Raw genomic sequence first — 144179 nt, 5'->3', positions numbered from 1 at the left:
GTCTTATAGTTTTCCAAGTCCAGGTCTTTTATCTCCTTACATAAGTTTATCCCTAGGTATTTTATTCTTTTTGATGCAATGGTAAATGGTATTGTTTCCTTCATTTCTCTTTCAGGTAGTTCATTGTAAGTGTATAGAAATGCAACAGACTTTCTGTATTATTTTATATTTTCTGTATTAATATTTTGTATCCTACAACTTTACCAAATTCACTGATGAGCTCTAGTAGTTTTCTGGTGATGTCTTTCGGAGTTTCTATGTATTGCATCATGTCATCTGCAAACAGTGACAGTTTTGTTTCTTCCTTTCCAATTTGTCTTTCTTCCTTCCTTCCTTCCTTTCTTTCTTCCTTCCTTCCTTCCTTCCTTCCTTCCTTTCTTCCTTCCTTCCTTCCTTCCTTCCTTTCTTTCTTTCTTCCTTCCTTTCTTCCTTCCTTCCTTCCTTCCTTCCTTCCTTCCTTTCTTTCTTTCTTTCTTTCTTTCTTTCTTTCTTTCTTTCTTTCTTTCTTTCTTTCTTTCTTTCTTTCTTTCTTTCTTTCTTTCTTTCTTTCTTTCTTTCCTTTCCTTTCCTTTCCTTTCTTCCTTTCTTCCTTTCTTTCTTTTTTGTCTTATTGCCAAGGCTAGGACTTCCAATATTATGTTGAATAGCACTGGTGAGAGTGGCAATCCTTGTCTTGTTCCTGATCTTAGAGGAAATGCTTCAGATTTTCATCACTGAGTATGATGTTAGCTGTGGGTTTGTCATATATGGCCTTTATTATGTGGTGGTATGTTCCCTCTTTGCCCACTTTGTGAAGAGTTTTTATCATAAATCGATGTTGAATCTTGTCATAAGCTTTTTCTGCATCTATTGAGATGATCATATGGTTTTTATTCTTCAATTTGCCAATGTGGTGTATCATATTGATTGATTGGTGGATATTGAAAAAAGCTTGCATCCCTGGGATAAATCCCACTTGATCATAGTGTATGATCCTTTTAATGTTTTGTTGGATTCAACCTGCTAACATTCTGTTGAGGATATTTCATCTATGTTCATCAATGATATTGGCCTATAATTTTCTTTTTTTTGATATCTTTGTCTGGGTTTGTAATCAGGGTGATGCTGGCATCATAGAATGAGTTCAGAACTGTTCTTTTCTCTGAAATTCTTTGGAAGCTTTAGAAGGATAGGTGTTCAACTCTTCTCTAAATATTTGGTAGAATTCACCATTGAAGCCACCTGGTCCTGGACTTTTGTTTGTTAGGAGTTTTAAAATTACTCATTCAATTTTATTACTAGTAATTGGTCTGTTCATATTTTCTATTTCTTCCTGGTTCAGTCAGATTGTACCTTTCCTGAACCTGTGTGACTGTTTCCTTTCCCGGGTTAGGGAAATTTTCAGCTATTGTGCCATCAAATATTTTCTCAGCCCATTTCTCTCTCTCTCCTCCTTCTGTGACCCCCTATAATGTGAATATTAATGTGCTGGCATTTGTCCCAGAGGTCTAATAAACTGTCCTCATTTCTTTTCATCCTTTTTTTCTGTTTAGAGTCAGTGATTTACACTACTTTGTCTTCCAGCTCACTGATCTGTTCCTCCATATCATCTAGTCTATTGTTGGTTCCTTGTAGTATATTTTTCATTTCATTTATTGTATTCTTCATCTCTGTTCGGTTGTTCTTTATATCTTCTAGCTCTTTGTTAAAAACTTCTAACCCTTAACTTCTCCCTCTTCATGCATTCTTCTCCTGAGTTCTTTGATCATCTTTGCAATCATTATTACTCTGAACTCTTTCTTGGAGAGATTGCATATCTCTACTTCACTCAGTTCTTCCAGGATTTTATCTTGTTTCTTCATCTGGAACATGTTCTTCTGCTGCCTCATTTTGTCTAAGTTGTTATTTGTATTTTTATGTGTCTGGTAGCTTAGTTATCTTTCCCAACCTTGGAGAAGTGGTCTTCTGTAGGGGGTGTCCTATGCGTCCCAGCAGCACACTACCCTATTGTCACCCAATCTAATGCTCTAGAGATTCCCCCTAAGAGGGCTATGTGGGTCCTTCTGTTGTGATGGACTATATGGGTGTTCTGATAGGTTTGGTTAACCCCCAATCAGGTTGGTTGCCAGGCCTTGCCTTGTACAGAGGCTGTTGGCTGCTGGTTTTGTGGGGTTTGTTCACAAGGGGCTGACTACAGTACCCTGTGGGAGGGGCTCGGAGGCTAGTGCTTGCTCACTGGTGGGTGGTGTCAGTGTCCAGAAGACTCTGGAGCTGTTGCCTACCCACTGGTAGATGAACCAGGTCCTGGAATTATTACCAGTCTAGTGGTAGACCAAGCTGTGTCCTGAAGTCTGGCTGCAGTGCCCAGGGATCCCAGAGCTGGTGTCAGATCACACTGGTGTGTGGGGCCAGTTCCTGACACAATTGTGTATGGTGTACAGGGTGTCTCAAAACTTGTGTTGGTCTGCTAGTGGGCAGGGATGGGGCCCAGCTGGTCCCAGGGCATGGTCTGGCCTGCTGTGGGAATGCTGGGTCTGCAGGCTATGGGATTATGGTTTTCTTGCATCTGATGTCAGTCTCCTTGTGGGTGAGGCTGGTCTAGAGACTAGTGCAGACTTGCTGGAGGGCAGAGCTAATGTTTGCCCTATGGTGGGTAGAGTTGGATCTTGGCCCTCTGGTGGGCAGGGCTGTGTCCAGAGACATGTTTAGAGGAGGCTGTGGGCTCAGGAAGTCTATAGGCAGCCTGTCTGCTGATGGGTGGGTCTGTGTCCCTGCCCAGTTAGTTGTTTGCCCTGAGGCATCCCAGCACTGGTGCCTGTAGACTCCAGCATGGAGCCAGGCTCTCAAGTATCACTGCCACCAGTGTCTATGGCCCCAGGTGAGCCACAGCCACTCCCCACTGCCTCTCTTGAGATTCTCTATGATCAGCAGGTAGGTCTGGCCCATTCTTCTATCAAATTACTGCTTTTGCCCAGGGTCCCAGTGCATGTGAGATTTGTGTGTGCCTTTTAAAAGTGAAGTCATTATTTCCCCCAGTCCTTTGGGACTCCTAAAATTAAGCCCCATGGGCCTTCAAAGCCAAATGCTCTGGGGGCTTGTCTTCCCAGTGCAGGACGCCCAGGCTCATAACTGACACTCCTGTGGGGGAACCTCTGCAGTATAATTCTCCCGTTTGTGGGTCACCCACCTGGAGGTATGGTTCTTGATTATATTGTGAGTCTGCCCCTCTTACCCATCTCGTTGTGGTTTCTTCTTTTTGTCTTTAGTTGTAGAAGATCTTTTCTGGTAGGTTCTGGTCTTTTTCACTGATGGTTGTTCTGCAGATGTGATGTTGGTGTGCTAGTGAGAGGAGGTGAGCTCAGGGTCTTTCTAATCAACCATCTTTGCTGATCTTCTTTGAGTTTCTTTAAGACAGTTGTTTAAAGTTGTTGTCTATTAAGTCCATCCCCTGATGTTTCTTAGGGATAGTTTTGTTGATATTTTTTCTCATTTGAATGGATCATACTTTCCTATTTCTTTGCATATCTTGTGTTTTTTGTTTTGGGTATTTGAACCTTTTAATGTGGTAACTCTGGGGATCTGATTCTTTCCCTTCCCTAGAGTTTGCTGTTTTATTTCATTTTGTTTGATTGCTGTAGGGTGTTTCTGTGTCGGGGATCAGACTGAAATGTTCACTTAAGATCTTTTTAGGTATTTTCTGTGTCCATTCCTTTTTCTGAGCTGAACAGTGACTTTATAAATTTCTCTGTATGTCTGGTTGCTTTTGCATGCCCTAGCCATTAAATGTTTCACTCCCAAAAGGGGAAAAAGAAAAATGAAGAAAGAAAAATAAAGTACAATCCCTAAGTCCTCTGGAAGTCACTTCAGCCACAGTGGGAAGGCCTTGTAAAAGTGGCTGCTCCCTCTGTTCCTGCACTTCTGAGATTAGAAGCAGTAACCAGTGATCAGAGCACTGATCATTGATTTTGGAAGTCCTTGCTCATTCTGGCTCCTACACTCTCCTTGCAAACCATTCCAGAAACAATGGCTGCCATAGCTGCTCCTGCACTAAGAGATGAAACTGACCCAAATTAACCACAATTACCATCCAATTCTTCTCCAAAGTTCCAAAATAGTTACATCAGATTCTGCCAGTGCATCTGCTACGTAGGGAGATGGATTCTTCATGTTTCCCACATTGCCATCTTCCCTCTAGCTCCACTTCTGATCTCCTATGCACACATTTTTCAACCAAATTCACCACTGAGAGGAGTCACTTCTCTTATAATTAATAAAAGCAATGAAAAATACAAGAAATATTCCTCCTAAACTGTTCTCTCCAGATTATATACCCACACACAATTGAAAAGATGTCCAAAATGTAGTTTTGAATTAGAAAAGTTAATTGCAGAGAAATGTGTATAGCATGATTTTACTTATTTTTACTTTAAAACTGAAGCAATATTTGTATATAAAATCTTTTGAATGAGCATTCAGAAAATATATGAAAAGATATACACTGAGCTCTAAACAATAGTTCTTTGCTTAGAGTAAGGAAGTTGTAGTACAATGACGGAGATAAATTTTTTTTACTTCAGCTTACATATTGTTTCATTACTGACTGTGAAAAAGTGTTATATTTGTAATTTTGGTTGCTGTAATATATTTACATACAGGAAATAGGAACAATTAATCATTGTTAATAATAGTAAATTTTAAGAGTAGAGGTAGAGTCAACACTGTAATTAGTTACTTTTTCCTGTTTATTCTTTTATTTGCTAACATTTTTCACATTAAGAAAAGCACCTCTGATTTTCTCAAATTGGTTTACAACAGACGTGCCATTCTCACTTTTTCTTATTAAGATATACTATAATAATGGTAAAACTTATTTTAAAAAATCATGGGACTTCTAATAAAGGAATTGAAAGAAAAAAATGACCTTTGTGAACATTGTCTATATGCATTTTCTTTCTACAGAAAAGGATTAGCTCACATAAGGTCAGGTAGGTTGCTGTTTACAATACAATAGTCACAGGAAACCCCTTAGTGCCCAAATAATTAGGTCACCATTAAAAATGTTTTCAAAAATTTTACCTTCCAGCCATACTTTTTAGTTAAGCAAACTATACCCAAATCCCAAAGATGATAATACATATTAGAGTCAAAAGGGGTTTTAAATCATTTTGAGTCATGCTGGGTTAAAAATATAAATTGTGCTTTTAAAATCTATTTTACACTTAAATTGCAAGACTTCTGAGGCTTTTGATATGCTTACTTGTACATGGTGTCTCCCAAAGGGAAATTTGTTATGGTGTTTCTTAGGCCGGCCTGATGACAGAATCCTTTTTATAAGTAGCACTTTGAGGGAATAGTGTTCCTCATGACACACTAAGCAAAATGAATTATAAGCCAGTGAACATGGTATTTGAAATGGGTACTCAGTGATCTATGAGTACCCTCAAGTCACTCAATATTATATTCACAGCAATTCATTTTATAATGGCATCTAATATGTTCTGCTTTGTATTCATTGTATTAAAAACTATTTGCTATAGTGCATGGCAGTGGTAGAAACTGTTGGACTGTGACAGATTAATCAGTGATGTCAGGGCTACTCAACAGAAGAAAAAAAGACAGGGTGCTATAGGTTATAATGGATGCCCATATGATATCATAGACTGATTGCTCACTGTTGAAGGTTTTGGTCACTTTTATTTTTTTGTTTGGTTAACAATTAATGATTAAAAATTAGAATACTAGTTGTATATGTCTGTATTTAAATATTTAAAGGGATATATGTGTATAAATTTTATTTATATATAGAATACCTTTCTTTTCAATCCTAACAAATCAAGAGAACACATATAGAAGTTCTTAGGACTGGATCACAACTTTTTTCTATCTTTTTCTTTAAAACCTTACTTATTATTATAATTGTAAATATCATTATTCTGAAATCACATTCTTTAGGCTTATATTGATTTATTCTTTGGCTAGGTAACTAAATTTATATTGTTTAAATATTTCAGATGCCTGAATATACTTTCATAAACAAAACAGTTCAGGATTCCTTTTTGTTCTTTTTAAAAAAAAATCTAGGTAAGTTGTAACATCACAGCTAGATTTATCATGGGAGATGGTGATCTTTTTACATATTTATATGTTCTGAAATAGTTCATGGAATATTGTATATTTTTAATTTCTCATCCCCACATGTTTGGGCTAGTGACTTCTTTGGGGGTAAGTATTTAACTCTAATTTACATTTTTATTCTGGAATTATTGGTCTAATAAGATTTTCTACCTTTTCTTGAATCAATACTAGTGATTTACAGTTTCTAAAAAGTTATAATTTTGTCTAGTAGTAATCATATTAATTTTTTCTTATTTTTGGCTGCACTGGGTCTTTTTTGCTGCATGCAGGCTTTCTCTAGTTGTGGTGAGTGGGGGCTACTCTTTGTTGCAGTGCACGGGCTTCTCATTGTGGTGGCTTCTCTTGTTATGGAGCATGGGCTCTAGGTGCACAGGATTCAGTAGTTGCAGCATGCGGGCTCAGTAGTTGCAGTTCACAGGCTCTAGGGCATGCGGGCTTCAGTAGTTGTGTCACGCAGGCTCAGTAGTTGTGGCACATGGGCTTAGTTTCTCCACGGCAGGTGGGATCTTCCTGGACCAGGGATCAAACCCGTGTCCCCTGCATTGGCAGGTGGATTCTTAACCACTGCATCACCAGGGAAGTCCAGTAATCATACTAATTTTAAAACTATTACATTTATATGCATTTTTCATATCTATCCATTACTCATTCATTATATTGTTGATTTACATCTTCTAGAGATTATCAGTTTATAAAAAACCAACAATTTATATTTTTGCTTGTTTAAAAAATATTTTTGTACTATTGATTCAGGTTACTTTTCATGGTCTTATGTCAGTTATTTTTGTCTCTATGTCTTAATACTTTCCCTCTATTACCTTTAGGCTTATTTCACTGACATTAAAAAAAAAACTACTTGTGTTTTATGTTTGATTAATTAGTTAATTAGTAATTGATTTTTAATTAATCTTGCAGATATTCTAACATGTCATGCACTTAGCCTTATGTATTTTACTGGATATAGCATTTACTGTCACCTTCAGGTTTTTCTATACAGAGCTCTTTGCCATTCATTTTCTGCCAGAGATTTTGTAATTTCAGTATTGATTTCCACTTTAAGTTAATGGTCTCTTAGATGGATATTAAATGGATATTCAGATATTTTGGGCTCTACTATTGTTTTCAAGTATTTTGTTATTACTATGATCTTGATCCAAAAGCATGTCCTCTATATTGATCCTCATTTTCTGGAACTGATTATAGAGACATATATCTATATATTTTCTCTCCTCTTTTGATAGATGTGCTCATATACACAACATATGGCTTCAGACTGGCATGATATTTTTATTCAGCATAAAGGATGAGGTCTGAATGAAGTGTTTAGCACACCTTAGGTTCAGTTTCTGCTTTTACTTCTTCAGAATAAATTATCTTATATTCAATAATGAAAATTGCTGATAAAAGTCTTCTTAATATTTATTTTATTGATAACACAGTAATAGCTATCATAAGAAATATATAAGATTGAATGTTGTACACAATATATTTAAGTTCCTTTACACAAATAATAATTATGATGGCTAACATTTACTGAATATTTATTATGCAACAGGTACTGTTGCAAATTGTTCTAATCAATTTAGGTTTATTATCTCATTTGATCCTCACAACCATGAGGTAGAATCTCTATCCCTGTTTCATAATGCACACACATAATATCACAAAACATAATATATTTCTACAAACGGAGATAAAAGATTTGGAATGATAAAGATTAAACTAGTAATAGTGCTTACCTTTGAAGAGTGTACAGGGATTCAGGCAGGTATGAAACATAAATTTAGCAATCTGTCATGTTTAAATCTTTTTCACCGTAGAATGTACTTATGCAGTATTTTCAGCATACAAATATATGTATAGAAAAATGTTGATCTAGGACATTGTTCATGAGCTCCTCAAATTGAAGGCAAATTATTAAATGTATTTGGTAAATACAGTTCTATAGGGAACCTTATGAGACTATTTAAAAACAATGAAAGATTTCTAACTACTGACAGAAAAATTTCTTTGGCATGGGAATAGCAAGTGAAAATGTAGTTATAGCATGTTAATATTTCATGAGGACAAAATCTGGAAGGATTTGATCCAATTATTTGACAGTGGTTTGTTCTGGTTGATAGGATTGCAAGTTTTTAAAATTTGTTGCTCTATATTTTTAAAATTTTGTGGTTTAATTTTATAAAAGGGAAAAATAAAGAAAGTTATCTTTTAAAACAGAGTTGTAAATCAATTATTTTAAAATATTAAATTTAGATAATTAAATAGTGAGAGCAAGCACAGTTATTCAGGATCAAAGTAATAGAAAAGAGGATTCTAAAACATGTGTCTTATATAAATAAGAGTATATATATCAACAGGAGGCAATACAAATATGTGAGATAAATGAATTAATACTTACATGGTGCTGAGATAAGAATTTGAGGGAAAATGATCAATTTAGGCACTTTCATATTTTGGAGTAAATTTTAAAATGGTTTCAATAGTTGAGTATGGAACAAAATTATAGATATTAAAGATATAAATTCCCATGGTTACTCTCAAATATGAACTCTAATATTTACAATAAGATTTTAGGGTTAAAAATGTGGGTTTCTGGATGCCAATTAAGTTGGAACTATTGATGTTTTCCAACATTCATTTTGTTCACAATGTGTTTCCACTGTTTGAATTCTCCTCAGTTTTGTAGACTATGAACCAAGAAAAAGTCTTCTACATAGTCCTTTTACTCATTGGGTTAATCAGCATTATGAATTCTCTGATGTTGAATAAAGCTTGAGCTCCTAGTGGAGGCCTTGCCACAGTTCTTGCATTCATAGAGTTTCTCACCTGTATGCATTTTCTTATGTACAGTGAAATTTGAGCAATAACTAAAGGCCTTTTCACATTCTTTGCATTCCTAGGGCTTCTTACCTGTGTGGAATCCCTGATGTTGGGAAACGTATGAGCTACAACTAAAGGTCTTTCCACAATCTTTACATGCATAGGGTTTCTCACCAGTATGAATTCACTCATGTTGAATAAGACTTGAGCTCCCAGTAGAGGCCTTTCCACATTCTTTACATCAGGGGTCCCTAGCCCCTGGGCCACAGACCAGTACCAGTCCGTGACCTGTTAGCAACCGGGCTGCACACCAGGAGGTGAGTGGCAGGCAAGCGAGAAAAGCTTCATCTGCTGCTCCCCATTGCTCCCTATAGTTCACATTACCACCTGAACCATTGCTTGCATTACCACCTGAATCATACCCCCACCCCTGTCCATGGAAAAATTGTCTTCCACAAAACCAGTCTCTGTTGCCAAAAAGGTTGGGGACCGCTGCTTTACATTCATAGTGTTTCTAACCAGTATGAATTCTCTGATGCTGAACAAGTTTTGAGTTCCTATTAAAGGCCTTCCTACATTCCTTACATTCATAGGGTTTCTCACCAGTATGAATTCTCTGATGTTTGGTAAGATAAGAGCTCCAAAAAAATGTCTTTCTATATTCCTTACATTCATTCAGTTTCTTACCAGTGTGAATTTTCTGATGTTGGGAAAGGTATGAGCTAATTCTAGAAGCTTTCCCACATTCCTTACACTCATAGATTTTTCACCAGAATGAATTCTTTGATGTTGAGAAAAGTATGAGATCCAACTAAAAGCCTTCCCACGTTGTCTACATTCATAGGGTTTCTCACCAGTATGAATTCTCTGATGTCACAAAAGTTCTGTGCCACAACTAAAAGATTTCTCACATTCCTCACATTCATGGAATTTCTCACCACTGTGAATTTTCTGATGTTTAGTAAGTGCTGAACCACAACTAAAGGCCTTTCCACAATCCCTACATTCATAGAGTTTCTCACCAGTAGGAGTTCTCTGGTGTTGAGTAGGTTGTGAGATACAATTAAAAGCCTTTCCACATTCCTTACATTCATATGGCTTCTCTTCATTTTCAATTGTGTGTGTGTGTGTGTGTGTGTGTGCATGTAGAGTAAAAAGATACATGCTGATTGAAAGCAGGTACATCTTCATGGGCAATTATTACTTGGCTGAAATATGCCTCCTGATGTAACTCATGTCTCTCAAACTGATCTTTAACATTCCCAAACATTTCTGCCACTTGAGATTGGCCTTCTAATTCTTTGCATTATCTCCAATTGGAATGTTTTTGCATTACTAATTTTTTCCCTTAAAGATGGTTTCTTGGTTGAAGACTTTGATGCTTGATCTGAAATGAAATGAATATTAAACTTTTGCCTTTTTTTTTCTATTCTAGGAGAAATAAAACTTACATAGTAGAAAAGGTAGAAGTAAACTCAAAATGTTTCAAATAAAGTTCTAATAGTAAATGGCGAAGACACTACTAAAATATAGCTATGAATTTCAGAAAATGAGAAATTAAAGCAAAGAGTGAAGAAATTCTATTAGGGAAAATCAGGAAAATGATTAAGTAAAGAGATTAAGTTAATGGTTCTCAAAAATTTGTATGACTCAATAATTTGGGAAGATTGGTAAATATACATTACCCTGGGTGATTATCCAAACCAAAGGAAGGATTGGTTAATTATACATATTTCTATACATATAATAACATCCTGTATAATACAAAATGAGAGGAATAGAATAACTATCTCATAAGATAATGTGAGAATTAAATAAGTATAACCAGTGGATGTTTCTGAGATGAAAGAAGGACAGAGAGCTTGCTAACCAGTAATATATTGGAAATGATCTGAAGGTAGGTTAATGGAAGGTAGAATTCCAGACTGGTTATAACCTAAGGAAACAGGTCAAATGAGTCAGGCATGAATTGAGTTAGGGCAGACTTGTATGGTTGGACTTCAATTTGTTGTGAAAATTTCAATGAAAATACTATTTGGGAATTCCATGAAACATACCGTAGTGGAGGTGGACATTGCTCAGCAAACACTACAATGGGGACAGACTGAGGGGGAAGTCAGCTGTAAGTTCATAAAATAGGAAAAAAATGAGTAACTATGCAGTCTTGTGGTAAAAATTAGAAGAATTGTGTACTTTTGTACCCCCACACTGAAATACTAGCTTAAAATTGGGGGACAAATCACTAAATCACTCTGCCTCTGTGCAGTAAAAGATTAACCTTTTCCAAAGAAAGGTTTGGTGCTTGACCAGCTCCTGGTAGGTAACTTCTAAGGCCTTGGTATACTCTCTAATAAGATTATCTTTGTTTACCTAGAGGCCTTGCTTTGGCCATACAAGATAACATATGCTAAAAATGTGATTTATGAAAGGGGCCTTGGGCCATACAGTACCAGCTTGACCCCTGAAGGGGCTGGAGACTGAGGTCAGCCACATGGGAGTGATGTCTACATGACCAACACCAATAAAAACCCTGGACACAAAAACTTGGGTGAGCCTCTTTGGCTGGCAATACTCCTTGTGTGTTGCCAAACATTGTTGAGAAAATTAAGTGCTGTCCACATGACTCCATTGGAAGAGGAGAACTGAAGCTCATGATTAGTGTCTCTTGGATTTTCCTCTATGTGTCTCTTCCCTGATTTTAACTGGTACTATTCCATTGTAATAAACTGTGAAATAAACTCAGTATAACAGCTTTTCTTAAAATTTGAATTATTTTAGTGAACCTAAAGGTGGGCTTGGGGACCTCCTAACTGCATTTTGTGTCAGAAGTGGGGTCTGCTAGAATGACCCTGGTTCACTGAAACATGGCAAAAGCACTGGGATAAGAAAGCATGAGAGTGTGGGGGCTGATACTCTTAGACTCCAGGGTGGCCACCTAGTTAACATGGTATGAAACTGCAGTTATGTTACAATCAGTTACTGAAGTTAAAGTTACCAATGGAATTCAGAAATGATAGCTCCAACTCCCGAGGTGTTGGCTCTCTACATACATAAGAAAAAGCAAAGCAAAAAGAAACAAACTAAATACACAATCCATTGGTTTTCGTTCTCTGTAATCTGGGCCAAGATTGTATTTCATCCATTCCGTGCTATCCAAGAGGCGAAAATATGCTGAGTAAATAGCTAAAACAATTAGAGTGATTTGTAGGAGAATGGAAAAAGATAAAGGTAAAATTCCAGGGAATCATCACAGCAGGATGGAAAATTTTAAATGTTTTTTTAAAAAGGAGAATAAAGCAGAAAATTATGGAAGCAAAACAAATGTCTAAACGCAGCAGTGTCCGAGGTGGGGTAGATCAATAGAAGCCTGTGCCAGTCCATCAGCATTGAAGGGTACTAAACAAATCTGCTATATTTACTCTGGTTTGAAAGAAACTATTGCAAAGAGAACAATAGGAAATCTGACTTTGAATTGCATGTGGAGATCAAACTAATCAATAAAAAGATTGACAAAAGCACCAAGGTCCCTTCGCTCGACCTCTGGCTGAAGACCCAAGGCCATATGCAAATATTGGTGTTAAATGGCCGAGAGGTGGGGGAGAAACTTTTCTGGGACTCCTTGACATGGGAACCCAAGTTACTGTGATTCAAAAATACATTTGTGAAGACCTACAGGGCTACATTCAGGTTGGGAGGATTACGAGGATGTGCCAGTTGATGAGATTAAGTTGAAAGCTTGGATAAAAATTGAATGAACATAATTTATGTGAACTGGTTGCATCTCTTCTACTTGAATGTATGACAAGAATGGATATTATGTTTGTCTAGTAATACTTCCCTTACCTAGTATTATAAAAAGAAGGCGTGTAAATTCACTGTTTAGCCAATATTGAGTAGAAGTGCTAGATGGAAACCAACAGAATGCTGAAGCTCAAACTGGTTGTTAATTTGAAACAGAATCAAATACCTGGTGAATAGAATACTTACAAAAAAGAGATTACCACTTTGATGTCCTGTTAGTAGCTGGAGTGATGGTACCAATAAATTCTTTCCAATGTTCTGTGTGGACTGCATCCTGGGCCTTATTTTGAAAGCCAGTGAGTGCCACCCAGCAGAAACTAGTCAGATATTGGGTGAGAAAATGTCCAGATACTGTGATAGAACACACACCATTTGAGAGTCTCTCACTAGCTTGCTTAACTGAAACTTCTGCTATGACTAAAGAACACAAAAATCATGAAACCTAGCATACTCATAATGTCCTTGAGCAATTGGATTATGACGCATCGTGCTTTAAAAAAAAATGTTTCTTTTGCTATGGGCTCCTTAAACTTGTTCGATTTGTTTTGTCAAGTTTCAGCCATTATTTCTTTAAAAGAAATTTTTTTTGCTGCCACTCCTCTTTTTTGGGGGTGACTCCAAATACTCATATATTAGGCTGCTTGAAGTTATCCCACAGCTCACTAATACTCTTTTCCTTTATAAAAATTTTCTCTAAGTTTCTCTTGCTTTGCTATCAAGTTCACTAATCTTTTCTTCTGCAATGTGTAATCTGTTAACTCCATCCAGTGTACTTTTCAACTCAGACATTGTATTTTTTAACTCTAGAAACTGAATTTCAGTGTTTAAAAATATATTTTCTCCAGGGAGATCAGCTCGGTGTTTTGTGATGACCTAGAGGGGTGGGATAGGGAGAATGGGAGGGAGGCTCAAGAGGAAGGGGATATGGGAATATATGTATACATATAGCTGATTCACCTTGTACAGCAGAAACTAACACAACACTGTAAAGGAATAATACTCCAATGAAGATGAAAAAATATATATTGTCTCTGCTTAATTTTTGAACATTTAGAATATAGTTATCATTGCCAGTGTTTTCTGTTAATCCTAATATTTGTCAGTTCTGGTTAATTTTTATTAATTGAAAAATTCTCATCATTAGGGATCTTTTATTCCTGCCTCATTTCATGCATAATAATCTTTGATTGAATGCTACACACTGTGAATTTTACCTTACATGCTGGATTTTGTTTTCCTCTAAATCTTTTGCTTTGTTCTGGGATCCAGTTAAATTACTTGAAAATACTTTGATGGTTTCAGATCCTCCCTTTATAATTTGTTAGGAGAATTCAGAGCATCACACATTTTGCTGACTAGTCCCCTGTCCCCACGACTAAGGCAAGACATTGCTGAGTAGTCTAACCAATACACCATGAATTATGAGTTTTTCCAATCTGGCTGGTGGGAGCAGGTATTGTTCCTGGCCCTGTGTGAGTGCTGGGCACAGGTCCCTCCAATCCTTTGAATTTTTTTCCCCCAGCTTCAGGTAGTTTCTCATATGCTGATCAGTACTCTGGTTAACACTCAAAGGTGACATTCTGCAGATCTTTAGGATTCCCTCACTCTGCAGCTCTCTCTTCTTTAGTACTCCTCTGAACACTTGTTGCCTTGATCACATCTGACTCCCAGTTCCATCTCTTCAACTCAGGAAGTCTGCTTAGTTCTCACTTCTTTTCTGTGCTTCATACTAGAATCTCACTTAAGGCAGAAAAATGCAATCACAGGGTTTTGTTTGCTTCCTTTCCCTCAAGAATCACTGTTATTCATTGCCTAATATACAGATGTTCATGAAAAATCCTTTTTTTTTTTTTTTTGATTGTTGTTTTAGGCAGGATAGTAAAAGAAGTTCCTGTTACTCCATCTTGACTGGAGGCATAATCTCTCAGAGTATTGGCACATTTATTTTTAAGGCTATTTTTTCCTGGATATAAAATTCTAGTTTGACAGTTTCTTTCAGTACGTTAAAGATGTCTTCCAGTTATCTTACTGCTTTCATAATTTCTGATGAAAAGTCTGGGAATTCTTTGTTCCTGTTTTTAATGAGTCTTCCTTCTCTGACCACTTTATAAATCTGTCTCTTATCATTTCTTTTCAAAAATTGATTTGATGAACATAGCTAGACTTTCCTTGTTTTTACTCTGAGTTCTCTGAAGTAGCTGGGTCTGTGGATTTTTAGTTTCCTTCTAATTTGCAAAATAATCAGCCATCCTTCTTTCAAATATCTGATGCCTCCTTCTTTTCTGGAATTCCAATTCATCTTAGACCACTTGATATTGTCTCCCAGGTTATTGTTGTTTTCTTGATCTCTGTGCTTCATTTCGGATAATTTCAATTTCTTACTTTCTGAACTGTGTAATCTGTTAAAATCATTCACTATTTTTATGCTCCCCAAATTTCATTTGATTATTTTACTATGTCTTCAATTTATCTCTCCATTATATTCACATATTCCTCTAACTTTATAAGCTTATTAAACATAGTTATAGTAGTTGTTTTAACATTCTTTTCTGCTAATTTCATTATCTCTTCTTCTATTAACTGTTCATTTCACCTGATTGTAATCATGCTTCTTTCATGTCTAGTAGTGTTTTTTTTTAAACATCTTTATTGAAGTATAATTGCTTTACAATGGTGTGTTAGCTTCTGCTTTATAACAAAGTGAATCAGTTATACATATACATATGTTCCCATATCTCTTCCCTCTTGCATCTCCCTCCCTCCCACCCTCCCTATCCCACCCCTCTAGGTGGTCACAAAGCACCGAGCTGATCTCCCTGTGCTATGCGGCTGCTTCTCACTAGCTATCTATTTTACATTTGGTAGTGTATATATGTCCATGACACTCTCTCACCCTGTCACATCTCACCCCTCCCCCTCCCCATATCCTCAAGTCCATTCTCTAGTAGGTCTGTGTCTTTATTCCCATCTTGCCACTAGGTTCTTCATGACCTTTTTATATTTCCCCTTAGATTCCATCTATATGTGTTAGCATACTGTATTTCTTTTTCTCTTTCTGACTTACTTCACTCTGTATGACAGACTCTAACTCCATCCACCTCATTACAAATACCTCCATTTCATTTCTTTTTATGGCTGAGTAATATTCCATTGTATATATGTGCCACATCTTCTTTATCCATTCATCCGATGATGGACACTTACGTTGTTTCCATGTCCTGGCTATTGTAAACAGAGCTGCAATGAATATTTTGGTACATGACTCTTTCTGAATTATGGTTTTCTCAGGGTATATGCCCAGTAGTGGGATTGCTGGGTCGTATGGTAGTTCTATTTTTAGTTTTTTAAGGAACCTCCATACTGTTCTCCATAGTGGCTGTATCAATTTACATTCCCACCAACAGTGCAAGAGTGTTCCCTTTTCTCCACACCCTCTCCAGCATTTATTGTTTCTAGATTTTTTGATGATGGCCATTCTGACCAGTGTGAGATGATACCTCATTGTAGTTTTGATTTGCATTTCTCTAATGATTAATGATGTTGAGCATTCTTTCATGTGTCTGTTGGCAATCTGTATATCTTCTTTGGAGAAATGTCTATTTAGGTCTTCTGCCCATTTTTGGATTGGGTTGTTCGTTTTTTTGTTATTGAGCTGCATGAACTGCTTGTAAATCTTGGAGATTAATCCTTTGTCAGTTGCTTCATTTGCAAATATTTTCTCCCATTCTGAGGGTTGTCTTTTGGTCTTGTTTATGGTTTCCTTTGCTGTGCAAAGCTTTTAAGTTTCATTAGGTCCCATTTGTTTATTTGTGTTTTTATTTCCATTTCTCTAGGACCTGGGTCAAAAAGGATCTTGCTGTGATTTATGTCATAGAGCGTTCTGCCTATGTTTTCCTCTAAGAGTTTGATAGTGTCTGGCCTTACACTTAGGTCTTTAATCCATTTTGAGTTTATTTTTGTGTATGGTGTCAGGGAGTGTTCTAATTTCATACTTTTACATGTACCTGTCCAATTTTCCCAGCACCACTTATTGAAGAGGCTGTCTTTTCTCCACTGTATATGCTTGCCTCCTTTATCAAAGATAAGGTGACCACATGTGCGTGGGTTTATCTCTGGGCTTTCTATCCTGTTCCATTGATCTATATTTCTGTTTTTGTGCCAGTACCAAACTGTCTTGATTACTGTAGCTTTGTAATATAGTCTGAAGTCAGGGAGCCTGATTCCTCCAGCTCCATTTTTCGTTCTCAAGATTGCTTTGGCTATTCGGGGTCTTTTGTGTTTCCATACAAATTGTGAAATATTTTGTTCTAGTTCTGTGAAAAATGCCAGTGGGAGTTTGATAGGGATTGCATTGAATCTGTAGATTGCTTTGGGTAGTAGAGTCATTTTCACAATGTTGATTCTTCCAATCCAAGAACATGGTATATCTCTCCATCTATTTGTATCATCTTTAATTTATTTCATCAGTGTCCTATAATTTACTGCATACAGGTCTTTTGTCTCCTTAGGTAGGTTTATTCCTAGATATTTTATTCTTTTTGTTGCAATGGTAAACGGAAGTGTTTTCTTAATTTCACTTTCAGATTTTTCATCATTAGTATACAGGAATGCAAGAGATTTCTGTGCATTAATTTTGTATCCTGCTACTTTACCAAATTCATTGATTAGCTCTAGTAGTTTTCTGGTAGCATCTTTTGGATTCTCTATGTGTAGTATCATGTCATCTGCAAACAGTGACAGCTTTACTTCTTCTTTTCCGATTTGGATTCCTTTTATTTCTTTTTCTTCTCTGATTGCTGTGGCTAACACTTCCAAAACTATGTTGAATAATAGTGGTGAGAGTGGGCACCCTTGTCTTGTTCCTGATTTTAGTGGAAATGGTTTCAGTTTTTCACCATTGAGGACAATGTTGGCTGTGGGTTTGTCATATATGGCCTTTATTATGTTGAGGAAAGTTCCCTCTATGCCTACTTTCTGCAGGGCTTTTATCATAAATGGGTGTTGAATTTTGTCGAAAGATTTCTCTGCATCTATTGAGATGATCATATGGTTTTTCTCCTTCAATTTGTTAATATGATGTATCACATTGATTGATTTGCGTATATTGAAGAATCCTTGCATTACTGGAATAAACCCCACTTGATCATGGTGTATAATCCTTTTAATGTGCTGTTGGATTCTGTTTGCTAGTATTTTTTGAGGATTTTTGCATCTATGTTCATCAGTGATATTGGCCTGTAGTTTTCTTTCTTTGTGACATCTTTGTCTGGTTTTGGTATCAGGGTGATGGTGGCCTCGTAGAATGAGCTGGGGAGTGTTCCTCCCTCTGCAATATTTTGGAAGAGTTTGAGAAGGATAGGTGTTAGCTCTTCTCTAAATGTTTGATAGAATTCGCCTGTGAAGCCATCTGGTCCTGGGCTTTTGTGTGTTGGAAGATTTTTAATCACAGTTTCAATTTCAGTGCTTGTGATTGGTCTGTTCATATTTTCTATTTCTTCCTCGTTCAGTCTCGGCAGGTTGTGCATTTCTAAGAATCTGTTCATTTCTTCCAGGTTGTCCATTTTATTGGCATAGAGTTGCTTGTAGTAATCTCTCATGATCGTTTGTATTTCTGCAGTGTCAGTGGTTACTTCTCCTTTTTCATTTCTAATTCTAGTAATTTGAGTCTTCTCCCTTTTTCTCTTGATGAGTCTGGCTAATGGTTTATCAATTTTGTTTATCTTCTCAAAGAACCAGCTTTTAGTTTCATTGATTTTTGCTATTGTTTCCTTCATTTCTTTTTCATTTATTTCTGATCTGATCTTTATGATTTCTTTCCTTCTTCTAGCTTTGGGGTTTTTTTGTTCTTCTTTCTCTAATTGCTTTAGGTGCAAGGTTAGGTTGTTTATTCGAGATGTTTCCTGTTTCTTGATGTAGGCTTGTATTGCTATAAACTTCCCTCTTAGAACTGCTTTTGCTGCATCCCATAGGTTTTGGATTGTCGTGTCTCCATTGTCATTTGTTTCTAGGTATTTTTTGATTTCCCCTTTGATTTCTTCAGTGATCACTTCGTTATTAAGTAGTGTATTGTGTAACCTCCATGTGTTTGTATTTTTTACAGATCTTTTCCTGTAATTGATATCTAGTCTCATAGCGTGGTCGGAAAAGATACTTGATACGATTTCAATTTTTTTAAATTTACCAAGGCTTGATTTGTGACCCAAGATATGATCTATCCTGGAGAATGTTCCATGAGCACTTGAGAAAAATGTGTATTCTGTTGTTTTTGGGTGGAATGTCCTATAAATATCAATTAAGTCCATCTTGTTTAATGTATCATTTAAAGCTTGTGTTTCCTTATTTATTTTCATTTTGGATGATCTGTCCATTGGTGAAAGTGGGGTGTTAAAGTCCCCTACTATGATTGTGTTACTGTCGATTTCCCCTTTTATGGCCGTTAGTATTTGCCTTATGTATTGAGGTGCTCCTATGTTGGGTGCATAAATATTTACAATTGTTATACCTTCCCCTTGGATCGATCCCTTGATCATTATATAGTGTCCTTCTTTGTCTCTTGTAATAGTCTTTATTTTAAAGTCTATTTTGTCTGATATGAGAATTGCTACTCCAGCTTTCTTTTGATTTCCATTTGCATGGAATATCTTTTTCCATCCCCTCACTTTCAGTCTGTATGTGTCTCTAGGTCTGAAGTGGGTCTCTTGTAGACAGCATATATATGGGTCTTGTTTTTGTATCCATTCAGCCAGTCTGTGTCTTTTGGTGGGAGCATTTAATCCATTTACATTTAAGGTAATTATTGCTATGTATGTTCCTATTCCCATTTTCTTAAATGTTTTGGGTTTGTTATTGTAGGTGTTTTCCTTCTCTTGTGTTTCTTGCCTAGAGAAGTTCCTTTAGCATTTGTTGTAAAGCTGGTTTGGTGGTGCTGAACTCTCTCAGCTTTTGCTTGTCTGTAAAGGTTTTAATTTCTCCATCAAATCTGAATGAGATCCTTGCTGGGTAGAGTAATCTGGGTTGTAGGTTTTTCTCCTTCATCACTTTAAGTATATCCTGCCACTCCCTTCTGGCTTGCAGAGTTTCTGCTGAAAGATCAGCTGTTAACCTTATGGGGATGCCCTTGTGTGTTATTTGTTGTTTTTCCCTTGCTGCTTTTAATATGTTTTCTTTACATTTAATTTTTGACAGTTTGATTAATATGTGTCTTGGCGTGTTTCTCCTTGGATTTATCCTGTATGGGACTCTCTGTGCTTCCAGGACTTGATTAACTATTTCCTTTCCCATATTAGGGAAGTTTTCAACTATAATCTCTTCAAATATTTTCTCAGTCCCTTTCTTTTTCTCTTCTTCTTCTGGGACCCCTATAATTCGAATGTTGGTGCGTTTAATGTTGTCCCAGAGGTCTCTGAGACTGTCCTCAGTTCTTTTCATTCTTTTTTCTTTATTCTGCTCTGCAGTAGTTATTTCCACCATTCTATCTTCCAGGTCACTTATCCGTTTTTCTGCCTCAGTTATTCTGCTATTGATCCCATCTAGAGTATTTTTAATTTCATTTATTGTGCTTTTCATCATTGCTTGGTTCCTCTTTAGTTCTTCTACGTCCTTGTTAAATGTTTCTTGCATTTTGTCTATTCTATTTCCAAGAATTTGGATCATCCTTACTATCATTATTCTGAATTCTTTTTCAGGTAGACTACCTATTTCCTCTTCATTTGTTAAGTCTGGTGTGTTTTGACCCTGCTCCTTCATCTGCTGTGTGTTTTTCTGTCTTCTCATTTTGCTTACCTTACTGTGTTTGGGGTCTCCTTTTCACAGGCTGCAGGTTCATAGTTCCCGTTGTTTTTGGTATCTGTCCCCAGTGGCTAAGGTTGGCTCAGTGGGTTGTGTAGGTTTCCTGGTGGAGGGAACTAGTGCCTGTGTTCTGGTGGATGAGGCTGGATGTTGTCTTTCTGGTGGGCACGTCCACGTCTGGTGGTGTGTTTTGGGGTGTCTGTGGCCTTATTATGATTTTAGGCAGCCTCTCTGTTAATGGATGGGGCTGTGTTCCTGTCTTGCTAGTTGTTTAGCATAGGGTGTCCAGCACTGTAGCTTGCTGGTCCTTGAGTGAAGCTGGGTCTTGGTGTTGAGATGGAGATCTGTGAGAGATTTTCGCCGTTTGGTATTACGTGGAGCTGGGAGGTCTCTTGTGGACCAGTGTCCTGAAGTTGGCTATCCCACCTCAGAGGCACAGCCCTGATGCCTGGCTGGAGCACCAAGAGCCTTTCATCCACACGGCTCAGAATAAAAGGGAGAAAAAAATGGAAAGAAAGAAAGAAAGAGGATAAAATAAAATAAAATAAAGCAATTATAATAAAAAATAAGAAAAAAAATTATTAAGAATAAATTTATTAAGAAAAAAATTTTTTTTAATTTTTAAAAATAGATTTATTATTTTTTTATAATAAAAAATAAGAAAAAATTATTAAGAAAAAATTTAAGAAAAAAATTTAATTTTTTAAAATAAAAAATATGAAAAAACTTATTAAAAATTTTTTTTAATTTTTTAAAATAGAAAATAAGGAAAAAATTATTAAGAAAGCATTTATTAGGGAAAAAAAATTTTTTTAAGTTAAAAAAAAAAAAAAAAACGGACGGACCTAACCCTAGGACTAACGGTGAGAGCAAAGCTATACAGACAAAATCTCACCCAGAAGCATACATATATACACTCACAAAAAAAGGAAAAGGGGAAAAGTTAATATATCCTGCTCCCAAAGTCCACCTCCTAAATTTGGGATGATTCGTTGTCTATTCAGGTATTCAACAGATGCAGGCACATCAAGTTGTTTGTGGAGCTTTAATCCGCTGCTTCTGAGGCTGCTGGGAGAGATTTCCCTTTCTCTTCTTTGTTCGGACAGCTCCCGGGGTTCAGCTTTGGATTTGGACCCGCCTCTGCATGTAGGTCGCCTGAGGGCGTCTGTTCCCCGCCCAGACAGAACGGGGTTAAAGGAGCAGCTGATTCGGGGGCTCTGGCTCAGTCAGGCTGGGGGGAGGGAGCGGTACAGAGGAGGCGGGGCGAGCCTGCGGCGGCAGAAGCCGGCGTGACGTTGCAGCAGCCTGAGGCACGCCGTGCGCTCTCCCGGGGAAGTTGTCCCCGGATTACGGGAGCCTGGCCGTGGCGGGCTGCACAGACTCCTGGGATGGGCGGTGTGGAGTGTGACCTGTGCTCACCCACAGGCTTTTTGGTGGTGGCAGCAGCAGCCTTAGCGTCTCATGCCCGTCTCTGTGGTCCGCGCTGATAGCCGCGGCTCGCGCCCGTCTCTGGAGCTCGTTTAGGCGGCGCTCTGAATCCCCTCTCCTTGCGCGCCGCGAAACAAAGAGGCAAGAAAAAGTCTCTTGCCTCTTCGGCAGCTGCAGTCTTTTTCCCGGTCTCCCTCCTGGCTAGCACCGAAGCCCGAGCCTCAGCTCCCAGCCCCCGCCCGCCCCGGCGGCTGAGCAGACAAGCCTCTCGGGCTGGTGAGTGCTGGTCGGCACCGCTCCTCTGTGCGGGAATCTCTCCGGTTTGCCCTCCGCACCGCTGTGGCTGCGCTATCCTCTGTGGCTCTGAAGCTTCCCCCCTCTGCTACCCACAGTCTCTGCCCACGAAGGGGCTTCCTAGTGTGTGGAAACCTTTCCTTCTTCACAGCTCCCTTCCAGAGGTGCAGGTCCTGTCCCTATTCTTTTGTCTCTGTTGTTCCTTTTTTCTTTTGCCCTACCCAAGTACGTGGGGATTTTCTTGCCTTTTGGGAGGTCTGACGTCTTCTGCCAGCGTTCAGTGGGTGTTCTGTAGGAGCAGTTCCACGTGTAGATGTATTTCTCATGTATCTGTGGGAAGGAAGGTGATCTCCGCGTCTTACTCCTCCGCCATCTTGCCCCTCCCCTGTCTAGTAGTTTTTGACTGGATCGTGGAAATCATGATGTTATGTTGTTGAATGCTGAATTTGTTAGTTTCCTTCAAAGAATTTTGGATTTTGTTCTGGTATACAGTCAAGTTATTTGAGGATAAGTTTGATCCTTTCAAGCTTATTATTAAGCATTGTTAGGACAGGTTTAGAACAGTATTTCTTGTGAGCTAGTTTAATTCTATTATGGAGTGACAATTCTGAGGTCTTTATTGAGCTGCATGTATTCAGCGAACTCTCCACACTAGCTGGTCAGAATGCAAACATCTTTTATTTCTGTGTGAGCTCTGAGAACTGTTCAGATTACAACTTTGCTGTCATTCTTTGCCTACTCTTAATGTAGCTTCATCATATGCATGCATGGTTTAGTACTCAGCAACAGCCTCTTGGGAATCACTATGTAGATTTCTGGAGCTCTTTCTCAAGATAGCTTTTCTCTGGTTCTCTTGGAGTCCATCTTCAACGTCCTTAACCCATGTCTTTTGCTCATTATACCTACTTGAAGTATGAAATTCTCCCATAATAATAGCAACCATAGAATGAACCTTTACTTATATGCCAAATACTCTGCATGTTATTTCTTAGCCACACGATCACTGAATGGGGAGGATTTAACTCAATCTCCAAGACATTCAATCATCAATATGAGTATTATCACATAACATATGGCAGTTGAATCTTACCAACAATGCCAGTGTTACTATATTGCAGTATAGTTATGGTACAATTCAGTTACAGGACAAATCAGTAAGAATTTCAGTTGTATTTGCTATACCTCCCTAAGAGAATTGGTCCATGCCCATATACCAGATATTATGGACAGGTATCATTACAATTGGCCATGACTCAGTTATTTCTGGGTTCCAAGTCAATTGGGGATGAAGCCTGTTGCCCTACTTCAATTTATAGGCATGTAGTGGTTTCTATTGTGTGTTGTTACATAGCAGGGCTCACTGCCCTCTTACAGGGACACAAGTGGTATCCAGAATAGTTCCTTTCCCTGCTAACTGTACTACAGGATATCTTATTCTGATCTATCCTCAGGGCAAGAGCCGTCAGTGTATCAATGTAAATTACAAATATCCCGAAGAATTTCCATACTTGGAGGTCCATAACATTTCCATAGTTATGCCCCTTGAGTCTTAGTAGCTAGGATGGAGGGCCATTGCCCTGTGGCTATTTAAGCCTTCATCTGTATTAAAATAGTCAAAAAGCCCTGTTGGACCAGGGTATGAACACTTTCCCAACACTGGGTCCTAGTATTATCCAGAATTACTTGTTGAGTTTTCCTGACTCTGTTTCCTAGGGCTTCCATAACAACCTGCCACAAACTGGGTAGCTTAAAAACAACAGAAATTTATTTTCTTATCATCTGGAGGCTAGAAATCTGAAAGCAAGGTATCAGCAGGATAATTCTCTCTCTGTAGGCTCTGGGGAGGATCCATCCTTGAGTGTGGTTAGGATATATGTTTTGTACCAAAACATGTTAGATCTTCCATACTAGGGTTACAAAAGTGGTGGTTATACCTAAATGTAATTTAGTTTGGGTATGCCATAAAGCCTCCCATAGCCTTCCTTGTCTTAGGGTGGGGCTTTCTTCAGGGAACTTCAGACCCATCGTGTAATGGCTATGGTTTTAATTTAAGCAGAAACACATTGTAATTTTCTATTCTATTTAATCATTTCCCTGCCCAAACTCAAGGGTGATATGCATTTGTGCACAGTAAACTGTGGCATGTCAGGTATGCCACTGATATGCTTTGTCCACAATAACCAGGAAATTTTCTAAACATTTGATCGGTAAGATTTATAGTTACACAATGATCAGTCTACCAGGATCTGTACACCCCATGGTAAGCCCCAATTTTGCCAGATAGAGTGAAGGCACAATCCACTCAATCAGGCCCTTAGGAATACTGAAATAAAAGTATAAAGGTATAGTTATATTCTTGCTTAGGAATCATCCCTGCTTCCAGCACCCACAGTAGCAGCCCTGGTCCCAGAGTCACTGTATCAGATAGGAACAAGAAAAGTTGAGGTGATGTAAGGAAGAGTTGTATAGTCATAGACACCCAGGGCTGCTGGCATCAGTCCAATGTAGTATGCTTTCCTGCTATGTGTGGGGCCTTCTTCCAGGGAATCTGCTCCTTAGCCATCTCTGCACTGTTGCTGTTCCCCCATGTCCATTTATTTCATGCATTCAGGTGGGCCACCTCAGGTGAGCTCACCAGGATATCTATTTGAGATTTCCAATCACTTTCTGATCCTGTAAAGTTTCTTCTGATGGGTTTTGACAGGTCATTTTAATGCACCTCTTAAATCCTCCTAAGTAATTTCCATAAGGCCATGACCCATGCAGGCATCCCTTTAATAGCCCAATTTTCTATTGCACATCTGTCTTAACTATACAGTCATACCATTAGTCACCACCCATGAGTTGGTAAAAACCCAAACTAAGGGAGACTAGCACACAATTCAGCCCACTGAGCTGATTTGTTTTTACCTTCTTCAACCAGAGTTTTTCCATCAGTCAGTCCTACTGTCATAGCTTTCCAAACAGGGTGCCATCCATTAACTTTGGAACTCACATTCATAAACCAAGCAGTTGTTAGTCTATAGAGAACTGTTTATAGGGTACTGTCCAGTTGACATAAGGATCTGGAAGCTCCTCTGGTGATTCCAAGTTTGGTCCTAGGGAAAAGAGGCTATCTTCTTGTAAACATAAGGAATACCTCTTTGCATTCCCTTAATAGCATGTTCTTGTACAACCCATTTCCATTTTAGTACAGAACTCTTTGCGGGCACTGCCATCCATCACCCAAGATAATAAGAATATTTCAGGTTTCACAATTATTTTATGTCTGTCAGTAATAGGGTCAGTTTCAATTAATGTCCAAGAGCAAGCTAGTAATTGTCTCACAAAAGGAAAAAACGAACTTTTTGGCCACCCTAAATATTTCAAGCATCTTCCTTGACCACAATGGCATGAAACTAGAAATCAACCACAGGAAAAGAAATGAGAAAAAAAAAAAAACAATTATATGGAGACTAAATAACATGCTACTAAAAAATCAATGGGTCAATGAGGAAATCAAAACGGAAATTAAAAAAACCTTGAGACAAACAACAATAAAAACACAACCATACCAAATCTATGGGATGCAGCAAAAGCAGTTCTTAGAGGGAAGTTCATAACGATACAGGTCTTCATCAAAAAACAAGAAAAATCTCAAGTAAACAACCTAATATACCACCTAAAAGTATTAGAAAAAGAAGAACAAACAAAACCTAAAGTCAGTAGAGGGAAGGAAATAATTAAGATCAGGGAGGAAATAAATAAAATAGAGATTAAATAAAACAATAGAAAAAAAAATTTAAAAACCCAAGAACTGAAAGGGTAAACAAAATTGACAAACTTCTGGCCAGGCTCACCAAGAAGAAAAAGAGAGAACCCAAATAAACAAAATAAGACATGAAAAAGGAGAAATATCAACTGATACTGCATAAATACAAAAAACCATAAGACAATAATATGAACAATTATATGCCAACAAATTTGACAACCTAGAAGAAATGGACAACTTTCTAGAAACATACAGCCCTCCAAAATTGAATCAAAATTGCCATAATTTGAAAAGACATATGCACTATAGTGTTCATTGCAGCACTATTTACAATAACCAGGTCATGGAAGCAACCAAAATGTCCATGGACAGACAAATGGATAAAGAAGATGTGGTACATATATACAATGGAGTATTACTCAGCCATAAAAAGGAATGAAATTTGGTCATTTTTAGAGATGTGGATGGACCTAGAGACTGTCATACAGAATGAAGTATTTCAGAAAGAGAAAAACAAACATTGTATATTAATGCATGTATGTGGAATCTAGAAAAATGGTACAGATGAATCAGTTTACAAGGCAGAAATAGAGACACAGATGTAGAGAACAAATGTATGGACACAAAGGGGGGAAAGTGGGGGGATGGTGGTGGTGGTGGGATGAATTGGGAGATTGGGGTTGGCATATATACACTAATATGTATAAGGTAGATAACTAATAAGAACTTGCTGTATAAAAAATAAATTAATTAAATTTAAAAAAAGAAGAAATAGATAATTTGAACAGATCGATCACTAGAAGTGAAATAGAATCTGTAATAAAAAAAAACTTCCTACAAACAAAAGTCCAGGACCAGATGGCTTCACAGGCAAACTCTACCAAACATACAAAGAAGAATATATACCGATTCTTCTCAAACTCTTCCAAAAGACTGAAGAGGGAGAAACACTCCCAAAGACATTCTATGAAGCCACCATCACCCTGATACCAAAACCAAACAAAGACACCACCAAAAAAAGAAAATTGTAGGCCAATATCTTTGATGAATATAGATGCAAAAATTCTCAACAAAATATTAGCAAACTGACTCCAACAACACATAAAAAGATTATTCACCATGACCAAGTGGGATTCATCCCAGGATGGTTCAACATAAGCAAATCAATCAATGTAAAATCATTTGACCAAATTCAACATCCATTCATGATATAAACTCTTACCAAAGTGGGAATAGAGGGAACATATCTCAACATAATAAAAGCCATTTATAACAAACCCACAGCCAATATAATACTCAATGGTGAAAAGCTGAAAGCCATCCAAATAAAATCTGGAACAAGACAAGGATATCCACTCTCACCACTTCTCTTCAACATAGTATTGGAAGTCCTAGACACAGCAATCAGACAAGAAAAAGAAATAAAACGTATCCAAATTGAAAGGAAAGAGGTAAAATTGTCACTATATGCAGATGACATGATACTATATGTAGAAAACCCTAAGCACTCTACACAAAAAACTACTAGATCTCATTAATGAATTCAACAAAGTAGCAGGAAACAAGATTAACATTTAGAAACAGGTTGCATTCCTTTACACTAACAATGAAATACCAGAAAGGGAATGTAAAAAAACAATACCTTTTAAAATTGCACCAAAGAAAAAAGAAAAAAAGAAAAGAAACCTAGGAATAAACCTGACCAAGAAGGTGAAAGACTTATATGCTGAGAACTATAAAACATTAATAAAGGAAATAAAAGAGGATTCAAAGAAATGGAAAGATATCCTATGCTCTTGGATTGGAAGAATTAATATCATTAAAATGGCAATACTACCCAAAGGAATTTACAGATTTAAAGTGATCCCTATCAAATTACCCATGACATTTTCCCACAGAACTAGAACAAATAATCCAAAAATTTATGTGGAAACATGAAAGACCCAGAATTGCTAGAGCAATCCTGAGGGAAAAAAATAAAGCAGGAGGCATAACTCTCCCAGACTTCAGACAATACTACAAAGCTACAGTAATCAAAACAGTGTGGTATTGGTACAAAAACAGGCATATGGATTGATGGAACAGAATAGAGAGCCCAGAAATAAACCCACACACCTATGGTCAATTAATTTTCCACAAAGGAGGCAAGGATATAAAATGGGAAAAAGACAGTCTCTTCAGCAAATGGTGCTGGGAAAGTGGACAGCTGCATATAAATCAATGAAGTTAGAACACACCCTCACACCATGCACAAAAATTAACTCAAAATGGCTTAAAGACGTAAACATAAGACATGACACCATAAAACTCCTAGAAGAGAGCATAGGCCCAACATTCTCTGACTTAAATCGTACCAATGTTTTCTTAAGTCAGTCTCCCAAGGCAATAGAAATAAAAAACCAAACAAACAAACAACTGGGACGTAATCAAACTTACAAGCTTTTGCACAGCAAAGGAAACCATAAGCAAAATAAAACAAAACAAAAAAAATGAAAAGACAACATATGGAATGGGAGAAAATATTTGTCAGTTATGCGACAGATAAGGGCTTAATCTCCAAAATATACAAACAGCTCATACAACTCAGCAACAAAAACAAACAACCCAATCAAAAAATGGGTAGAAGACCTTAATAGACATTTCTCCAAAGACGACATACAGATGGCCAGTAGGCACATGAAAAGATGCTCAACATCACTAGTTATTAGAGAAATGCAAATCAAAACTACAATGAGGTACCACCTCATACCAGTCAGAATGACCATCATTTTAAAAGTCTACAAATAACAAATGCTGGAGAGAGTGTGAAGAAAAGGGAACACTCCTAAACTGTTGGTGGGAATGCAAGGTTGTACAGCCACTATGGAAAACAGTATGGATGTTCCTTAGAAAACTAAAAATAGAATTACCATATAAGCCAGCAATCCCACTCCTGGGAATACACCCGGACAAAACTATAATTCAAAAAGATACACGCACCCCTGTGTTCATAGCAGCACTGTTCACAATAGCCAAAACATGGAAACAACCTAAATGTCCACTGACAGATGAATGGATAAAGAAGATGTAGTAAATATGTACATATATACAACGGAATACTACTCAGCCATAAAAAAGAATGAAATAATGCCATTTGCAGCAACATGGATGCAACTAGAGATTATCATACTAAGTGAAGTAAGTCAGAAAGAGAAAGATAAATACCATATGATATCACTTATATGTGGAATCTAAAATATGGCACAAATGAACCTATCTACAAAACAGAAACAGACACACAGACATAGAGAACAGACTTATGGTTGCCAATGGGGAGGATGGGAGGGAGAGGGATGGGCTGGGAATTTGGGGTTGGTAGATGCAAACTATTATATTTAGAATGCATAAACAACAAGGTCCTAATGTATAGCACAGGGAACTATATTCAATATCCTGTGATAAAGTATAATGGAAAAGAATATAAAAAAAGAATGTCTGTATGTGTATAATTGAGTCACTTTGCTGTACAGCAGAGATTGGCACAACATTGTAAATCAGCTATACTTCAACAAAAAAAAATTTTTTTAATAATACATACAAAAGGAAATGAGAAAGAAATTTAAATACTTCACTACAAAATATAGACTAGGGAACTATACTCAGTATTTTGAACTAAATTATAAGGGAAAAGAATATTACTGATTCACTTTGCTGTATACCTGAAACAAACACAACATTGTAAATCAATCAATTAAAAATTAAAAAAATAAATAAAATTTAAAAATAGACTAAACACAAAGGAAAATAGTAATGCAGGAAATGAGATACGAAGGTTATAAGGCATATAGAAAACAAGGGGCAAAATGACAGAAATAAGCTCCTCTTTAACAGTAATTAATTTAAATGTGAATTATTTAAACTTTCCAATCAAAAGCCAGAGATTGGCCGAATTGATAAAAACACCTGATCCAGGTATATGCTATCTACAAGAGACTCACTTGAGACACAAAGACACAGAGTACTTGAATCAATCACTCCTAAGATGGTTGCCAAATGGTGATCTTCTAGTAACATCATTTCTTCTATCTTTATTGGTTATCATTCTACTATAACAATGAAATTTCCCTTTCTGCCTATTTATCTATCCATCTATTTTTATCAGTATAGACTCATGGATTCCTATTATATTTAATGTCTGTAATCTATTACTATCATTTATTTATTTTTACAATAATTTTTTCCTATATTTTGGCCAGTTAGCCCCATATTGAGCTGGCTTCTGCATTCTTTCTAGTTGTCTTCATCATTATTTGAGCATTTATTTACTTTTTGTCACACATGAAATATCCAGATTCATTTTGTACTTTCCCTGCCACAGCCCTGGAAATAGTTCCCTCAACACCCAGCCCTACCACTACCCTGCTTTCTCAGCTTGGGGACCTGTGGAGTCTCTGGATCCAACATGTCCTCCTCAGACCTGGTTGATCCTCAACCCCTGACACCTCAGCCTCATTGACTCCTGGTTCCACCATTGTCTCTTTTGTCCCAATGTCTCCTGGTTTGGGGGACTATATTAGTTTTCTATTGCCACTATAACAAATTACCACAAACTTTGTGGTTTAAAACAACAGAAATTTATTCTCTTACACTTTGAGAGGTCTAAAATCAAGGTGTTGAAGACTTCAAGGAAGAATCCATTTTCTTGCCTTTTCCAGCTTTTAGAGGTCACCTATCTTTCTTAGCTAGTGGTCCTTTCCTTGTATCACTCCAGCGTCCTGCTTCACTCCAACTTCTTGCTTCGGTCATCACATCATTGTGTAACCAAATATCATTCTGTCTCCCTCTTATAATGATGCTTGTGATTACATTTATGGTCCACCTGGAAGTTCAAGGATACTCTCCCTCAAGTTCCTTAATACAATCACATCTGCAAAATCCCTTTTGTCATATAACATTCACTACTTCTAGAGATTAGGACATGGAGGTCTTTGGAGGCCATTATTTAGGCTACCAAAGAACTTAAGGAAAATATAGAAAAGAATAGGAAGGGAACTAAAAGAAAGTAATGAGACAAAGAATGAATTTTTGTAAACATTTATTTGTAGAGGTTTCAAAAACATGGCAAAATATTCCTAAGTACTCTCCATCTAAATCAATGGTTCTCAACCAGGGCAATTTTGCCTTCAGGGAACGTTTGGTGATCTGGAAACACTTTTTATTGTCACAACTGTGTTGGGTGCTCCTGGCATCTAGTGGGTAGAGCTCAGAGAGGCTGCTAAATATTGTGCAGTGCACAGGGCAGCCCCCTAGGCAAAGAATTATCCTGCCCAAAATGTCAGTAATGCTGAGGTTAAGAAACACTGACCTAGATAAGCTGTTGTCAAAAATTTGCTGTTTATTTATTACCCTCCCATTTCTTTCTATATATAGCTTTGTGTGTGTTTTGGGCTGGAGGGGTTAATATCATGCCTCATCCCTAAACAGGAATAGGTAAATTTTCCTATAAACCACCATACCAGTAATTCACCCAAGAAAATTAATAATAATTCCCCAGTGTCATATAATATCTGGTCTACAATGCCCCATGAATGTCCCAAGAATGTTATTGACAGTTATTTGTTGTTCAAACAAGAATCTAATCTAGGTATATAAAATAGATTCCATTTATTTGGTACACCTCTTCAGTCTCATTTAATCTAAAACAGTGCCCTGCCCTCAATGATGCCTAAAGTTAAACATTAAAATAAAATGCTCTAGAGGGATTCTGTGAACTTTATATTGCATCACAAAATGCAAATGCTGATTATGTTACCAATATTGATGTTAAGATTATTGGACACAGGTGGAGTTACTACCTGATTTCTTCATTGTAAAAGTGCATTTCCCCATTTTTGACCAGCAAATCAAATATCCAGGTCCCCAACATACTTTCTTGTAATGATATTGCTTGAATTAGTTATTCCATTAGTTATAAAGCAGTGAATTTATAATTCAATCATTGTTTCTAGTTTTAGATTTTATCTATAAGGAAGAGCTATTATTCACCAATTTGATCTCTGTAGTTACTCTCTAATACAGTTATTAATTAATAGGTATAAAAGCTTAATAATTCCCTTAACATTTCTTGGGAATAATTTTAGATTCATAGAAAAGTTGCACAGATAGTACAGAGTATTCCCTTTACCCAGTTACCCCTAATGTTAACATCTTTCATAACTATGGTACATTTATCAAAACTATGAAATTAACATTGGTGCAATATTGTTAAGTAAAGTATAGATTTTATTCAGATTTCACACTTTTCTCACTAATGTCCTTTTTCTGTTCCAGGATCCTATCCAGACACCACGTTATATTTAATCATTATATTTCTTTAATCTCCTCTGATCTGTAACAGTTTTCCAGTCTTTCCTTTTTTTCTCATGATCTTTAGACTCCACTTTGAAGAGTACTAATGAAGTATTTTGTAGAATGTCCCTAAATTTGGGTTTGTATGGTACTTTATTATAATTATACTTGAGTTTGGGGCTTTGGGGAAGAATTCCACAGAACTATAGCCCCCTTTTAATCACATATGAGGAATACATGATAACAACATGACGTTGCTGGTGATGTTAACCTTGATCATTTTGTTAAGCTTTCTCCAACCAAGTTTCTCCACTGTAAAGTTGCTATTTTCTTCTTTCCATACTCTCTGGAAGTGAGTCACTAAGTCTAGCCTACACATAAGGGGAAGGGAATTAAATTCCGTCTCCTAGAGGAAGGAATATCCACCCATTATTTGGAATTCTTTTTTAAGGAAAATTTGTCCCTTCTCACACGTTGAGTTCTAACCATCTTATTGTGACACATTTACAATTAGGCTTAGGGCTAGACTTAGGCTTAGAGTTAGGTTTGTGGTTGAAGTTAAAGCTATGATTATGGTTAAGATTAGATCTGAGGCTAAAGCTAGGGCTAGGGTTAATGCTAATGTTAGAGTTAAGGTTAATATTAGGGTTATTGCTAGGGCTAGGACTAGGGATAAAGCTAGGGTTAGTTGAACCTCAAGTTTTGAGGTTCAAGATCTGGATCTAAGAGTAGGTCCCTTTTCAAATTCTAGTTCCAATGTCCAGGTCAGGTCTAAATCCATATCCAAGATCCTGAGTCCAAAGAAAAGTTCTAAGTTAAGTTTAGAATCCTGGCGTGGGTCCTAAATGATATGATCATAGAATTTTTCTTCTATAGCCAGCTGACGTGACGGTTTCATGAATTTATTTTTGCATGTTGAAACAACCTTACATGTATGGGATAAATACCATTTGGTCACGTGTATATTTTTAAAAATACATTGTTGTATTTGATATGCTATTATTTTGTAGAGAAATATTGCATCTATGTTCATGAAAGATATTAGTGTTTAGTTTTCCTTTCTTGTAATGTCTTAGTCTGGTTTTGGTATTGGGGTAATGCTGGCCTCATAGAATGAGTTAGGAAGTATTCCCTTTGCTTCTATCTTCTGAAAAGGATTGTAGAGAATTGGTACAATTTCTTCCTTAAATGTTTGTTAGAATACACCTGTTAAGTCTGGTGGTTTTTTTGGAATGTTATTATTTTTTCAATTTCTTTAATAGATACAGGCCTAATCAGATTGTTTATTTCTTCTTGTGTGAGTTTTGGAAGACTGTGTCTTTCAATGAATTGGTACATAGCTGTTCATAATGTTCTTTTAATGTCCTTGGGATCTGTAGTAATGTCCCCTTTTTCATTCCTGATATTAGTAATTCGTATCTTCTCTCTCTCTCTCTTTTTTTTCCCTTAGCCTGGCTAGAGTTTTATTGATTTTATTGATCTTTCCAAAGAACCAGCTTTTGGTTTCATAGATTTTCTCTACTGGGACTTGTTTTTTTTATTTCATTGATTTCTGTTCTGTTCATTATTTCTTTTCTTCTCTTTACTTTAGATTTCATTTGCTCTTCTTTTTCTATTTCCTAAACTGATAAGTTATTGATTTTAGAGCTTTCTTTTTTCTTTCTTTTTTTCTAGTTCTTTAATTTTGTGCTTATATGATAGACGTTCACTAAACTTGGAATAATCACTTCATGATGTATGCAAATCAAATCATTATGCTGTATACCTTAAATTTATGCATTGCTGTATGTCAATATATCTCAATAAAAGAAGAAAAAATGAATAAAATAAAAATTGCTTTCTAGATCTTTTTTCTTTTCTGCCCTATGCATTCAATGCTATAAATTTCCCTTTAAGCACTACTTTCACTGCATTCCACACATTTTGATGAGTTCTGTTTTCATTTTTATTTAGTTCCAAATATTTAAAAATTTTTTCTTTAGATTTCTTCCTTGACTCATGTGTATTTAGAACTGTGTTGTTTAATCTCCATGTATTTGGTGATTTTCCAGTTATATTTCTGTTATTGACTTCTAGTTTAATCCATTGTGTTCTGAGAGCAGACACTGTATGATTTCTATTCTTTTAAATTTTTTAAGGTGTACTTTATGGCCCAGAATGTGGTTATATTGGTGAATGTTCCACATGAATTTGAGAAGAATGTGAATTCTGCTGTTGTTGAAGTAGTTTACAAGTGTCAACTAGTTGATTCATGGTACTGTTGAGTTCAGCAATGTCCTTACTGATTTTCTCCCTGCTGGATCAGTCCATTTCTGTAAGAGGAATGTTGAAGTCTCCAACTATGATAGTAGATTCATCTATTTCTCCTTGCTCTGTTGTTAGGTACATACACATTAAAAGTTGCATGTCTTCTTGGAGAATGGATCCCTTTATCATTATGAAATGATTTTTTAAAATTCCTGTTAACTTTCCTTGCTCTGAGATTCATATAGCTATTTCTGCTTTCTTTTGATTACTCTTTCTTTTGTTATCATTTTCTCCATCTATTTACTTTTAATCTACATGTGTCTTTACATTTAAAATAGGTTTCTTTAAATAGACACCATATAGTTAGGTCTTATTTTTTGATCCACTCTGACAATCTCTGTGTTTTAATTGGTGCATTTAGACCATTGACATTTAAAGTGATTATTGATATAGTCAGATTAATATCTACCATATTTGTTACTGTTTTTTGTCACCCTCATTCTTTGTATTTTTGTCTTACACTATTCTTCTTCCATTCACAGTTTATTTCATATGATTCTATTTTCTCTCTTTAGTACGTGAGTTACACTTTTTAAAGAATTACTTTTTTGTTTGTTTTTTTACTGGTTGCCCTGGAACTTGCAGTATACATTTACAATTAATCCAGGTCCACTTTCAAATAACACTACACCACTTCACGTGTACCTTGTAATAAAAACAATAATCCTAATTCTTCCCTCATGTCCCTTGTATCATTGCTGCCATTCATTTCATTTATATATAAGCATATATACATGAGCATTATGTATGTTTATACATTACATAAGATATATAATCATACATAATCAAATACATTGTGTTGGTATTATTATTTTGAACAAACTTTTATCTATCAGATCAATTAAGAATAAGAAAAATGAAAATTTTAATTTTACCTTCACATTTCTTCTTCAACACTTTCTTTCTTTGTGTAGATCTGAGCTTCTGCCTTAATTTTGTTCTCTCTAGAGAACTTCTTTTAATATTTCTTGCAAGGTAGGTCTACTGGCAACAAATTTTCTCAATTTTTGTTTGTCTGAGAAAGTCTTTATTTCTCCTTCACTTTTGAAGGATAACTTCAGAGTACAGAATTCTGGGTTGGTTCAACACTGTAAATATTTCACTCCACTCCTTTCTTTCATGATATGTAATTCTTATCTTTGCTCTTCTATAGAGGTGTGTTTTATTTCCTCTGGCTTCTTCAGGATTTTTTCTTTATCTTTGATTTTCTAGTTTGAAGATATGTCTGGGTGTAATGTTTTAGAATTTATCCTGGTGTTCTCTGAACTTCCTGGATCTGTAGTTTTGTGCCTGAAATTAATTTGGGGAAGTACTTAGTCATTATTTTTTCAAATATTTCTTCTCCTTCCTTCCTTCCTCCCTCCCTCCCTCCTTTCTTTTCTTCCTTCCTTCCTTCCTTCCTTCCTTCCTTCCTTCCTTCCTTCCTTCCTTCCTTCCTTCCTTCCTTCCTTCCTTCCTTCCTTTCTTTCTTCCTTTCTTTCTTCCTTTCTTTCTTTCTTTCTTTCTTTCTTTCTTTCTTTCTTTCTTTCTTTCTTTCTTTCTTTCTTTCTTTCTTTCTTTCTTTCTTTCTTTCTTTCTTTCTTTCTTTCTTCTTTCTTTCTTTCTTTCTTTCTTTCTTTCTTCTCCTTCTAGTATTTCCACCACATGTATGTTGCAACTTCTTTTGTTGTCCCATTGTCCTTGGATATTTTGTTCTCCCCCCACCAGTCTTTATTCTCTTTGATCTTTGTTTTGTATGTTTCTGATTGAGATATTCTCAAGCTCAGAGATTCTTTTCCAGCCGTGTCCAGTCTACTAATAAGCCTATCAAAGGCATTCTTTGTTGCTGTTACAGTGTTTTTGGTCTTTTATCATTTCTTTCTAGTTCTTCCATCTCTTTGCTTACATTGCCCATCTGTTCTTGCATGCTGTCTACTTTGTGCACTACAGTCCTTGCCATATTAATCATAGTGATTTTAAATTCTTGGTTTGATAATTCCAACATCTTGCCATGTCTGGTTTAATGCTTGCTCTTTCTTTTCAAATTTTAATTTTTGCCTTTTAATACACCCTTTAATATTTTTTCTTGATAGCTGGATGTGAAATAGTGGGTAAAAAGAACTGTTGTAAATAGGCCTTTAGTAATGTGGTGGTAAGGTGTAGGGGGGAGTTCTATAGTCCTATGATGAGGTCTCAGTCTTTTCTGAGCCTATGCTTCTGCTGTGAAGTTCACAAGTGTTTCTCAAGTCTTTTTCTCCTCCTTAGCTAGGACAGGATAAATAGAGTGAGTTGGAATATGGTTATTTCCTTTCCCCCTGGATCAGGCAGGCTGTTAATACCCCAGAAGGTTAGGCTATGGTTAACTAGTTTCTGCTAAGGGCAGGTCTTGTTAAGAACAGAATGTTCTGGTGTATTTTGAAATGGTTTCTCCTCCACCCCTCCCCCCACTCTCTGGGCCAGAAACACAAGATTTCCCCCCAGTATTTGCCATGAGAACCTAGTCAAGCTCCTGGTAGTAAATCTCATGAAATTGTGGGGACCCTCCTAAGACTGGGTCTTCCTGCAGCTTTTAACTCTCAAAGTTGTTCACACTGAGCCTCCAGCAATTCATCAATTATGATTCAGTGCTTCCTACCCCAGCACTGGTTCCTAAGGTAGTTCCTGCTCATGAGTCTCTGCTCCCATAAGCTGTGACTTCATATATTCATCTGTCTGTGTCTCCAATCTTGAGGGCAGCAATTTGTTCTCCCATCTCTTATGGACCCAAGAATAGCTTTTGAGTTTTCAGTCTCCAGCTTTTTACTTGTTATTAGGATGGAGATCCTTATATGCAGAACTAGAAACTGGAATTTTTGTTTGTTCCCTTTACTTATGACTAGTGCTTCTGGTATAGAGTTTAACAATTCACTTACTGAAGAACATTTAGATTGATTCCAGTTTTGGCTCTTACAAATAAAACTGCTATGAACATTCATGTACAGGGGTTTGTGTGAACATAAGTTCTCATTTCTCTGGGATAAATGTCCAAGAGTGCAATTGCTGCATCATATGGTAATTGCATGTTCAGTTTTATAAGAAAGTGCCAAACTGTTTTCCAGAGTGACTGTAATCTTTAATATGTGTGTGTGTGTGTTTGTTGTGAAATGATCAGCTACTTAACATCCATCACCACACAGTAATTTTTTTCTTGTGATGAGAACTTTTAAGATTTACTCTCAGCAACTTTTGAATAGACAACAAAGTGTTATTAACAATAGTCACCATGCTGTACATTACATCCCCATGACTTATTTATTTTATGACTGGTGTTTGTACCTTTGACCACCGTCACCCATTTTTGCCACCCCCACTTCTGAAAACCACCAATCTTTCTCTCTGTTCTCTTATTTATGAGTTTGATTTTTCTTTTTTAGCTTTTTAGATTCCACATATAAGTGAGATCATACAGTATTTGTTTTTCTGTCTGATTTATTCACTTAGCATAAATGTGCCTCAGTCATGTTGTTACAAATGGCAAGATTACCTTTTTTAATGGCTGAATAACATTCTATTGTGTGTGTGTGTGCGTGTGTGTGTATACACACACATATATCTGGCTGTTCAGTTTTCCCACTTATTGAAGAACGGTCCATTTCCAATTGTATATTCTTGGCTCCTTTGCTGTAAATTAATTGTGTGAGCTTATTTCTGGGCTCTTTATTCTGTTCTATTGGTCTGTGTGTCTGTTTTAATGCCAATATCATACTATTTTGATTATAATATCTTTGTATATAGTTTGAAATCAGGGAATGTGATGCCCTAGCTTTGTCCTTTCTCAAGATTGCTTTGGCTGCTCAGGGTCTTCTGTGGTTCCATACAAATTTTAGGATTGTTCTATTATTGTGGAAAATGCCATTGGAATATTGATCAGGATTGCATTGAATCTATAGGTTGCTTTGTGTAATATGGACATTTTGGCAATATTAATTCTTCCAATCCATGAGCATGGAATATCTTTCCATATATTTGTGTCTTTTTCAATTTCTTTCATCAGTGGCTTATAGTTTTCAGTGTACAGGTCTTTCACCACTTTGGTTAAATTTATTCCTAGGTATTTTATTCTTTTTGATGCAGTTGTAAATGGGATTGTTTCTTTAATTTCTCTTTCCGATAGTTTGTTATTGGTGTATAGATATGCAACTGATTTTTGTACAATTGTCCCTTGGTATCCTCAGGCATCCGGTTCCAGGACCCCTGCGGATACCAAAATCCACGGATGCTGAAGTCCCTTATATAAAATGGCACAATATTTGCATATAACCTACACACTTTCTCCTGTATACTTTAAATAATTTCTAGATTACTTATAATACTTAATACAATGTAAATGTTATGTAAATAGTTGCTGGCATGGAGCAAATTTGCATTTTGCTTTTTGAAAATTTCTGGAATTTTTTTCTGAACGTTTTCAGTCTGCAGTTTGTTGAATCCATAGATGCAGAACCCAAGGATATGGACAGAGGGTCAACTGTTTAATGATTCTGTGTTCTGGAACTTTATTGAATTTGTTTATTAGTTCTAACAGTTTTTTGTGGAATCTTTAGGGTTTTCTATATGTAATATCATGTCATCTGCAAATAGTGACAGTTTTACTTCTTTCTTTCTGATTATGATGCCTTTTTTCCCCCCCTAATTGCTCTGGCTAGGACTTTCAATGTTATTTTGAATAAAACTGGTGAGAGTGGGCATCCTTGTCTTAGTCCTGATCTTAGAGAAAAAGCTCTAGGCTTTTCACCACTGAGTATGATGTAAGCTGTAGGCTTGTTATATATGGCCTTTATCATGTTGAGGTACATTCCCTCTATACCAGGTTTGTTGAGAGATTTTATCATAAATGGATGTTGAAAAATTTCAAATGCTTTTTCTGCATCTATTGAGATGATCATATCATTTTTTATTCTTCATTTTGTTAATGTGATGAATCACGCTGATTGACTGGCAGATGTTGAACCATGCTGCATCCTTGGAATAAATCCCACTTGATGATGGTATATGATCCTTTTAATGTATTGCTAAATTCAGTTTGCTAATACTTTGTTGAGGATTTTTGCATCTATGTTCATCAACAGGGTTATTGGCTTGTAATTTTTTTTTCTTATGGCATTCTTTTCTGGTTTTGGTAACAGGGTAATGTTGGTCTTGTAAAATGTGTTTGGAAATGTTCCCTCCTCTTCTATTTTTTTGGAAGAGTTTGAGAAGGATTGGTATTCTTTAAATGTTTTGTAGGATTCACCAGTGAAGTCATCTTGTCCTGGATTTTTGTTTGTTGTGTAATCTCTATATTTGGAGTGTTTAATCCATTCACACTTCATGTAACTGATATGGTGGAAGTTATGTTTTCCACTTTGCTATTTATTTTCTATATGCCTCATGTCTCTTTTGTTCTTCTTTCTTTACTATTTTTTAAAATATAATTCTATAGTGTACCATTTTAATCCAAGTGTTGATTTTTAAACAATTTTTATTTTCTTAGTGGCTGGTTGCTCTGTGGATTACAATATGCATCTTAATTTATACCACAATCCACTTCATGTTAATTATAACTTAATTTCAATAAAATGTAGAAACTTTATTCCATCCTAACTTCATTTCTGTCCTCCTCCTTTGTGCTATTGTCAGTATATTACATTCATATATGTTATAAGCCAAATGATAGTGTTACAGTTATTGCTTTATATCCCATAGATTTTAGCTTTTAAATATCTCCTGAATCCATTCACACCTCTGTATCCATTCACATCTCCACTACTACCATTTCTTTCTCTCAACTGGTCTCGCCACATCCATTCTCATTCCAGCCAGGTGGATCTAATTAAAATGCAAATCTGGTTAAAGTGTTCCCATCTTAAAACCTTCTCATTACCACCCATGGTGGTTTTCAAACCCAGTTGCAAATTTTTTGATACATCTCTCATGACCCCTCCCTTGAATCTAGGTGGGCTTGTAACTACTTCAAACAACATATATGGCAGAAGTAATGCGTTGTGTTTTAAAGGCTAGGTCTTAAAAGGCCATTGGCCTTTTTCCTGGGAACACTCTTTCTTAAGTCTTGAGCAGCCATATAAGCTGACTATGCTGGAGAGGACATTGGTAGTCACCCTGGTTGACAGTCTCATATGACATTATTAGTTTCAAATATCTGAAGCAGAATACATTAAAGTATACTGAAGATAGAGTTATAAAATACTTTAAAAATTCTATTCCAATGGATGAGCAAAATTAAGACCTTAGGTCAGAAAGATCAATCAAAACATAAAAATAGTCCTTTCTATAAGAGAAAAACACTTCTTAGAGAAGATCAAGTGTCTTTGCCTGAGGCCTCTGGAAAAATCTATTAAGGAGCAAGTGGGTTTCACTCTATTCAGCCTTGTTCTACTGAACAAATATCTTTTTTTTTGACATTTATTTTTCCCAGCTTTATTGACATATAATTGACATATAACATTGTATAAGTTTAAGGTGTATAGCATGATGACTTGATATACATAAATATTGTGGTATTATTACCATGCTAAAGTCAGTTAACACATCCATCACCTCACATAGTTAATTTACGTGTGTGGTGAGAACTTTTAAGATCTACTCTCTTAGCAACTTTCAATCACACAATAAAGTATTGTCAAGTATAATCACCATGCTATACATTAGATACCCAGAATTTATTCATCTTATAATGGAAAGTTTGCACCCTCTTACTATCTTCACATATTCCATACCCCTTCCCCAAACCCCTCCACTCCTGGTAACCACAAATCTGTTTTTTTGTTTTTTGGGGTTTTTTTAGATTTTTTTTTTTTAATTTTAGATTCCACATATAAATGCTGTCATACAGTATTTGTCTTTCTGTATGACTTACTTCACTAAGCATAATGCCCTCAAGGTCCATCCATATTGTCTTTTTAAAAAAATTAATTAATTTTTGGCTGCGTTAGGTCTTTGTTGCTGCATGTGGGCTTTCTCTAGTTGTGGCTAGCAGGGGCTACTCTTTGTTGTGGTGCACAGGTTTTTCATTGCAGTGGCTTCTCTTGTTGTGGAGCATGGGCTCTAGGTGTGGGGCTTCAGTAGTTGTTGCTTACTGGTTCTAGAGCACAGGCTCAGTAGTTGTAGTGCAAGGGCTTAGTTGCTCCGTGGCATGTGGTATCTTCCTGGCCCAGGGCTTGAACCCATGTCCCCTGTATTGGGAGGTGGATTCTTAACCACTGTGCCACCAGGGAAGCCCCATGTTGTCTTAAATGGTAGAATTTCCTTCTTTTTTATGGCTGAATTGTACAATTCTATTGTACATATATACCACAACTTCTCTATCCATTCATCTGTTGACAGACACTTAGGTTAATGCTGCAATGAACATGAGGATGCAGCTATCTCTTCAAGATAGTGATCTCATTTCCTTCAGATATATACCTCGAAGGGGGATTGCTGGATCATATGGTAACTCTATTTTTAATTTTTAAAGGAAGCTTCATGTGGTTTTCCATAGTGGCTGTACCAATTTACATTCCCACCAACAGTGTACAAGAGTTCTCTTTTCTCCACATCCTTGTCAACATTTGTAACCTCTTGTCTTTTTGATTATAGACATTCTAACAGGTGTGGGGTGATATCTCATGGTTTTTTTGTTTTGTTTTGTTTTTACCTTGAAGGTTAAGTTTCAGATTAATTTAAAGAAATAGTGGCAGAACCATGATTTCAGTGAAAATCAACACAATTTATACCTTAAAAAACAGTTCAGAAATACCAAGTCAGGCAAGCATGTAAAATTCAGAGTATTAAAAAATGCAAGTGTGGTTGCCCAAACAGATATATCCCTCAGAAGAAGGTGGATTTGAAGATGCTGAACAGAACCAAAGGAATTAGAAGCTGAAAGGGAGGAGGGAGGCTTCTCTGAATGAGCAGACCAATTCTCTCATTTTATAAATGAGGCAAGTGGGCAGACATTAACTGCTGAAGCTCATTCAGCTAGATTAGGGATGCATGTAGATCTAATTTCCAGTGCTATTTGCAACTACATATATCTAAATGAGTTAGATAGTTATTAAGGAGATAACTATCCAGAACACATTAAGCCCACTGAGTTAAACAAAACATGTCAAGATTAATACACATAGTGGAGGCTGAAATTGTTACTACAGTACAGCAGCACATCTCACATATATAAAAGATTAAATGGAAAGAATCAAAGATTTTAATGCTCACCTTTGATAAACACAATCAAGTTTCCATCCAGTTTTCTGATGTATAGCAAAATGTACTTGCTTTAAAAAAATGTGCATTCTTCAGCTTTCTTCTATAATTTTTGGGCCATCTTTCAAAACTGAGCACTGAGTATTTGTAATGTAAACAATGTGATACATACATTTTAATTGCATGTTTTAGGAATAAACAAAATCTAAATTTCAGTAACTCACAGTGTATTTATAAAATGAAAATCTCTCTCTCAAAATATGCTTTTTACTGGGAAAAATAAATAAAACAGACAAATGGCTCTACACAAAGTAAAAATTAACTTTGGTAGATTTCAGTGTAGGACAGTCCAAAACAAGCATATTTGCCCTTACGTCCCCCCCCCCCACCCCCAGAGCTGCTCATCTTCTGAGTTAAGATTTTTAAAATATTTTAAATTGAGATAATTATGTTGACATTTTTTCTCATTCCACATCACCTTCAGTCAAGCTCTGAGCATTTATAATTAATTCTCTAATTGTTGGAATCTTAGTCAAAAGCATCTGGAACACTGGTGGTTGAATTGTTAGCCCTAACACTTGCAATAACTGCTGTGACTGTCCACACACAGCAACTGCATTTGTCAGATGGTCTATACCCTTCTCATATTCACCTTGGGCTAGTAACTCTTCACCAAGCCATAGTTATTGGAAGAAGAAATTCTGAATAGCTTCAGCATCTTTAAGGTCAGGACACTTGGAAAGCCTAGCTCTCTCCTTGGCAAGCTTTTGTTTCTTTCTTCATTCTCACAACCTGTTCTTGAATTTGGGGTCACTCTGTCTCGAGGTCAAAGTAAATGTAGTACCCGATGAAAAGGGTTCCACCCAAGATGGTGCTGTTCTGGTCCACCATCTTCTCTCCATGGAGGAGTTGGGTGGGCGGCAGTGGGGTCCCAAAAAAGCAATTGGCCCAGAACCTTCAGCAGATAGATAGCTCCTCTCAGATCTGCTGCCCACTGTGAGGGACATGGAGAAAAGCCTCATCGTGGTTTTGATTTGCATTTCCCTGATGATTAGTGCTGTCAACCACATTTTCATGTACTTTCTGGCCAAGACATCTGTGTGTCTTCTTTGGAAAAAATGTCTATTCAGATCCTCTGCCCATTTTTAAATCAGATTTAGGTATTTTTAGTTTGATGTAGACCCACTTGTTGATTTTTGCTTTTGTTGTCATACCCAAAAAATTCATTTCCAAGACTAATAACAAGGAGCTTTCCCATTTCCTTCTAGGGGTTTTATGGTTTCATGTTTTATATTTAAATCTTTAATGTAATTTTTATGAGTGGTGTAAGGGAGGGGTCTGGTTTCATTCTTTTGCATGTGAATATCCAATTTTCCCAACACCATTTATTGAAGAGACTATCATTTCCCCATTGTATAGTCTTGGCTCCTTTATTTCTGGGCTCTTGAATCTGTTCCATTGGTCTATGTGTCAGCTTTTATGCTAATATCATACTGCTTTTTAAAAATTACTATAGCTTTGTAGTATAGTTTGAAATCAGTAATTATAGTGCCTCCAGCTTTGTTCTTTCTCAAGATTACTTTGGCTATTTGGGGTCTTTGGTAGTTTCATACAAATTTTAGGATTGTTTGTCCTATCATTGTGAAAAATGGCTTAGAATTTTTTAAATTAATTAATTAATTAATTAATTTATGGCTGTGTTGGGTCTTTTTGTTTCTGTGTGAGGGCTTTCTCTAGTTGCGGCAAGAGGGGGCCACTCTTCATCGTGGTGTGCAGGCCTCTCACTATCGCGGCCTCTCTTGTTGCGGAGCACAGGCTCCAGATGCACAGGCTCAGTAGTTGTGGCTCACGGGCCCAGTTGTTCCACAGCATGTGGGATCCTCCCAGACCAGGGCTCGAACCCGTGTCCCCTGTATTGGCAGGCAGATTCTCAACCACTGCGCCACCAGGGAAGCCCCATTGGTAGAGTTTTGATTTCAGATTCAATATCCTTCTAGTAATTGGCCTATTCAGACTTTCTATTTCTTTCTGATTCAGTCTTAGTAAGTTGTATGTTTCTAAGAATATTTCCATTTTTTTCTAGGCTGTCTGGTTTGTTGACAAATAGTTTTTCAGAGTAGCCTCTTATGATTTTTTGTATTTCTGTGGTATCAGTTGTAATGTCTCCTTTTTCATTTATATCTGATTTGGGTCTTCTCTCTTTTTTCCTTGGTTAGTCTAGCTAGGCGTTTGTCAGTTTTGTTTTTCTTTTCAAAGAAAAAAACTATGGTTAATATTTTCTATTGTTTTTCTGTTCTCTCATTTACTTCTACTCTAATCTTTATTATTTCCTCTCTTCTGCTAACCTTGAGCTTAATTTCTTATTTTTTTCTAGTTCTTTGAGATGTTTGGTTGTTTTCTTGAGATTTTTTTCTCCCCTCGATGTGTTTATAGCTATAAACTTTCCTCCAGAAGTGCTTTTGCTGTATCCCATAAGTTTTGGTATTGTGTTTCCATTTCATTTATCTCAAGATGTTTTTTGGATTTTTCTTTTGATTTCTTCTTTAATCCACTGGCTGTTCAGGAGTGTGTTGGAACAAATATATTTCAGCTTTGTTTGCTCCAATATTTTCACAGAACTTCTGTGAAGATTAAGTGAAATAATGACTAAATGTACAAAATGCCAAATGGGAACTTTTGTAATCATCATCATCACTCACTATACCCACCAAAATTAAACTAAGCTTGGGTCAGTTCAATGACAGGTATTTCGGAAGATGTTGGAGCAGTCAGGAGTGATGCACAGAGACAGAGCATCAGGAGGTTTTGTTGTTGTTGTTGTTTCCTATTAGGGTCCCTGTCCTAGTCATCCTGTGTCCCTATTCCTTAGAGCAATGCCTAATACATACTGAACCCTCAATAACAGTGTCAAATGAGTAAACGACTGAATGAGTTCCCTGGGAAGGATTGAATCACTCTAGCATTCTGGGTAGTTTCTTGGGAGCCCACTTACTTTGATAAGAGTTAAGGAGTCTGGTGGAGATTTATGTTTGCAGGGCTATTCAGTTGGTTTTGCAACCTGTTGGACTCCGTGGAATGATTATGAAAGTGTTTGTCTTTCTGGGATTGGGGAATTGACTTTTTTCTCCTCCAAAGATATATATATATATATATATATATATATATATATATATATATATTTTTTTTTTTTTTTTTGTATGTGAAAATTATCAGAGACAGCTCCATCTTTTGCCCAGCCTGTGCTCTGCATCTTTAGGTAAACTGGTAGGATGTTCAAAGATTACTTTTTTCTGGGGTCCCCATACTTCCTAGGCAATGCAATGGGTTGAAGTCAGTTTCTCCCTAGTCCCCTTCTTCAGTATGGGAATAATCTAATTTTTCCTTGAATAGCTGTTGTTGTTCACTTTCCCCCACAAAATTATGAGAGCTTCTCAGTGCTACACCAAGAATAAGGGTCATAACACTCATTGAGAATACTGGACCCACATCCAACTGAAAGATGAAGTATATTCATTCATTCAGTATTCAAGGAAATGGCATCTGAGAACCTAATTGAAACTAATTTTTTAAAAAATTATAATAAATTAGCTGAATTTTGGTCACTTGAAAACTCTGAGGGAAAGAATATTTCTTTTCTTAACTGCAGGAAAGTAGATTCTAAATCTATTTAGACAAAAGGTTTTTTTATTCTTATATAATTACAAAGCAATAGGCATACAACAGAAAATCCACAAGAAATTTTGGTATGTAATTATCTTTGCTGATATCCTAAACTCACAATTTTGAAACCAGCAATTGGCCAGACTTAGAACTCCCCTAAGTGGACTTTTGGCAGCTTGCCACACTGATAGAAAAGCCAGATGAGAAAATGGAAGATTCAAGTACTCTTACATGACAGAAGAGGACAATGCTTTCTCCTAGAATCCCTATGGTCAGAAAAGAAAATAGATGAGCATACTTTTTATGTTATTACCACTCTTCCCTTTTACTACTCTTTTTATGTACTATATACATTTAATATGAAATCATGACTGATGCCAAACACAGGTAAGAACAATGAAAATTTAGAAGTACAACTTTGTAGTGTCTTGATATTACTGCTCAAGAATTTTGGTATGCAGATATTTTAAAATGTCCATTTTCACAAAATTCCTTTTATTTATTTATTTTAGTAAAGGTTCTAACAGAACCTAGCAATGCTCTGCATTGGGCTTAACCTTGAAAATCACTGTCTAACTTCTGTCATCTAGTGGTCAGTGTACTTTAGAACACAATGACTCTAATGATCATTACGCTCTTTCCGAGACAAGTAATAGCTTCAAAAAAAAAAAAAAGGTCATGACTGTTAAAGCAACTTTAAATGTATAACCCATAAACAAAACCAAAATAGCTAATATACCAAAGTACTTTAATACATCTAATGCATGTTAATATTTTGTAATACGTTTATCTTTACACATTCACATTCTTGAGCATTCTAAATGACTCAACTTAATGAAGTTAATCTCAGGCAGAGTTGAAAAGAAACAATTCATACTTAAGTATGAAGGGACTAATACCCTCCACATCACTCACCCCCGTCCCCCAAATCTCATGGAGTTTTTCATAAGATTTTTTTCAAATTATGTTCCTTTTTAAAATTTTAGAAAATGTAAGCCTTTTTTATTCTTCTTACCCCAAATGACCAAAATATAAAATCAAGTTATTGGAACTAAAATGGTAACAATCAGTATTAGATATCCATGTATTTTAGTATTCCAAAGACCTACATGTGCAATGATTCCCAGCTGGCACATGAGGCCATGTGAGAGTCACTGCAGAGAAGGTCATAGCTCAGGCCACCCCAGTGGAGCTGCACTGGTAATAGGAGGAATGGTGAGATAGATTTCTGGGCCCAACGTCAAGGAAGATCAGGCAAACACATAAAAATTAAAAATAAGAAGAAAGGAGGAAAAAGAAGCTTTCAAACACAAGCAAGCTAGAAAGAGACAGGGAGACCTAGTCAAGAGGCTCATTCCCTCTGCCTTAAAGAACTGAGAAAGAAAAAAAGCATAAAAAGAATAAAATCCAACCTCCATAGTTTTGTATGAGAAACAATATAGGGTATTGTCTCTCAGAGCCAGAATACAAGGATTTAGGACTCAAGGGAGGAAGTGGAGTGGCTCCTCTTACTATCACACCTACCAACATTAACCCATCTTTGCAACTCTGAGAGCTACCAGTGGGAGATAAGTGAATAATGCTGCCACAAGGTGACACAACTATGATTCCATTGCACTGGAAGGTGAGACTGCCACTTGGCTTCCTCATATCACTGAGGCAGGAGACAAATGGGTTGTACTGCCAATGGGGGAAAGGAGAGCTATGTCTGGAACCCAAGGGATTCTCTGAGGTGTCTCATAGTACTCCATGCCGAGTAGAAAGGTTAGTAGAAAATTACAGCTACCAAGAAAAATGGCACGACTGCTGGGAGTGCAGATCCTTCCGTGATGAAGATCTTGGTCACCTGTCAGGTAGAAAACCCCAACGAGCTGAAGTTCTAGTGAAGGCCAAGGAAATATGGAATGGGTAGAAGCAGAAGTTATAAATACTAGCTAAGGCCATGTGACCAGTCACAGAAAAGAGGACAGAGCAGCTAAATATATCATCTCCTTCCTTTTGCTGGTATGTGTTTATATATAGAGAGTAAGCATTTTCTTTTCTTTCCTCCTTCTTATTTTATACAAGTTTTATTGGAGGTTAATTATACCTTTTTGTAAGAGAATTTTCAAATGGTACTATGATTGATTTGGGAGGAGTAATCTACATAGTCCAGTGACAGATAACTGACTGCTAAGACTTCGTGTCTCCTAATTTTGTGGAGAGGGTGGGTGCATCAATTGCAAATAAGATAGTTACATGTCATTAAATAGAAAAATGGAGTTGGTTGGTGGCCACATAGGAGCTTACACAGGTGTAGCAGGTATGTTGATGGTGCCAGTGGTTCAATTATTGTCTCTCAGTTCCAACTTGTCCTTTAACTGGCATACCCATTCTCCTTTTGCCAGCTGGCTGTTAGCTCTGCCAATAAAGGATGCTAGAAGGAAACTGCAAACTGAAGAGGAAGAGTGACTGACTACTCCTTCTTATGTTCTCATTTCTCACAGCTACATTCCAACAATTTCTTTACCCTGACAGTGGCGGTTCTTTCCCATAGCAGCAGCTGAACCCAGTTTGCAGTTTTCCCAACACGAGCAGAACCCCAGGTACACTGTGCCAGCTCCATACACCACCCCCACAGACCTTACCTCCAGGCCTAGAAACACCACCATTGACCATTTGGCAATCCCTCTTCAGAAATCTGAGACCCAACCACATGGGGACCCTTCCCTAAGATTCTATGTTTTAATAATTCAAACTTGTACTCTTTGTTCCCTCAGCCTGGGGAAACTACAGTTGTTACCCCCATGATACTTGAAACAGCAGTTCTCAAACTGTGGTCCCAGGATCAGCAACATCAGCATCTCCTGGGAACTGGTTAGAAATGCAGATTCCCATGCACCACCCAACCTACTGAGTCAGTGGCTCAGATGGTGTGAGCAGGAATCTGTTTAGCACTCCAGTTGACCCTGATGCATGCTGAAATTTGGGAATCACTGCCCACTGCCTTAGAGTTCTCACTTCACTCTTTTGGTTGCCTAGTTAACAGTATAGTTAACTATTCCTTATATTAAATTCTCTGTTTAAATAACTGATGTGTGATACACTAATACTGTAGCATTCTAACAAATGTTTAAAGTAGTTATCAACACTAATCCTTCTTAAACTCTTCCAAAAAATAGAAGAAAAGGGAACATTTCCCAACTCATTTATATGAGGCCACCATTACCAAAGCCAGACAGAGATGTCACAAGAAAAGACCTATATTCCTTATGAATATAGATGCAAAAATCCTTAAAAAGAAAAAAAATTTCATTGAATCCAGCAACATATTAAAGGGTTTGTGCAACATGACCAAGTGGGAATTATCCCAGTAATGCAAGGGTGGATCAACATGTGAAAATCAACCAATGCAATACACTACAAAATAGAATGAAGGAAAAAAAACCCCAAAACCCACAATCATCTCAATGCAGAAAAAGCATTTGACAGAATCCAATATCCTTTTATGATAAAACAAACAAACAACAAAAAAAACACTCAACAAACTAGGAATAGAGGGGAACTTCCCACAACATGTTAAAGGGCATCTGTGAAAAACCTACAACTAATCACTCAAAGGCAAAAAGCTGAAAGCTTTCCTCCTAAGATAAGGAAGAAGACAGAAAACAAAGATATACGGGAAGTTCTAGCCAGAAAATTAGGCAAGAAAAATAAATAAAAGACATCCAAATTGGAAAGGAAGAAAACTATCTCTACTTGGAGATGACATGATCTAATATATAGAAAATCCTAACGAATAACACACACACACAAACACACACACCCAAAAAACTACTGGAGCTAATAAATTCAACAAAGTTGTAGGATACACAATCAACACGCAAAAATCAGATGCATTTCTATATACTAGCAATTAACAATCTAAAAATGAAATTAAATGTAAAGACATCCATGTTCATTGGTGGGAAGGCTTACTATTGTTAAGATGATAATACTACATCAGAAGTGATCTACAAGTTCAATGCAATCCCTAGCAAATACCAACTACCTCCCCCACCCCTGCCCAAAATGGAAAAGCTGCTTTTAAAATTCATGTGGAATTGCAAGGGACACTGACTAGTCAAAATAATCTTTAAAAAGAACAAAGTTGGAGAACTCACACTTTCTGATCTAAAAATTTACTATGATAAAGCTACAGTAATCAAAATCGTGTGGCATTGGCATAAGGACAGACATGTAGACCAAAAGAATTGAGTTGAAAATTCAGAAATAGACCCACACTTCACTGTTCACTGAATATTCAACAGGGGTACCAAGACCATTCAATGGGGAAAGAATCTTCAACAAGTAATGCTAAGATCACTAAATACTCATGTGCAAAAAAGAATGACATTGAAATCTTACCTCATACCACATACAAAAGTAAATTCAAGAAGGGGAAAGAACTAAATGTAAAAGCGCAAACTATAAAACTCTTAGAAGAAAACATATGGGTAGGAGAGACCTTCAAGATGGCAGAGGAGTAAGATGTGGAGATCACATTCCTCCCCATAAATACATCAGAAATGCATCTACATGTGGAACAACTCCTATAGAACACCTACTGAACGCTGGCAGAAGACCTCAGACTTACCAAAAGGCAAGAAAATCCGCATGTACCTGGGTAGGGCAAAAGAAAAAAGAAAAAACAGAGACAAAAGAATAGGGATGGGACCTCACCTCTGGTAGGGAGCTGTGAAGGAGGAAGTTTCCACATACTAGGAAGACCCTTCACTGGTGGAGATGGGGGGTGTGCAGGGGGGAAGCTTCAGAGCCATGGAGGAGAGCACAGCAACAGGGGTGCAGAGGGCAAAGTGGAGAGATTCCCATAAAGTGGATTGGTGCCAACCAGCACTCACCAGCCCAAGAGGCTTGTCTGCTCACCCGCTGGGACAGGAGGGGGCTGGGAGCTGAGGCTTTGGCTTCGGAGGTCAGATCCCAGGGAGAGGACTGGGGTTGGCTGTGTGAACACAGCCTGAAGGGGGCTAGTGCACAAGAGCTAGATAGGAGGGAGTCCGGGAAAAAGTCTGGAACTGCCTAAGAGGCAAGAGACCATTGTTTCAGGGTACATGAGGAGAGGGGATTCAGAGCACCACGTAAATGAGCTCCAGAGATGGGCGCAGGCCACGGCTATCAGGGAGGACACAAGAGATGGGCATGAAATGCTAAGGCTGCTGCTGCAGCCACCAAGAAGCCTGTGTACAAGCACAGGTCACTATCCACACCTCCCCTCCCAAGAGCCTGTGTACCCTGCCACTGCCAGGGTCCCGTGATCCAGGGACAACTTCCCCGGGAGAACACATGGCGCGCCTCAGGCTGTTGTAACATCACGCTGGCCTCTGCCGCTGCAGGCTTACCCTGCATTCCGCACCCCTACGTCCCCCGCCCACTGGCCTGAGCCAGAGCCCCTTAATCAGCTGTTCCTTTAACCCCGTCCTGTCTGGGAGGGAACAGACGCCCTCAGGAGACCTACATGCAAAGCTGAACCCCAGGAGCTGTGCAAACAAAGAAGAGAAAGGGAAATTTCTCCCAGCAGCCTCAGGAGCAGCGGACTAAATCTCCACAAACAACCTGATGTACCCTGCATCTCTGGAATACCTGAATAGACAATGAATCAACCCAAAATTGAGGCGGTGGACTTTGGGAGCAACTGTAGACTTGGGGTTTGCTTTCTGCATCTAATTTTTTTCTGGATTTATGTTTATCTTAGTTTAGTATTTAGAGTTTATTATCCTTGGTAGATTTGTTTATTCATTTGGTTTCTCTCTTCCTCCTCCTTTTTTTAGTATAGCTTTTAGGGCTTGTTATCATTGGTGGATTTGTTTTTAGGTTTGGTTGCTCCCTCCCTCCCTCCCTCCCTTCCTTTTCTTCTGAGCCGCGTGGCTGACAGGGTCTTGGTGCTCCGGCCAGGTGTCAGGCCTGTGCCTCTGAGTTGGGAGAGCCGAGTTCAGGACATTGGTCCACCAGAGACCTCCCAGCTCCACATAATATCAAACGGCGAAAGTTCTCCCAGAGATCTCCATCTCAACGCTAAGACCCAGCTCTACTCAACGACCAGCAAGCTACAGTGCTGGACACCCTATGCTAAACAACTAGCAAGACATGAACACAACACCACCCATTAGCAGAGAGGCTGCCTAAAATCATAATAATTTCAGACACCCCAAAACACACCACCAGACGTGGACCTGACTACCAGAAAGACAAGATCCAGCCTCATCCACCAGAACACAGGCACTAGTCCCCTCCACCAGGAAGCCTACACAGCCCACTGAACCAAGCTTAGCCACTGGGGGCAGACACCAAAAACAACAGAAACTACGAACCTGCAGCCTGCGAAAAGGAGACTCCAAACACAGTAAGTTGAGCAAAAGGAGAAGACAGAGAAACACACAGCAGATGAAGGAGTAAGGTAAAAACCCACCAGACCAAACAAATGAAGAGGAAACAGTCTATCTGAAAAAGAATTCAGAATAATGATAGTAAAGATGATCCAAAATCTTGGAAATAGAATGGAGAAAATACAAAAAACGTTTAACAAGAAACTAGAAGAATTAAAGAGCAAATAAACAATGATGAACAATACAATAAATGAAAAGTTCTCTAGAAGGAATCAATAGCAGAATAACTGAAGAAGAAGAACGGATAAGTGACCTGGAAGATAAAATTATGGAAATAACTACTGCAGAGCAGAATAAAGAAAAAAGAATGAAAAGAATTGAAGACAGACTCAGAGACCTCTGGGACAACATTAAACGCACCAACATTCAAATTACAGGGGTCCAGGAAGAAGAAGAGAAAAAGAAAGGGACTGAGAAAATATTTGAAGAGATTATAGTTGAAAACTTCCCTAATATGGGAAAGGAAATAATCAAGTCCAGGAAGCACAGAGAGTCCCATACAGGACAAATCCAAGGAGAAACAGGCCAAGACACATATTAATCAAACTATCAAAAATTAAATACAAACAAAAAATATTAAAGGCAACAAGGGAAAAGCAACAAATAACATACAAGGAAATCCCCATCAGGTGAACAGCTGATCTTTCAGCAGAAACTCTGCAAACCAGAAGGGAGTGGCAGGGCATATTTAAAGTGATGAAGGGAAAAACCTACAACCAAGATTACCCAGCCAGGATCTCATTCACATTTGACAGAGAAATTAAAACCTTTACAGACAAGCAAAAGCTAAGAGAATTCAGCATGACCAAACCAGTTTTACAACAAATGCTAAAGGAACTTCTCTAGGCAGGAAACACAAGAGAAGGAAAAGACCTACAATAACAAACCCAAAACAATTAAGGAAATGGTAATAGGAACATACATATTGATAATTACCTTAAATGTAAATGGATTAAATGCTCCAACCAAAAGACACAGACTGGCTGAATGGATACAAAAACAAGACCTGTATATATGCTGTTTACAAGAGACCCACTTCAGACCTAGGGACACATACAGACTAAAAGTGAGGGGATGGAAAAAGATATTCCATGCAAATGGAAATCAAAAGAAAGCTGTAGGGCTTCCCTGGTGGCGCAGTGGTTGAGAATCTGCCTGCCAATGCAGGGGACACGGGTTCGAGCCCTGGTCTGGGAAGATCCCACATGCCGCGGAGCAACTGGGCCCGTGAGCCACAACTACGGAGCCTGCGCATCTGGAGCCTGTGCTCCGCAACAAGAGAGGCCACGATAGTGAGAGGCCCGCGCACCGCAATGAAGAGTGGCCCCGCTTGCCGCAACTGGAGAAAGCCCTCGCACAGAAACGAAGACCCAACATAGTGAAAAATAAATAAATAAATAAATAAAAATGAATATCTTATTAAAAAAAATAAAAAAAAAGCTGGAGTAGCAATTCTCAGATCAGACAAAATAGACTTTAAAACAAAGACTATTACAAGAGACAAAGAAGGACACTACATAATGATCAAGGGATTGATTCAAGAAGAAGATATAACAATTGTAAATATTTATGCAGCAACATAGGAGAACCTCAATACATAAGGCAAATGCAAACAGCCATAAAAGGGGAAATCGACAGTAACACAATCATAGCAGGGTACTTTAACACCTCACTTTCACCAATGGACAGATCATCCAAAATGAAAATAAATAAGGAAACACAAGCTTTAAATGATACATTAAACAAGATGGACTTAATATTTATAGGACATTCCATCCCAAAACAACAGAATACGCTTTCTTCTCAAGTGCTCATGGAACATTCTCCAGGATAGATCATATCTTGGGTTACAAATCAAGCCTTGGTAAATTTAAGAAAATTGAAATCATATCAAGTATCTTTTCTGACCACAATGTTATGAGACTAGATATCAATTACAGGAAAAAATCTGTAAAAAATACAAACAGATGGAGGTTAAACAATACACCACTTAGTAAGCAAGAGATCACTGAAGAAATCAAAGAGGAAATCAAAAAATACCTAGAAACAAATGACAATGAAAACACGACGACCCAAAACCTATGGGATGCAGCAAAAGCAGTTCTAAGAGGGAAGATTATAGCAATAGAATCCTACCTTAAGAAACAAGAAACATCTCAAATAAACAACCTAACCTTACACCTAAAGCAATTGGAGAAAGAACAAAAAAAATGTCCCAAAGTTAGCAGAATGAAAGAAATCATAAAGATCAGATCAGAAATAAATGAAAAAGAAATGAAGGAAACAATAGCAAAGATCAATAAAACTCAAAAGCTGGTTCTTTGAGAAGATAAACAAAAATTAATAAACCATTAGCCAGACTAATCAAGAAAAAAAGGGAGAAGACTCAAATCAATAGAATTAGAAAGAAAAAGAAGTAACAACTGGCACTGCCGAAATACAAAGGATCATGAAAGATTTCTACAAGCAACTATATGCCAATAAAGTGGACAACCTGGGGGCTTCTCTGGTGGCGCAGTGGTGAAGAATCTGCCTGCCAATGCAGGGGACACGGGTTCGAGCCCCGGTCCCGGAGGATCCCACATGCCATGGAACAACTAAGCCCGTGCGCCACAAATACTGAGCCTGCGCCCTAGAGCCCGCAAGCCACAGCTACTGAGCCCGCGTGCCAAAACTACTGAGCCTGCGCCCTAGAGCCCGCGAGCCACAGCTACTGAGCCCACGTGCCACAACTGCTGAAGCCCGTGCTCCTGGAGCCCGTGCTCCGCAACAAGAGAAGCCACCGCAATGAGAAGCCCAGGCACTGCCCCGCTCGCTGCAACTAGAGAAAGCCCGCGCACAGCAACGAAGACCCAACGTAGCCAAAAATAAAATAAATGAAATAATTAAAAAAAAAAAAAAGGACAACCTGGAAGAAATGGACAAATTCTTAGAAAAGCACAACTTTCTGAGACTGAACCAGGAAGAAATAGAAAATATCAACAGACGAATCACAAGCAGTGAAATTGGAACTGTGATTAAAAATCTTCCAACAAACAAAAGCCCAGGACCAGATGGCTTCACAGGTGAATTCTATCAAACATTTAGAGAAGAGCTAACACCTATCCTTCTCAAACTCTTCCAAAATATTGCAGAGGGAGGAACACTCCTAAACTCATTCGATGAGGCCACCATCACCCTGATACCAAAACCAGACAAAGATGTCACAAAGAAAGAAAACTACAGGCCAATATCACTGATGAACATAGATGCAAAAATCCTCAACAAAATACTAGCAAACAGAATCTAGCAGCACATTTAAAGGATTATACACCATGATCCAGTGGGGTTTATCCCAGGAATGCAAGGATTCTTCAATATACGCAAATTAATCAATGTGATAAACCATTAAAACAAATTCAAACAGAAAAACCATATGATCATCTCAATAGATGCAGAAAAAGCTTTCAACAAAATTCAACACCCATTTATGATAAAAACCCTGCAGAAAGTAGGCATAGAGGGAGCTTACCTCAACATAATAAAGGCCACATATGACAAACCAACAGCCAACATCGTTCTCAATGGTGAAATATTGAAACCATTTCCTCTAAGATCAGGAACAAGACAAGGTTTTCCACTCTCACCACTATTATTCAACATAGTTTTGGAAGTTTTAGCCACAGACATCAGAGAAGAAAAAGAAATAAAAGGAATCCAAATCAGAAAAGAAGAAGTAAAGCTGTTGTTGTTTGCAGATGACATGATACTATACATAGAGAATCCTAAAGATGCTACCAGAAAACTACCAGAGCTAATCAATGAATTTGGTAAAGTAGTAGGATACAAAATTAATGCACAGAAATCTCTTGCATTCCTATACACTAATGATGGAAAATCTGAAAGAGAAATTAAGGAAACAGTCCCATTTACCATTCATTGAAACAAAAAGAATAAAATACCTAGGAATAAACCTACCTAAGGACACAAAAGATCTGTATGCAGAAAACTGTAAGACACTGATGAAAGAAATTAAAGATGATACAAATAGATGGAGAGATGTACCATGTTTCTTGGATTGGAAGAATCAACATTGTGAAAATGACTCTACTATCCTAAGCGATCTACAGATTGAATGCAATCCTTATCAAACTACCAATGGCATTTTTCACAGAACTAGAGCAAAAAATTTCACAATTTGTATGGAAACACAAAGGACCCCGAATAGTCAAAGCAGTATTGAGGAAAAAAAACGGAGCTGGAGGAATCAGACTCCCTGACTTCAGACTATACTACAAAGCTACAGTAATCAAGACAATGTGGTACTGGCACAAAAACAGAAATATAGATCAATGGAACAGGATAGAAAGCCCAGAGAGAAACTTATTCACCTATGTTCAACTAATCTATGACAAAGGAAGCAAGGATATACAGTGGAGAAAAGACAGTCTCTTCAGTAAGTGGTGTTGGGAAAACTGGCCAGCTATATGTAAAAGAATGAAATTAGAACACTCCCTAACACCATACACAAAAATAAACTCAAAATGGATTAGAGACCTAAATGTAAGACCAAACACTATAAACCTCTTAGAGGAAAACATAGGAAGAACACTCTTTGACATAAATCACAGCAAGATCTTGTTTGATCCACTTTCTAGAGTAATGGAAATAAAATAAAAAATAAACAAATGGGACCTAATGAAACTTGAAGTCTTTTGCAAAGCAAAGGAAACTACAAACAAGACGAAAAGACAACCATCAGACTGGGAGAAAATATTAACGAATCAACTGACAAAGGGTTAATCTCCAAAATTTTCAAGCAGCTCATGCAGCTCAATATCAAAAAAACAAACAACCCAATCCAAAAATGGGCAGACCTAAACAGACATTGCTCCAGAGAAGACATACAGATGGCCAAGAAGCACATGAAAAGCTGCTCAACATCACTAATCATTAGAGAAATGCAAATCAAAACTACAATGAGGTATCATCTCCTCACACTAGTTAGAATAGGCATCATCAGAAAATCTACAAACAATAAATGCTGGAGAGGGTGTGGAGAAAAGGGAACCCTCTTGCACTGTTGGTGGGAATGTAAATTGATACAGCCACTATGGAGAACAGTACGGAGGTTCCTTAAAAAACAAAAAACAGAATTACCATATGAGCCAGCAATCCCACAACTGGGCATAAACCCAGAGAAAACCATAATTCAAAAAGACATATGCACCCCAATGTTCACTGCAGCACTATTTACAACAGCCAGGTCATGGAAGTGACCTAAGTTTCCATCGACAGACGATGTGGCACATATATACAATGGAATATTACTTGGCCATAAAAAGAAACGAAATTGAGTTATTTGTAGTGAGGTGGATAGACCTAGTCTGTCATACAGAGTGAAGTAAGTCAGAAAGAGAAAAACAAATACCGTATGCTAACAGATATATATGGAATAAAAAAAAAATTCTGAAGAACCTAGGGGCAGGACAGGAATGAAGATGCAGATGTAGAGAATGGACTTGAGGACACGGGGAGGGGGAAGGGTAAGCTGGGACGAAGTAAGAGAGTAGCATTGATATATATACACTACCAAATGTAAAATAGCTAGTGGGAAGCAGCCGCATAGCACAGGGAGATCAGCTCGGTGCTTTGTGTCCATCTAGAGGGGTGGGATAGGGAGGGTGGGAGGGAGATGCAAGAGGGAGGGGGGATATGGGGATATACATATGCATATAGCTGATTCACTTTGTTATACAGCAGAAACTAACATACCATTGTAAAACAATTATACTCCAATAAAGATGTTTTTTTTTTTAAAAAAAAGACAACCGCAAATGGTGCGGGGCACTGGATAACTACATGAAAAAGGATAAATTAGGACTCCTATCTCACACTGTATATAAAAAATTTACCCAAAATGGATCAAAGACCTAAATGTAGGAGATAAAACTATATAACTCTTAGAAGGGAAAAATAGTTGTAAACCTTCATGACCTTGGATTAGTCAATGGTTTCTCAAATATGCCACCAAAAGCACAATTGACAAAAAAATAAACTGGACTTTATCAAAATTTGTGCATGAGAGGACACTATCTAGAAAGTAAGAAGAAAACCCACAGAATGAGAGAAAATATTTATAAATAGTATATCTGATATAAGTCTACATCCAGAATATATAAAGATCACTTACAACCCAACAACAAAAGACAATCCATTTTAAAAATGGGCAAAGGATTTGAATACACATTTCTGCAAAGAGAATATTCAAATGGCCAGCAAGCACATGAAAAGATTTTGGAGATAGTAAGGATGGTTAAACAATATTATGACTATACTAAAAAACACTGAATTGTACCTTTAAAATGGTTAAAATGGTAACTTTTAAGATGTGTGAAAAAAGAAAAAAAAAAAGAAAACATATGGATAAATTCATTACCTTGGATTTGGTAACAGATTCTTAGATAATGACACCATACAAAACACCAAAAAGAAAAAAAGCTGATAAACTGGACCTAATCAACACAAACTTTTGTGCATCAAAGGACACCATAAAGAAACAGAAAAGCCAACCCACAGAATGGGAGAAAATATTTGCAAATCATACATCTGATAAGAGTCTAGTGTCCAGAATATATAAAGAACTCTTACAACTCAACAAGAGAACAAACATCTTGATTCAAAAATAGGCAAAGGACTTGAATAGACATTTCTCCAAAGAAAAGATACAAATGGCAAATAAGCACACAAAAAGATGCTCAACATCATCATCAATCATTAGGGAAATGCAAATCAAAACCACCATGAGATACCACGCTAAACTCACTAGGATGTCTACAAACAACAACAAAACAGAAAATAACAAATGTTGGCAAGGATACAGAGAAATTGAAGCCTTCTTACATTACTAATGGGAATGTAAAATGTGCAGCTCTGTGCCGGTTGCTCAGATGGCTAATCATGGTTACTACGTGACCTAGCAACTCCACTCCCTGACATATACCTAGGAGGACATGTTCACACAAACACTTGGACAAGAATGTTTATGGCAGCATTATTCATAATAACCTAAAAGTGAAAACAATCCAAATGCCAACTGACATTTGATTGATACATTATCAATTGATAACTGAATAAAGAAAATGTGGTATATGCCACACAATGGAATATTCAGCCTTAAAAAAGGAATAAAAATTGACACGTGCTACAACATGGATGAACCTTGAAAACGTTATGTGAAAGAAGCCAGACACAAAAGGTCACATACTGTGATTCCATTTATATGAAATGTCCAAAATAGGCAAATCTATAGACACAAAGTATATTACTGGTTTCCAGGGGATGGGGATAGGGGGAATTGGTAGTGATTGCTAATGGGTATGGGGTTTCTCTTTTGGGATGATGGAAATGTTCTGGAATTAGATAGTGCTAATAGCTGTACAACCTTGTGAATAAACTAAAAACCACTGAATTGTACACTTTGGAATGGTTAAAATGGTTAATTTTATCTCAATTAAAAAAATCTACCTAATTAAAAAAAATGACATTTGTTATACTGGGTAAAGAAACTACAATTTTGATAAGCAGTGGTAAAGAAGAAAGACTCCATGAGAGCATCTTCTAAAAACTGTCGCAAAATATGCCTGTTAATTTTATCTCAATTTAAAAAATCTACCTAATTTAAAAAAATGACATTTGTTATACTGGGTAAAGAAACTACAATTTTGATAAGCAGTGGTAAAGAACAAAGACTCCATGAGAGCATCTTTTAAAAACTGTGGCAAAATATACCTAACATAAAATGGATCATTTAAACCATTTTTAAGTAGTTCAGTGGCATTAAGTACATTTACATTGTTGTGCAACCATCCTTACTATCCATTTCCAGAACTTTTCCTGCAAAACTGAAACTCTATCCATTAAATAATAACTTACCACTTCCCTTTCCCCCTAGTCCTGCAACCACTATTCTACTTTCTGTATGAATTTGACTAGATATTTCATGTAAGTTGAACCATACAGTATTTGTCATCTTGTGACTGCCTTATTTCACTTAGCACAATATCTTCAAGGTTCATCCACATTGTAGCATGTGTCAGAATTTCGTTCCTTTTAAAGGTCAAATAATATTCCATTTATGTATAATATATACCATATTTTCTTTATCCATTCATCCAACAATGGACACTTGGGTTGCTTCCACCTTTTGGTTACTGTGAATGATGCTGCTAATAAACATGGGTGTACAAGTATTTTGTATCCCTGCTTTTTTTAAAAATAAAAAATAGTTGTGATCTCTTTTTGAAGATCACAACTTTTTGAAGGGAGGTTTTGAAATGAAACTTATGTTGAAAATACACATATCTTCTGCATTAGCTTAAGGACTAAAAACTTATTTCAGTTGAAAGTCACCCAAAGGAGAACCCAAAGATCAATGGTATTGTTCGCTTTAAAGAAACACAAAAGACATAAAAGTATCCATTGCAAATTTATTATGCATTAGGAAGCTTAACTTAAAAACCAACAGCATAGTAAAAAGATATGTTATCTTTGTTCACAGCAGAACAGGTTTCAAAATATATTTTCTTTTAAATGTATTCAGTCAGTACACAATCCTTTATAAAAGTTGTATATATTTTTTTCTGTCAATACCTTCATTACATTTATAAATACAAGATTTACATAGCACCCCATCAAAAAAAAATTAAAACTCCTTATGAATATCTACATATATTTCATACCTATAAAACTTTCAAAGGAGTGCTATGTTAAAGATGGGCCCTAGTTAATGGTCCACTTACTGGTACAGGAAAATACATATAATCTGTAAAGTTTTCTTTGTCCATAAAACATCTTGAAAAATTAGCAAGACATTTATTGTGAAACTGAGCTTCTTAAACCATCATATTTTAGAAAGGAATTTGCTGTGCATATTCCCATGAGATTCAAATGGCAGACAGATAGGTGAAAATAAAGACTGACTGAAAACAAATGCTTACATAGAGCAGTTAAGGCAGGGGTGCGACGAATGAGAAACACTGGAAAGTAAGACACAGGAGATGTGGGTGGGAGCAAATATAGTAAGAATGCATTACGTGAGTCTAAACTTGGATATAAACTCCACTGGTATCCAGTTACTAACTCTCATTCTCACTTAGGAATGTTTACGTTGTTGAAAACTTTCTTACAAGCACCCTCCAATTTCTATGTTGCCACCAGAATGGCTGATGTATGTTTTTCTTCTGTAAAATCACCTTGGATCTAACCAAAACATTAGGTCCAGGAATCTGAATTGCTAGTTCTTCATGATTTAAATTTATTAAAAAATTTTCCTTCATCTGGTAAAGGTTATCACTAATCAATATTATTACTGCCCAGAGGTGTATATGCTGAATTTCATTCTAGCCAAGAATAGGAAGTAGAGAGAAGGAAAGGAGAGTAAGACTAGTTATTTGCTTGACCTTTGAACAAAGGCAATAGATCCCTGATACTGAGTGACTCTTGGAGTGGCCACTCATAAACACATATGGGCTAAATGGGCACAGTTCAGAGAAAAAGGAGGAAAGAAAATATGGGATTCTTTATCTCAAATTTTGCCAGAGAAGGCAGTTGTACTATAATCCTGCACCTTCTACTGAAAAGGACATGGTCACTCTTACTCTGGAGTTATTAAAGGAAAGTCATCCTTTCTACTAGAGATGACTTTTTCTGAGTTTCAAAGTGTGGACTCCAGATAACTTTGAGAGTTGCATATTATTTGCAGAAAAGTATTTCAAACCTTAACTTGTTCTAACATATAAACAGAAAGAAAAAGAATGGTAGAAAAGGAACAGGAGGAGGAAGGGGAGGGAGATGGAGGTGGTTACTTCTCAAACTCGGCCCTGAAGGATGCCACCAGTATCTCCCCTCCAGCACCATGAAGTCTCCAGTGTGGTGTGGCTCCCCCATGGCTCTCAGAGATGGAGTCTACAGAATTCTCGTTTCTGCAGAGTTTATAGCTCAGTGCACTGATTCCCAGGCTCCTCGAAGGAAGAGAGCTCCCAGATGCTGCTGTCCTGCAGTAGTGGCTCAATGTCTTCATCACTGCCTCGTTCTGGAGTGTTGGTCAGGCTGCCGCTGATGCTGTTGCTATGTTTTTGAATTCCACTGCCTTTACTGTATTCAGGGATGAATAAGGCAACCAGAAAAGACATAAGAACTATACATGCCCCAAATAAAAATGGTGGGCCTGGGATGACAGCTCCCTGATGGGTGTGGGAAACAAATGAAGATGAAGAATTTGGTTAGTCTTTCAAATCAAAATTAGTCCTGGACGACCCCAAAAAAGCACACCACTGAAAAGTGAGTTACTTTCTCATAAGCAAATGTTCATTAAGTGTCATAGCAAATTCTAACAAAGCCTGGTGTCTGGAATATGATGGAGGGCAACTAATCACTGCTTTGTGCACCACTTTCCAACAGCTTAACCAAACATGTAAACAACAGTTGTTTATCTCTAATCCTGCCCTGTGACCTGAGATTATGCACTATGTACATGAACAGTAATTCCAATTTTGTATAGAAATCTATATTAAATATAGCTTGGAAGGAGGGAAGTAATAGCAAATAAATAGTAGAAAAAGCACTCTAGCTCAAATTCTAGCTGGAATTTTAGGTCATTTCATCTTTTATTTGGCCTGAGCTTCACCAGAGGACAGCATTCTGATCAGAGTAATTATATAGGTGAAAACAGAATCTGAACAAAGTTAAGGCAAATCTTTTACATAAGATATTAAATCACTGAAATGATCCCTCCCTAGTCGCAGGAAGCAATGAACATAGCACTTACTACTGTCAAATACAATAGTATTATAAAAATAAGAACACTTTCCAAATTTAAGGTCAGAAGATTTTGCTATAATCAGACACAATTGCTATTGTAAACCTAGACTTATTACCAAATTACCTGCAGGGCAGCATTGTTAGAATTCAATTCCAGTTCCAACTCAGTCAGTTCCACGTGGAACATGTAGAATATGAAGCCATACAGGGCTGGCCCCAGGCCATTACACAGTCCTCTTATTCCAGTTATGATACCCTGGGCAACTCCTAAATCAGAAAAATAGAAGGGAGCCAGTATTCTCAGATAAGCATCTCAAGATTGGAGACTTAACAGTACTTTTTTACTAATATGAAATACTGCTTCTGCTGGACTGAGTAGTCTGGGCTGTGGAAAGTAGATTTTAGGGACTTTACCCATCATATTTTCATTCATTGCACAAATGTTTCCTTGGTTTTCTATGTCCTTTTAATGTTGTCCTCACTCCCTGTCCTAAGATCTATAGGATATGAAATGACAGTGATGTTTCTAAAATCCTTTTGAGGCTGAATTCCCTAACAGCAGATCTTCCTATAATCAGGGAATAATAAAAAGTTTTAATATTCTCCATTTATAGGCAATTTACACTTTTCTGTGGATTGAGATTTTCCTTTTCTACTCATTTAATGGTGCTTTTACAATAAAAATCTGCCCTTTGCCTCTTGTATCCCCCCTGCCCATGTGTGAGTCCAGAGGTCCTGATGCTGTGTGCTCCCAGAACCTTCAGACAGATTCTGTTCCTCACAGTGACCTCCATACTCGAGGTCCATCTCCCTGTACACCTCTACTGAAAAATCCCACAAGTGCTAATTTCTAGATATCTCTGGTATCTAATGTGGCAGGTAAAAAATTAGCTTGAACCATGAGATGAATGTTTCTGTAAATCAAAAATGGTCAAATATAATTCAACCTAATACAGTGTGTTCTAATAAGTTTATATGCTGACATTTAGAAACATCTGTATTAATACATGTAAGCATAAAAAAAGCCAAAGAAAATCCATGCCCTGAGAGATAGGATAGTGTCTCTTAGATGCCAAGGCAATGCCCATCTTTCACAGATAGCTCACGCCTTTACTTCAAGCACAACACCTCCCTAAAGATGCAGTCAGTTAAGTTAACATAACCAGGGTAACACACAGAATTTGTGGTCTTCAAATGATACTGCTATATTTAAAATAGATAACCAACAAGGACCTACTGTAAAAAAAAAAAAAAAAAAAAGATTAAAAAAAAATAAAAGTAGATATGAATAAGATGGCTAATTTCTGATGTGGAAAAATAGGTGCAATGAATAAACTATCTTTTCCAATCTAGTTTTTTATTGAAACTTTAAAAATATCTCTAAGGCATTAAAATTTTTTCTTCTAAAATTCACTACTTCCTGACTACAGTCAGGTAAGTCATTAAGTGATGGAGAAAGAAAAGGATTAATTTTGGCAGTAGGAACTGCTTGATAGGGAAGCCAGAGGCACAGAAGGATGAAGTAAGAGTCTAGACAGAGTGCTACTCTACACAGTCATCTTAATTTTGTCTCTCACTCTGCATCCAATTATCAAGAACTACTCAGATTTATTTTTCTTTATCCACTCAAAGAATCATTTCCTAAATTGAGTAATAGACTCTGAGTGATTCCAAATTAAAGAAATTTCAGTGATTAAATAAAGAACTCATTGTTTTACTACCTAGTCTGTTAAAATATGATTAAAGTCTAGTAAATTCTAAATTCTAACGGTGACAAATAAAAGAGGAGTCAAAACTGAAAAGAGAAAATGGATAGTTGTCTTAGTATTCTGACCTGCTGAGTCCAGATTTCAAAAATATGATCAAAGATCAAAGTAGGAAGGAAAACAGAATTTTCCTATTTGCCAAAGTAAATAGGTATGATTGTTGAGCAGGGACCACATGGCTGTAACCTCTTGCTCTGTTGATGTGAAGACAGGCTCAGAGTTGCTCATGCTTATGGCAGGTACGTCTCCGTTGAAGGAGGAAAACAGTGACCTCACCTTGCTGATCTGACTCTGCATTCCGAGAGACGAGGGCACTGACTGCTGGAAATGTGATGCTGGACATGGCGGCCACGGTCCCTGCTGCCCACATCATCCTGCAATGACAGGACAGGCTGCCGTCAGGGAGCAGGCCAGCCCCAACGAGCTTGCTGTTCAGAGTACAAACAATGGCAAAAGCACAAAATGCTTTCTGTTTTCTTGTGTTAAGTTGCATTTATTTTTTTCCTCTTTAAAAATGGATTTTTTTTTTTTTTTAACCTAGAAGGTTATGCATCTGTTAATACTGATCACTTCACGGGCTGGGAAAGTTTCATTTCTTTATTTTACCTCTGTCAAATCTGTTCTTCTTCCTGGTTTCCCTATTACCATATTTAGATGCAAGCTCAATGAAATGCAAAAGGATTTCTTGTTTCTATAAGTACCACATTTTCCCTACCAATTTTCCACTTTTTTCTTTGTACTTCTCAAAGGCTCACCTCCATACTGTCTTTGAGCTGCTCAGTTTTCTACCCCTCAATAAAGTGTTGTGTGCCACTGACAGAAAAAGTTGGTGGCACACAACACTTCAGAGACCTGAAGTTCAGGATGACATCCTGCAGACTTCCAAGTGTGCTTCCTTTAGACCTTTGTTTTTTTCTCAATGAAAGGGACCTACACGTGTGTCAGTATTAGGCGCTGAGTGTGAGCAAAGTGAGGCCCCAACTGGGCTTAAAACCTGCTTGGCCAGACTCTCTTGAGGACGACATGCACGTCCTTACTTAAAAGGAAAAACCCTTTAGGTCAACAGAATCTTTCTAAGGTAGCATGAGTTTGACTGAATCAGCTACTGAACCAAAGTTCATGGAACTGAAATTAAGATTTCCAAGAACAAGAAGAATCAACCACTGACCACCTAAAGCATTTCGAGTTCTTCTAAATTGTGTCATCCATTTATGACTGCAAAATGGGGACCAACTCAAATATCTAAAACGGAGATATGAACTGTAGTATTTGGTAGCCAGGCACATAGGGAAACTTGCCACACAACAAAATAGCACTCAAAATTCTTTTTATTTCTTCTTATTCCACAGGGCTTAATTTGACCTTCCTTCCTCTTAATGGGAGTCTAATACACTAGGAGTAATAACTGATCAGGATACACAAGATTCTGGAGGAGATCTCAGTGTTCATCTAACTCATATGCTTTATATTATAAAGGTTATGTCACTGTCCAAAGTCACGCAGCTAATGATAGTAGTAAATCCCACCATAATCAGTCATTTTTCCTTGTCTTCTTGTTTTGTTTTTACCTATACTGTGTTGTCTCCAAAAATTGACAAATGTGTTTAAAAATTAGGCATAAAACTTTTTTTCGGAGGGTTGGAGGAAGTAACAACTCACTGAAAGCCTGCTGAGGTGAAGGCAATCTATCCAAATAATCCTAAATTACCAGCTCTACCCTTCCCCAAATTAAGTCTAAACAGTTTTTGAAATGTTGAATACACTATGCCAGTAAAATAACTCCTGCTTCCTTCACATCACACTCAACTAATTTGAGCTCCTCTAAAAGATACATCTGTCTATTAGTTCATGAGAATCCATGGGAGAGGCTTACCATGCCTGAGATCCAAAACCGTACCAGGCTAACTGGAACATCTGAAAACCCAAACCAAGGAGAACGGTGTTCTTATTCCCTAATGATCTCATCAAGATGGTAAGAAAGACCGTCTGCAAAGCAAAGGGGATAATCCTGAGTAATCATATGAACACAAGCACAAGATTTGATGCAAGTTCTGTGGGGAAGCCCATTAATGGTGACCAAGAATCTCAAAATGGCAGACCACCTGACCTAAGACTTTGGAGGCCGTGCAGTACTGATGTAGCTCTAAAGGGGTGAAACTTCGGGGCCTTCCCAGACTAACCTGGGCTCAGGGCCTTTGGCCTCCTCCCCAGAAACCTGTTTATCTGGTGCTTATCACTTCCCAAAAGGTCATCACAGCTGTTCAACAGTTACTGTGATTGAGAAGAAAATGCCTCCGCCTCTTTGGAGAAATGCCAATAATTTAACCACCAGTGAATAGCAAACCCCTGATGAACATTTACAGAATATGTGGGATTTTGGTGGGGGTTAACAGTTTCACAAAGTTGGACTGATACAAATGTGATTTTAACAAATATATACTCTGCTAAAAAATTAGGTGAGATAGCCTGAAAAGGCATAGGATAAAAGATGAATCTGGGCTAATCGACTAACCAGAGTTAATATAAAAAACAAGCCAAAATCATAAGCAACTTGAAAGTTTAACATAATTTACATTTGCTGATACAGTTAAAAAAAAATAAAAGGCCCTTGGTTTGATGCATTCTTATGAGCCTTGTCAATTCTAATATTTGGGCAAAGCAGTTTTGCAGCCTTCTCATTTCTCTTTGAGAGAGTTATCACAGAAGAGTGCTCCACCTGGCCTACCATGCTTTAAAGCAGCATATAGCTGTTCCAGGGAAATAGCCTCGTAACAGTCCCATATGATATAGTGAACGCATCTAAGCATATCAATGAATTAATTTAAAAGCACATATGCCCTGCCTTTTGTGGTCCTATAATAGATGAGGAAACATTTAATAAATACTCTTTACTCATTACATATATCCTAATGTACTGAGTTACCACATTTCTTCGGTCCTGGGGACAGCAAGGATTAAGGATTGTAATAGTTACAAAATTTCATTTCTGCTTTTCACCTTCATTACTTTTCAATATTAAAATAATACTGAAACATTTTTCTGGTTAATTTTGCAATACTGGAGTTAGATTGTGGTTGGTGGTTGTAAAAGCAAATTTTTATTTGCTGAATTGATCCATTAGAGGTAACAACATGTACTCTACAAAGTATTGAAAAGTTGTGTTAAATTCCTCCTAAATCATAACCTTAAGATTCTATTAAAAATGGAATAACTCTATGGTCTGTATCCATGTCAGTTTACTGGGTTTGATATTGTACCATAGGGCACAAGATGTTACCATGGCAGAGGAGGAGGGGAACTGAGGTAGCGGTGCAGGAGATCTCCATGAATATTTATTTGCAGCTTCCTATGAATCTACAGTTACTTCAGATTAAAAACATTAAAAAAAAAAAAAAAGGGATGGGTAAAATAACACTCACCTGAGCCACAATAGACAGAATTCCTACCATAGCTATGAATGCTGCAATTTTAACAGATCCAAAACCTATGACCTGTGGAAATGAAAACACTTTGTAATACAGATATTATAAAAATAAGGAATGTTATGTTCCATTAAAGCCATAGAATAAAATAGTTGAGGAAAGTTCATAAAACCTTGACAATGGCAAATTAGGCAGTGCTCAAAGTTGAACCTATTTAACCAATAATTTGTATCTAAATCTGTCATAAGAAATAATTATAAGCGGCACAACTTAATTTAACAAATATTAAATGTTAAGATAATATTTTCTATTGTAGGCCTACCTATGTTTTTCATATCCATCCCCATCTGCAACCCACCAAGAGACAAATATAACATTATCAAGCGTTGGAGAGAACATGAAGAAAATGATTCGATTTTTGATGCTGCCAACACAGAGTATGCTCACTGGCAAAGTCAGTGGCTCTCAACTTTGGCTGCACATTAAAATCATGTGGGCAACCGAGAAGGGGAGAAGAGAAGAAGGGAGAGGGGAGAAATGAGATGCTGGAATCCACTTGAGACCAATTGAATCAGACTCTCTGGGCCCAGACACAGGTATGTTTTAAAAAGCTTCCATGGTGATTCTAATTCTAATGAGCAGCCAAAGTTAGCTGGTAATGATTTCTAAGCCTCTTAATCTTAACAGCAGCTCTGAAATGCCTACAAAAACTTTTAAGTTTTAAATATCAAGTTTTTATTTGCCCTATCTATTGAAACTTTATAAAATTCAGAAAAAAGCTTTAAAAGTTATTGTATACAATCTTCACATTTCATAAATGACCGTCTTGCTTCAAGTTACACAACTAGCTAATAAAAAGAGTTAGAGCTAGAACCTCTGGTTCCCAAACCAGTGCTGCTGACATTAACAATATCCTATTACTCTCTAATCAAATGCAATTTTTAAAAATTGGAATCTATTTCTCAGTCTAATTTGTAAATATATATATATATTTTTAATTGAAGTATTGTTGATTTACAATGTGTCAGTTTCTGCTGTACAGCAAAGTGACTCAGTTATACATAATACACATTCTCTTTTATATTCTTTTCCATTACGGTTTATCCCAGGACACTGAATATATAGTTCCTTGTGCTATACAGTAGGACCCTGTTGTCCATCCATTCTATATGTAATAGTTTGCATCTACTAACCCCAAACTCCCAGTCCACCCCTCCCCACACCCCTTGTAAATATATTTTTTAAAACAGCTTTATTGAGACAGAATTAAAATACCATACAATTCACCCATTACAAGTGTACAATTCAATGGTTTTAGTTTTATATTCACAGAGTTGGGAAATTATCACCATGATCAATTTTAAAAGCTCTCATCACTCCTCAAAGAAACATGGTACCCCATTAGGATTCCCATTCCTCCAGCCTACTCTACCACCCAGCCAATAATCTACTTTCTATCTCTATGGATTTATTTATTCTGAGCATTTCATACAAATGGAATCATACTATATATGGTCTGGCTTCTTTCACTTATAATAATGTTTTCAAAGTTCACCCATGTTGTAGCGTGTATCAGTGCTTCATTGCTTTTTATTGCCAAATAGTAACATTCCATTGTATAGATATTTCACATTTGTTGATCCATTTCATCAGTTAATAGGCATATGGGTAGTTTCTACTTTTTGGCTACTATGAATAATAATTTGTGTAAGAGTTTTTGTATAGGTATGTGTTTTCAATTCTCTTGGCTATATACCTAGAAATAGATTTGCTGGGAACTCTATGTTGAACACTTTGAGAAGGAGACATGTTTTTTCACTTTCTTCCTTGGACGTTCCCATTTTTCCTACATTATTTTCTACATTAAATGCAAATTTAATGTAATTTAATGTATGCATATATAATTTTCTACATTAACCACACTATCTCACCACTCTTCCCTCTAAATCTCCAGCATCCACCCACCATAATGAGCAAAACAAAAATAAAACTGCTTGAAAAAAAGTTTTACTTAAACGTGCCACCATATAAAATATTATAGTCTCATACTCTCAGGAAAACTATGAGAATGGAGAATTTAACAAATTTTATTTTAAAATATCTCTAAAAATAGAGGAATTTAGGAGGAGGACTTCCAGTGAAATCAGTAAAAGACCAAGACAGGATTGCAATGGAAGGCAACTCAGGTCTTAGCAATCCCAGAGACCTAAAACAACAGTTGGAAAAGGGAACTTTTTTTTTAAATTGCCGTAAGTCAATTGCCTTTTGGGAAGGACAAAGTAAAGTGTAAATTTTTAAAGAGAAAAATCAGAAGGGAGAAAAGATTATTTTGGTTACTGTTTGTGAGCCACCTTGAAGTCAGTCTACAGTGGTGTTGAGCTATGGCCTACTATAGATGGCTAAGCAAGCCGGCTGTGATCAGACCCAGGGGGTCAGGGCACTTCTGAAATAAACTTTACCTCTCTGTGAAATTTAATGGGTATTATTAAAGATTTAATAAATTCTGTTTCTACTAATTCTCTTTCTGTATAACTCTCAAAGAAATTTTTTCCACAGTAAACATTTTATTGTATTTTAAAAATTATTGCACTAAAGGTCTCCTGACTACTAATTATATGTCAGCACCTACATTTATAACTAGAAGCAAGTTAACACATTTTTTTTCTCTACAGTGTTTTCCCACAAAATACCTCTAGCCAGATCCCAATCTCTGATTTTTCTCATGTTCAAAAGCTACTAGGCACTCACTACTCACCTGCCTGAGATAAAGGAAAAAACTTGAATACTGTCCAGCCTCAGGAAGGTATGAAAGAAAAACGGTGATGCAGATTAGTAAGACGGTAGAATCTTTTCCAACTTTCTTCAGTGACTAGGAATAAGCAGAAACAGAAACATAAAAAGCAAACAGATACTGATGTCACTGATAATCTGGGATATTGGCTGCACTGTTTTGATCTATTAAGGTGGATAACAAAAGATGAATGGATTATAAAAGGAATTGAGCCTTAACATTAAATCTATCACCATCTCTTAAAGGAGGGTAGAAGTCCTAATTTCAGAGGTATGTTTCAAATATTACAGCTTTCTCTCTCTCTTTTTTTTAAAAAAAAATTTGCTCATCTTTGTTAACAATACTGGTTCACATCCTGAAACAGACCCTGAACATGCTATGAACAGACTCTGAAAAAACATTGCTCCAGAACCTTTTAAGAAAATCTCATTTCTCTCTTTCATTCATAATACAACTCCTTTAAAGCCATAAACAGCACAGTGTTTTCATTACACATAAATTTACTCTACTCTTTAAAATGTTAGTATTAAATTTGCCTTTAAAATTGGTAGACAAATAAATATGCTCCAGCCATGGGGTCAGTGACGACAAGATTCTCTGACCAGTAACAACTTTTTGAATGTTACAACCTTGTCCAAAAATCCTATACTCCGCTCTACACAGGATGTTTGAGTAGACCAAAAGGTGCACCAAAAGTTGTCTACAGAGTGTAGAGTTCTGCAGTGCATTCTAGGTCATTATAACTGTAACCTTCATATAATTAAAAGCAAAAGTAGCTAATGTCTACTGGGACCTTGCTATATACCAGACACTAGACTGGTTAATTTATATACATTCACTGCAATCCTCATAACAGCCCTGAAAAGTAAGCCACAATAGTTCCACTTCATAGAGGAATTTCTCTGTGTAGCTTGACCAGTACATGACAAGGTGGGAGGTCTGACTGGCTCCACTCCTGGTTTCCTTCTCTCCACACCTATTTCTTGATATCTGACATTACAGCACAAACAGAATGAGCAGGGTCCCCAGGTCATACAATGAGGGAGCTTTTTAGAAAAGAACTTCTCATGAGTTAGTTTTCTTATATATATTTTTCCTAAAAGGTAAACTTAAGGGAAAAAAGCAAATATCAAATCTCTGGTTATTTTTTTCCATACATATTTTCTTCAAGAACAATTTCAAACCAGAGAAGGTGGGGAGAGAAGATTCTTCTTCTCAGTACTTTTTCTAGTTGTTAATGGGATTCCCCCATGACAAAAGAGAAAACAAAGACTCCATTCAATCCGCAAAAGACAAGTTCAACGTGGGTGTATATTAACAACTTAGATAATAACTACTTTAGTCGGTCCAAATGCATTTAACCTTTTTGAATTTAAGTGAATCGAGACAACCACTTCAAATGTCCACCTTCATTTATTTTGTTAAAAGAAAGATGAAAACAACTATGCAAAAAGAAAAAACCCTTCCTTCCCAAGTCTTCATCAGGGATAAACTGGACATTTCTTGTCTCTTCCCATAGGATAACCACATGCTTGACTTAAGAAGTAGCAATTCTATATATTCCTTGGTGTACAGTCTACCTCAGTCCCTTACTTGCAAATACATTTTTTCTATTTTTACTGGAGAAAAAAAATAGATCAACAACTGCTAGGATGCTTGAGACTGCAGGAATGTTCTTTTATTTGCATGGCTTAGAAAGGTATTTAGGAAAGTAAATGTTTTCATGTTTTTATTTACCGCAAAAGGGTCTGCTTGTTTCCAAGAAATCTGAGCTCCCCAGGAAAGAGGTCTCATTTTCTCTGGCAAAGATTCTGGAACAGCCAATAAGATGAAGCAGATGTCCAGAAGAGCCACCACTGTGGCCACCAGCACAACAAGGCTGTCTCCATAACTGGCGGACAGGTATGCTCCAATGGCTGGGCTGCTGACCAGACTGGCTGCAAATGTGGCTGAGACCTATGGAAAAAGCACACTCTCACCCAGGGTCCCATCTGCTGCAGGTGCACACCTATATTCCTGTTCTCATCCAGGTTCCCACAGGTACATACCTAAAGCCATCCTTCCCTGGCTTAAAAAAGACAAAAGGATTGTGTTGCACACAACTTTTAAGAATGAAAAAGAATGAAAGTAATTTTGTTTTAAGGACTTGTTCACAAGCCATTAACTAATTGGAGTTATTCTAGAAAGCTACAAGAATACAAAATAATGATTTGTTAGAAATAAAAATTGTAAAACCTCCCCCATAAATAAAATATACATGTTTAAATCTTCTTTATTTGGGGAATGGGGATGTAGAGAGAAAGGTATGAAAAAAATTTCTGCAGGGTTGATGATAAAATCTACAAATTATTCAGAGACTAGGCTTGATTTCATCTTCCAAAAACATGTACTGTTTCACCATTTCATTAGCACTGAGAGGGGGAAAAATCTCTGGTAATCTTAGAAAAAGCTATAACAACAACAAAAAATCCAAAAAGATTTGTTGATGGAGATGTCAAAGCTTTTTAAATGGAGAAATCCCCAGGCTAGGGACTTTTGTCATGCTGTCACCCCCAACCTCCACCTAATACCAGAGACCACTGAGTCAACTGATCACCCTTGCAACTTGAATCCATGTGAAGCTTCTTCACACTGCTTTCGTATAAGCACGTAGAAGGCTCCCTTTATTTTGAAATGTAATCTGAATGTTCAGAAGCTTAAACGGGGAGTCTCCAAACTATAACCAGACTGAGTGTCAAAAGCACATTTATAATAAGTTGGTTATTTAAACTTCTAATGGATTTTAATAGAAACTACAGAAATCATTATCTATGATTGAAATTATGACTCCTGGGTAGCCAATAACATTTTTTCTTCATCCATCACCCCCCAACTGAACGTGAAAATACAACGTATTGGAAATTAGTATTATACTAAAAATATTATAAAAGCCAAAAGTAAAAAAATTTCTGGGGAAAAAAAGGGGGTATAGGGAATTCTAATTTGGGGAACAGGAATTCCCTGGTTCAATATTTATTGAGCATCTACTATGTGCCAGATAAATAAGAAGACAGAGCTCCTGCCCTTCAGGTTTTTTCATTTTATTTAAGAAGATCAAGGCAATCATGTAACTTTATATTACAAATTGCAATGACATGCAAACAGCTATGGGAGCACTGCTGCAGCATCCTCACATGCTACGGAAGCACTGCTGCAGGGTCCTCAGGTGCTAATACTAACAACATCATACCTGCACAAAATGGGTCATTCATTCATTTATTCATAACAGTTTCCCACTACTTAATCCTTATCAAATTATTGTATGTAAATTGAGAAGATATTCTACAACTCAATGTACAAATAAAGAAACAATATATGTCTTAAGTTTACACAGATGAGCAAGAACTGGAAGCTATCTTCCAATTTCTCAAATTAATCTTTCTCACTAAAATGCACAGTCAGACTTAGACCTAAATTTCAGCTAAAACTGCTTCTATAATTCCACAGCATTCCAAGTGTAAAGAATCTAAAGATCATGGAGTATACAGAAGAAAACACTCAATCATTTATTTCATTATTTGTCAGACATTTCTAATTCTACTATCATAATTCTATTCTAGCCAATTGGACATTTTCTAAGATAAAAATTGTTCAATAACTCAATATTTGGTCATTAAGAACAATGGAATTAAATTATTATCTATATAACAATAATTTAATATGTAAGAATACACGATACATCAGTTTTGAATAGAAAATGACTGCCTTCTACTAAGCTCCCCCACAAATTTTAAGGGGATACAGTAACTACTTCAGATATAAACAAGGGGGATAAAGAATGATTGATTATGAGATTAATGCTCATTATCAATAAATGATGCACTCCAAACCATGGTAAACTTTTAAATTCATCTTTCCCATCCATGTGATGTATCCTGCAACACTGCTCTAAGGGAGAAGTGCTCTATTTTCTGGTATTTCCATAATTCAAACATTTGTACATTGCCATGGAGAAACTACCAAAGGCAGAAATCTTAATGAGAATCTTTAAGTCTTGCAAAACACGAAGAAGACACGAGCATTATTATTTACAAGTCTATGTATCAGAAGACCCGAAAGCTTCATAACTTGACTTATATGGTACCACAGGGCAAATGTTCTCAGACACAGAGGGGCAGGCCTACCCCCTCCTCCTAACACAGCCCAATTTGGTTAGGTCCTACAGTGCTCAGGACTTCCTCCTCCCATCTCTCCGTCTACTAATGCCCACCTATAATACCCTAATCTTCCTCCCTCCATTCCCTTAGTGGTACACTGAAGCAGGTATAACACTTAAAGATCAGTTTAATTTCTTCAAGTATGCAAAAAGTAAAACATAATTATTATATACATGTAGTAATAGTGAGAAACAATAGGAATTTAGTGGGAAAAAATCTGTTATAAAAATATTTAATAATGAATACTCTGGGAGCCAATTTAATCATGTGCAATATGGAAATGAAAGTAAAAAGGTTAGTCACCAAATTTCAAATATCAGAAGGGAACAGGGAGCAGCAGTGGTTTCCTAATTGTTTTATTTGATTAGTTACATTACTCTGCCACAGTTGGTGCTCAATAAATACTTGTTGAATGAGTTTCTGAGAATCTATGGCCCCATGAAATTCTGTGTAAAACGTTGCATCTTTCTTAAAACTTAAAGCAGCCTACTTGCTTAGTTTGTGTATTTACCTAAAATCCCTCTTTGATTTAACACTCAATACGACACTGGTGAATAAATCTAAAGGATGACTTCACCACAACAGTCTCTCAATGAGCATTAACTTAAGTTCATTATTGCAGCCATTGAAAGAATTACCACTTTTCTTTGTTTACTGGAGGAGTTTCAGTAAGGAAGATATACATATATATTCTTTAACAGACCTCAAAATGCTGCTTAGAATTTCAGCTAGACTTGATTGACAATCCTGTAATTAATTGGCAATAAATACTCCTATATATGTAAGGTGGCCTGCAAGCTTTTTTTCTTTTAATTTTTTCAGGTTTGTCATCTCAACATCTGACATGTAAAGGTAAATGTAAAGGTTAGCCACTGACCAAATCCTGAGTCCTGTGACCAAGTCCAGGAAGCCTTACATGCTGGTTGAGGGCACACTTCAGTAGGGCGCTCCTCTCACTAACTTCTCTCAACATACCTGTGAACAGGCATTATTATAACTGCCATTTTACAGATGAAGAACTGAGCTAGAGACAGGGGAACTAAGTCATGATCACTTTGGTTCCAGAACTCTCTCTCTCTGAAATCTTTCCTTAAGTACTACTGCTTAGCACAACAGCTTCATGAGGGGTTTTTCTGGTGGAAGCAGGGAACAAAAATCGAATGAAATTGGAGGGAAATGAGTGTTTTCTGTGATGTTGAGAAAAGCTGCACAAGTGTGATAAATGAGGCTTCTGGCACCCCTCAAATCTGCTGACCGACCCTGAGAGCCCACCTTGAACACCCTGCCTTCTTTGAAGCCTCCTATCTGCTTCTCCCTCTGTCCTCCTCCGCAGCACTCTGGAGATGCCCCTGTTTTAGGACATGACATGAGAAACATTCAGGGGAGGAGGGAAGAAGGAAAGGAGAGAGCAAGTAATAGCTACAGGGTAAGTAGGGTCGAAGGAGAAGTTTTTAAACTACTGATGTCTAAAGTCAACAAAGTAAAAATTGCTGTTGTGTTTTGTGGAACAGCAGTAACTGACTTATATGTCCATCATTGATCCATACAATTATTCATTCAGTCAACACTGAATGACTACTTACTGTCTTCCAGGAAGTGGGATTTAAAAGAAAAAGTAAGACTCAGGAGAGAAGTAACCTGAGTTTCCGGCATTCAATCCCCCTCCAAACATTCAACAACCCAGCCAGATCATCTTTCTTCTTCCATCTTCTTACTATAAACATTTCAAACACAGGAAAGTTGACAGAAGAGCACAATGCACACTGAAGGGGAGCAGAATAAGCCACCCCAAAATGTGCCACTTTGGCATGTGGATTGTTTTTAGCTGAAGGCAATTAAGACCCAGGAAACTCAGGAAAAGCTTTTTACCTTTCCCTTAACAGCCTAAAAGAATTTAGACAGGAGGCCTATGCCAGGAAGAGAGCAAATAGTAAAGATAACTTTTTATATCAGACTTATCTGCATGGAATGGCAAACATTTGTTTACCAGATATTTGCTCTCCTCATCTTCCTGTGAATTGTCTTCCTTCCCTTTGAAGCCCCAGACCCCTACCCTCTTTCTCCTTAGCTCAGGATGGTATATAAGCCTCAACTGCCTGACTTCCCTTGAGTATCTCACATCTTTGTGGGACTCCCATACATATGAAATTAAATTTTTCTCCTGTTAATCTGTCTTACGTCAATTTAATTATTATGCTGGCCAAAGAACCTAAAAGGGAAGAAGGGAAAATTTTTCCTGTCCACACCCAATTACCCCAAGAGGTTCACACATTGAACACATACCCACAAATGCTTGCCTGTCATCTTTTCCCCTTGAACCACTTAAGTAATTTTCAGAGTTGTGACACTCTGACCTAAATGGCTTCAGCCTGCCATCTTCTACAGGTCTTTCTTCTCCTACATAACCACAGTGCCATTATCTTGCCTAAGAAAATTAGAAATGATTGTCAATTACCCAAAAAAGGTCTCCTATAACTTTTGTTATACACTCAGCAATTATTTGCTGAATGAACGTAGTCCTTTTTCTGTAGTACCATGTCCCAAATAAGTGCCTGAGTCACACAACTAGCAATAGAGTAACAATGGATTAACATGGCTGAGGTTTTATCACCTCTCCAATTCTAATTAGGTACACAGAGACCTATGATCGTAGCACTGTTTACTGTTTATGGTTCCTCAATAGATTAGCTAACAAGAAACAAATCAAACCAACTTTAAAAAAACTTTGCAACTGACAACTCAACACATCCTGCCAATCTTCCAACACTAAAACCAGAAAACAAATTACTAGCAATTTCTATCTTGCTATTTTTAACTTCTCATAAGTCTCCTTTTTTATTTAAATTGCTTTGGATTTTCTTTTACATAAGTCAATATTGTTACTATTGTGTTAGTTACAATAGTGTTACTATTTTAATAAAGTGAGATTTTAATAAAATCTCACTTTCCAGTGAATTTTTAGTAGAATGTTCATTATTTCTCTGATTAAAAAACAATCTATTATCTTACCCATCCATAAGCAGTACTTCGCTCATGCTCCTGAGTAACATCAGCTACATAGGCAAATATCACAGAGAACGTGACTGAGAAGACTCCAGACATGGAAATCATTGCAAAATACCACCTATAAAAAGATTATTTTAAACACCCATGAGAGAGGTAGTGTATACACACTTTTATAACCAAAGCCAAAGATATCATGTAAAGACTATAAGCCAAAAAATAAATTTAAAAAAATACATGTATATTTAAAGATATAGAGGACAACTAATAAAATTATAATCAAGATGGAGAGGAAGGAGAAACATACTAATTTTGTCATTGTTCAAGGGGTTTTAGTAAATGCAGTTTAAAAAAACGAAAGAGTAAGGGTATGCAGTAAAGTTATACTTTTAAAGGTAGTCAGAACAGAAATTAAAACTTTCTAAACTTCCTAGCTTTAGCTAAGAAAAATACATATACACAAAAGCAGGAAGCATTTTAAAAATTAATTTAATTAAGACAAAAATTTCTATCATATGCATAGATGCTTAAAAAATCTAGTTAAAATATTAGCAAACAGAATCTCACAGAACAAAAAGTAGGGTTTAATCCTAGGATGTAAGGACGTTTCAATATTAGAAATCTATTAATATGATTCATCATGCTGGTAGATCTAAGGAGAAAATTCAAATGATCTCCACTGATGCAAAAGTCATCAAATAAAATTTGACATTCAACCTTGATTTTAAAAAAGAAAATATCTAAATAAAATAGGAACAAGTATTTTTCAACCCAAAAGGTAGCTTAATACTCAATGATGAAACATTATATTTCCTTCATATATATGAGTTAGATAGGACCATAATCATTACTTTTATTTAACATTATTCATTAGTCTACACAAGTAGCAGAAGCAGCAGCATGAAAACTGGAAGAGAATAGGTAAAATCATTTAAAGATCTGAAGAAAAAAATTTTAAGGTATTGAGAGGACATTAAAAAAAAACCCTAATTCATCAGAAAAGCATGACTTGTTCTTGGACAGAAAGACTCAATACCAAAAAGTATTTTATAAAAATTCATCTGGTAGGAAATAAAATGATTCATTAGAGATAGCTAACACATTTGGAACATGACAAATGTTGACATAAAATTCCTATCAGATAATCAAATGAGAGTATTTTCACATGAGCACCCCCCTCCGAAACTATTAATCGCATTTTTAAAAAACCCCCGAGAAACTGAAACACAAAAACCCTCCATTCTAAAGTATGTTCTTCACATAGGAATAGTATCTCAGCAACAGGAATTTTGGCCAAAATACCATCCTCTGTACTCCAGAAAAACTAAGTTACTGATCAGGTGCAAATTCCAACCCATTTTTATTAACTAAATAGCCTTGGTTACATGCTAACTATTCTCTCCTTATTTATCATGAAAAAATGAGATCAAATTAAAATTCACATTATGATTTAGAATAGGCTATTGGTCTTAATACAGTACACAAAAAAGTGACTCCTGCCTTTTGATATAAACTATGTTCATGTCAGTGCCCTAGAGCAATGAGCTGACAAAAACAACACATTTTCAAAGTCAAATGAGTCACAATTGAGTGAGTACAGGGATTGTCTGCCCCCTCCCAGGACCCAATCTTGTAACTTACCTCATGGCAACAATAGCTGCCCTTAGAGACATCTTTTCTTTCTATTTCTTCACCTAAGTGAAGAACTTAGGTGGGCATGATGGCAACTGCCTACTAGCTTTCAGTATTACTGAAGAGTTCAAATGAAAACACAGGTACAACTGCTTTGCAAAGGTTAAAAAGCACACTGCAGGTGTATTGTCCACAGGTGATCCAAAACAGACAGTCATGATGGAGGACCTAGCCACTCACCATGGACTGATCCTCATCAGTGGAATTGGAAAGCAGGTGAAGAAGACGGTGCCAAGGAGAAAGGGTTTCCTTCCCCACACATCAGACAGCGCACCTATGAGTGGGGCACTCAGAAAAGAGAGCAGGCCCTGGAGGAGAAAGCAGAAGCAAAGGTCAGATTTATAATGTGATCCCACAACTACTTGTAATTCTTATTTTCTAAATGCATTTCTAAATGCTCCAATTCATTTTAGTGGCTCCAAAACAGAGTAATTTGAAACATTAAATACAACCTGTCATTAAAAAAAAAAAATCCTAACAAAATTTTTAAGCGTGCTGTTTGAGAGGGAAGAAAGGGATAAGAGTTTGTTTTCTGGGAGAAACCGGAAAAGAGAGGTGATGTAAAATATATACACCCACAGTTGGCCCATAACGTAAACACACACCAAGGGTATGGAAAGAAGCCAGACACTTAATTCATTTTAATAAATATGTATAGCATATCTATCATGTGCAAAGCTCTGAATTAACTGGTGAAATGAAGACACTCAAATGAATACACACCTGCTCTCAAAGGGATAAACTAATAGGGATAGCAGGATAAGTATGCATATACTAAATGTCCATAAGAAAAGCAGATTTTCTTGTCATCAAACTTAAAAGCTGTATTTGCCTGGTGAACTTAGGACAGAGATAATGCAAGTTGCATAAGATTTGAAAAAAGAGTTGAGGCTAAGGGGAAGCAAGAACACCACACATAAGCAAAGGAAGTAAAGAAACTCACATTTACCACTTCCTCACAATTTGCCAGTCACTCTGCTGGCTGGTCACTTCCATATCTATTTCCTTTTTGAAATCAGGGCCCTTTGAGGTGGCCACAGGCTTGCCTCTCAGACCCTGTTGGTGCTATCATCCTCCCTTTACATGCTCTGTCTGCACACATGGCCACCACCACTTACATTATGAACAGCTTTGCAATCTCTCTTCTGAGCTCTGTGCCTACAGCCAAATGGACTTCCCTACTTCGACATTTAACATGCACACTGTTCCCTATAAACCTGACCAAACACCCACACTTCCCATCTTTGCTAAGAAGCTGTCCAAAGCTTTCCCATCATCCCTCCACTCCCCAAGGCGATTTTTCAGACCATTCTCTCGTAATGATTTCTCTTTATCCATCCCCTGCTGTGTGACACTCTTCAGCATTTCTTGCCTGGATTTAAATAAAACTGCTTTCTAACTGCCTCCTGCCCCTGGTCCTAGTTCCCTCCAATCTGTCCTCCACATACCCCCAAGAGCAACCTTGATGAGCTGCAGACTTCCGTTCTCTGATCCTTTGTTTAAAACTCTCCACTGTGCAGAGTTGAAATTCTTTAGCAGGTATTTAATAGGTGAAATAATGAGTGTCTGAACTTTGCTTTTAAATACTACAAACAGAAACTAGGTGATAAGTACATGGGCGTTTATTATATTATTCTCTCCTTTTGTGTATTTGAATTTTCATAATACATTTAAAAAATTCCTCAGCATAGCATACAGATAGAATCCTCCAACATCTAGCACCTAACACACATCCTCTATGCTTTGTCTATATACAATACTTCTTAGTTTTCTGAACATATACAATACCATGTTCCTTTCTGCCAACAGGCATTGCAAAGGCCCTTGTTGTGGCTGTATGCTTCCCACACTTGGACCTGGCAAACTACTAGTCATTCTTCTCAGCTCCGAGCAAGGAGCACCTCTTCCTCTATCTATTTTCTTAGCTACTCAAACAGAATTAATCACACTGGTTTTTGAGGGGTGCAAAACAAACAACCCTCCCCCCCCAACCTGGTACATATTGCTTCTATTATAACTGTAACACTCTATTACAATTACTTGTTATTTGTCTATCTTCTCTATTGGATTAGAAATTGACATTAAGGTCAGAGGAATGGTTTCTTTCCTTCTCTGTACCCTTGATGCCTATCACAGGGTCTGGTAATAAGGGCTTTCAAAGAGGTTTGGTAAACTGAATAGAACTTTTAAGAGCAAATCAACTCACAGTAGTTTCCAAGGTCACATGGCTGAGAAGAAAAAGAATAGGATTCTAATCCCTTATCAGCCACTAGTAAACCCAGAGCCAATGGGCCAGGGGACAGGTAAACTGATGTAAGGGGAGGTGAGAGAAGACTCAAGGGAGGGCAGGCAAGTTGAGGAGAAAAGCATTTTGGCTCCTCTGAAATAAAATATTAATCCATACCCAGGCATCAAACCTTGTAATTTATAAGCCACAGTGGATTTCCAGGGCATTCGGTCTGTTCTTGCATCAAGACAGTTAAATGACCTCCTTTAACTAACAGCTAAATGACTGCAGAAGCAGGGCTTAAATTCACGACTTGCAACTATCAGTTTCATAAATTTTAGAAACGAAAATCTTTTACGTTGCTTTAAAATTCTCTAAAAATATCAAATGCCTGAGTTCTTGGGTAGTATAGAACTGGTCAAGAAAAATATGTAAAGAAATTTAAGAGGACAAGGCAGTAGAAGTAACAACCACCACAAAAACAGTAACAAAAACTCTAAACACAAAGAACCCTGGAAAACTTTTTGGACAGTTCTGATTTGATTTCATACAATGCTTTAAGATATGGAATGCATGCCATTAAAACAAAGGATATGAGAAGGCCAAGCACTGAAGTTTTATTTAAAATAATGTAGTTTTTACAGATAAAAGATAGTGCTATCTAGATTCTGGATTTAAGTTGTAATTTAATCTATTCATTAAATAGTTATTATTTAAATCAAATTCTCAGTGAAAACAGATGTTGAAAATACCCTCTGGGAGAACCTATATTTTTATTAAGATGCTAAAATTCAATCTAATAAATACTTGCCTCTTTGGAAAACTTGTATTTCTTAAAAATCAAAGACTTTCTTCTGTCCCAGAGTTACTTCTTCACTACCCAATCTAGCCCTAGATCCTATCAGGCCACATTATTACAACAGTAGATTGAGAAGGATATTTGTACCTTGATTAGGCAAGTACTTCATCAGTCCTAAAGATGCAGAGCACAATTTGCAAATGAGAACAAAATGTTTAAAAATTAAAACCAGACTGACATCAAGGCCCTAGCCTTTAACACAAATACAGTTGATTCTCATTATTCACAGAATTAAAGAACACGGAACCATTGTTGCTAGAGGAAACACAAGGTTGGGTTCCTGCAAGCCTCTAGTCACATAGTTTCATTAACTGATCAATACATAACCTTGATTAATGTGTGTTTCTGTTTAAAGATGCCTTATTTAATATGTATATTGTTGATTTATTAACAATGAAGTTTCAGCTGACAGCACTATAACTCATGTCTGAATGAGGCTTATCTAACACAGTATTTTCTCTATAAGGTACATCAAGGCCCTCCTGCATTTAGAAATACTTGACAACACTTCGGCATTACACTTGGGGCCATTTTAAACAGAGAAATTGTCAACAAAAGGAAAAATGCAAAATATATGGCATTACATGGACTGCAAAAAGGACATGTTTATAGTTTGAGACCTGAAACAAGAAGAGAGAATGTCCCCTTGTTCAACCTCAGCTGGAAACTCGCAGTTGGGCAACTCAAATTCCCTCTTTATGCCATACATAAATGAACATGAAAGCACTGTATTGATTTGGGGGTTACAAATAAATTTAGCGAGTAGGCAGATCTGCAAATATGAAATCCTGGAAAAATGAGGACCGAATGTACTAAGCCATGCTATCGTGGCCCAACGAATACTGGATAAAACATGGTGTGTAGGAGCCTAGGTGTGGATGGCAAAATTAACCAACAGTTAATACGTCACTTTTGTAAATTAGCTTCCCAGTCCAACTGGCATAATTAATTGGCCAGTAATTCTGACATGGCCTTACAGGCTCTAATTTGACAAAACAGCAATTAAAGCTTATTGTTCAATTAAATACAATTATCCAATAAACTTTTTAAAGCATACAAAGAATTGCAAATACAACTCATTTGAAGCAAAAGTACATGAATTTTATACTCTATATAGCCATCATAAAGGTTTTAAGTGTAAGTTTTCCTTAACATATGCAGCTGGCAAACATTTGACTGAAATAATTGGGTCAATACCCTTAAAAAGTTTTAAAACTAAAAAAATTTTTTTTGTTTTCCTTCAAATATTTTAATTAACTTTGCAATTGAGTTTGAGGGAGCAATGGTACCAATGAAGAATAAAGTACAGTTATTTAACTACTTCTGAAAATTTTCATTTTTCCATGAAGAAGTTCACATCTTATGACAACTTTTCAGTATCCTTTATAAGCCGCAAGGAACCTGCAACATATAGACATAGTTTACCCCAAAATTATATTCATTCACTTTGATTTTTCATACAGTATTTTACTAATAATGACTTTTATCTCTTTCACTTCTTAAAAGGACATCAAAGAGAAAATTTCACACTAATGGAATTGTGGTTTTTATTTACCTAACTGACAAATGCAAATCCTTTCACATAAAAAAACAGTACTAAAACAGGGGTCACCTTTCAGACCTAGGACCCAGTAAGACCCTATACAGTACAGAGCTTCCCTTCCCAGGGTGCATAACAATCAGTTTAACAGGGCAAATGAGAAATGTGATACACAAAGTGACTTTAGTTCAACTGAAGTCCGGGAAAGGGAATTTGTGAAGCATGAACAAGGTCTAAGAACAGCTGGTAATCCTGAGACTTCAAGGAAAGAACAATATGGGCAAGAGGGCTGGAGTGTTTTCTTTTGATCAGAGGAGAAAAGGGGATGGATGTAGGGAAGATTCACGGAAAGCAGAAACAAAAGCATATGAAAGTGCAATTAAATTTAATTAAAATATAAAGAAACAGACTGTCACAGGCTTTCCCTTAATCTTAGAAGTAGTAGGGCCATTACTTCAAATTGATTACAAGAAAGAATAACAGCTAGCATTCCTATATGCCAAACTGTTCTATGCCTTTCACACAAATGTCTTACCTTGTGAGATGGGTACTATTAGGGTAAGTAACTAGCCTAAGGCTCAGGTCTCATAAGCAGTAGAAGCAGGATTCAGCTCAGGTGTGAGGTGGCTCTAGGACCTGAGACTAACCCATAAGCCCATAATTCAAACCAATTATTACACTTCTTTTTTACTGACATTTTAGTGTCTCTATCCTGAAGCATATAAAGTACTAGACTTATCTACTTGTGAATTCTCTTAAACATGTTTTAATAAATGGATAAATTAGCAGCCTGTTATAAAAAACTATTTAAAATTTATGAAGTCATCTCTCTCAAGTAGGTTGTTTTAACAATTTTATTTACAGATAATTAAAAGGATAGTCTTTATCCAAGTTCCTGTCCAAATTAAGAAAGCAAGAATTACTCTGTGTGTGTGTGTGTGTGTGTGTGTGTGTGTGTGTGTGTATATGCAAAGCACTTCGGTACTTAGTAATCCTAAAGAGTAGCTATAAGAGGACTTTAAAGGTATCTTGTTTTCTATTTTTTATTTTTTTAATTCTTAGAAACATCAGCCAACAGTTTCTCTGTGTGCTTATGCTATATGCTGCTTCATGATTTAATTCATTAAATAGCAGGATGAGACAGCTCAGCAGCAATTCCTAGGATTAGAGAAACTCTTGACATATTAAATGTCCCCAGATGAGTGTCCTGGTAGAAGATCTACATGGCCATCTCCTTGATCAGACTTGACCATCAAGACTAGACTAAGAAGCACTGCGTGTGAACTTCTGTGGCCAAGCCCTGGGATGGATTGCTGGGTCTTCTACTTTTTCGCCTTTCCCACCCCTTGCTGTGAAGTCAAAGATAGACAAGATTAAAGCTGCATGCTACAGAGGCATCTTCTTCATATCAATTGATCCAGGTGTAAATCAACCCTGGGCATCTGGCCCACTTAGTTTTAGTTTGGGACACTGATGAAGATATCTAGTTTTGTATTAAATATAAAACATGCTAAAGAAGGAAGCTTCAAGAAGTTTCAAGGTAGACATCGGGCAATCAGACCAGCTGGTCTTCATGAAAAAAAATGATTACAGTCACTCTATCTGCTCATGTTAACCAGCAGTAATACCTAGACTTCATCTACTAAGTCAAACCACAGCATCTCAGTCTGGTTATACTTCCAATGAAGTATAGCCAAAACTATAATACTTTAGTGGTTAATTTTATGTGTCAGTTTGGCTAGGCTATAGTACTGAGTTATTTAATCAAATACTAGTGTGGGTGTTGCTGTGACGGTATTTTGTAGATGTGATCTAACATCTACAATCAGTTGGCTTTAAAGTAAAGGGTATTACCCTCAATAATATGGGAGTCTCGTTTAATCAGCTGAATTAAGAGCAAAATCTGAGGTTTCCAGTAGAAGAAAGAATTCTGCCTCAGGACTGTAGCATTAACTCCTGCTTGAGTTTCCAGCCTGTCAACCTGCCCTACATATTTCAGACTTGCCAGCCCCACAATCATGTGAGCCAATTCCTTAAAATAAACCTCTTTATATATATTCTATTGGTCTTATTTCTCTGGAGAACGCTAACACAACTTCTTATTGCTAGTCACATAACAATGTCTACCATATGTTTCAATTCCATAAAAATAAAAAATGTTATTGAAAAATGTTTGGAGAGTAGGATTTTCAAAATCTGAGAAGAGGGATCAAGTGTGAGTTTTTCCCTTTATAATTGTTAAGATGAACAGGTACTTAAACTAATAATCATTAAAATGAGGGGATTATCATAAAATAAAGTACATCATTTAAAAATAAAGAACTGAACAATCCTCATTAGAAAAATAAACAATAAACAAAGAACTTGAAGGCACGTCATAAAAGTAGCCAGCAAATACTGTAAAAATCCCCAACCTCACTTGAAATCAAAGAAATACAAATAAAATTACACTGACACATCATTTTCAAGCTTATCAGATTAGTGAAGATCTGAAAAGTAATACTTGTATTAGAGCATGGTGAAACAGATGCACACACTGTTGATGGACGTGTGAAATGGCACAATTGCTCTAGGAGATAATGTGGTACTATATATTCAAGATCTTTTAAAATGCCCAAACTTTTCTACTCACTAGTTATACCTTGACAACTCTATTTTTTTTAGGAAACAATAAAAAATGTAAAGATTTATTTTAAAAAATTTGTTACAGAATTATCTTCAGTAGTTTGAAATCAGAAACCACTTATACAGGGAAATGGATAAATAAATTATGGCATATTCATACAATAGAATAGTATACGTATAACCACTTCAAATACAGGCAGTTTTTGCTTTGCATGGTAGTACAGGACAAAAAAAATGTGCAAGCTGAAACCATGTAAAGTGATTTTAATCAATGGGAAAAACTGATTTATTCTACGACATTTAGAAATTTTTGTCAGAACACTGAAAACTCTTTTACTATCAGTTATACATGTTTAGTGAAATGAAAAAAATAGTAAAACTATCAATAGTATTTACTTAGTACACTGTAATTTAAAACATTAAGAATTAAAGTGTTTTATTTCTTTGTAAAAAACTTATCAAGAGTCATTTGAACAGTGCTTGTCTTCTTTGTAAGTCATATAATGTATGATGCACAGTATCTTCTTTGCTTTGGAAAATTGTCATATGCCTTTTTAAGTTTGGATCAGCTTCCAACATTTATCCTTTGTGCTTTCAGTGTCATGCAATATCATCTCTGAGAGCTCTTTTATTTTATTTTTTTAAACATCTTTATTGGAGTATAATTGCTTTACAACAGTGTGTTAGTTTCTACTTTATAACAAAGTGAATCAATCATACATATACATATGGCCCCACATCTCTTCCCTCGTGAGTCTCCCTCCCTCCCACCCTCCCTATCCCACCCCTCTAGGTGGTCACAAAGCACCGAGCTGATCTCCCTGTGCTATGCGGCTGCTTCCCACTAGCTAGCTATTTTACGTTTGGTAGTGTATATATGTCCAAGCTTTTTGCTGGCATCACTTCCTCTGGGACATCTTTATCCTTTTCATCACAACCATTTTCCTCATTTATGCTGATAAGTTTATCTTCACTAAGTTCCTTTGGCTACACATCTAGAGTCTCTCCAACTAGCTGGTTCTTCTATAATTCCTCTGAGGTTCTGTGTGAATCCCACTTCCAGCATTATCACTATTTATTTCTTTACTGCATTCTCATCCTTGTTGGCCAATTCCTTCTTTCGATGATCCATTTTTGTAAACTGTCATGTGGGTTTATCACTGGATCAAGGAGGCAACACAATGGCATGTTTTACTGTATCTGCATGAACTAAGATGCACAGTGACCGGTCACCAACACTTTGAAATGTCGTGACTGGTTATGATGTGCATCTGTTATTTATGTAGTGTTTTGTGGACTGAGGAGTTAGCAGCAGTTTGTATTTTATGCAGCTACTCACAGTTAATACACCATGGTAACAGAATTCTGAATTGTGCTGAATTGGGAGACTCATGTTATATAACTGAACGGTGGTAACTGAAATTTGTGCATATTGGAACATGCAAGAGGGGGCTGGATGTATTTTATGTAGTTTTAATGTTATGGGGAAATTACTATGATATAATTAGTGACCGCTGATACAAGAAAAAAAAGATACACAGTTAAAGTCTCTGAGTAAGCTGGATCTTGACTATATAAAAATGCATAGAAAAAGACTGGAAAGAAATGTTATTTCAACAGTATTTACTTAGTGCCTACCATGTGTCAAGAACTGTTCTAGGTGCTGGGGACAGCAGTGAGCAAAGTGGACAAAAATCCATGTCTTTAAGAAACTTCCAGTCTAAAAGAGGAGGGGTGATGAGAACACATAATAACAAGATAAAGATAAAGCAAAATATACAGCATGTCAGAGGTGAGATAATGCTTTGAAGAAAAAGCAGAGAAGGGGGATTGGGAGTGATGAGAACTGGACACATTATTCAAGATGGTAGTCAGTGAAGGCTTCACTGAAAAATGACATCTGGGTGAAGAGCTAAGGGGTTAAGGAGTGAAGCTTGCCAAAATCTGGGAAAAGCAAGCAGAAAAAACAGTACCTGCAAAGCCCTCAGGCAAGCACTGGCTGAGGAAGCTGTGGCTGCAGCAAGGTCAGCAGGAAGTGGAGGAGAGAACAGGGATGATACCAAAGGAGAAAACGGGGTGTGGGTGGGGTTGGTTAAGAAGAATGCCACAAACTGGCTTATATTTTATCACGATCTCTACTGAAAGGGGACCAGGTACTGTTTTGATTATAGTTCTATTTTGAAGGTAGAATCACAGAACTTGCTGATGGATTGGGTTTGGGATATGGAAGAGAAAGAAGACGGATTCCAGGAATGTTGGCGTGAGCAAGAATGGCATGACCAGTAACTGATATGAGGAAGACTTGTGGGTTGGTCAGGCTGGAGGGGAAGACCAGGATCTTAGTTTTGGAGCTGTTAACTTTGAGATACTTATTAGGCAAGGAAATAGAGATGTCAGTTAGGCAACTGGATAGACAAGTCTGAAGTTCCGGCCCAAGGTCTAGGAAGGCATTTATTTGAGAGTTGAAAGTGATAAGTCTGACCATACCACCAAGGGAGTAAGTGTAGAGATAAAAGAAATTGTTGTCCATGGCTTCAGCCACCCATCTGTCAGAAGTCTAGGAGATGAGGAACATATATTACTTGTCAGAAACAGGGTTAAGAAAGAAGTTAATTTAAAAACATAATTTAAAAAAAACTCAAGTTAACATATGACCCAGCATTTCTACTCCTAAGTATGTACCTAGGATGAAGTGAAAACATATGTCCACATGAAAACCTGTACACAAATGTTCACAGCAGCATTATTCACAATAATCAAAAACTAGAAACAACCCCAAATGTCTATCAACTGATAAATGGATAAACTGTGGTATATCCATACAGCAAAATATTATTTGGCCATAAAAAGAATGAAGTACTAATATGTGCTACAACACAGGTGAACCTTGAAAACATTATAAGTGAGGGAAGCCAGTCACAAAAGAACATATTGTATGACTCCATTTACATGAAATGTCCAGAACAGACAAATCTATAGAGACAGAAGATAGATTTGTGCTTGCTTAACACTGAAGAGGTTAGGAGGAAATGAGAAATGACTACTAATCGGTACAGGATTTCTTTCAGGGGCAATGAAAATGTTCTAAAATTGACTGTGTGCTGATGGCTGCACAACTCTGTGAATATATTAAAAACCACTGAATGTACACTTTAAGTGGGTGACTTGCATGGTAGGTGAATTATATCTCAATAAAGCTGCTGCAATAACCAAAAACAAAAACAAACAAACAAAAAACTCCAAAACTAAAACTGGAGAATTCACAAAACAGAACTGGTTAGTCTTGCATCCTTTATTGATGCTCACCCCAAATTTAAACCTTCTCTTCCATGCATTATGATAGTAAACTTACAAAGTAAAAGTTAATGGCAGAAAATCTACAAAGATAAACAAAATACATAAAGAAGAAAATTAAAAATCATCCATAAATCCACATACTTTCAAACTTCAGGTTTGAAATCATTTTTCCCTCTGCTTATTTACATTTATTTTGGTCAAAACAAACCTGAAACCATACTGTATAGTTGTATATCCTTTTTCTTTCACACATTACATGGTGTTCTTCAAAAACATGTTCTTTATATGTCTGTATTACATTATATGGCTATCCCACAACATATTTATTCTTTTAATTTTAAGGCAGTTTAAAAGTTTCTATGTTTATTATTACAAATAGCCCTTTACCCGAACCTCTGAATAACTCTATTTGATAAAAACAACTTTCTAGAAATGGAATTACTTTGTTAAAATATGTGAATATTTTTAACTCTTAAAATACTGCCTTCCAGAAGAGCTGTATTTATCCTGTCATCAACAGTGCACGGGGACCCAATTTATCACAAACTGAACTAGCTGTTGTCAGTTTAAAATTTTTTACCAATGTGTATGTAAAAATATTATCTCATTTAATTTGGGACTTACTGCTTATTAGTGATAAACTTATTTTCACACTGACATCTTTTGTAAACTGCCAGGTTACACCCTTCTTTGCCCTTCTGGCATATCAGTCATTTTCCTATGGTTTTACTTTGACAGTGCTTTTATGTATTCCTCCTTCTATTACCAATAACATTTTGTCATTTGTATTTTCAGTTTGATGATGGTGGCTTTGACTTACCAAAATTAAAATATTGATGTAAATGACTCAATTTTTTCCTTTATGAATTCTTTTTCTAAAAAAAGAAAATCTTTCCCCAAACTGGTAAGAAAAATGGTCACCAAGATTTCCTTCTAATAGTTTTTGCTTTTTATGTACTCTTCTTTGCAACATTTACTGAGTATTTAGCACATGAATGAATGTACTATGCTAATAGCTTTACATCTACTAGCTCATTTAATCCTCATAATCACCCTACTAGAGGTCTTTTATCTTTCTCATTACTTCATAATGAAGGGGAGATTAAATTATATGACTAAGGTAACAGTTAATAAGATGTAGACAGAGATTTAAAGTTAAAGCAATCCAAAGCCATATTCATTCCACTGTGCGCATATCCATATTAAGATATCTTAATAGAGCTGTGCTTTGCGGTAGGGTTCTCTTATTATATCCCCACCTCAGAAACAATAGCCAATTATTAAAGTATATAACTCCTTACTTAAGTTCAGTAAATTGAAGTTCAATAGTCATTGAAGGTTAAGTAAGTTCTTGTCCACGCCCTTGAATCAATCCAAATACTTTTTGTTCTATGGTTTTTTAGAATAATATTGTGGATGTCTCTAAGTGAAAGTGTAATAAGCATGCCACCTGGCTTTAGGGTGCAGACCTAACTGGTTTTATTTTGCAGAACCAGACTAAAACACATTTTATTAGCTCCACAAGACAAAAGAAAAAGATCCATGGTAACTTCCACAAGAATCTACTGCAAGGATAAACTTATGTTGTATTTTTAATCAATGCCCTCTCTTATTTATTTAGTTTTTCCTTTTATCATGTAGTTAAAAACTGCTCACAAACTGGTGCTTAAATGAACACACACCAGATTCTTGATAATATTCTCCGCTCAATGAGTATTAAAAACTTCTTGTTTACTTTGTTTAAATTGCCCTGGTTTACTTATGTTATTATTGTAAGCATTCTCAAAATGCTTTTTGAAAATAGGGAAAGAATAAATAGTATTTATTACAATTAATGCTGCTCAAAGCTATGAATTCAGCAAATTACTAGGGTATAATTTTAAGTGTGCTGTTCAGCACAAAGTAAAATTATGTAGGTTGATATTATCTAAGTTGAAAAGGGCAAATTAGATGCTATACCCATATATATTACTACAAATTGGGACTGGAACATAACATCATATTTTAACCCCTTATTTATAAGCTTTTCTGACAAATATCACATTAAATTTAAACAATGAATTACGGCTAATTAAGTCAAGTAGTTGACAGCTCAGAAAGTTATGGATAGAACACCAGCCTTGCCAAAAGACTATACATCCAACTAAATCTTGATTGCTCCTCTTCTTCAATCTCAAAGTCTATCTCAAAAGAAGATATTAATACTTGCCCATTTTATTCTCTTGATACAGCAATTAAAAGTTCACATAATTATACCCTTCATATACTGCTCTGTACATGCTAATAAAAATAAAGTACTGTTCTTACCAGTGCCTTATGGATTTGGGTTATATTTTATTTTAACTTTGATAATCCAGCTAAAATTTTGATTTACAGAATTTACTAACGGTAACCATTTCCCTATGTTCCGTTTAAACTTCCAGAGTTAAACTACTAAGGGTTCCTGGCTTTGGTTCACTGTGAACCACACAGAAATTGTTCTTACCTTTACACCTTGAATGAGACCATTCATGAGGAATGTGTGTTGAGGAAATGTTTCATGTAGAACCTACAAAAAGCAAACAAACATCAAGACAAATTCAAAAGCAAATTAAAGGGAAAGATTTCTGCCTCTGTTAATGGCAGGCTAGGTAAACAAAATAAACCCTGGAATGAAAAAATTTTAAGTAACAATGACTTATGAAAAGGTAACAAGATAGTGAGGCAGAAATCTAAATAAAGCAATAACCTAAAAAGGTTATGCCCAACATTCAGTTGCTTTTGCTACAAAAGCATCTGTAGCAAAAATAAATTGTTAAATTGGCTACCCCCTCAACCACCTACAATTTTAAGTATGTACTACAAGCAGCTATACAAACTCAGGTATGAACCTGCAGCCCAGCTTCATGTCACCTAGGAAGTCCAGGAAACCTCAAGCCTTAAATTTGGATTACAGTGATCCAGACTGGTAGCACCTCCAGATGTCTAGAAGAAAAAAATCTAAAATCATTTCTGAAAAGGTCATCACCTAGGCTTCAAATCAACCGTATGTGTATTTTTCAAATATAATGACAAGCACATAATCAAAGGTAATCAGATACAAAAGTAAATAAGACATCATGAACAGCAACAAGCAAACAAAACTACAAAACAGAAACATACTCTCAAAGACCTCACATTTTGGGATTACTCAACAGACTTTAAAATTAGCATGTTTACTTTGTTGCAAGATATATAAAATAAACTTGAAACTTTGTAGTAGATTAAAAGAACAAAAAGAAATTCTAGAAGAGAAAAAATGCATTAACTTTAAATTAGAAACTCAATGGATATATTTAACAAGGTTAGACACAGCTTAGAGAATAACTGAACCGAAAAGTAGGTCAAAAGAAGTCATCCAGAATGCAGCATAGAGAGACAAAAAGACAGAATATAAGAGAGAAAGTAAGAGACACAGAGGATCCAATAAGAAAGTCTGACAGTTAAACTTGTCCAGTAATGAGAGAATGAGGCAGAGACAATATTTCAGGAGCCAATGGCTGAGGATGTACTAGAACCAATGACAGACATCAATGCAGAGATTAAAGCAGCCTAACAACTTTTAAGCAGTATAAAAAGAAATCCACATTCACAATTAAAATTAGAGAGAACCAAAGAAAAATTCCTATAAACAGCCAGAGAAATACAGATTGCTTTCAAAAGAACACAGTTAGATTGTTTCATAATTGTAACAACTGAACCCAGACACGGAGCATGCTATTCTATCATCAATATAATGAGAAAAACAAAACAAATGCCAACCTAAAATTCTATACCCAGTTAAAATGTCCTTTGAGAACAAAGGCAAATATAACATTTTTGACCTAGCAAAAAATAGGTTACTAACTTACAGTAATGAGTTTACTAACTTAAAGACCCCAAAATATAAAAAATATACTTCCAGGAGAAGGAAAATAATCCAGATGTAATTAAGGTTCAAGATGCAAAACAGAATAAAGAGCAAAGAAAATGGTAAATATAAATGAACAGGGATGCTACAAAACAAAAATAATGGGTCTTATAGGTTTTATTTTCAATTATACAGAATTAAAATACTTAATAATATTAGCATAAATGAGGTAAATGACTATAAAGTGTTAAATTCATTTACCTCATTTATGCTAATATTATTATCCTAGATGAGAGTAAAGATATTAATATTAGACATTGATAAGTTTGCATGTAATGCCATGGTAACCAAAAATGACAGGAATAGAGTAGAATACTTCTAATATAATAGGAGAAAAATTAGCCTAACTATTCAATGCAAAAGAAGGCAAAAAGGAATAAAATGACAACTGAGAACTGTGGTACACAGAACAAAATAATGAGGTAATTGAATTCACGTAGACGTAATACACCAGTTAAAAGGCAAAAAGTATACTACTCTAAAACCAAATTTTAGACAGAATCTGAACCACAGGATTTGGAACCACAGGATCTCTTATACATTGCTGGTAGAAATCTAAATTAGTATAATCACTTTGCAAAACAATTTAGCAAAATCTGGTTAAACTGAACTTTTGAATACCTATGATCCAGCAGTGTTTAACCATCAAAGAAAATCAAGCACGTGAACACCAGGACATGTACAAGAATGTTTATAGCAGCACTGTATAGACAATGGAACAACTGGAAACAAATGTTCAAGAAAAATAACTTGTGTTAAAAGTACATAATAGAAAAAAAAGCTTGAAGCCCCAGAAGACAACATGAACATTATACATGTTATATACCCTTTTTTAGAAGTTCAAAAATAGCCAGAATTAAATAACATAGATATATCTTTGTGTGTTTATATATATAATAATGTGAGCTAGAACTAGAAAATAATCAAGTAAATGATAAATAAATAAATTCAGAATTGTGGTTGTCTTTGTGGGGGAGGCAGGGAAAGAGGCAGGCAGAGAGGACACAGAAATAAATTGTTGGGTTATGCATGGGTTCACAGGTGTTCCAAACATCCTTAAAAAATATGTTATAGAAATAAATTTTAAAAACAAACTAAGAAGGATAAAACATAAAATAAGGGGGGATGAATGTTTCATTCCATGAGTGAAACAATGAAATCTATGTATCATGAACAAAGAGTTATGATTAATCTAATTCTATGCACCTGAAGTCCTATGAATTATAAAAAAGGGGGGCAGGATAGAGCAACTGTATTCTAACTTTAGACAGTTTATCTCCACACGTTCTTCAAAAAATGAAATTAAAATGTATCCATAGAAATTACTTCCAATCTATCCCCTAACACATAATTTTTAAGGTTTAGAAAAAATTTGTCATCTAAGCTAGTGGCATTTGAACTCTACTTCCTATACTGAAAAAACAGAAAAGTAAATGAAGGACACCCAATATCTCAAGCAGAAAATCATCAAAGTTTTCAGAAAAATCTTCCCTAAATAACAAATTTCACAGAATACAGAGATACAGAAATTTTCTTTAAAGAAAAAGGAATACAAATCAATATTAGAACTGTTTAATAATTTGTCATATGCACCACCGAAATATGGTACAATAACAAAACACCAGAGTCAGTATATTTTAAAAAATGTTTCTCTGATCCTGGGTGTGCCAGTTATTTATCCATTGTCTTTTAGCCCCACTTTTTCCCTATTATACTCTGTCAGACCAAGGCTGAGAGCTTACAGATATTTTTCAACCTCCCCTTGCCCATGGATTTCCTCACAGTTTTTGCCAGTGGGAAACAATAGGGTTGGGGCAGTGCTGGTGAACACTACACCAATAACTTCAGAGCTGTCTTCATTCCGTCAAAGGGGCAGCAATGCTTCTCCTCTGCTGCCCCCAGCTTCGTCCTCACCCTCCAGACCTCTGACCTCCCCTAAAACAATTCTACACTCAACATGACCCAAACATGCATTCACTTATGCAGGTGATGCAATCTAGGAATAAGAGATAACCTCTTTAATTTGGCAAAACCATATCCATGTATGAATGACAGAACTTGGATTTACTGAAATGCACATTAAAATAAAAGATCTAATGGAATTTCTGGCAGTATGAGAGACTGTTTCTGGGTAATAGAGCCATGATGCAGGAAGTTCCTCTAAAAAATTTCAATCTGTGCTTTTTAAAACTTTTCTACTTTTTCCTATTTAAAAAAAAAGACAAAGAAATAGTAAAGTTTTATTAAACAAGTAAGTAAAACAAGTCAATAAATTTTTTTTTACAAAGCTAAGGACTAAACCTTCATAAAATAAAGCAGCTGAAAACAGCAACATTCCAAACCTATGATAAGTTAAAAAAAATTTAAAATAAAGTATATAAATAATTTTACTACAAAAGACAATAACTGTTACCATAATAAAGTAAACCTAATGATAAAAAGTATATTAAATATCTCAGATAAGATCAAAGCTTTCATTTTAAATATCTTTCTATACTAAAAACTTCAAGAAAGATATTACCTTTTTTCTTGAGAAGGAATACAGTAAACATAAAATACAATGGCATTTGCTTATCACTTAAAAAAAAATTTAGAAACTTCAGAGAACTGAATTGACTTCCAGTACAATGAAGCTAATAAACATCTGTGTGTGTATATATATATTACATTCAAACATACGCACACATACAGCTGTTCTTCTCCACTTCTACCTAAAGTATCACTGATATGACAGAAAAAATATGAAACTAATTTATAGCATTCACTATTTACTTGGAAGAATAGTGAAACACTTCTGGATGATACAGAGCAGATGGGAAAACGTTGACAATGAACTCTAAATGAGTTTAAGAAATAGTCACATGTTAAGGTGAAAAAGGTCTTTGAAGTAAAATTTTCAGAATCCGAGGGGAAAAAAAAAAAACAGAACTGGAGGAGGAGGAAGAACATCCATAACTGAATAGGTCATTAAAAGGTTACAAAATAAGCCCCTGGTACCTTGCTCTCAAAGCTGCTGACCTCTATATTTGTCCCCAAGATAACAATCACAAGCATAGTTCTCTGAAGTGGGGCTTGTAAGTGGGATACTTGCAGAACTGAATGGGGGTGGAATTCAAAACTTATAGTTTCCCAGGTCACTTATGGCTGCCAAGAGTGCCATAAAGCCCTACAATCACTTGAGAAACTACTTCAGTATTATAGAGGAAATCCCAGAGCACCCAGACTTTCAGAGCTCCTACAAGCAGTGCTTGCATTCGGTACTACAAAACAGGGATTTCCACCTGGGCTGGAGAATGACACTCTAAGCTACCTGAGGTATCTAGACCATGGGTGGCAAATTGGTAAACTGACATGCTTTCTGACTCATATTTTCCAAAGTGAGCTGGCTGTCATGTGTAGATTTCAGGAAATTTCACCAAACTCCATATGATTTTCTAGCATTTCATAGGAAGTCAGAAGATTTCAAAACATGGGGTCTGAACTGCCATGTCACCGACTGGCTAAGTAGATAGTGACTGCTGCAGTAGAAAGAGCATGTATTCCACCGATAACAGCAACCCATTCTTACCCCCACTTCTCACATTTACTACACTTGCGTAGCCCCAGAAGACATTTGTTTTCACAATCCCTGACCTACCCCCTCATTTGTAAATATAAATATGTATAAAATTCAACAAAAGAAAAACCACTGGAAGGCACAGAAAAGAACATAGAAAGGAAAAGATAATCTACCTCACTGCCAAATAACCAAATCATGGTGGGAAACAGAAGAAAGCTTTAAAATAAATATAAGCGTCCTCCAAAAGATTCAAGAGGATGCCACATGCATTAAAAACAATGTGTTACACAAGGACCAGCACCAAACAAAGCAAAACAAAACAAGTAAGGAAAGTCTTCAAGAATTGATTAGAAGATAATATAGAAAGAGGAAGAAGAGCACCAGAATGGAAATATATCAGGGTAAATCTAACTGAATACTGACTGTATAAAATATAACAATGTATTATATTTAAAAAATATATATAATTTAGTTGCACAACAATAATGGAGGTAGAAGAGAAACACATCTCTCTCAACAGATGGCAGAACAGGTAGACAAAAACTTCAGTGATTATATAAAAGGCATCAAACATAATTAACTCAAAATAGTTAACATATATAAAACACTATTCCAACCACAAAATATTTGCTCTCTTCAGATCACATGGAACATTTATCAGAATTAACCATATACTAGAATATAAAGCAAACTTCAACAAATTTCAAAGAACCGAAACAATTCATCACAGTATGTTCTCTAGTAACGCAAGCTAGAAAAATCCCAAATGTTTAGAAATTAGACAATACACTTCCAATAATCCGTGATTCAAAGTTATAAGTATTAGAAAAAAGAATGAACTAAATGATAATAAAGATACAATAAATTAAACCTCATGAATTATATGTATATCAATATTAATGCTTGAAAGGAATTTAGTTTTAAATACATATAACTGAAAACCAAACAAGGGCTGAAATCAATGTTCTAAGCTTCTTTACAAAGAAGCTAGGAAAAGAACAGCAAATCCAATCCAAAGAAATAAGGAAATGAGGTAATGTTTTAAAAAAGAGAAATCAATGAAATAAAATCCAAACATTCAATAATGGAAATCAACAAAGCCAAAAATAACTTCTTTGAAAGCTTAGTAAAAGTGATAAACTATTAACAAGATTAACCAAGGGAAAAAAAACACAAATTACTAATAACAAGAATGAAGATTACGTACAGCAAAGGAAACCAACAACAAAATGAAAAGGCAACCTACTAACTAGGAGAAAATATGTGCAAATCATGTAACTATAATAGGTTAATATCCAAAATATATAAATAACTCATACAACTCAATAGCAAAAAACAGAACAGTTTGATTAAAAAATGGGCAGAAGATCTGAACAGACATTTTTCCAAAGAAGACATACTGATGGCCAACAGGTACATGAAAGATGCTTAATATCACTAATCACCAGGGAAATGCAAATCAAAACCACAATGAGATATATCATCTAACACCTGTTAGAATGGCTATTATCAAAAAGACAAGAAATAACAAGTGTTGGCGAGGATGTGGGAAAAGGGGAACCCTTGTGCACTGTTGGTGAGACTGTAAACTGGTGCAGCAACTACTGGAGGACAGTATGGAGGTTCCTCAAAAAATTAAAAATAAGACTACCATATGATCCAGCAATTCCACTTCTGGGTATTTATCTGAAGAAAACAAAAACACTAATTTGAAAAGATTTATGCACCTCTGTGTTCATCACGTCATTATTTACAGTAGGCAAGATATGGAAGCAACTGAAATGTTCATCAATGGATGAAGAAGATGTGCTGTGTATGTATGTGTGTATATATACATATATATATATGAACATTAATTACTCGGCTATAAAAAAAGAATGGAATCTTGCCATTGGTGACAACATGGAAGGAACTTGAGGGCATTATGCTAAGTGAAATAAGTCAGACAGAGAAAGACAAATACTGTATAATTTCACTTATATGTAGAATCTAAAAAAACAAAAACAAAAAACCAAGCTCATAGATTTGTGGCTGCCAGAGGCAAGGGGGTAGGGAGTAGGCAAATTAATGAAGGGGGTCAAAAGGTACAAACTTCCAATTATAAAACAAGTAAGTCATGGACCTAGAGACCGTCATACAGAGTAAAGTAAGTCGGAAAGAGAAAGACAAATATCGTATGATATTGCTTATATGTGGAATCTAGAAAAATGGCACAGATGGACTTACTTGAAAAGCAGAAACAGATGTAGAGAACAAATGTATGGAAACCAAGGGGGGAGGGGGGATGAATTGGGAGGTTGGGATTGACATATATACATTACTATGTATAAAATGGATAACTAATGAGAACCTACTGTATAGCACAGGGAACTCTACTCCGTGCTCTGTGGTGACCTAAATGGGAAGGAAATCCAAAAAAGAGGGGATATATGTATACATTGAGCTGATTCACTTTGCTGTGCAGCAGAAACTAATGCAACATTGTAAAGCAACTATACTCCGATAAAAATAATAAAAAAAAGACAAAAAAACCCCCAAACAAATAAGTCATAGAGATGTAGTGTACAGCATACCAATTTTAGTTAATAATACTGTATTGCATATTTGAAAAGTGCTAAGCAGGTATATCTTAAAATTAAGTTCTCATCACGCACAAAATTTGTAACTATGTATGGTGATGGAAGTTGACTAGATTTACTGTGGTGATCATTTTGCAATACATACAAACATCAAATCATTATGTTGTAAACCTGAAACTAACGTTATACATCAATTAGACCTCAATTAAAAAAAAAGGAAAGAAGATATTATGAACTTTTTGCCAATAAACTAGACTCTTACACGTTTAGTGAAAAAATTCTTTGCAAAACACAACTTGCCAAAACAGACACTAGAAAAAACACATAATCTGAATAGTCACATCTCATTAAAAAAATTAAATGTTATTAAAAATCTTTGCCAAAATAAACAAAAGAACAAAAAACTTCAGCCTCTACCAAATTCTTCCAAACATTTAAAGAAGAAATATCAGCAATCTCACTCAAACTTTCCCAGAGAATGAGAGGAGACCCTTTCCAAATTAATTTTTATAAGACCAACAAAACCTTAATACTAAAACATGATGAGGATATTACAAGAAAAGAAAATTACACTCCAATCTCTATTGTGCCCATAGTTGCAAAGACACGAACAAAATACTGGTAAATCATATCCAGTGATATTTTTTTAAATTATATATTTCTCATAACTGAGTGGAATTTACTGCAAGAATACAAGGGTGGCTTAATATTCAAAAATCAATATAACTGACCACATTACCAGAATAAAGGGGAAAATCTAATTATCTGGTTATATGCAGAAACTTCATCTGATAAAAGTTAACACCCATTCATTTTAACAATAAGCAAAACAGGAACAGAAGGGAACTTCCTTTCTCTGATAACGAGTGTGTATAAAAACAATCTACAGCAAACATCATATTTAGTGGTGAATTTTAGAATTTCATATCATTTATGAGATAAGGAAACCTGCTATGACTGCTTCTATTCAACCTTACACTGGATGTCATAATCAATACAACAAAGAAAGAAAAAGAAATAAAAAGGATTGGAATGAATTAAAAACTGTCATTATTCACAAAAGATATGAATGTGTAGAAAACCTACAGATAAACTATAAGGATTAATAAGTGAATCTAGCAAAATTACTAAACACAAGGTCAGGACACAAAAACAAATTGTTTTATGTACCAGCAACAAACAATTAGAAAATTAACCTTTAAAACTACATTATTTACTATAGTTTCAAAACCCAAATACCTAGGAATAAATCTCGTGAAAAATTCATGCACTGAGAAATGTAAAACATTATTCAGAGAAAGTTTTAAAGACTGGATAAAAGGAGAATATACCATGTAGATCAGAAGACTCAATAGTGTAAAGATGTCAGTTCTCCCTCAATTAACCTGTAGTAATGCAATAACAATCAAAATTCCCAGCAAGTTATTTTGTGAATATTGAAGAGCTGACTACAAAATGTATATGGATATAGAAAAGGCCTACAATAGCCAAGGCAATCTTGAGGAAGAAGCTATGAAAGTTATATAAGATATCAAGATATTGCTATGGAAATCAACACAGCATAGTATCGACACAGGATACATACACAAATAGAATACAAAACCTAGAAACAAATCCATATGAATATGACTGCCTGCTTTATGACAAAGTTGACACATACAGTGGGGAAAGAAAGGTTTTTTAAATAAATGATGCTGGTTCAACTATATATTAATATGAACCAAAATGAATCTTGACCACTATAAAATACAGTGATTTTTTTCTAGATGTATGGTAGATCTGTGTGTGTAAAATAAACCAATAAAGCCCTGGGGAAGAAGGAAGTTTCTTTATCAAGATTTTAAGAAAGCAACCAAACATAAGAAAAACATCAGTTAACTGAACTATGTAAAGATTATGAACTACTGTTCATAAAAAGACACTATTAAGAGAGTGAAAAGGCAATCCAAGGAGGGAAAAAAAATATTATCAGATATTCACAGGGCAAATAAATATACATAAAGGGGGTTAACTTCATTGATCATTAGGAAGATGCAAATTAAGGCCACACTGTACCCATCAGAATGACTAAAATGAAATACCAACTGTGGGTGAAGATGTAGAGCCTGGCTTGTTGGAGGGTAAATTGATTCAACCACTCTGGAAAACTTTTGGCAGTATATACCTAAATTGAACAAAACCCTGCAATTTTACTCCTAGGTATTACAAGAAACAAGAAAAAATGTATACACCTTAACTGATAAGACATATACAAGAAATATCACAAAAGCAGTATTTGTAATAGGCAAACACAGTAAACCCAAATGTCCATCAACAATAGAATGGATTTCAGAGATTTGCTAAAAGGATTCACAGGACTCAGAAACTGTTATACTCACAGTTACAGTTATAGCAAAAGGATATAGCTCAGAACTGCAAACCCACTATTCTTGCCTGAAGTTCAGTAGCTTAATAAATAAATGCTTCTCAGTTTGTTGTGTGCCTTTGAATTCCAGAGCACTGAAATGGTTGTTTTTGACTGTTTTGTCCAGCTTCATTAGGACAGAATTTGTTGACCTCCTGTCAAAAGTCTGACAGTAATTTTTTGGGGAAAAAAAAAAAAATGAACTTTGCCGCCAAGACCTGTGAAACACTATGAAGTATAATGAGAGTCCCTAAAGAGAAGGAAAGGGGAGCAAAAATATTAAAAAAATAATGGCCAAAAACTTCCCAAATTTGATAAAAATTATTAATCTACAGACCCTGGAAGCCAAACAAACCCCAAGTAAAAGTAACACAAAAAGGGAATACCCTGGCAGTCCAGTGGTTAGGACTCTGAGCATTCATTGCCGAGGGTGCAAGTTCAATCCCTGGTCAGGGAACTGAGATCCCACAAGCTGCGGGGCATGGCCAAAAAAAATGTAACACAAAAAGATCCACACCTAGACACATTATAGCATAGTTAAACTGTTGAAAGACAAAGAGAAAATCTCTAAAGCAGCAAGAAAAAGGAAATGAATTACCACTTACAGCAGGGACTGACAGACTTATTCCATAAAGGAACATACAGTACATAGTAAATATTTCAGGTAAGACTGTCTGTGTTGCAACTACTCAACTCTGCCATTGTAGAACAAAAGCTGTCACATTCAATGGGCATTGTCATGGTCCAACAAAATTTTACATTTGAATTTCATATAATTTTCATGTGTCACCAAATACCTTCTTTTGATATTTTCCAACCTTTTAAAAATGTAAAAAACATTCTTAGTACACAGACCACATAAAAACAGGCAGTAGGCCAGATCAGGCCTGTGGGCCATAGTTTGCAGACCCCCTGACATCAACAGAACAGTAATACTTATTAACAGCTGACTTCCTATCAGATACAATGGATGCCAGACAATATAATGATATATTAAAATGCTGAAAAATCTATGAAAAAACCAGAATGCACACTAAATATTTTATATACCAAATTTTAAGCAGAAGAGACCCACCAACAGTTTCCTTGTATTTCCATGTCAACTCTTCTTATAACTGTATTATTTAGATAAGTTGGAAATCAGCATTGTTTTTTTTTAAGCATTCACAAGTTTATAGATATAAAAGCATGCTACAGATTACAACATACAACACACAAAAATAGGACAGAAATAAATGCCAAACAAAGGTCATTGCGTCTAATTAGCTAATACTCATGATATCGTAACGGTCAGCTTGGCAAAAGAAGGCAAAGATTTAACATACTGTCATCATATATTATAGATACCTTTAGTGAATGCTACTTAGTTTAATAATTATATGACACACAAGAGGGTAGGTTCTGGGTACTTTGGTCAAAACACCATTAGGAACCTGTCAAAACCATAAAAATGAGCCTGGAAAATCTTATGAATCCAGAAAGCAAACAGTGTCCATGTGACTATAGTTAGAACTTACTTCCTTTTCACGTGCAGAGCAAATCATGCCTCAAAGTGCCTGTGTATTATGCCCCAAATGCCTGACAAACAGCCCTATCCATTCCATACACCTCAACTCCCAAGAGGAAACACTGATTAAAGCAAAGGAAGCAGAAGCGCTGGACTGTGGAGCAAATAAGGGGCTGATGAGATAGAATACATGTTTGTTAAATGAAAACGTATTTTGAGAGTAAGTAAGAAGGGATAGGAAAACTGAATGCGGCAGGGAAGTGTTTAAAGAGAATTCTTTGGATTATTAGATCACCATACAGAGAGAAGATGGTGTACTAGGGAATATTGAGTCCTTGAATCTTTACCAGGATTCCAGGAAGGTGAGCTTACAAAAGAAAATCTGCAAATTGCAAAACTAAAATTCTTTACTCACAAGAGCTAATATTAAGGTATATCTTTATTGAAATAAGTGTTCTATTTAAATATACCTAAAGACTTTTAATTAAACTTAATCAGATTACTTTATTTATATTAAAATGAGATCAGGCCCTCTAAAAGGATGCACATTTTGACTAGAGGGTAGAATGTCAGGCAGGGATGTAAGACAAGAGAAAGGTCATTTTTATGTACGAAGAACTAATAGTACTACTAGAAGGTTAAGGTCACTGTGTAAGGCCAACTTTGCAGTTTTGCTTCAGTGTATTAGGGGTGGAGACCTTTCTGATGGTGTTTAATTAGCAAACTAAAGTTGTAATCTACGACATGGCCACATGAGACAGGCAACAAATCTCAGAGAAAATGACTAAGAAGAAGTAAATTGTTCTACACTACTTCAAACAGAGGGTCCTAATGAATGCTAGGATGCAGAGATAGACTGGACAATATATGAATATGTATGTACTGTTTTTTATCTCCAAATCCTCATCTCAAGACTGTATTTTCTTGCCTTAGAAACAGAACAGAGTGCTGCCCACTAGCTACAGCAAGGGGGGAAAAAAAAGAGATCTTTCTTTTCAAAAGGAATGAAACAGTCCCCCCATGTCAAAAAAGAAACAGAGTTAACAAACTGTGGTGTAAAATCTGGGGGAGATAGGAAAGTAAAGGACATTTAGCTTAATTTAACAACACCAAGGGCTTAGAGAAAGAGAATAAGCACATCTACGAACTCAACAACACTTCTTCTATGACACTGTAGAGTGACGCTAGTAACTCTGTACTCCTCACATAAATTTCTTTTTAACCAAATCTTTGCAAGAAGCAAAATTGCTCAGAAACTGCAAAGAGGCAGTAAAGCAGCATTTAAGCTGGCTTCTAAGACTGCACTGCAGGGTCTAACAGGGACACAGTAACCCTAAGAAAATTATCTGCTTTGGGCAGTAAGAAGGAAGAAGGTGCATTAATTAGTCCATTAACTTATTAATCAAATTTAAAAGGGATCTGATAATCTGGTCTAGGGTCAAAAAGGCCCAAGGATTTTAACCGTCTGGAAGGAGGTTTTAGAATTTCTCACATGGTATCAAAAACACTAAAGCAGGGGCTTCCCTGGTGGCGCAGTGGTTGAGAATCTGCCTGCCAATGCAGGGGACACGGGTTCGAGCCCTGGTCTGGGAAGATCCCACATGCCGCGGAGCAGCTGGGCCCGTGAGCCACAATTACTGAGCCTGCGCGTCTGGAGCCTGTGCTCCGCAACAAGAGAGGCCGCGATAGTGAGAGGCCCGCGCACCGTGATGAAGAGTGGCCCCCGCTTGCCACAACTGGAGACAGCCCTCGCACAGAAACTAAGACCCAACACAGCCATAAATAAATAAATAAATAAATAAATTTAAAACAAAAACAAAAACAAAAAACACTAAAGCATTCTTCATTTCAATTTGAATTCTTCCCAAATGAAGAATGATTACAGGATTACTTCTACATTGAGCAATTATAGGCAACGGGCTGCATCAGAAAAATACTATTTTGAAACTCTTAACTTTGTAAGCTAAAGAAACTGTGGGGAAAAAAATCAGAGAACTAGGGCCAAAAATTAAAAATTAATTAAAAATTATTATTATAACAGTTTATTAAAATGAGCAGCCTGATGTGTCTATATTTACACTAAAAATATGTCTTGGAGAAGCAATAACTTGACAACACATTATGTGTATGCCCGCAACACAAACATTTGTTCAAAGAAAATACACGTTGAGCATCAACTGTGTCCTAGGCAGCCCTAGGCACTAGAGACTGTGATTCACACAGCATGCAGGATTTCATGAAACTTAAAGTGGAGACCACTTATCCCCCATTAACTAATAACCAGTTACCTCCTGCAGTAACGCATTATGAAGAAAAAGGAAATGCAATGAAAAAGAATAAAATAGAGGATTAAAAACACAGGCAGTTTTTTAACCTGTTCCATCCAAAATGTAATTTTAAATGTGTCAAAAGAATTAAAAACTTTAAAAAGGGTATATAGCAAAGTCATATGTAAGGCTAATAGTCATCCTCTAAAGTTCTCTATTTTCTAAACCTAATTTGGGAACAAAGTTTATCTGAACCCAAAGGGATTCTCTGGTAAGGCAAAATGGTGATTGGGAAGGGTTAACCAACGATTTTTAAAAAACAATTTAAGACAACTGAACTGTAAGGCCAATTAAAAAATACCTTTATTAAAACTAAGTGTTAAGTAGTTACTAGGCACCTAAAATCTGCACCCCAATCTTTTCTTCAGCATCTCTCTTCCCTCTAACCACACGATATATCAAACATCCAAGTTCTTACTAAGAAATTCAATGTTTTCTACAAAGAAATGGCTGTAGGTCAGCTATGAAAAACGGAAATCGGGACATTCTTACATTCATCACTGTCATTGTTACACAGTACTTACCAATCTCCTATTACTATGTTCTTAAGTCAAAGGTCATTACACCCACACAAAGTAAGTTACAAACTTCAACAAAGCTTTGCAATAATTTCTTAAAGACTTCTTAAAGATTTTCCTAAATATACAGACTGTAGTTCATTCACAGCACTCCCAAGATTCTGGGAGTGGCCCTGCTACCCAGGAATATTTAATAAACAGGTATTTTGTTGCAGGTGGTTCACAGTCTACACAGTGGAAACAACCCAATGGTAAACAGTCTTAAATTACTGTCAAGAGCTACTCTCAAACACATACCTAGACATATAGCTCTGGGGACATATGCGTAACAATGTCTCTGCTCTCATAAACAAGGACCTAGTTCAGCAATACTTACAGTTAACATTGGAGTTGTCAATAGGCCCCATGCAAAGAATTCAAGGAAGATGACAACAGCAGCATGGTGTACACTTGGTCGGCCAAAGCCTTGTAGCTAAAAAAGGAAGGAAATTATTATGAAAAATATTAAACGGCTATAAGAAACTCATTATCCTAAAATGGTATCTAACATACACACACACACACACACACACACACACACACACAAACTGTATAAAATAAACTTAGGACCTACCTATATTATTTAAGATAAAACTTAATTCTGTGGTATCCCTGATTTCTTCATCTTCCCTAATCATGGAAGGTGCCATTGATGAGACTTTCTACTTGTCTCATCAATGCAAATCACTGGAACTTTGGTAGGAAATCAACTGCGTCTTCAAGAGACTGGAGTTCCAGGACCTGAATATTCTGTCTGAACACACGAATTATGTGTTCCTTAGCAATTTGGCCTCTCTAAGCCTGAAGTTTCCCTTGCTACACGAGAGAGGTAGGCAGGGGGTCATATGCTCAAGCGCTTCAGGGGCAGCATAGATGACTTAAAATGATAGGAGGTGGGGGAAGAACAATAAGGACTAGGTCAAATCTGAAAACACACTTTGATACCTCAAGGTGTCAAAATCCAGCTTTCTGTTTGTTTTGTTTGAAAACTGTGCCTATTCTGCTAGTTTTCTGCAGTTTATGACTTCTGGAGATAAAACCTAAAAGTCCACTCAATTTACTGTTCTTTGACTCTGTGCCAATGGTTATTACAAAATCAAGTGCTGTACTAGCATTTTGTAATAACTGGAAGTGATACTTACAAAAGACTTTGTAAAATCCCCATTATTCCTAAGCTTATATTTTTAAGACTTCAAAAGGTAAAAGCACATCTGCATGGTTTAATTAGAATCTAATCATGAGGAAATGATCAAATTCAGATTGTGAGACATTCTACAAGACAACTGGCCTGGTCTCGTTAAAAATGTCAATGTCATAAAAGACCAAAGTAAAGGTAGGAGACTTGTACAAATTAAAGGAAACAAGAGTCATAAAAAACAAATGGGGGATCCTGAACTGGATCCTGGATAAAAAGGAGACAAGAGGAAAAAATTTGAATATGTACTATATATTAGATAATCATTTGGCATTGAGACAGGAAGGGGGCAGGGCACAACCTTTAAAAGAATGACATGGCCTGAGGACACGATAAACTGGTTAGAACCAACTAGGTTCAAGATGGTGGACAAGTCGACTTCCACTAGACCTTGAGCCTCAGTATTCGCTCACTGTAACACATCGGCACACTAAATGACACACCCACAGGTGCCATAACAGTTCCAAGGCTGACCATAAAAGGTCAACAAGTTGGCAATGGCCCAATTCCTGGAAATCCCCACCCCTTCCCCAAAATAGCTGGAATACTCCTCCCACTCATTAGGCTATGAAATTACCCACCCCTATAAAAACTGACAACCCCGTACCCTGGTGCCTCTCTCACCTTCTGAGGTGGCCCACACTCTGTCTATGGAATGTGTTTCTCCCTGAATAAACTTTCTTTCACTTTACTATGGCTTGCTCTTGAATTCTTTCCTGTGCAAAGCCAAGAACCCACACTTGGTGGCTGTCCCAGGGACTCGCCTGAGATGGGAGGTGACGATCCTCTCACTCCCCACTATCTTTCCTGCAACAGCATTAATGTTACTGCAACTTGTCAAATGATTTGGCAAAAAAAAAAAAAAAAAGGTACATATATACTTTCTAAAGCAAATGTCACAAAATTTAATTTTGTTAAATTGTTGAATTTAGATGAAGGGAATGACTATTCATTTTATTATTTTTAATTTTTTGTAGTTTTGAAAATTTTCAAAACAGGCCAAGAACAATTGTTATTAAAAATTCAAACTTGTAAATTTCTAGATTTTTGCAATGTCTAATAATAAGTAGTTTTAAATACCACTAAATAAGACATTTGCAAAACAGAAAGCATTTTACAAAATTTAAAAGAAGAAGAACCAATTAAGCATCAAACAATTAAAAAAAAAAGATCTTTACTATAACCCAACCTTCAAACCATGTTTCGAAACAGGAGGGAAGGGGGTAGAGCACAACCTTTAAAAGAATGACATAGCCTTGGATACAGCATAAACTGGTTAGAACCAACTAGGTCCAAGATGGCGGAAGATTCGACTTCCACTAGACCTTGAACCTCAGTATACACTCACTGTAATACATTAGCATGCTAAATGACATACCCACAGGCGCCATGACAGTTCCAAGGCCAATCACAAAAGGCCAAAAAGTGGGTCGTGGCCCAATTCCTGGAAATCCCCGTCACTTTCCCGAAATAGCTGGAATAATCCTCCCACTCATTAGCCTATGAAATTACCCAGCCCGTAACAACTAACCACCCCATATTTCAGGGCCTCTTGCCTTCTGAGATGGCCCACACTCTGTCTGTGGAGTGTTTCTCCCTAGGCTGCTCTGACTTTCCGAGACAACTGCATTCTGTCTATGGAATGTGTATCTCTCTAAATAAATCCACTTCTTACCTATCACTTTGTCTCTCACTGAATTCTTTCTGTGACAAGACATAAAGAACCGAGCATCATTAAATCCTGAGACCAGGTGTGTGATCTCAATTAAAAGACAGTGGGTTCAAGTCTGGGTTCGAATCCCAGCCTGTGGGTTCAAATCCCATCTGAGCTGTGAGGTTTCAGTTTCATCAGTCCTTTATCAATAGAATAGTGAATGGAAATGGTAGCAACTCCTCAGCCTCTGCCTGTGAGGAGACCTTCTGCATCAGTTGTTCCAGCCACTGGAGTCAGAAACTCTGCCATTGTAATTGTGCCAATTACAGAATAGCTTTCCGTCTTAGCTCCTTCACCCTCTGCAGGGCAGCCAGAGCAACCATTTAAATGTAAATCAGATGTTACTCCTCTGCTCCACCCTCCCTGGCACCTACTGCACTTGGCCACACATCTAACACATCCAACACATCCAACTGGTCCTGCATGTCCCTATTCCCTTGTTATGCTCTATTGTTTTCTAGAAGATGTCTAACAAACTTCATTCTGTTTATTGTCTACCTCCCCTGGAATGGGAATGTAAATGCCATGAAGGAAAAGGATTTTTTGTCTGTTTTGTTCAGAGATGTATCCCAAATAGCCCTTCTCTCTATATAACAAGCACTCGACAAAATACACATGATATAGAAGAAGGAGCCCTTCTGAGACTAATGTCTTTTCTCTGGTCTTTTAAACAGCAAAGCCCAGAATGTAGAAAAAAATGACCCATATTCCTCAAAGAAACGGTATGCGGGGGGGGGCGTGGGGAGGAACCATATACTACATTAGTATACAGATTAAAACAAATTTAAGAAATATTAACCAAAAGCAATATGTGCACTTCGGGTTTTGACTCAAACTAACTGGAAAAAAATTGAGTCAACTGTGAAATAAAATTCGTATTTTATGCCAAGACAAGAAAAATTTAAACATAAAAAATTTTCTCTGCCATTTGGCCCCCCCCCCACCACTGTGGATTGTGTATCTGCATTATGCATCAACCAAACCTTCCCCATCAGCAGAAATTTCCCCTCAACCATGAAGAACAACATTCTCCTAAGACAACTCCTTAAAGATAACATTCTTTTCTTGATAAGGTGTCACATGGCACTCAGATCTGGATTATGTGAACTGTCAATAATATGTCATTTGACGGACAATCCTCTGTCTCAAAAAAGCTAAATATAACTGTGTCTTGACTTCTGATGGGCCAAACAGTTCTCAGAGTTTTCTGAGATGCTCTTTCCAGTTATAATCCTCAAATTTGGCTCAAAATTTTCCATTTCTTTCTTAGATCGACTGATTAATTTTTCATCAACACAGTCATGGAAATTTGAAAATGGAGTATTAAATGATACTCAAGACTTATACTCATTGTAATAATGGTACTGAAGTAAGACTTTTTTAAAAATCTTCACACCTTAGAGTCACATGCTAATGTATTAAATTTTGAAATAAGATATCTGTAATCTGTTTTAAAATCTACAGCATGAAAACAAAAGCAGAAGTGGTGGCAAAAATAAATTTTAAAAAAGTAAATGGGTTATATGCATTTACTAATAATTTCCAAATTATTTGGGTGGAAATTCTGATAGTTACCCACCCCACACTGCAAAGAAACTGCTCTCAAACTGCGAGTGAATATGTCAACAAATAGCCTAACTATTCCTTTTAAATCATTCATTTTGTTTATCAAGCATCATGAACACAAGAATTAAAAACAAAACAAAACAAAAAAACCCTCTAAAAACCACTCACAGTAGGAAGCATAGGAGGGCCACCCTATTTCTCATTTGCAATTTCTGTGATTTAGTGCTTCTTTCCCAGGCAAGCTCTATTTATGGAGACCACTGGAAAAGAGATCCATGTGGCTGCAATGCTGATTAAATATAAAAACAGGTACACACTTTAGTCTGTGTGCATATATCATTATATAATTACACTATTTTTAACACCTTGCAAAAAATAGACAACCCACCTTTTGTTCAAACATTAAAAGCTTACATCTGTCAGTGAGAAATTGTTTAAATTAACAAACATCTCTTCTAAAATGCAAACACTTTCTTTCACCTCTACATAAACTACTTTAATTGAATTATCATTAATCCCTAGCAAATACCAATGTGGCATGACAGCCGGGCCCTGGTATGGTGGGAACTTTGTGTGGGCAACTGGATATGAGATGGTGACAAAAATAAATCTGCTTTCCTTCCAATTCTTCCTAAGCTCTTGGTGGCTAGTATGCTGATGAAAAAAGTGACACAGGCTTCTCCTTTAAATTATGAGCTAATTAGAAAGTATTTATCAAAGCTTAACTGATTATTTCCAGTTGAACATTATCTAGTGCAGCCTCTCTGGATCAGTTCAATGTCTCCCCTCTCCATTTTGCCTCTTTATAAATCAGTATGGAACATCTTGAGACGTTTAGAAGCAGACGATGAAAAGTGTGTGATGATGTTTTTACACACTCAACATTACCATCTCTCCCACAGATGATGATCCGCCTTGACTCCTCTTCACTGCCCCCTCCAAATCTTTCTTGACACTACACACAGAGTGATCATTCTAAAATACAAATATTATCCTATTACTCCTGTAGAAGACTGCAAAAAATGAGCCACAGATTCCTCCCATTCCTGTACACAAAACCTTTTTACAACATGACTGTGCTGTCAGTTCCATCAAAAGGTATAGTCTATTTCTCCACTTCCCTAGATCTGGGGTGGCTTAACAACTTGATCTAACCAACAGATATCAGGTAAAGTAACAACACAGACTTCTGACGTAGGCCTCCAGAGGCCTTCTAGACCGCATGAAGAAATACCATCTAGGCATAGGAGAATGAGAGCATATGAGGCCCTCCAGACCAACCAGTGAATAGCCATTGCCAACTGCCTGATACAGGGGCAAGGCCAGTTGAGATCATCCAACTCCAATCAAGCCTGCAGATGACTAAAGAAGTATGAGTAACTCCAAAAAAATCCAGTGAAGAACCCCACACTGAGCCTAGCCCAAACTGCTAACCCAAAGAATACTTGTTTTAAGCCACTAAATTTTGGGGTAGTTCCTTATGTAGCAAATAGAAACTGATACAACTCCCCACCCCCTTGCCCTCATGATTAATTTTAAACTCTTAAGACTATTTTTGACTCTCTTTTGTAGCTCTCCAATATCATCCTTAGTCCAAACATAACTCAATGAAAAATGTGTGAGATTACCCTTCATCACAAACATCATTTTTTACTATTTTATTTAAAAGAGTAGATTGTGTAGTCACTATATGTGTTATAGACATTTGTGATTAGAAAGAGCAACCACAAATGTCTGAGAAATCATTTTTTGAACGCTAGACTACAAAAAACCAAAAACCAAAAAACAACACTTCACAGTATCAGTGGTGTTTGGAAGCAGGGGAACATGGGTGACAAATGACTTAAAATATAAGCATGTGAAACAAGCTACAACATGAATGAACCTTGAGGACACTATGCTAAGTGAAATAAACCAGTCACAAAAAAACACAAATACTTTTTGATTCCACTAATATGAGGTATCTAGAGTAGTAGAACGCATAGAAACAAAAAGTACGGGACTTCCCTGGTGGCGCAGTGGTTAAGAAACCGCCTGTCAATGCAGGGGACACGGGTTCAAGCCCTCATCCAGGAAGATCCCACATGCTGCGGAGCAACTAAGCCCGTGCGCCACCACTACTGAGCCTGAGCTCTAGAGCCCGTGCACCACAACTACTGAAGCCCGCGTGCCTAGAGCCCGTGCTCCACAATAAGAGAAGCCACCGCAATGAGAAGCCCGAGCCCGCGCACTGCAACGAAGAGTAGCCCCTGCTTGCTGCAACTAGAGAAAGCCCGCGTGCAGCAGCGAAGACCCAACGCAGCCAAAAAATAAATAAAATTAAAAAAAAACCCAAAAACAAAAACAAAAGGCAGAATGGTGGATGCCAAAGCCACAGGCCAGGGTAGAAGGAAAGAGGAAATTGTTGTTTAATGGGTATAAGTTTGTTTTGCAAGATGAAAACGTTCTGTTGATTAACAATGCAAATATACTTAATACTACTGAACTGTACACTTAAAATTTACCATCTTATCCATTTTTATATTATGTGTATTTTACCACAATTAAAGAAAAATGTATATACACATACATTTACATATATATGCATGTGGAATATTCAAAATCATGTAAGGGACCCCAAAAGAGCATTCGTAAATGGAAGGAAAGGAAGCCTGTGTGATTAAAGATGATGAGGCATCCATATGGATTAAGACCTATTTCTTTCAAACATAAACTTCAAGTAGAAAGAGCCAAGAGCAGTTGTAGGTCTAGACTTGTCTTTGAGCTTCCTCTCACATGTAGGGTGCTCCAGGGTGCTAAATGCAGGGAGTTTTTAACTTAGTGATGATTTTCCTAGCATGTTGAAAGTTAGCTTATAGGTAAATAAAAGGCATGGTCCATAGCATTCTGTTTAAAAGACTGTATACTACCTGTCCTAAGAAACAGTAGGCACTGATTTTATTTTTTTAATATGAGGAATTAACATTATATTGCTTAAGAAGGAAAACAACTTCTAGTCTCAGCTCTCTTAATTAAGCCTACTGTGATTCTCTCCTAAGGAGACATGACTAGAGGTTTAACATCACTCTGGCTATAGTATAGAAGCTTGTAACTAGTCATCAAAACAAGACACAGTGCAAAACAAGTACTCCCTGGATTTCATTCAAAGTAGGACACAGCAACAAACCAATGAATCACTGCACATATACTCCTAAAAGTTAGCTGATGAGCTTAAATACAAAGAACCAAAATATCAAGTACATGAAAGGCAGTATTAAGGGAACTACATACTTGAACTTAGCACTTCTCTTCCACCTAATGTTTTATACAACAGTAGAAACTAATGAGTTTATTATCTTTCTGCATTCCTTTTTATGGAATATATACACTTAAAAACATTACAACTGTTACATGAACAAATGAAAGTCATAAAACCTTAAAGTAAGGAAATATACATGTTCTACTCTCCATAGGCAATCACAATGCTAGAAATCTGTCATATATTTTTATGCATGTACATTCACAGGTAAAAACATCCTTTTACATAAATGGTAACAGAATATACACATTACCTTTTTTTTTTTTACCTTATTCTATCTCTTTCCATGTCACTGTATACAAATAGCTACATGGCATTCCACTGTATGAATATAGCATTATTTTAACCATTCCATATTGATCGATATCAATGGAGTTTCCACTTTTTCAATGTTGTTGCAATTAATAATTTTCATTTTAAAACTTTTTGAGATAATTTTAAACCTATAGAAAGTTGTAAAACCAGCAGAGTCCTTGTATACCCCTTACCAGCTTCCCCAAATGTTAACATCTTAAATAACTATGGTACAATTATTCAAACCTGGAAACTAACATTACTACACTAGTTTAGCTAATCTACAAATCTTATTTGAATTCACTATCTTCCCCACTAATTTTTTCTTTTTCCTAGTTTAGGACCTAATCCAGGATTTCACACTGCATTTAGGTCTCATGCTTCCTTAGGCTTTTCCAATCTGAGATGATTCCTAAGATTTTTATTTTTTATTTTTCATGATCTTGACACTTTTGAGGAGTTCTGGTATATACTTCACCAGTTATTTTGTAGAATGTCCTTCAGTTTGAATTTGTCTAATGTTCGCTCATGATTAGGTGGGAGATATTCATTAAAATTTTTTATTGAGATATAATTCATATTCCATAAAATTCACCATTTTCAAATATACAATTCAGTGGTTTTTCATATATTCACAAAGTTCTAAAACCATCACCTAAAAGGAAATCTCATATCCCTTAGCAGTCACTCCCCATTTTCTCCTCACCCCATCCCCTGGTAACTGCTAATCTACCTTCTGTCTCTGTGGATTTGCCTATTCTAGAATCATATATAAATAGAATTCGCAAACGGAATCATAAAACGTGTGGCTTATTGTGTCTTGCTGCTTCCATTCAGCACAATATTTTCAAAGTTCATCCATGTTCATTTTTCAGTTCTATGGCCAAATAATATTCCATTGTGTAGATATATTGCATTTTGTTTATTCATTCATCAGTTTAATAGACACTTGAGTTTTTTCTACCTTTGGCTATTATGAATAGTGCTGCTATAAACACTGATGTATAAGTTTTTGTAGAAACAAAGATTTCCAATTCCCTTGGCTATAACCAAGGAATGGAATTGTTGGGACAATTAATATCCTTTCATATATACAAATGTACAGCATTCTAGGATAAATTCCTAGAAGTAGAATTGCAGCGCCAAAGGTTATACACAATTTAAATTATAATAAGAACCAATTATAATCAAAAAGCTGTACAAACTGTTGGTAAAAAAAAATACACTTCAACTTACGTCAGCTAATCAACTAATATTTCTAACATAAATTTCTTCTAAAAAAAATCAAGAAGAAAAAGACTAACAATGCAATAGTAAGATGGGCAAAAGGTAAGCACAGTTCATAGAATAACGTATCAAATAGCCCTTCAACAACTTCATTCATAATAAGAAAAATGCAAAATTGAGCTTTACTCAGATAATTTCTCACTATCAGAATGGCAAAACTTCCAAAGTTTCACAATATTCTCTTACACTGCTAATGGGATGAAAAATGGTACAATGCGGCAACATCTAGCAAAATTACTTACATATTTATCCTCCAAAGCAACAATCCCACTTCAGGGATTTGTCCCAAAGACAAAACGGCAAAAATATGACGTGTCATATGCACAAGGCTTTGGGAACACTTTGATAGTGCTTCCTCCTCCACAAGGGACTCAGTTCATTCAGTAAAGTACTGACAGAATAGACTATAGTAAATCCACACACTAGAGTATTATACAGTAATAAAAAGGAGATGTCTGCATATTGCTTTGGAGCAATGATCAGAATATGTTGTTAAGTACAAAAAAGCAAGGCACACAATACTCTGCAATGTACAGTACTTTTTAATCTAAGAGATGATCAAATAATATGAATACCTATGCACACACATATATTTGCTTATATTAAAAAACAAAACACAGGTGGAAAAAAAAATAAGCAACCAAAGAAAAGCAGTTACATACAGAAGGAAGGAGGGAGAGAAATGGAGGCCACAGAGATGGTAGCAAGATTTCATACCTTGTTTTATATATTTGACTTTGGAACCATGTAAATGCTTTACCTAATTCTAAAACAAAACTAAATCCAAATGAAATAAATCAACCTGTGTATCAAGGTGTTGTTTAGTTGCTTTAAAACACAGAATTTGAATGCACATCCTTAGAGGCTATATTCTAAGGGTCAAAAAAATCTTGAACTGTTTTAAAATAATCATGTTGGTATTAATAACATTGTTTTTATTTCCTGAAACTTTCAAATGTAACTAGTAGAATACAGTAAATAAGGTACTATGCTATTGTCTCTAGGAACCAAGATTTTCATTGTAAGAGAAAAACATACAAATATAAAATCAAAGAAGTAAATACTTGAAATCCTAAATCTGGTTTTAAAATATCAATATAGATTATGATACACATTACCTTAAAGGAAAATAGTTAGGATTTCCTAATTCTATTCACTGAAAAGACCTAGAAAAAGATGAGCAACCCAACAGGAGTGAACATCTCCTAGAGCCCAGATTGTGGTCTTGAAATATCATTTCCCACTAAAAGAAAATTGAACTTTTTCAACAATGAGCTGATTCCAGGTTTGGGCAAAAAATGTACATGATCCTGGAACATATCTTTCCAAAAGCAAAGATGCTATCACAGACTACAGTCATATCAAAAGGATTCAGGAGCCAACCTGAAGGAAACCGCACTGGGCAAAGACTGAGTAAAAAGAGTAATATCTGCCACAGATTGAAACATATATATATTCAAATTTGTAAGTCCATCAATCTTTGGTGGATGCTAGAAAACTAAGCCATTATTCTGAAAACTGGTAAATGTGGAGTAAAAAAAAAAAGAGAGAGAGAGAGAAGCACTTATTCTGCTTTTCCATATCTCAGGGTAACCAAATACTGATTAGCTAAAGTTCTCCTTTTTAAGAATTTCAATAATGAATGAAGAAGGAATGATTAACATATAATCCTCACACTTTGTAATAAGCTCATTTAAATAGTAAATCTAGGCAATAACCATTAATGGCCGTTAAAGTCATTAGGTAAAAGTGAACAAGGTACTTCATGAAGGAATAATCAGACTAACACCTGAAACCTAATCATTCATAACATCACTAAGAGAGTCAAAGATTATTTCTTGCATGATGTGCTACAACAAGAAATAACACCACTTATAAATTCTTCTTGCCAAAATAAAAGAAACAAAAGCTTGGATTCAACTCAGCTGATACTTAAGGACCAGTTTACACAAAATGCAGATGAAATAAGACTGTGTTTCAACTGGTGGAGTAGGGTGATGAATATATGAGTGTATTCATAACTGAATATAAGTAAAAAAAAAAAACCAAAACTTTTTAAAAGTTACCAAAAATTTTAAAAAGAACCTGTCTCATTAACATTGTCTGAAAATACCTGTTTCCCCATATTCTAAGACTACAAATAATTTTTAAATTTTTGTTAGATTTTTAAAATGATTATCATTTTATTTTGTATTTCTCTGATTACAAGTGAAGTTGAGCTTCTTTCCTATAATTATTAGGAATTCATATTTATTTTTCTATGAATTGTTCATTCTTTGCACATTTTTTTCATAAAGAGTGTATGTAATCTTTCGTATTTATTTATAGGACCTGTTTACAATCAATATCAAAGATATTTATATTGTGCAACATTAAATCATTCTCTCTCATCCACTGGCACCCATACCCTTTAAAAATAAAAGATACACCCTCTTTTATCTTTAGTAGAAGATGGTATTTAAGGTGGGAGTTTCAGCCATTTTGACCAGCCAGAAGAACCTAGAAGGGTAGAGGGCAATTTCTTCCTACCAAACAGCTGGGATGACAATGGGATGCAACTTTAGTGGCTGGACACTACATGCCCCAAAGCTGTTGCAGTAAGACATGCTGGGACACCGGACAGAAGCCAGAAGAAGGTGAGAATTCCTACCACATCAGTCAGTCTCCTGGATCTCTGCCTGCAGGGTCTGTTGGAAACAAGAGTACCGTGTGGTTGACAGGTCCTGGTGCTCCGGCCAGGTGTCAGGCCTGAGCCTCCAAGGTGGGAGGCCGAGTTCAGGACATTGGACCACCAGCGACCTCCTGGCCTCATGTAATATCAACTTGTGAGAGCTCTCCTAGAGATCTCTGTCTCAATACTAAGACCCAGCTTCACCCAATGGCCAGCAAGCCCCAGTGCTTGATGCCCCATGCCAAACAACTAGCAAGACAGGAACACAACCCCACCCATTAGCAGAAAGGCTGCCTAAAATCGTAAGAAGTTCACAGACACCCCAAAACAGACCACCAGACACAGCCCTGCCCACCAGAAAGACAATATCCAGTCCCACCCACCAGAACACAGGCACCAGTCCCCTCCACCAGGAAGCCTACACAAGCCACTGAACCAACCTCACCCACTGGGGGCAGACACAAATAACAACGGGAACTACGAACCTGCAGCCTGCAAAAAGGAAACCCCAAACACAGTAAGTTAAACAAAATGAGAAGACAGAGAAATATGCAGCAGGTGAAGAAGCAAGGTAAAAAGCCACCAGACCAAATAAATTAAGAGGAAATAGGCAGTCTACCTGAATAAGAATTCAGAGTAATGACAGTAAAAATGATCCAAAATCTTGGAAATACAATGGAGAAAATACAAGAAACGTTTAACAAGGTCCTAGAAGAACTAAAGAGCAAACAACCAATGATGAACACAATAAATGAAATGAAAAATTCTCTAGAAGGAATCAATAGCAGAATAACTGAGGCAGAAAAATGGATAAGTGATCTGGAAGATACAATAGTGGAAATAACTGCCGCAGAGTAGAATAAAGAAGGAAAAGAATTGAGGACAGCCTCAGAGACCTCCGGGGACACCAACATTCGAATTATAGGGGTACCCGAAGAGAAAGAAAAGAAAAATAAATGGTCTGAGAAAATATTTGAAAAGATAATACTTGAAAATTTCCCTAACATGGGAAAGGAAATAGTCAAGTCCAGGAAGCACAGAGAATCCCATACAGGAAAAATCCAAGGGGAAACACACTAAGACACATATTAATCAAACTATCAAAAATTAAATACAAACAAAAAATATTAAAAGCAGCAAGGGAAAAGCAACAAATTACATACAAGGGAATCTCCATAAGGTTAACAGCTGATCTTTCAGCAGGAACTCTGCAAGCCAGAAAGGAGTGGCAGGACATATTTAAAGTGATGAAAGGGAAAAACCTACAACTAAGATTACTCTACCCAGCAAGGGTCTCATTCAGATTCGACAGAGAAATTAAAACCTTTACAGACAAGCAAAAACTAAGAGAATTCAGCACCACCAAACCAGCTTTACAGCAAATGTTAAAGGAACTTCTTTTCTCTAGACAGGAAACACGAAGGAAAAGAACTACAAAAACAAACCCAAAACAATTAAGAAAATGGTAATAGGAACACACATTATCGATAATTACCTTAAAAGTAAATGGATTAAATGCTCCAACCGAAAGACACAGACTAGCTCAATGGATACAAAAACAAGACCCGTATATATGCTGTCTACAAGAGATCCACTTCAGACCTACAGACACATACAGACTAAAAGTGAGGGGATGGAAAAAGATATTCCATGCAAATGGAAATCAAAGAAAGCTGGAGTAGCAATTCTCATATCAGACAAAATAGACTTTAAAATAAAGATTATTACAAGAAACAAAGAAGGACACTACATAATAATCAAGGGGTCAATCCAATAGGGAGATATAACGATTGTAAATATTTATGCACCCAACATAGGAGCACCACAATACATAAGGAAAATGCTAACAGCCATTAAAGGGGAAATGGACAGCAACACAATAATAGTAGGGTACTTTAACACCCCACTTTCACCAATGGACAGATCATCCAAAAAAATTAATAAGGAAACACAAACTTTAAATGACATGTTATACAAGATGAACTTAATTGATATTTATAGGATATTCCATCCCAAAGCAACAAAATACACTTTCTTCTCAAGTGCTCATGGAACATTCTCCAGAATAGATCATATCTTGGGTCACAAATCAAGCCTTGGTAAACTTAAGAAAATTGAAATCGTATCAAGTATATTTTCTGACCACAAAATTATGAGACTAGATATCAATTACAGGGAAAAAAAACTGTAAAAAATACAAACACATGGAGGTTAAACAATTCGTACTAAGTAACCAAGAGATCACTGAAAAAAATCAAAGAAGAAATCAAAAGATACCTAGAAACAAATGACAATGAAAACACGATGACCCAAAACCTATGCGATGCAGCAAAAGCAGTTCTAAGAGGGAAGTTTATAGCAATACAATCCTACCTCAAGAAACAAAAAACATCTCAAATAAACAACCTAACCTTACACCTAAAGCAATTAGAGAAAGAAGAACAAACCAAACCCAAAGTTAGCAGAAGGAAAGAAATCATAAATATCAGATCAGAAATAAATGAAAAAGAAATGAAGGAAATGATACCAAAGATCAATAAAACTAAATGCTAGTTCTTTGAGAAGATAAGCAAAATTGTTAAACCATTAGCCAGACTCATCAAGAAAAAAAGGGAGAAGAATCAAATCAACAGAATTAGAAATGAAAAAGGAGAAGTGACACTGCAGAAATACAAAGGATCATGAGAGATTACTACAAGCAACTATAGGCCAATGAAATGGACAAAAATCGACAACTTCTTAGAAAAGCACAACCTTCCAAGACTGAACCAGGAAGAAATAGAAAGTATAAACAGACCAATCACAAGCACTGAAATTGAAACTGTGATTAAAAATCTTCCAACAAACAAAAGCCCAGGATCAGATGGCTTCACAGGCAAATTCTATTAAACATTTAGAGAATAGCTAACACCAAACCTTCTCAAACTCTTCCAAAATGCTGCAGAGGGAGGAGCACTCCCAAACTTATTCTATGAGGCCACCATCACCCTGATACCAAAACCAGACAAAGATGTCACAAAGAAAGAAAACTACAGACCAATATCACTGATGAACATAGATGCAAAAATCCTCAACAAAATACTAGCAAAGAGAATCCAGCAGCACATTAAAAGGATCATACACCATGATCAATCGGGGTTTATCCCAGGAATGCAAGGATTTTTCAACATACGCAAATCAATCAATGTAATGAGAAAAACCATACGATCATCTCAATAGATGCAGAAAAAGCTTTAAACAAAATTCAATACCCACTTATGATAAAAACTCTCCAGAAAGTAGGCATAGGGAGAACCTACCTCAACATAATAAAGGCCATATATGACAAACCCACAGCCAACATCATTCTCCAAGGTGAAAAACTGAAACCATTTCCTCTAAGATCAGGAACAAGACAAGGTTGTCCACTCACACCACTATTATTCAACATTGTTTTGGAAGTTTTAGCCACAGCAATCAGAGAAGAAAAAGAATAAAAGGAATCCAAATCGGAAAAGAAGAAGTAGAACTGTCACTGTTTGCAGATGACATGACACTATACATAGAGAATCCTAAAGATGCTACCAGAAAACTACTAGAGCTAATCAGTGAATTTGGTAGAGTAGCAGAATACAATATTAATGCACAGAAATCTCTTGCATTCCTATACACTAATGACAAAAAATCTGAAAGAGAAATTAAGGAAACACTCCCATTATCACTGCAACAAAAAGAATAAAATACCTAGGAATATACCTACCTAAGCAGACAAAAGACCTGTATGCAGAGAACTATAAGACACTGATGAAAGAAATTAAAGATGATACAAACAGATGGAGAGATACACCATGTTTTTAGATTGGAAGAATCAACACTGTGAAAATGACTATACTACCCAAAGCAATCTACAGATTCAATGCAATCCCTATCAAACTAAAAATGGCATTTTTACAGAACTAGAACAAAAAATTTCACAATTTGTATGGAAACAGAAAAGACCCCAAAGAGCTAATGCAATCTTAAGAAAAACAGAGCTGGAGGAATCAGGCTCCCTGACTTCAAACTATGCTACAAAACTACAGTAATCAAGACAGCATGGTACTGGTACAAACAGAGAAATACAGATCAATGGAACAGGATAGAAAGCCCAGAGATAAACCCATGCACACATGGTCACCTTAGCTTTGACAAAGGAGGCAAGAATATGCAATGGAGAAAAGACAGTCTCTTCAATAAGTGGTGCTGAGAAAAGTGGACAACTACATGGAAAAGAATGAAATTTGAACACTTCCTAACAGCATACACAAAAATAAACTCAACATGGATCAAAGACCTAAATATAAAGCCAGACGCTATAAAACTCTTAGAGGAAAACATAGACAGAATACTCTAGGACATAAATCACAGAAGATCCTTTTTGACCCACCTCCTAGAGTAATGGAAATAAAAACAAACAAATGGGACCTAAGAAAACTTAAAAGCCTTTGCACAGCAAAGGAAACCATAAACAAGACAAAAAGACAACCCTCAGAATGGGAGAAAATATTTGCAAATGAAGCAACTGACAAAGGATTAATCTCCAAAATGTACAAGCAGCTCAATATCTAAAAAACAAACAACCCAATCCAAAAATGGGCAGAACACCTAAAGAGACATTTCTCCAAAGATATACAGATTGCCAACAAACACATGAATGGATGCTCAGCATCACTAATCATTAGAGAAATGCAAATCAAAACCACAATGAGGTATCACCTCACACTGGTCAGAATGGCCATCATCATAAAATGTACAAACAATAAATGCTGGAGAGGGTGTGGAGAAAAGGGATCCCTCTTGCACTGTTGATGGGAATGTAAATTAATACAGACACTATGGAGAACAGTATGGAGGTTCCTTAAAAAACTATGCGCTATGCATAGCACAGGGAGATCAGCTCAGTGCTTTGTGACCACCCAGAGGGGTGGGATAAGGAGGATGGGAGGGAGGCGCAAAAGGGAGGGGATATTGGGATATATGTATACATGTAGCTGATTTATTTGTTATACAGCAGAAACTAACACAGCATTGTAAAACAATTATACTCCAATAAAGATGTTAAAAAAAATAAAAGGCACAGACAATTCAACAGTAGTTGGAGACTTCAATACCCTTTTCCAATAGATAAGATCAACAAGGAAATAGAAGATTTCAGTAACACTGTACACTAACTAGATGTAACAGACATTGAGCACTCCATCCAACTACAGCAAAACAAACATTCTTCTCACATGTACATGGAAAGACCGAAAAACAAGTCTGAATAAACTTAAAAGAATTAAAAATCACACTGTGTTCTTGAACACAATGCAGCTAGGAATCAGTAACATAAGAAAATTTGGAAAATTCATAAATATGAACATTATTCAACATACTCCTAAATAGCCATGTGTCAAAAAAGAAGTCACACGAAAAGTTACAAAACTTTCAGATGAAGGAAAAGGAAAACACAGCATATCAAAGCTTGTTAAATGCAGCTAAAGCAGTGCTTAGAGGGAAACCTACAGCTGTAAATGCCTAATTATAACAGAAGATCTGATATCAACAATCTAACTTTTCCCTGTAAGAAACTAGAAAAGAGCAAACTAAACACAAAGCAAGAAAAAGGAAAGAAATAGTAGATTAAAGCAGAAATAAATGCAATACAGAAAAGCAACACAGAAAATCAACAAAATCAAGCTGATATTTATGAAATTTGAAAAAATTAACAAATCTTTGGAAAACCAAGAAAAACTGAGGAAGACTTAAATTGCTAAAATCAGAAATGAAAGAAAGGTTATAAGGCAGTACTTGGACATGTTAAGCCAACAAATTGGATTAATTGGATGAAAGAGACAAATTCCTAGAAATCTACTAAGGCTGAATCATAAAGAAGCAGAACATATGAATAAACCTAGAACTAATAAAGAGACTGAATCAGTGATCAAAAACCTCCTGACAAAGAAAAGCCCTGAACCTGATGGCTTCACTTTAAACCAAACATTTAAAGAACACCAATCCCTCTCAAACTCTTCTCACAACTGACCACATTTTATCAACATTCTCTATGAAAACAGCATTACCTGTATAAAGCCAGACAAAGACCCTACCAGAAAAGACAACTAGAGACTAATTTTCCTTATGCTGTTGATGCAACAGTTCTTAACAGTACGCCAGCAAACCAAATGCAGCAGCACATGAAAAGGGTTATACACCATGACCAAGTGAGATTTATTCGTGGAATGTTAAGAATAGTTCACATATAAAATCAACCAGTGGAATACACCACATTAAAATGAAGGGGGGAAAAACCCCACATGCTCCATCTCAACTGATGCAGAAAAAGCATTTGAGAAAATTAACACCCTTTTATGATAAAAAAAAATTCCAAAAAACTAGCATTGAAGGAAATTATCTTATCTCAGTATAATAAAGGCCACATATGAAAAATCCACACCTAACGTCAAAAGAGTCAATGGCTGAAAAAACTTTTCCTCTAAGACCAGGAAGAAGAAAAAGATGCCCGCTTTCAGTTTCTATTCAACACAGTAGTGGAAGTTCTAACCAGAGTAATTAAGGAAAAAAAGAAATAAAAGACATCCAAACTGGAAAGGAAGGAGTAAAATTATTTGTTTGAGCATGTCATGATCTTACATGGAATCTCAAGGAATCCTGAATAGCCAAAACAATCTTGAAAAAGAAGAACAAAACTGTAGTTCTCACACTTCCTGATTTCAAAACATACTACAAAGCTAATCAAAACAGTGTGATACTGGCACAAAGACACACATATAGACCTAAGGAGTATAATAGAATCCAGAAATAAACACCTGCATAATGGTCAAATCATTTGCAACAAGGGTGCTAAGACCATTTAATGGAGAAAGGACAGTCTCTTCAACAAACGTGCTGGGGAAGGTGGATATTCACATGCAAAAGAATAAAATAGACCTTTTTTCTACCTTACATCATGCACAAAAAATTAACTCACAATGGATTAAAGCCCTGAACATAAGAGCTAAAACTATAAAACTCTTAGATGACAACATAGGGGAAAAGCTTCATGACACTGGACTTGGCAACGATTTCTTGGATATAACACCAAAAGAAAAAGCAACAAAAGAAAAAAATAGATAAACTGGACTTGATCAAAATAGAAAGCTTTTTTGCATCAAAGGACATTACCAAGGGGCTTCCCTGGTGGCGCAGTGGTTGAGAATCTGTCTGCCAATGCAGGGGACACGGGTTCGCGCCCTGGTCTGGGAAGATCCCACATGCCACGGAGCAACTGAGCCCGTGAGCCACAACTACTGAGCCTGCGCATCTGGAGCCTGTGCTCCGCAACAAGAGAGGCCGCGACAGTGAGGCCCGCGCACCGCGATGAAGAGTGGCCCTCGCTCGCCGCAACTAGAGAAAGCCCTCACACAGAAACGAAGACCCAACACAGCCAAAATAAATAAATAAATAAATAAATAAATAAATAAATAAATAAGCTATTAAAAAAAAAAGGACATTACCAACAGAGTGAAAAGACAACCCATAGGAGAAAACACTTGCAAATCACACATCTGATAAGAAATTAACATCCAGAGTATACTAAAAAAAAAAGTCCTACAACTCAAGGACAAAAAAAAAAAATTGGGCAAAGAACAAATAAATACATGAAAAGACGCTGAACATCACTAATCATTAGGGAAATGAAAATCAAAAGCAAAATGAGATATTACTTGTGCTCATTAGGATGGCCATGACTAAAAACAAAAATTAAAACCAGAAAAAACAAGTGTTGACAAAGATTTAGAGAAACTGGAACCCTGGTGCACCATTAATGGGAATGTAATATGCTACAACCACTGTGAAAAACAGTATGGGGTTCCTAAAAAAATTAAAAATAGAATTACCTAGAGATCCAGCAATTCTACTTTTGGGTATATACCCAAAAGAATTGAATGCAGGGTCTCCAAGAGGTATCTACACCCATGTTCACAGCAGCATTATTCACAACAGCCAAAAGGTAGAAGCCACCCAAGTGTCCATTGGTGGATGAATGTATGAACAAAATATGGTATATGCATGCAATGGAATAGTTTTCAGCAGTAAAAAAGACAGGACATTCTGACATGTTACAACACTGATAAACCTTGAAGACAATATGCTAAGTGAAATAAGCCAGTCATAAAAGGACAGTTGCTGTATAATTCTATTTATACGAGGTATCTAGAGTAGTCAGATTCATAGAGATAGACTGTAGATGGTGGTTGCCAGGGGCTGGGAGGAGAGGGAATTGGGGAGTTATAGTTTAATGGGTACTGAATTCAGTTTGGGATAATGAAAAGTTCTGGAGACGGACAATGGTAATGGTTGCACAACAATTTTAATGTACTTAAATGCCACTGAACTATGCACTTAAAAATGTCTAAGATGATAAATTTTATGTTATCCATATATTGCTACACTAAAAAAAAAGTAACTCAAAATAGATCATAGACCCCAAAATTAGGTCCCATAGTTTCATGATGAGTTTGTATACACAACACTATTGTCACAATCCATGCAAGAAAAAGTTATGTTGGACTCCATTAAAGTTAAAAACTCGTGTTTAACAAAGAGTTAAACTTTTGTGTGTATATAATACGTATAACAAGCAAATATAAAGAAGAACCAAACAGAGACGAAGAATACAATAAGTGAAATGAAAAATACACTAGAAGGAATCAACAATAGACTGAATGATACAAGGGAATGGATCAGCAAGCTGGAAGACAGAGTAGAAATCACTGCAGCAGAACAGACAAAAGGAAAAAAAGTAAAAAGAAAGGAGGACAGCCTAAGAGACCTTTAGAACAACATCAAGCATACTACATTTGCATTATAGGGGTCCCAGAAGGAGAAGAGAGAGAAAACATATTTTAAGACATAATAGCTGAAAATTTCCTTAACTGGGGAAAGGAAACACAGGCCTCCAGGTCCAGGAATCACAGACATCCCAAACAGGATCAACCCAAAGAGAACCATACCAAGATAAACAGTAATTAAAATGGCAAAAATAAAAGATAAAGAGAGAATATTAAAAGCAACAAGTTACATTCAAGGGAACTCCCATGACTATCAGCTGACTTTTCAGCATAAACTCAGCAGACCAGAAGGGAGGGACACGATATTTAAAGTGATGAAAGGGGTAAACCTACAACAAAGAATTTCATTCAGATTTGATGGAGAGATCAAAAGTTTCACAGACAAGCAAGCTAAGAGTTCAGCACCATCAAACCAACTTTACAAGAAATGTTAAAAGGAACTTTTCTAAGCGGAAAAAAAAAAAAAGACCACAACTAGAAACATGAAAATTATAAAAGGAAAAATCTCATTGGTAAAGGCAAATACACAGTAAAGGTAATAAATCAGCCATGTATAAAGCTAGTAGGGAAAGTTTAAAGAAAGAAGTAGCAAAATCATCTATGTCTGCAATAAGCAGTTAAGGGATACGCAAAACAAAAAGATGTAAAATACAATGTCAAAAACAGTAAATGTGGGGTGGCAGGACTAAAAATGAAGGGTTGTTAAAATGCACTTGAACTTAAGAGACCACAGGGATCAACCCTAAAGACCAAAAGCCAACACATTGGGAAGAGTGAAGCTTATGAATGTAATGAGCCCACCAGGTCCTTGGTGATATTAAACTGCTAAGCTAAGCACACTATTCCTGGACTTCTTATGTACAATAATAAATCTCTTTATCAAATACATTATTATGTCATGCACAATGTTAAAATGTAATATTTGAGTTTGATATTTTAAGGAACCAAGTCTATAACTATGTAAACTGTTGGCTCCATCATACTTCTGGACAGAAAAAAAAATTATTTTAAAATATATTCTAATTGAAAATTGGTACTCCATAGTTGGAACGTACTGCCACAAGGTTCAGTCAGTCATCTCTGCATTACTATAAAAGACATGTATGAAAAGTATGTTTCACTATTAGCCCTCAATATTTTAATAATTTATACTTATGGTACTTTCTGCTTATATCATATATACCTGGTTAGTAAAACGCTCCATCAAAAATAAATTTTTTATTAGAAAGCTTTTAAATATAAACACAAGGAGAACACAAATGGTTTTAAAAAACAAACAAATGACTATACCTAAAGGCTTTGCTTTTCTTCCTCCTACCTAATAATATTGGAATGCAAGTCTGAAAAACAATTTTACTGCTTATTTCTCCAGATGAAATAACTTTTCTGCAAAAATTATAAAAAATTTGTCAGTCTCACATTAAATAGTTGAATAAATGACATGGCTATCATGTTGTATAGACCAAGCATTCATTAAATATTTGTAAAAGAACTGCTTTTCCCTCACTCAAGTTTTCAAACTTAATTTATCAACTACCAACCAACTTAAAGCAAACTAAGATCCCAAGAACTGTTTTTGTAAATATTCCTATTTCTATCAACATTCTTTAACAATAAAAATATTCAACTCCAGGGCATTCCCTGGTGGTCCTGTGGTTAGGACTTGGCGCTTTCACTGTCGTGGCCCGGGTTCAATCCCTGGTCTGGGAACTAAGATCCCGCAAGCTATGTGGCGCAGCCCAAAAAAAAAAAAAAAAAATTCAACTCCAAGTGATCAATTCATTCAGCACATATTTGTTGAGCTCTACTATATGTCAGTTAGATGCTGGGAACAATGGCAGCAATAGAAGAAACTATCCTGGCTCCCACCTCATGAAATGTACAATTTAAAATGGAAATAAACACTCTGAAGGACAATGACACAGGTCAGGGACAGTCTATTACAAAGGATTCTGAGATACACACAGGCAAAAATTATCCTTTTACAGCAGCAGCAATAGACACCATGCCAAGCCCTGATCAAAGCACATTACTATCATTTTATCCTCACTACAATCTTTTGACATAGGAACTATTATTATCCCCATTTTACAGATGACAAAACTCAGATGCACAGAGCTTAAGTACTTGCCGATTCATGTGATTAGTAAGTGGCAAAGCTGGTATTTCATCCAGGGAGTCACATACCTCCGGAGTACGTGCTACTAGCCACTTGTATTACTTACAATGCCTTTCTTAGAGAGCCCGAATTTCTCCACAAATAGAATCAGCACATACATATGGTAGGTAGCCTGGACTGCAGCAACCTGAGTTAAGTGGTAATAGGAGTCTCAGGCAAAGTAAAGCACAGACCTTTACTTACCCACCTGTCCCTTACCCACACTAAGAAGTCTGGCCTGGATAGTGTGTATCTGGGCAAAGGGCAATCTTCACCAACCCCTTCACCTGCTTTCTCAACATGACCTGAAAAGTTCAGATGAACTAGGACATCTGGCTTTTGTCAATCAGGTCATCTGCTGCCAACTGGAAAAAGATAAGGTTGAAAGCTACTCCCTTTGTCCCCCACATAACCCCCAACTCAAGGATCACAGTACCCAGTAGACACCAGCAACTTGTCGACACAGAAGCAAGAGAGAGTCTACCATATATACCAACTGAATAAAATTGAAAGCCCACAAAGAAATCCATATATCTATGGATCCATATCTATGTCCAATTGATTTTTGCCAACAGTGCCAAACCCATTCAATCAATGAGCAAAGAACTGTCTCTCCAACAAATGGTGCTAAGACAACTCAATTTCCACATATAAAGAATGAAGGTGGAACCCTACCTCACACCACACACAAAAATTAACTCAAAACAGATGAATGAACTAAGCTAAAAGCCATAAAACTCCTAGAAGAGAACACAGAGGTAAATCTTAGATTTAGTAATGGATTCTTAGACACGACTCCAAAATGACGAGCAACAAAAGAAACAACAGATATCAGGCTTCAACGAAATTACAAACTTTTAAAATGAACCAAAGACCTATGGGGGGGGATAAATTAGGAGTTTGAGATTAGCAGGGAAAAAAAATAGACCTAAACGTAAGACCTAAAACTCTAAAACTCTTAGATGACAACATAGGGGAAAAGCTTCACAACATTAGATTTGACAATGATTTCTTGGCTATGACACCAAAACACACAGGCAACAAAAGTAAAAATAGATAAACTGGACTTTATAAAAATTTAAAACTTGTGCATCAATGGACAGAATCAACAGAGTGAAAAGGCAACCTATGGAGAAAATATCTGCAAAGCATGTATCTGATAAGGAGTTAATCCAAATAACCCAATTCAAAATGGGCAAAGGACTTGAATATACATTTCTCTAATGAAAATATACAAATGGCCAAACAAGCATATGAGAAGATGTTCAACATGCTAATCATTAGGAAAATGCAAAATCAAAATGAGATATCACTTCACACACATCAGGATGGCTACTATCCACAACAAAAACAAAAACAACACAAAACAAAAAATGACAAGTGTTGGGCTTCCCTGGTGGCGCAGTGGTTAAGAATCCTCCTGCCAATGCAGGGGACACAGGTTCGAGTGCTGGTCCAGGAAGATCCCACATGCCGCGGAGCAACTAAGCCCGTGTGCCACAACTACTGAAGCCCACGTGCCTAGAGCCCATGCTCCGCAACAGGAGAGGCCACCACAGTGAGAGGCCTGCACACTGCAGTGAAGAGTAGCCCCTGCTCGCCACAATTGGAGAAGGCCCATGTGCAGCAATGAAGACCCAACACAGTCAAAAATAAATAAATAAAATAAATAAATTTATTAAAAAAAAAAAGTTAACTGTATTCTGTATTGTAAAAAAAAAAAGAAGAAAGAAAATGACAAGTGTTGATGAGGAGGTGGAGAAACTAGAACCCTTGTGCACTGTTGGTGGGAATGTAAAATGGTGCAGCCACTATGGGAAACAGTATAATGGTTCCTTAAAAAATTAAAAATAGTATTATCCAATAATCTAGCAATTCCACTTCTGGGTAGATATGCAAAAGAACTGAAAGTTGGATCGCAAAGAAATATTGGGTTGGCCAAAAAGTTCGTTCGGGTTTCTCCATAAGATGTTAACATTTTGGTCAACCCAATGTTTGTACACTCATGTTCAGTGGCATTATTCACAATAGCCAAAAGACAGAAACAACCCAAGTGCTCATTAAAAGATAAATAGAGAAAATGTGGCATATACAGAAAATGGAATATTATTCAGCCTTAAAGGAAGGAAAGGGCTTCCCTGGTGGTGCAGTGGTTAAGAATCCACCTGCCAACACAGGGGACATGGGTTCAAGCCCTGGTCCAAGAAGATCCCACATGCCGCGGAGCAACTAAGCCCTTGCGCCACAACTACTGAGTCTGCGCTCTAGAGCCTGTGTGCCACAACTACTGAATACCGCGTGCCTAGAGCCCGTGCTCCACAACAAGAGAAGTCACAGTAATGAGAAGCCATGCGCCGCAAAGAAAAGTAGCCCCCGCTTCCCGCAACTAAAGAAAGCCCGTGCACAGCAATGAGGACCCAACGCAGCCAAAAATAAATAAATAAATAATTTATTTATTTATTTAAAAAAAAATGGAAATCCTGACACATGCCACACTTGCCTTCAACAATCTTGAAGACAACATGTCTTGAGGACATTATGCTAAGTGAAATAAGCCAGTCAGAAAACGACAAATTGTGTATATGACTCCACTTATATGAGGTATCTAGAGTAGTCAATACTCAGAAACTGAAGGCAGAATGGTGGTTACCAGGAGCTGGAGTAAATGGGAAGTTGCTGTTTAATGGATATAGAGTTTCAGTTTTAGAAGATGAAAAAGTTCTGGAGATTGGTTGCACAACAATGTGAATATACTTAACACTACTGAACTATACACATAAAAATAATTAAATTGTAAATTTTGTTACAATTTACAATTTTGTATATTATATCACAATTAAAATTTTTTCTTAAATCAACTGTATTTCTATATATTGGCAACAAACAGTTGTGAATTTAAAATTTCTTAATAATTTACATTTATATTACATTTACATTACATGTTCAATAGCACCTAGAACGTATGATATAGGGAAAATGTGACAAATGATACAAAAGACCTGTTGAAAATTATAAAGCACAGTTGAAAGAAATTAAAGATCTAAAATAAATGGAGAAATACCTCATTTATGGATCAGAAGACTATATTGTTTTCAATTCTTCCTAAACTGATCTTCTGGATCAACAAAATCCCAATGAAAATAACAGCAGGCTTTTTTGTAGAAACTGACAAGCTCATTCTATAATTCTAAAATGCAAAGGACCCAGAATAGCCAAAACAGTTTTAAAAGAGAAGAACAAGGTTGTAGGACAAACTCTATTCGTTTCAAATCTTATTATGAATCTCCAGTAATAGCGACTGAATGGTACTGATGTAAAGATAAACAGATCAATGAAACAAAATAAAGAATCCAGAATAGACTAACACATACATGGATAACTGAATTTTGACAAAGGTGCAAAGGCAATTCAGTGAATAAGTCTTTTCAACAGATGAAACAACAATTCGTTACCATATGCAAAAAAAGAACTGCCATTGATACTGTGCCCCATATAAAAAATTAATTCAAAATGGGTCATAAACCTAATTGTAAAATTTTTAAAAATTCTAAAAATAAAAAAGGAAATTATTGTGATACTGAGTTAGGATTTCTTGGATATGAAACCAAAAACACAATCCCTAAAAGAGCATATTGATAAAATTAAATTTCATTAAAACTTCTGCTCAGAAGAAAATATTTGCAAACATATATCTGATAAAAGACTTGCAACCCCAATATATAAAGAACTCTTAAAACTCAATTATAAGATAATAAACGACCCAACAACAACAAATAAATAGGCAAAAGATGTGAACAGACACTTCACCAAGAGGATATACAAATGGCAAGTAAGCTTATGGAACGATGTTGAACATAATTAGCCATAGGGAGATGCAAAATAAAAGCACAGTAAGATACCACTACAGACCTACTAGAAGGGCTAAAATTGACTGACCAAGTGTTGATGAGGATGTAGATGAACTCTCATAGTGCTAGTGCCAATGTAAAATTAAAATTTTTAAATTTAAAAAACAGTTGGGCAGTTTCTTAAAAAGTTAAACAATACACCTACCATATGATCCAGCCATTCCACTTCTAAGTATTTACCTAAAAGAAAATGAAGTATACTCCATACAAAGACTGGTTCATGAATGCTCATCGCCGCTTTATTTGTAACCGCCAAAAACTGGTGATAAACCAAATGTTCACCGAGGGATGAATGGATAAACAAACTGATACATCCATACAACTGAACACTACTCAGCAACAAAAAGGAATGCACTACTGATTTATACAACAACATGAATAAATCTCAAAATAATTTATCTGAGTTGAAAAAAGCGAGACCAAAAAGAATATATTCTGTATGAGTCCGTTTATATAAAACTTTAGAAAATTAAAACTAATATATAGTAACAGAAAGTAGATAAATGCTTGCCTGGGAAGGTGGAGGTGGATAGAGGATGTACAAATGGGCACAAGGAAACTTTTAGGGGTGATGGATATGTTCACTATCTTGATTGCAGTACTGATTTCACAAGTGTCAAAACACAAATCTGTACACTCTAAACATATATAGTTTTTATAATTATATTTCAATAAGGCTGTTTTTAAAAGACAAGCAAATACAAAGCTACATATAAAAAAGTCAGGCATCTAGATAGGAAATTGACCAAACTTCACAAATACGGTATGTTTTCCCAGGGTTAGAAACTCTTATTTGTTATAATTGATTACAGATATTAAGGACAAATTTCTCTTCCAATTTTCACATAACAATGCCCTTGCTATGCTACAACCTCTTTCCCCAGGGCACATCTCAGATTTCATAAACCACTTGTGAAGATTCTATGAGACACTAAACTAGAAGGAGGGAGAGAGGGAAGGAAGGAAAGAGAAAGAAGGGGGAAAGGAGAGAGAAAACACCAGCAAGAAGGAGAATGAGGAATAAAAAGACGCTTCCATAGTGTAATAAAGCATGTTTATCTCATCTGTATAGCTAACATCATCCTTGACAGTGGAAAAAATATATATATTCCTGTTACGCAGAGAAGGCCGTGCACTTTTATAATTACTACTGAACATTTTCCTGGATATAGTTCATATAATACAGAAATAAGACATGAAATTACTGCCACTTGAAAAATTTGTGAATATTTATCCAGAAGACCCTAAAGAATATTTTTTAAAGATAAGGTAAAAATTACCAATGTCAGCAATAAAAAAAAATAGACTAAAGATCCTACAGTAATTAAAAAGAGCCTAACAGGCTGTTAGGAACAACTTTATGCCAATTAATTTGAAATTTTAGATGAAATGGACAAATTCCTAGCAAAATACAACTTACTAAAATTGACAGAAAAAAATAGAAAATCAAACGGAAAATCTACATTGTTCTAGAACTACATTAGCCCAAAAAACTGAAGAACCATAAAGTTCTACAACTGTATTACCATCTTACACAAACTCTTCAGAGAATAAAAGAAAACAGAACTCTCCAATTTGTTTTATAAGGCCAACCAAAACTTATATAAAAGCAACAAGCTAATTTCATTGATAAGCATAATTACTGGTTTAAATTAGACTAATTTACTTCTCTAACATACATTTATTTTAGACTATTTTAGATTAAAGGACTATTTTAGATTAAAAGATACACAGGTGTAGTCCCTGTATTCAAAGACCTAATCTAGTAAGAAAACCAGTGCGAAAGGATGCTCAGATATCATAAGAAGCAGGTTTTACAAAATCCTGCCTATACTAGGCCTAAGAACAATACAACAGCAGCAACAAGTCTGTGTTCTGATAAAGGCTTGAAAGTTGACTAGAGATCTGCATACTTCTTAATATGAAATATAAATGTTTCTGCTATGAAAGCACAATGCATTTACTTTTATAAATTGCGATAGATCAACTGCTCACAAATGCTTTCCATTTCTCCTTTTATCTGCTATAATTTACTTAACAGAGTTTGGTTGTGATAATGTCCCAGTACTATTTTATTACTAAAATGATCATACTGATTCCTAACAGTGTTAAGAATTGAAAGCTAATTAAAAAAAAAAATTCCTCTAAAATGTCCCTAGGTCCTCTTTCACATTTTTTTTTTTTTTTGGCCGTGCCACCCGTGGGATGTGGGATCTTGGTTCCCTGACCAGGGATGGAACCCGTGCCCCGCTGCAGTGGAAGCGTGGAGTCTTAACCACTGGACCGCCAGGGAAGTCCCCTCTTTCACCTTTTTACAAACAAAACATATCTAGTCATTTTAGCCTTTGTTTTGGGTAACAAGCTGCTCTTCAGTACTATTTCCATTTTGCCTATATAATATATAATATTCTTGTCCTTATAAATCAAAATTAGTCTTTACAGGAGCCCCTCTAAAATGGTCTGAGGAAAATCAACTAAAAACACATCAAATGTCACCAGAATGGCATTGATCCTGAGAGGCCCTACATCAGAGATCTTAACTGGTATCTAAGTACTGGCTTTTTGGAGTCAATGAACATTCTGAAATACACAGTATGCTAAACTCAGTTGTGTTTTCTTTGCAGAAAATCCTTAATTCTCTTCAGATGCTCAAAGGTAAATGATTCCAAAAGGATATGCATTCAATGATAATGCAAATAATTCTGACACAACATTTCAAGGTGTATGTACACGCACAATTAGGGAGGGATAGAGCAAAGAAAGGACAATAAAACAAGAACTTATTTACTACACACAACTCCCTTTTCTAGATTGCAATGGTCTCTTAGAATAAATATGTGATTCCCTTCTATTATTCAGGTCAATACATCTCTTTGCCAAACAAGGTAGAAAAAAGTTTCAGCCGATTCCCTGTATGTGGGCAGTCTTGCTTGTGATTATTAGTAACATCTAAGAACCTGAAACCATGAATATACTAGAATCAAGCTATAAGGAAATTCCAACACATTAAAATGAAGTCAAGTCTTGGAGGACAAAGAATGTAGCACCTGGAAGCAATACTAGAAAGAAACTGCAAACAGGAAAGATGCATAATTTGGGGGTACTGGCATATGACACGAACATATATGATTAAAGACATTCACTGCTTTCCCAGGCAACACACATTACAAAAAGCACCAGTGGCTGAACCCTGCTACCTACCCATGCTAGTCATCTAAGTAGAGCAAGCACCAAAACTCACTGTCAGAATTCACTGCAATTTATCAATACTGACTAGACACACCCTAAGAGGTAAGGAAAGAATGGACAGGAACCTATTTGTGCCTAAATTAGCATCAAGACTCACAGGGAAAGCAATCAGGGAATAAACCGTCTCAGTTTCTTTGAATACACATTCCTCAAACATTCCTGTTCTAAGCACATAAAATCAGCGACTTTAATTTTTAGGTTGGGGTCTAGTTCCTGTATAGATTCGTAAATGGGAGAGAACTGAATGTTTTTTATCAGACAAGGATCACCTATACATTCTGACCAATCATTCATGCTTAAAATATTGAGAAATAATAACAATAACAGCTAATATTTATTGAGGACTTACTAGGTGCCAGGTTGTAGTAACCCTCACAATTCTCTGAGGTAAACACTATCATTAATTTGGAGAGGTTATATAACTTGCCCAAAGTTATACAGGTAATAAAAAGTGGGAACTGGGATTCCAAGCATGCTCACCTAATCACTATGCTTTAATGCTTCAACCTGCCAGGTTATTTTTTTATTCTATAAGCCAAAGAGAGCTAATGAAAATATTTAAGGACAGCAGTAATGATCATATTTACATGTTAGATTACACTAATCAATACTGTGGAGAGCAGCCTGATGATGAAGTAAGCAAGGGTCTCAAGAGATAGTCAAAATCCAGGTCAAAAATGCTAAGGACCTGAACCACAGGAACGCAGAAAGGATAAAAAACCTAAAATCTTTACCTGGTAAACTTAGCTAGACTTATTAATATATTGGATGAAGGGATGGGAAAGGATGGAGTCTACCTCTCAGGTTACTAGCTTGGCCACTGGTCAGTAAATTATGGTCTATCAATTCAAAGACAGGAGGAGGAGCTGGCAGTTTCGTTTCCCTTAGTCGGCAGGAAGATAAGTCTACCTTTTATGTAATCAAAAACAAAACGAGAAAAACCAATTCTATAGAATTTCCCTCCTCCTACCAAAAACACTTTCCCACTTTCCAGAAATCTTATCTTTGAAATGAGGAACTCCTAATTTTTTTTCTCAAAAATAAGAAGTCACTTGGGCAGGAAGGGGCCCTCAACATCATTTAGCATTCTTTAAAAGCAAATTAAATCTGAAGCCGACTGCATATAATTTAATTTTCCTAAAATTTCTATTTTCTTTGGAAAAAGTCTCCTTGGCATTAGTTTCTATTCATTGTACCGTTTCTATATATCCTGTCCTAAATAGAGCAAAAAAGAAAAAAGAAAAAAATATATCTTTGAGAAATGACACTCTATACTTAGAGTTCCAACGTCAGACACCTAAGCGCCACTGACAGCCTGTTCTGCCGAATCCAGGCCAATTAAACCAGTGCTTCGGAAGCCATCTGAATCTCACGTGAAACTGTTAAAAGAGATTAGCCTGAATACGCTCCTCAGTCGGGCCCTGGGATAGGCAGCTTCCTCTGAAATCCTGCTCACCAACCGCTTCTGTGACCGCCTAGAGAACCAAGAAGGAACAGGAAGGCGCTGCCCAGCCTCCACCGCCAACTTCCCGGTCCAGGGCCCAATGCCGGTTCTAAAGGTTCTCCACACATCTTCTAAGTAGGCTCAAGCCAGAAAGTGCACCATGAAAACAGTATCCACTGTCACGTGTATGGAGAGCTCTGAAAGAACCAAATTACTTATATTCACGGTCCCACGTCGGGCGTCTTTTGAAACAATAACCAAGTCGCCTAAATTTTTGTCTAGCGATGACCAGCGCTAGGACAGCCTAGCAGTGATGAATTCGGCTGGCTGACACGGAAAAGGACAGGCTTTCGGACAGCCAGAGCCCCTCGAGCCGAGGCGGAGGGTCAGTGTATCCTCATCCCCAGGGGACCCAGGCCCCAGCCCCGCATCAGGCGTCCCCGGACTCCGGCCGCGACGCCGCCCAACCTCCCCTGGCTTGGGGCTTCGGGCTGAGAAAAGCGTCCGAACTCCAAGCCCGCGCTCACCGAGCTGCCGCTCGCGGCCCGCGCGCCCGCGCGCTTCTCCAGCATGGCTCCCGCCTCGGGCTCCGACGCCGCCTTCTCCTCCCTCTCCAGTGGAGATTCCGCGTTCATGCCACTGCCATGCCCGCGCCGGCTGCGGGGGTTACGGGACTACAGCTACGCCGCAAATGCGGCGGCGGGGCCCGCGCTCTCATGGGCTCCGCGGCCCAAAGCGGCCTGCGGGTGAGGCGGCGACGCCGAGACCTGTGAGCGCTGCCGAGGCCGGAGCCGCAAAAGAAACGAGGCGAGGAGAGCAGCTAAAAGCGGGCACAAGCCACAGCCACTAACAGAACCCAACTCAGAGAGCTGCCAACAGCGTCTCCAGCGGCCGAGGTAGCCCCGCTCCGCTTCCCCACAGGCCGGCTAGGGGCAGGAGGCCCCGCCCCGGATCTCAGCTCCCGCCACAAGCTCGGCGCCTGCGCCCAAAGCCTCAGCAGCGCCCGCCCACCTCAGGCCCCGCCTCCACGTTTCCGGGGCCTCCTTGGCGTCAGGACTCCGCAGCACGCCGGAAATGCGTCATCGCCCAAGGACCCCAGGAGTAGTTTCTTTTTCCTGAGACAGAACCGGATCTGGCGAACTGAGGGTGTCAGGTGCTGAGGGTTTTGTTAGTGACTGCACTTCTGGTCTTGGTTTGGTGCCCCCAACAAGTATATGGATGGGCACGTTCTGACACGGATACAGAGCCCCGGGATCTGGAATCCCGAACTGGGGAAGTGCCGTATGCTATAACTACGATATTCTGTTCCTCTTCAAAATCTATAAATAAGCTGACAGAGAGCTTACCTGGGCTGTGGGATTCATGGGAAGGACAGTCTTAGGAAACATACAGGTCCCTGTTCCAATCCAGAACTACTTGATGGTACCAACACGGTGTATATGAACTGATTACTCAAAGTCTCAGATCGTGTTTGGGTAAAGCGCTGATGTGCTAAAGTGCAGAAATCAGCTAACACTAATTGTGGCTTTATAAATGTTATGATTACTGGCTGGAAAGGACCTTGTGAGATATTACATCCTACTTTGCAGATGCCAACCCAAGCTCCAAAAGTAAAGTGGCTTGGCTAGTTAAAGAGTTAATGTGACAGATAGGACCTGCTCCACGAATTTGGGGAACAAATATAGTGAGAATATTTTTTATTAGGTGTTTGAGCATTCGATGCCTCTTTGAAAGAAGACAAACACTGAAACTCTGAAGAACTTATGTCTTCCTCCTTATTAAAGAGACCCAGGTGGACTTAATTGAAGAATGGAGTAAGTCCAGTCATTTCACTATTGATTTGCATCTTGTATTATTGTTGTTGTTTCAAATGGGTCTTGTACAATCCTAAAGATTTTTGTTTGATTTGTTATAGTGTATCCATTGGCTTAGGTCCCTTCCAGGGCTTCAGTCCATAGCACTTGGTGTACTGAGTTATAGCTTCATTTACACTCACTGATCAGACATTGCTTCCCAAAGCATATTGATGTCCAAAATCAGTTTTTCCTGAAAGAACATAGAAATTCTTTTATTGAGCTCAGGTCATCTACCTAGACTGCCCCTTCTATCAGGGACTTTACTGCTACTTGTCCTCGACTGAAGGCTTTTTAGTCTGCACTAGGAAACTGACAGGATTTTAGAAGCCACCAGCCTTGAATTGTGAGTAGGAAATTCCCCCAACAATACCTCAGGCCAGTTGTCCCCTATCCTGTTCTTAAATATAGCCAGAGAAGAGGATATGTTAAATAGGCCCAATCCATTTATGGATAGCTGTCATATTTTGGAATTATGTCCTTGTATTAAGCCAAAAACTGCCTGCCTATTTCAGCCATACTTTGATTCTGGTTCTGCCTTCTATATCTGTACAAAAATGTCTAATTCCATTTGTTTGAAATTCCAAGATGAACTTGTCATATTTCTTGATTATCTTCTAAATACATACCAGTTTGTGAAAATCCCAATTAAAATGCATTGCCAAAAATGCAACACTGGAAGTAATATTTGATGATGGCACTCTGAGGTCTGGTCCCTTGATTTGCATAAAAGTAAATTATCATAAAAGTAAATTTTAGGAGATGAATTATTTATTGCATTATGTTGATAGTTATACCATAGGAATTAAATAGACCCTTATTCTTACCTTCTAATTAATTCTGCACTAATCAATGTCAAAGACCTGGGATTCCACATAATTTAATTCAACATCCTAGGCTCTAGGAAAATAATGGCACTCACTGAAGGATACGTGTGTTATGGTATTTAGAAAATAGGATATCTGTATGCAGACCATGAAATTGGACCCTTGTCTTGCACCAGACATCACTCAAAGTGGATGAAATTCTCAAACATAAGACCTGAAACTCTAAAACTACTGAAAGAAAACAGGGAAATAATCTGACTGGACAAATATTTTTTTGATATGACACCAAAAGCACAGGCCACAAAGCAAAATCAGACAAGTGAGATTGCATATAAAGCTTTTGTACAGCAAAGGAAATAATCAACAAAATGAAAAAGCAACCTACTGAATGGGAGAAAATATTTTCAAATTATATATCCAATAAGGGGTTAATATCTAAAATATATATGGAACTCATGCAACTTAATAGCAAATAGATAAATAAATAGCCTGATTAAAACATGGGCAAAAGACCTAAATAGACATTTCTCAAAAGAAGACATTCAAATGACCAACAGGTATATGAAAAGATGCTCAACTTCACTAATCATCAAGGAAATGCAAATCAAAAGCACAATGAGATACCACCTCGAATCTGTTAGAATGGCTGTTATAAAAAAAGACAAAAAATAACAAGTGTTGCAAGAATTTTGATAAAAGTGAACATGTGTACACTGCTGGTGGGAATGTAAATTGGTACAGTGTGGAAAACAGTATAGAGTTTCCCCCCAAAAGTAAAAAAACAAAATTACCATATGATCCAGCAATCCCACTTCTGGGTATATATCCGGAAGAAATAAAATCAGAATCACAAAGAGATATCTGCACTCCCAGGTTTATTGCAGCATTATTCACAGTTGGCAAGACATGGAAACACCATAAATATTTATCTTCAGATGATTGTTTAAAGAAAATGTGATATATATATGTATATGCAATATTATATCATTCATCATTTTAAACGATGTAAATATGGCCATTGCGACAACATGGATGAGCCTGGAGGACATTATGCTAAGTGAAATAAGCCAAACACAGAAAGACAAGTATTGCATGATGTCACTTACATGTGGAATCTAAAATAGCCAAATTCCTAGAAGCAGTGGAGTAGAATGGTAGTTTCCAGGGGTTTGAGGGAGAGAGAAATGGGAGATGTTTGTCAATGAGTATATAATTTCAGTTATGCAAAATAAGTTCTGAAGACCTAATGTACAGCAGTGTGACTGTCATTACCAGTACCGTATTGTATTCTTGAAATTTGCTAAGAGGGTTGATCCTAAGTGTTCTCATTACAAAAAGAAAAACGAAAGAAAATGGCAACTGTGAAGTGATAGATATGTTAATAGCTTGGTTGGAGTGACTATTTCATAATCTATATGAATATCAAAACATCAATTGAACACCATAAATTTTTTCAACTTTTATTCATTATACCTCAATAAAGCTGGAGCAATAATTAATAAAAAAATTTAATAAACATTTTTTTAAACATCTTTATTGAAGTATAATTGCTTTACAATGGTGTGTTAGCTTCTGCTTTATAACAAAGTGAATCAGTTATACATATACATATGTTCCCATATCTCTTCCCTCTTGCATCTCCCTCCCTCCCACCCTCCCTATCCCACCCCTCTAGGTGGTCACAAAGCACCGAGCTGATCTCCCTGTGCTATGCGGCTGCTTCGCACTAGCTATCTATTTTACATTTGGTAGTGTATATATGTCCATGACACTCTCTCACCCTGTCACATCTCACCCCTCCCCCTCCCCATATCCTCAAGTCCATTCTCTAGTAGGTCTGTGTCTTTATTCCCATCTTGCCACTAGG

The 144179-nt window shown here is 36.6% G+C and overlaps 1 protein-coding gene across 1 annotated transcript; it reads right to left on the bottom strand.

Annotated features, from left to right (window-relative positions):
* Positions 1 to 61406: 61406 nt before the first annotated feature.
* On the bottom strand, positions 61407 to 140584 carry MFSD14B (major facilitator superfamily domain containing 14B). The gene is made up of 12 exons (XM_061199324.1): positions 140160 to 140584; positions 108334 to 108429; positions 93621 to 93683; positions 80768 to 80895; positions 78902 to 79016; positions 73434 to 73652; positions 71661 to 71774; positions 68903 to 68974; positions 67357 to 67469; positions 65760 to 65857; positions 63842 to 63984; positions 61407 to 63140 (listed from the first exon to the last, which is right to left on the bottom strand). The coding sequence occupies exons 1-12, from the start codon at positions 140265 to 140267 to the stop codon at positions 62889 to 62891; spliced, it is 1521 nt and encodes a 506-aa protein (XP_061055307.1). The 5' UTR covers positions 140268 to 140584; the 3' UTR covers positions 61407 to 62888.
* Between the last annotated feature and the right edge of the window lie 3595 nt (positions 140585 to 144179).

Source organism: Eubalaena glacialis, chromosome 9, assembly GCF_028564815.1.
Source record: "Eubalaena glacialis isolate mEubGla1 chromosome 9, mEubGla1.1.hap2.+ XY, whole genome shotgun sequence".
In the NCBI taxonomy this organism is placed as follows: domain Eukaryota; kingdom Metazoa; phylum Chordata; class Mammalia; order Artiodactyla; family Balaenidae; genus Eubalaena; species Eubalaena glacialis.
Note: the sequence above shows the minus strand (reverse complement) of the source record. Positions and strands in the feature narration are given on the sequence as shown.

Coding starts and splice junctions, on each gene's coding strand:
- MFSD14B (XM_061199324.1), bottom strand. CDS start 140,267: ATGAACGCGGAATCTCCACTGGAGAGGGAGGAGAAGGCGGCGTCGGAG. Junction 68,975..71,660: donor TTTTCCTTTATCTCAGGCAG/GTGAGTAGTGAG, acceptor TCATTTCCACAG/GTCATAGGTTTTGGATCTGT. Junction 65,858..67,356: donor GGTTTTGGATCTCAGGCATG/GTAAGCCTCTCC, acceptor CTGTCATTGCAG/GATGATGTGGGCAGCAGGGA.